This window comes from Platichthys flesus, chromosome 5 (genome assembly GCF_949316205.1).
Source record: "Platichthys flesus chromosome 5, fPlaFle2.1, whole genome shotgun sequence".
In the NCBI taxonomy this organism is placed as follows: Eukaryota; Metazoa; Chordata; class Actinopteri; order Pleuronectiformes; family Pleuronectidae; genus Platichthys; species Platichthys flesus.
In genome coordinates this window covers 4,953,203-5,097,381 of record NC_084949.1, presented here as the reverse complement: position 1 = coordinate 5,097,381, position 144,179 = coordinate 4,953,203, and the positions used below count along the sequence as shown (strand labels likewise).

At 41.6% G+C, this 144,179-nt stretch overlaps 4 protein-coding genes and 1 pseudogene across 6 annotated transcripts in view; all 5 read left to right on the top strand.

The window, feature by feature from the left end:
• The window catches only part of LOC133954229 (axin-2-like), a 16,611-nt gene extending 10,491 nt beyond the window's left edge, over positions 1–6,120 (top strand). For both annotated transcript variants that reach the window (XM_062388571.1, XM_062388572.1), the window contains exons 6-11: positions 1–268; positions 378–527; positions 645–878; positions 1,022–1,126; positions 1,677–1,802; positions 4,427–6,120. The exon at positions 1–268 is cut by the window's left edge and continues 154 nt beyond it. In XM_062388571.1, the coding sequence (XP_062244555.1) occupies positions 1–268; positions 378–527; positions 645–878; positions 1,022–1,126; positions 1,677–1,802; positions 4,427–4,553 (1,010 nt within the window). In that variant the 3' untranslated portion in view covers positions 4,554–6,120. The remainder of the gene's footprint in view (positions 269–377; positions 528–644; positions 879–1,021; positions 1,127–1,676; positions 1,803–4,426) is intronic.
• A 52,525-nt stretch (positions 6,121–58,645) lies between these two features.
• LOC133953201 (myeloid-associated differentiation marker-like) lies at positions 58,646–60,814 on the top strand. Its single transcript, XM_062387004.1, has one exon. It carries the CDS (start codon positions 58,831–58,833, stop codon positions 59,734–59,736), a length of 906 nt encoding a protein of 301 aa, XP_062242988.1. The 5' UTR covers positions 58,646–58,830; the 3' UTR covers positions 59,737–60,814.
• A 564-nt stretch (positions 60,815–61,378) lies between these two features.
• On the top strand, positions 61,379–88,448 carry LOC133954515 (testis-expressed protein 2-like). 2 transcript variants are annotated; one of them, XM_062388975.1, is made up of 14 exons: positions 61,379–61,598; positions 62,116–62,210; positions 71,274–71,398; positions 75,512–77,078; positions 78,140–78,340; positions 78,708–79,032; positions 79,199–79,437; positions 79,658–79,819; positions 80,111–80,210; positions 83,505–83,631; positions 85,076–85,189; positions 85,450–85,659; positions 86,071–86,191; positions 86,448–88,448. In XM_062388975.1, exons 4-14 carry the CDS (start codon positions 75,531–75,533, stop codon positions 86,595–86,597), a joined length of 3,297 nt encoding a protein of 1,098 aa, XP_062244959.1. In that variant the 5' UTR covers positions 61,379–61,598; positions 62,116–62,210; positions 71,274–71,398; positions 75,512–75,530; the 3' UTR covers positions 86,598–88,448. The 2 variants fall into 2 exon arrangements, with proteins under 2 accessions (XP_062244959.1, XP_062244958.1); XM_062388974.1 differs by lacking the exon at positions 71,274–71,398 and having other exon boundaries at positions 61,380–61,598.
• Positions 88,449–88,477: 29 nt separating this feature from the next.
• On the top strand, positions 88,478–112,961 carry LOC133953374 (coiled-coil domain-containing protein 40-like). Its single transcript, XM_062387280.1, has 19 exons — positions 88,478–88,670; positions 89,356–89,462; positions 90,177–90,246; positions 90,577–90,710; positions 90,850–90,933; positions 91,202–91,421; positions 92,115–92,272; positions 92,392–92,514; positions 93,307–93,428; positions 97,019–97,262; positions 97,376–97,558; positions 103,315–103,560; positions 103,926–104,139; positions 104,434–104,603; positions 104,697–104,788; positions 109,803–109,923; positions 110,042–110,230; positions 110,312–110,470; positions 111,569–112,961. The coding sequence occupies exons 1-19, from the start codon at positions 88,478–88,480 to the stop codon at positions 111,818–111,820; spliced, it is 3,081 nt and encodes a 1,026-aa protein (XP_062243264.1). The 3' UTR covers positions 111,821–112,961.
• Positions 112,962–123,527: 10,566 nt separating this feature from the next.
• LOC133954427 (uncharacterized) lies at positions 123,528–124,539 on the top strand (annotated as a pseudogene).
• Positions 124,540–144,179: the final 19,640 nt, after the last annotated feature.

The following is a 144,179-nucleotide window of genomic DNA, read 5'->3' as shown; positions in this document are numbered from 1 at the left end:
GTGTAGTGCGGCACTCACCGGGCTCACGCTCCCCAGATCGGACGGGTGCTATGGTGTCTCCTGGTCAAGGGCCCTTCTTTGAAGCTTATCCTGGGGCTACCAAAGTTCTGATGACAGGCAGGCCGTCCACAAAGCACATCCACCATCACTACATCCACCATCACCACACTGGGCCGAAGACCAAGGAGCAGATAGAGGCAGAGGCGGCTCAGCGTGTCCAGTGCCTCTGCCCTCCAGGGGGGGCAAACTATTCTGACTTCACCCATGCGTAAGTGTTACCTCCGGGCCGTATACAGTAGCCTGTAACATTTAATTTCGTCAGTTTTCCGTGTGGCAAAGTTGGTTTTGGTCTAAATGTGCTCGCTTTCTCCTTTCAGTCGCTGCAGCACTTTGTCCAGACGGCCAGTCAAGGCCACAGATGAGGGCGTGTCCTCACCGCTCCTTCCCCTAGATGCCACTGATCGCTGTCAGAATGTTTGGCAGTGGATTCTAGAGAGTGAAAGGCAGGGCAAGCACAAACCACACAGGTAAGCATCTTCCTGGAATCTGATTATACTGAAGAGCCACTAGTCTTAAGGTCAAATCTTATGTTATATATTCATTTTTATTATTATATATAATATATATATTTTTTTTTCTTTCAGCACTCAAGGTCTGAAGAAGTCCAGCCCACTTGACTCCAAGCCCCTGCCTGGTCGGACTCAATTCTCGTGGGGAGGAGGTGGCATTGGCAGTGGGACTCACCTCCGCAGCCATCATCCTGGCCACCCATTTATCCAGGACCCAGCCATGCCACCTCTGCCCCCACCCAACACACTGTCACAGCTAGAGGAGGCCTGCCGCCGACTTGAAGAGGTCTCCAAGCCCGCAAAACAGAGGTAGTCCAACCCAGACATTATTTCACATTAACCAAAATTGTCAATCATCCATATTTCCCTTCAAACCAGATTGTAAATGATGCCCATTGGTTACTTCAAATTGATGTGAGTACTGATTAGCCATTGATCTCTTACTTTGACAGGTATTCAACAGCAGCCAGCAGCCTTCAGCGAGAAAGGAACCATCCAGTAGCTTCCTTCCCCTCTGGAGATACCCCTCTAGCCATCACTGGACTCCAAGCAGACGAGTATGTTTGTCTTATTTTATCTCTCTCATTTTGAATCTACAACACAATACTGTTTTTGTTTCTAAAAGTCATTATTTCTTGCTAGTTTTCCAGATTTCACTCTTTATACACATCTCCCTCTCTCCAAGCTTTTTGCTTTCACTCTCTTCCTCGCAGACTTTCTTGCTCTTTCCTTCAAAGAGATGTTGTGAGTCAGCATAGCTATGTCTTTGATCTCCTCTTCTCTTGCTTTTTAATCATTTAAGATTAAACAAGCATTAATGGGGAATACTAACTACCCACCCATCTCCCAACTTGCACACACACACCACAGTAGCCCCTGGTACCTCAAAGTTATCGGCCCCTTTCATACATTTGTTGTTAAAAGAGGAAGTTGTTTGATGTGAAAATACAGCCACCTGACTGTGAGGCCTCTTTATTTTTAATTGGATGACCCTCAGTGGGCCATGTGTCTGTTGGCACCTTTAATTAACGGCACAGCATAGATTCTTTGTCTTCTTCACCTACAAATGCAGCTGTTTAAATTTTTGTAATCATTTTGTGTCTTCAGGTCTAAGGAACTAGTGGTCACCTACTTCTTCTGTGGTGAGGAGATTCCTTATCGTAGCATGATGAAGACCCACTGCCTCACCCTGGGACACTTCAAGGAGCAGCTTAGCAAAAAAGGCAACTACAGGTAAATATGATTCTCTGACAGCAACACACGGATCAGGCGTGTTAGTATGGGCTGGGGGCCAAAATGCTTGTGTGGACAAAGATGTTTTAGTTTCAAATCACCACTTTCTAACAAAAACGCAGTAGTATGAATGTAGCCTCAGATAGATGTTTATGCACAACTATTTGGATAGGGTTGTTACTTTAGTAAGGTTTGTTATATGCGAATGTATTTGCATTTTTGTATGCTTGTCTCCTGAGTGGGAGTGGGAAATACTGAAGCCCAATAGTTTAAAAGAAACTGGGCTGATCCACTGTAGGAGCTAACAGAGAGAGGGGAGTGGGGGGGGTGTTCTCACATCTGGTACTGATTTCCATGGTAAGGCAGCCTCAATAAATATGGCTTTGAAGCCTGGGCCATTTTATTTTGTGCACAAAGACCATTGCGAGGCCTCTGCACTATTGCATCAGACATTAAAATCAAATGCCGCAAGCTCCTTCTTCTGTTAATGATTGGTTGCGGTTAACGCAGCAAAAATATCTGAAACTAACCAAAACAATCCTAAAAAACATCAGGACATTTAAGGTAATTTGAAATACAATGGCCGGTCAGTTAGAAGACATTTGAAATCACCACCGAGGAAGTCAAGGCTTGATTTATCAAGCAGTTTTACTAGTAGTGTGCAGTGTTGTGTAGTTGTATGCCACTGCATGAACATAAAGCCTGCATGCCCATGACATCAACATTAGGTTACAGCCACATGTGCTTGTTAGGCAAGAGAGAGAAGGTGGCCTTGCAAACAAGTCATTGCACCCCTGCTATCCCATAACTCTGCAGTGAGCGAGAGAGAAGGAAGGGGGTGGGGGTTGATGAGGCGTCTGGCTTCAATGGCAGCAGAATGTGTGGAGTTGGTTAATTTGGACATGGCAGCAATACAGCAGAGAACAGTATGCCGTGGCTCTGCCAGACGAAATTGGTGCCAGATGTTGCGAAGAGAGAAAAATCCTGCCACATAAAACATGTTCCAATGGAAAGACTCCCTCGGTCTCACTCTCTGAAACAAAGTGATGACTTTGAACTATTTGTGTAAAAAATGTAGCAGGGAAAAATGTTGCCATTCAAATTTAGTAGGATATTGAATTGATTTGTTTTCTGCTAATGAAGATGAAAAGGCTTAATCTTGTCCAGCCGCGCTGAGACAACAGAGGACTTGTTTGCTGAAATGGTATATCATCAAACAAAGTCAGCTCTCCTCTGTCACATCGCTGCACACTTAGAAAGTCCTGCAGCTGTGGTAACGCAACCTCCTCCTTCATTTGTGTGTAATTATAATCAACATGGAAAATAAAACAGTATGTGCACATTTTTGTATCCCCCTCCTACACGTGTTTGAATTACTTTAGGCAAGTGATAAAACATAACCCCCCCCCCGTTTTTTCTTCTTTTTGTATTCTGAATGCAGGCGCACATGGTCAAAATGAGGCATTTTTCCATTACAAAGCTTATCATTAAATCCCCTCCTGCTGATCTTTTGCTGGGTTTAAAGTAAAGAGGAGAAATCATTAGGAGCTCCAGGAGACTTCACAGTCACCGGGACTAAGCTAACCCTTGGAGTTATCTCTGCTTGAGAGAAGAAGAAGAGTGGGCTAGCTAGGTGACCTGTGACCTCCAGGAAAATGTCTAAGTGGTCACCACCCTCCTATCCCCTTCCCCATCTCAGGATAAAGCCCCTAGGCTCGGACGGCATCCCAACCGATCACACCCGGTCACCAAGCCGGGGGAAGGCCTCCACTCGATCTGCTTTCTTCTCTTCCTGCCCCTGCTTTTCCCCCTTTGTTCTCGGCTGGTGATCAGATAAATGCACTGTGTGCGTGTGGGTGTGCGCATGTGTCCGAGCGCATATGTGCGTGTGTGTGTTATGAGAGAAACGTGGGGCAGCGGAGTGTGGTCTTGCAGTCACAGGCAGACTCTCAGGCACCTGAAATGTCAACCTGTGTGACAGAAAGGCCCTTCATTTGACAGCCAGCCCAATTAGAAGCCAGGGAGACACAGAGAGGGAAGGGGGGGTCACCGTTCAAGATTGGACGGGGAAAGGGGGGGGAGAGGGGTCTTAAGACAGCCTCTAATTAACCCATCAACTTTAATAAGACCTTGCAGGACAGATATACATCTGTAGAATGGCCAGCAGTCAAGATGAACAAGTGGATGAGGAGACGAGCACACATGGATGACCACACAAAAATACACAGGCTGTTTCTAGCAGCTTAAATTATCACAGGGAGTGTTTAAACGGAAGGTTCAGCTCTGTTTGTGCAGCGGTGTTATGTAGAGTCAGGCTGAACCTTTGAAGTGAAAAGGGATGGCATTGAAGGCTATGACTAAGTTGTTTTGAGCAGGATCCATTTCTGGCTCAGTGTGTTTGTTTGTGTTTGATTTGGACAAGAGGGAGTTGTGCACGAGCATGTATATGGAAGTAGTTGTGTAGGTGCCTCAAAGCGGTTTAAAACCCGTGAAATATATCAGATGCACTCTTGCTGCCACTGTCAGGTTTCGTTTGAGTTAAATTCTATGTTTTGTTTTTTGTCTTTCTTATGTAAACCTTCATGAAACATTTTCTAATCACAGACTTTTTTCTTATTCCTCAGGTACTATTTCAAGAAGGAAAGTGATGAGTTTGAGTGTGGTGCCGTGTTCGAGGAGGTGTGGGAAGACGCCACCATGTTGCCAATGTATGAAGGCAAGGTCCTGGGCAAGGTGGAAAGGATGGACTAAAAGCCACTTCATTGCCAATCAACCAACACCCTTCCCTGCCCAACAAAAAGCTAAACTGTCCGTTAAGAAACTAGAGCAAGAGACTCTATGTAATTAACACTCTGGACTTCCTTTTCGTTTTTCTTTTTTTATATATATTTCTTAATATTAAGCTAAACAGAGTTAATATATCCAGCACAAGAGGAGTGATTGAAGGAAGATGAGCCAATGAAGTATACCGAATCCAGAGGAGGTGCCACACCTCCCTGACTTTCTCAACCAATCAGCCTTAGAAACACAAGGGAATGACATGACAGCCAATTAAAGGCCAATACGAGGATGATGAGAATGATGATGATTGGAGCCCATGGGGCGGGGGGGGGGGGGGCACCTCTTCCTGAATATAACCACTGAAGATGTAGATGAGTGTCTTACCGGCTTCCGGGCCGAGTGCAACAGACTGGCACAAGCTGAAGACGCAGCACCACCAACCTGCTCTTAATCTTATGCTCGAAAATCGTTAAAAAACGTCTGAACGTGTGCATATACATACATGCATATATGTATATATACATGTATTATATATAGATGCTTTTTGTCATGAGATGAAAGTTTTTATTAAGTATTTATTGAAAAAACAACCAACTACTTTTACCTTGTTCTCCCATCCTAAGTCTTCTCAAACCTTCCTCCCCCCTCCCTATTTCCAGCCAATGGGCAAGCTGCTTTGAATGTTGGGAGAATACTGTGGTAATATTGTATATGTTTTTTTTTTGTTTGTTATTACTTTACTCAAAGGATGTGACACTAGCCTAGCACCTCCCATAGCCTTGTAGCCCTGTCTGACCCGAACTAACAACCTTAGCAGTGGTCTAGTCTGCGGCGCTCTCCCTCCACTATCCTTATGGGCAATCCCAGTCTAAAATGCTGCTGATAGTTTGTAATGTAACGTTTGTCACACTAGCTTTTCTGATCTCTCCCCCCCCCCCTTTTATGTCAGTCCAGCAACAGAGCTCAAATCTTTTTTGTTGTGCCTTTGTTTATAATGGCAGTGTTTACAGCCCGCACACCAAAATAACTTGTGCTAACAAGAACCAGCTTGGGTCAATGAGAATGACTTCCTGCAGAAGTCAGCTAGCGTGTCACAAAATTAAAAAAAAGGAAAGAAAAGTGAACATCAAAGAATTCTGGCTCCGATATCCTTTGAATGTTGTTACAATAGCATCGTATATAGCAGAGTTCCTGTATACATTGTAATTATGCATTCTGAAGTATGGAAACTGATATACGTGATGCACGCTTAGAGTACATACACAGACACAATACACATCAAACACTATCGCTGGTGTTATATGAGTACAGCACCTGTGCCTACATGGATGCCATACCGTGTGCTACCCTGTTTCAGGGTTTTTAATATATATCCCTTGATTCTCATAAGGGTTTTATGTGGAAAAGATATTTTTATGCTTTTAATAATATCCTGTAATCATGTTTTTGTTTTTACAACATGGCCTTTTATTGTTTTGTTTCATTCTATCTAAACTGTAAATTATACATTATATAAAGAGTTTCATTTAAAGATTTACATGGACCTATAATTATTGTAATTATTGAGAGATGTAGCCTTTATTAAAGTTTTATATTTTTCAAATGAAAACATTGTGTGTGAATTGTCTCTTTCATGATACAGAATAACTTCCTCCTCATCTTGTGTCAACATGATATTATTATACATTATAGAAAATACTGTGCAACAAGCCTCCCAGCATTAGTAAGAGATTACCTTTTGGCAACACTGGTGGAAGATCCGTCAGGGAAACCAGGTAAATTATTATTGTTTTACGAAATAACAGGGTTCTTGTAATTGTGCAAATAAGAAAAAAAGTGAAATTCCCAGATAGGGCATCATATTTAACCATGTGTTAAACACCAACTCTCCAATTGTCCTGCTAGCCTACTGTTTTTTGATGCATATTTTATATAGTCAAGTCCCCTACATAATTCTTACGAGAGCCCTTTAGTACATATTATGTCATTTTGCATAAATCAACAATTTTCCTAATATGTATGAACATATTATTCTCCCATTCAATGTCCTTTCTAGATTTTATTTTGCTCTAATGTATATATCTGTTTGTAATGACACTGAACCAGGCATCCAGTACCTTACTATATCGTTCCAAGAATGTGATATTCCCTCAGGCATGGCACTGTTTAATGTTTGAAATGTGACAACTTAATACAAATATTTATTGGGGGAAATAGCTCTCCTTTTATCAGTCTTGAGTCCTGTAAACATATCTGTCGTTTACACCAAAATTAGCAGATATACACAGGTTTTCTAAATGTAGGTAAACCTGCGGACAAAGGCAATTAACGTCTCTCCCATCACCAGAAGAGGATGTGCCTTTTGTTTTTTTTATTTTCGTGTGCTTCATATTCAATGTTACGGATGGACCGACAACTCTCTCAGCTCGCTGTCTGTCAAATTAGCATGTTCGCCCATGTAACACATTTCTATCACTGCCGAACACGGAGTCAATAAAAACCCGTGTCTAATACAGATTTGTTCAACCCTGGGGTGAATGGTGATTGTGTCTTATCACATTGCAGACAAAAGACAGATATTAATGGGTTTTTCGACCAGTAGAAAAGGGATTACATGAATAAACATAACATAGAGCAAATGTATTTATTGTGGAAATCCACGAAGAGACATCAGTATCAGCTACACTATAAAAGGAAACGACAGTAGAAACTACACTCTACTTTGGTAAAAGTTAAAGTCTCGTGGCGACTGACAGAAGAGTAGGAAACGTCACCTGCCTTCTCTCTAACCTTCATGTCTTCCTCAGTAATGAGCAACATGAAATGTTGTTAGCGGCGTCACCATTAAAGAAGTACAGTTGCGTAGTACTGTTCACACCACAATGCAGACGGAAGATGGAGAGGTGACTTTTCATTTAAACCACATGATTAATAAAAAACAGTCCGTCATCGTGGGACGGTGCAAAAAACTGAAATAAAAAAGACCCTTGACTGGAAAAAAAGGTAACATTCAATGTGAGCAATTAATTCACTGTGTAAACAGTAATCACTAAAAGCCTGTAACCTTTTGATATATTACAGCCCCTCTGTGGTTAAATGTGCGGGTTCTGTATTCAACACTTAAATGGGAGACATTAAGCATGGAAATGGGGGCATGGGCTAATTGGTCCTATAAAGAGCAACAAGGGCCGGCGCTACTCTGTGACAGTCTACACATTAATGAAGCTACCTGCATCCCCTATCAGAGGGCCTTGCCATGTTTGCCTCAATTATCTGGCTTTATATCAGTGGTAAAACGACCGTTAAATACCAGCAAATCATTCTGTGGTGTGGAGCGCGGTGTTGTCTTTCAGTTCAATCTGTTAACTAAAGAAAGGAGACTTGCAATTGGTAAAAGGCAGAGGGAGCCACAAAAAAAGAAGTAACAACAGTTATTTCTGAGAAGCTTTCACTTCCCCCAAAAAATTCAGATTCCTGTCCAACCTGTTAGCTGTTCTTGGAAATAGGGCAAAACAAACAGACAAGCCGCCAATGCTAATCACATCTATGAGATACTGTGTTTTTTTGCCCTTTCTTAAGGCATATACAAACTATGAGTGTCTGTAGGTATTTTTTACACCACAAATAGGAGATTGATTACCCTGAATCTTTAAATGAAAGGAACAGAGAGGTAAAACTTCGACACTTTTCTACAGCATAATACAAACTCCCCAAACCTTATTATGATCCCCTTCATGGTCCTAACTTCACAATGACAAGGGTTTAATCAGGCTGAACCAGCTAGTTTCTGTTGAATCCCTGTAACGGGGCAGGTGTAACCCTCCACCCTTCTACCCCCATCCGCCCTGCCTCCCTCCCTCTCTATTTTTACAGCCTCTTGGGGCTTGGGCTTTGATGGGAAACCTATCCAGGAAAATTGCTTGCATTTTTCCCAACCAAAGTGTTGATAGATGGACATTGACTGTCGCATTCCCCCTCTTGCACATCAGGAGCTCACCCCCTATCTTCTCTCCGGCATTCCAGTTCTAATATGTGCTTTGTTGAAGTGCATCGCAGGTTACACATATGTTCTGATGTTCCTGTTTTCGCGGAAACCCGACTTCCAGTCGGCGCCTTTGACTCCTTTGACTTAGATATTAATTCGAAGCACAGAATTTTTTCACGGTGTCCTTTCCTCAGCGGAGAAACATTAAGTGAGATAACTTTGATTTCACAGGCAGCTTGGCTTTCCCGTCGCTACGTACGTCTATATGTCCTAAACTCTGGTACCCTCATCCCTGTCTTTTCTCCAAAATATGGCATTCATTTCTCCTTGGATTGTGGTAATTGGCACAGCATGGTTGAGGCTATTGTAAACATGGCTGTGTGAGACTGGTATAAAGAGGCACCACTCACTCCCCAGGCTAAGCTAGTGTGCGAGGCAGGCTGGGGCTGCTGCCTATTGTGCTGGTGAAGCCTTTGTAGATTTTTGCAGTGGGCCCCTTTTAATCGCCTTCTCATACTATGCCTGCCGACTTGCTTTGCATATTTAATTGCCAGGTAAAATAATTTTGTCGACAATCCGTTTAATTATTTGATTGTACAGTAACCGTAAAGAGTAAGCGAAGGGAAGAGGAAGGGATAAAGTGGGATAGAGGGAAGGAGAGAGACAGAGCGAGAGCAGCAGGCAGCGGAGAAAGAAAGAGGACTGTTGCCAGAATAGACATCAAAGCTGTGCCTTGATGTCGATGTTGAATGGGCATTAATGGTTTCTGAAGGCAAGAGATTGCACAGGAAAAAAAAAAGAAAGAGAGAAAGGAAAAAAAATAAACCCTTCTTTTTCTCTGACAATCCCGCCAGCAATCTCAGTAAATGCATAAACATTGGGACCCGGTGCCAGATAGAATGGTTGAACAGAGAGTGAGGAAAGCAAGTTGAATTGTTCACTTTCATTTCCTGTAATGACAGAAGAATGAGTAATGTAGAAGATGGGTCAAATGGACTGACTGGAGGTTTGCAGAGATCAGGAGGCCATTATCTATACTGCTTACCCTCTGAGGGGTGCAGGGGGCGTGGAGCCAATCAAAACTGACACTGGGCAAGAGGCAGAGCTTACCCTGGACAGATCGCCAGTCTCTGACAGGGGCGACAGTAGACAAATCCATGTGGGTAAGGGCAAATTCTACACAGAAAGGCCCCTGCCGACCAGCAGGTAACAAATCTAAGCACTGGTTCAACGAACCACATTAAAAGCTAAGGTTAAATGAAGTTTCAAATCAGTAACAGATAAAGCTAGTGTTGGTATTCCTGGAAAAGCTAGAAAAAGCCACCAAAAATGCAACTAATACTTCCCACCTCCTCCCATAGACCATTTGTCCTATCTATATGACCCTAAAACACTATACTCACAACTACTATGACTATCACTTTGCAGAGAATCTTCTCCGCAGGTCTTGTGCAGAATTCTAAATTATTCTTATCTAAATATTTTGTTGGATGGATGCTAATAAACATTGCTCTTGAAGTGATTCACAGCAGGTGACAAAGGTCATGCTTGATTAAGGTCATATCCTCTCATAATGTTGGTCAAAAAGATACAAATGTGAGACGGCACAAGAATGGCAATAGTAAGATCCATGAACCTGTATTGATTGATTTTTTGTCCACTGGTGCAAAACAAAAGATTGTGAACACAATATTGACACATCATCACCTCATAAGGTTGATGTGCTGCACATGGCTAGAAAGTTGCCTTGATGGGTAGATGAATTTTCAGTGTAGTCCTCATTCTTCTTCCTCTTTTCTGGGCTGTATAAAAAGGTCAAGTGCATTTGACCACATCTGTCCCCCCTCTGCGACGCTCCAGAATAACAGGTATCAAACATTAGACACATGATACTGAGAGGAGAACAAGTCGGGGTACAGCATTGAAAGACCGGATAAAGGAATCAACAGGCATTGGTTATCTGACATGTAGCTGCTGGCTACACTGCCTTGATAAGTGAACCACTCACCTACCTGAAGCCCCTTTTCCACTCGTCAAGCAACCACTAATATCTGGCATCTGTCTGCAAAATGAGCGTTATGATGCTAATTGAACTTCTTGGCGTGGGCACGCCAATAACACCTTTGTGTACTTCATTATCATTATTCTGCAAAATGCAGTAAAGAGATTCTGGCTCATTTGTGCCGTTGAGCAACAGAAGGGCAAACTCATCTATTGGCAATTGGAAAAGGGATCAATGGTCTCTGTTTCGGGGCTTGATCCATGTTTAAAAAACCTGCATATATCCACTAATTTGGGACTAGAATATGAAAAATGGACAATGCATTGCATTTAATCCTTCACTGCTACACTTGATGACATTTTGAACTACAAATAATAGTTTATAAAACTACATAGTCAAACACATTAGATATTTGTTCATCAATAATTACTCCCAAAGTTAAAAAGTTATATAAATGAATAAAGAAAAGTCAATTAAAATCCAAATTGAATCTTCTAGCATCAGCAACCATACAGACTCAAATAAAAATGTATACAATGGAGATGAGTTAGACTTTAGTATCAAGAAACAAACAAAGTGCAATATGAGAATAATTTGAAAGATACTGGATATGATGCTGCATTTGGATTCATGAAATGAAAAGTGTATGCTGTCCTCTCACCTGTCACCAAGTGTGTGGCGAGTTTTGGCATTTGCGTGTGAACAGTCCAAGCTAGAGGCTTTAACTGAAGCTCACCTCTGAAACTCATCCAAAACCACTTTGATCCTCTTTTGGCTGGCACTGCTGGAGATCTCTCTCACTCTCTCTTTCTGTCTTTGCATCCCCCCCACCCAGCCCCCAACTCTCTCACTTATCTCCGGTTGTCTGTCTGTCTGTCTCACCCATCCCCTTCTCTTGTGTTATCGAAGTTAACTTATCTTTCCAGCTTCCCTGAACTAACTTGTCTCTCTGTCATTCTGTTGTGAGGGTAGTGTGTATGTGGGTGTGAGGGTGTTGAGGTGGTATCTGCTATCTGGAGGGAATATCTACATTCAACATAACCTTGACAAGCATGTACGCCTGTTGAGAGAGTTCATAACGCTCCTTTTACTGGCATTACCAAAGAGAAATCTGGCTTTCTAAAATGACGTACACAAGACACCAGGTTAAAACAGATAGTTAGACATTAATATCTGAAAAAATTTAAATTTCATAATGTATGAATGATACATTTATAGCCAAATAACTAACAAATGCTCAGTGATTATCCAATATGTAACTGCAAACAAAAAGGGAAATTTACAAGAGTACACTGAGGCCTGGAAATCATCTGTCAGCACAATGGAGATGCCAGATCCCAGTTTCATTTGGCCAGTGTATTGTGCATCACCAGGGCCTGCTCTGTCTGCTGTAAATTGCTGGTCTATTGTAACAGCAAAATATTAAAGAAATAAGCTGTTTAGAAATATATGCCCCTTCTGATCTAAGAAAATGTGATGCAGATGTAGGACAACCAGAAAAAAGTTAGGAAGTTTCAGTAAAAAAAAAAAACTGTCTCTATTTAAAGATGTCTCTCAGAAAACCTCAACTTCATTTTAGTTTTTGTCCAGGTCAAGTATGTATTTTCCCTCGTGAATTATGAGCGGATTTCTTGAGAAACTGTTGAAAAATCTGATTATATCACGACTATGACAGTTATTTGCCTACTGTAGTCCAAAATTACCCACAAGGACTCAAAAACAGCATTCAGTAGCTTTCTGGCCCTCTATGCAAAAGAGCACTCTTTTTTGGACAACTTTTCTTTATTTATTTTGGGAGCATACATCCGTCTCTTAGGCTATCTCTCTACCTCTGCCAACTTGGTGGCAGCTGTGGATAGGCATTGTCTATTTTGTCTAACGACCCCCTGTCAGGTCTCTAACCACCCCCAAGGGAAAGCCTGTGTTCTTTGGGTAAGACAGAGCTCTGGGCCCAAACCACTGTCAACAAGGGGAACAATTTGGATGGCAAGGGCCATATTTACAGATTGGTGAACCACGGCTCCATTTAGCAGTCCTCTTTCGTCAGTAAAAACCACAGGTCGGTATCTTTCTCAGATCTCAAGAGCAGAAACAGAGATAGGATTATGCCATGCAGCCCAAAGTTGGTCTATGCTAACCACCACTCGGACCGCCAGTGTTTAGAACTCAAGAAATGCCAAATGATCCGATAACACAAGTTTGTCATGGCACGCAACTTTGCCCACATTCCTCAGTGACCCATCGGAATGCAGTCCCTCGAAAGGCTTCGCCTGTGGCCTCAGTTCAGAGGGTGTGTGGTATATTTTGAATCTGTCAGACTCTTTTCTTTTCTTGTACAATCCTGAATGTTGGGAGTGGAAATTCTAAAAATGCAAAGCTTAAGGCTTTGTGTTTTTTTCTTCACATGAATGTTTCAACCGAACACTCTTAGGGGCATTGCACGTACACAAAATATGTTAATCTGTCAAGATATGGCAACCATGAGTCTCGTTAACACAGTGGCCCACATTACATTGTGGGCTGCTTGGTGTACAAACAGAGAATTAAGTTTGGGGTCAGAAAAGGCTTTGAAGCAAAACAAACTCCCATCATAAAGATATATCTGGGGCAGATGAGAACTGTTTTCAGAGATAAAATAGGGAAAAAGTGTACACAATTGGTTCCGAAGTTTCACTTTCACAAATGAAATAGGCAGTATGAGATTCTCTTCTCAGACACCTTCACAATTACTCAGAAATCTCTGGAGCGTTTAGGTAAAAGGTGATGCAGCGGGCGGTGCAGGACGTAACACACATTCTGCTGCAACGATTACATTTTTGTTTACAGCACATCCACACTAGATTCGCCCATTATCACCAATAACTCTTACATCTACATCGGTGTCTTCTACGTGTATAGAAATGCTTTTTTATCCTGAGAAATATGTACTCTGTCGCCTGTTAGAAATGTCATCAACACAATCACTTCCTGAAGTGGTCTCACATCAACTCCTTCAGACATTCTCTGAACTTTGTATAAGGGTACTGGCAGTAAAAACTCCAGAACTCTCACTCAGACATTTGTGTGCTCACATCACCATGTCTGGGGATTATCTGGAGTTCATGTGTGAAAGTAAATCAATAAACTAGAATCACACTGAAAGCCCTGAAAGTTGATGAGTGGGAAGATGGAAATGCACAGTAGATAAGGGTTGCTACTGGTTGCCTCTCTGCGCTTGAAGCAGTTGCTTTTGAAACTGCTACTTGAAGTGCAATAGCTAACATTAAAAAAGTCAACTAGGATCAAGGTAAACACACTTACAATTCAAGCATCAAGATGAAAAAAATATCAGATAAAGGAATATTCAGATTTTGGCTGTTTTGTTTATTCTTTTTTTTGTTTGGTGGATATAGGTTACGACATCGAGCAGGCTGTGTTTTACTTTTAGTTTAACTATCAACATATTATCACTTCAGCTAAACTCGAATCAACAACCTTATTGCAAAGGTGAACAATTAAATAGTTTCTGTTGTTGTGCACAAGTACACCCCCACGTGTTGGTGCTGCAAATTAGTTCAAGATATCAATAAGTTGCACAGCATAAAACAAACATTGATTATATTTACATATACAAGATATGTTCAAACTTAAAAATCAAGCCTGTTCAGAAAGCAGTTAATGTTCCAAAACAACCAACATAAACCACAAAGAACCTTTTGCAGCAACCAGATATTGTCAACAATGCATGCTTTGCTTGGGTGTGGCTGCCACGGACAATATTGAACTCAGTGCTTTTTTAGAAACGGGGGAATTTCTCTGTGCTTTTATCCTAAGACAGGCCTGGTGCTTCAGTGTTGTGCCTCACACATACCTTCAGGTCCGCAGTCCATTCCCCAGACGGCTGTGGGAAAAGCGGTGAGGCCACTCTGGGTTTGGAGGAATCCCAGGAGCCACAGGGATAAAAAGTAGCCTCTGTCATGTGATGCGGTCATGTGACTCTCGCGGAACAGGATTCCTGTGAAGAGGAGAGGCAAAGAGGTAACAGAGGATTTTCATTAAGTCAGTCAATATAATGACATATGAGGAATTCCAGTATGCATATATGTCCTATTTCATGAAGCCATGAAGCATCAGTTTCCTATCTCATCTTACACTGCAGCAAATAAATGACTAGTTTCCAAAACCATTTAGTGGCTAAAATGATCTAAACCATCCTTTATTTTTCTCACAGACTTTCAACTTCCAAAACAAGTTTAAACCAAACAAAGAGTTTACACATGCCTAAATAGAACTCTCCAACCACCTGGGTTGTGTGTGTATGAGCCCTCAAGCCTGACTGTTTCCCATCGTTGAGGCTCTCCTTTGCGAAGCTCGGGGCTTAGCCACCATTGTTTACCCACAAAGCTGAGCACCTGTTAGAGATTGAGCTGTATACAACCCAGCTGCAAGCCATTTTCATCTAACACCCAAGAAGATAACTCTCCCTGTGGCACAAACGATTAGGCTAATAGTCCATGATGATGGGAAGGGACTAAGTTGAATGAGAAGGTAAAAAGTTGTGGGTGCAAATGGCATCCTCCGAGAGAATCTGTTTGTCTCTGACAAGCCAGTGGACAACCGCTCAAATCAGTCGTTTCCCTTGTTTTGTGTTCTTCATCTCACTAGCCAGTTACTGATGCACCAACATGCCCCCCCCGGCACAACAAGAGACCACCATTGTGAGGAAATGGCTTTGCAGGCTGCAGGAGCCCACAGCACTTCTGTTTATTTATTTTTTTCAACGGACTCCCTGTCGCCAGCTTGTCCCTCTTCTCCTTTGCTTTTAACACATAAGCAATTAAGTCAGTTTCCCAATGCTGTGATCCCCTCCAACATTCTTTGTTCTTGTTTTTTGTTGTTTTCCTGTTCCTAAGGGTTTTCTCCCTCTGTCTTGCGGGTTTGTTTCTCGGGTGAGGAGGTCGAGGCTGGGGGCGGAACAGAGGGAAGAAGAAAAACGAGGGAAAGAGGGGGGGGGTACATTTGCAGCTTTATGACTAACCACATGTGTTTCTGGGCCTTTGTATTTACATGTTTCTCATGGAAAAGAGGATGGTGGAAGAGGATGACGGGAGAAGAAAGACATGCATATGGTTCTTGTTTGTGGAGTTAAATTCAGAATTGGACTGTTTGTTTCCTGTGACGAGCTGAGGGAAATACATTCTTGTAATCATCTTCACATTTGACTCCTCTCTAGGCAGTGGTGAGGCTTTTCTTTGAAATCTGAAATTTTGATTAATATATGCACAGTACTCAGTTTAAATGTACATAGATATACTTCAGATAAAAATAAGAGCTGCTTTCTCTTTTTTAAAGTGTTAGAAAATGAAGTTTCGGCTCTCTGAAGGACATTTTACTGAATTTGATTATTTTTGTTAGTATGATTGCTTCTTATAAAGTAATATGAAGTCTCCCTCTTTCACTTTCTCCATCGCTCTCTTTGGTCGAGGCTCAATGGAGCACACTTCCCTGTTCTAACTCTTTCACTCTGTACGCCTTGGGCACCTCCACTTCTGGCACTGGTCTCACCATTATAAGACCTAAACGAGAACCCAAACCAGGTCCTCTGCTCCCCTTCTCTTCCTCTTCTGTCTCTGACTTCTGCCAGCACCAACACACATGAGTTGCTATTTGTCCGATTGCCTTGTAGCGGTGGCAGTGGGGGGGCATTTCCTTCTGCTTTGCATACCTTTGGCATATAATCTGCCCAAAACCAAACTTTACATACACTGTGGGAAGCATTATCGTCAAGGATCCTTGTAATTTCCACATATTGTGGGAGGTAGAGGTTTGTTCGTGAAATAATTGAACCTGTGGGCCTGTTTTTTTATTGAACAATGTCTCCACCCTTAGATACACTGACAATGTAAAATAGTATCGTCCAGTGATTCCAGTTGCTATTATTTGATGTGTTAATTTGCATGAAGCAACAGCAGTTTGAGGTGTGATTCCGATCTTTTTGTGTACCCACCTTCCCTGCATTCACTGTACTTCATCTCCAATTCTTGAGTTAATGATTTAACCCTCTATGGGACTTTGTCATTTCTACATGATGATGAACACCAACATCGAAACAAAATGTTAGGGAAATTAACACTTTTTGAAACACTTTTACATATGTTGAAGATATGAATCCTTTAAAGTAGAAAAAAATAACATGATGTATAACTATTACAACACATTATTTATTAGATGTAATGTTATAAGGAAGCAAAGGACAAGGAGATTCACGCCCATATCCCAAAAATCTAACGGAATGGCACTGTCCACTCGCTGGAGAGCAATGGTAAATAGTTTTGTATTTATACAGCGCATTTCTAGTCTTGATGACCACTCATAGCTCTTGACAGTATAGTTTTACATTCACCCATTCGCACACACATTCATACAGTGCATCTATTAGCAGCCCTTTTTTGTTCCTTTAGGGGCAATTCGGGGTTCAGCATCGTCCCCAAGGACACTACTGTATGCAGATGTGGAAGACTGGGGATTGAACTGCCGACCTTGACAGTGACCCTAAATACTCTTCAAAAAGAGCTAGCACTCTAACAGGCGATGAATCTCACGATGTGAAATGAGATATGAGCCTAAATCACCGAAGTTTTATAGGGTCAAATCAGTGGCAGCTTTCCAGTCAACATTTAGAATTTTTTTTGTCGTCTGCCACTTGCTGGTTTTCCTGCTCTGTCTGCATGTCCTCAATTGGGTCCTTCTTCCTGACTGGGTGTGGCCTTTGGTTTCTTGATCTCCCCGCCAACACTCCTGAGGCTCATCGTTCAATCAAGACCTCAGGCCACAGCCCTTCTGCGGTAAGCACCAGCCAACCAACAGACTCCATAGCTGCTCTATCTTAACTTAACCTGTGGCACTTTCAATCTCAAAACGTTTTGTCAGGCTTGCTTGAAATGGTGTGCAATGGGCTTCAAGGTACATTTTCTTTCCTTTGGTGGTGTGTGAGAGGTGTTCCCCAATCAGCAGTGACATGTATATAATCCCAGACATATTAAGAAGGCAGGGCAAACAATGAGTTCTTACATTTTCTTCGAATGCAATAGCTGCTACTCGGTTGTGGGTGTGATAAGACATGTTATTCAACAATATTATATGATGAAGTTATATAATTCAATAATATTACAGTTATTTCATCTGAACTTATTTTATGGCTTTTTGTACATGTTGTTGTATGTCGCATGTTATCTTTTTAAAGTATTCAACATTTAAGTTTGATAAACTCTTTACTATATTTTGTGTGGGCTGTAAGTAGCCCTGTTTTTGTCTTTGCCTGCTCCTAGCACCACTGACCTTCTCGAACAATACTCTACCATGCCTCCATCACTGCTCGCTCCATTGTGGATCTCTTCCTGCAACAACATAGTGGTATGTGTGAATTTGTATGTTGTGTTTTCTCTTGCTCATTTGATCAAACAATACATATGATCCTAAGGTCTGTACTCAGTTGTATCTCTTTGCATTCAACAGTAATTTTTGAAACAATGCGGCAGTAGTGATGCGCCAATAACAGTGTCAATAGATGAACATATATGCCAATGGAGACCATAGTTGAGAAAAATCTGGAACTTTCCACTGATAATAATTGGCTTCACCAATAACATTGAATCAGTATTACAGAGTTGTTTATGTGTTAAGTAGTTTAGCTAGCAAGTTTACTACTGGTAACTACTGTTTTTCTTTAACGCTTTGATTCCTTCTATTTGTTATGCCTGCACAGTTAAATATAATGTTGTCACATGCAATGGTCTAACATTCAAACAAATCTTTTTGTGCAACTTAATACGTTTCAGTTGTTACCTTTTTTTTATATAATAGATAATGGATAACGATAATAGGTAACGATAATGTGTAGATTTCCGCTCTGACACAAAACCTAATTATTACAATATGGAATTCAATAAGTTTGTTCAAGATGTTCGCTAACATAATATTTGATATAGGGGCTCGGATTTGTGGAAAAATTATAGAACAATAGAACTATAAAGACATGTCAAAACTCAGCCAAACATCAAAGAGACATGTTCATTCAAAACAGTTCTGCACTAAATGAGTCACAGACCTCTTTCAGGAAGGATGGCCTGTGGTTCAACAAAATGGGACAGTGAAAAGGCAAACACATTGTTTATTCATGTGTTGATTCAGTGATTGTTTTTGCCCCTTTTCTCATGTTTCCATTTTAAATGTTAAAGTAACTAATTTGAGCTTTATCACAATGCACCGCTTGGAGAAAAAAAAAAAGTTGTCAATGCTTTGCTTAAGCTGTAAAACTCATATGAATCACTTCTGTGTATGGACCAGTTGGAAAAAGGATAAGGGATTCGTCTTCCTAATCCCGTCCTCCAGCTGGGGTTGTTGGGAGTGATTCAGATCATGTGCCGTGAGTTGAGGTTGGAGGTCATGAGTGATGGCGGACAAGTGCGAGCCAGGAAACAGAAAGAGAAAGATAGTCAACACTGCTTTATTTGCCTGAGAGTAGGCTGATGTAAACAAACACAGAGCTTATGCAAGCTTTTGATCTTGTGAACCATATAATCTTCTTGGTAAAAACAGGAAAATCAGTCACTGCGGGGAGGGAGGAGGGGTAGAGCAGGCAAAGGCTCATGGGAAAAGACATTTAGTCTGAGATCGGGAGTTCCAAGCTATTAAATAAACTTTACCCCCTCTGACTTAATTTCATACAGCTTAACACTATTTCCCCTAAATGTTTAACCCTGAGGAACTCATAAGGATTGGTATTGGTGGAATTATTGTTCCCTCATCAAAGTACCAGAGCTGTAATCGTACCCTTTGTAGTTTAATTGTCTTTATTCAATGGCAGGTCCTCATTACCAAAAACACTTAATGTAAAAAAATATCAAGGCACCAATAACTAGACAATTGGTTCATTTTCATTTTAATTGGGGGGGGGGGCTCATAATGATGGGTTTGAAAATCTGTGCTGAGATACTGTTCTTTTCATGCGAATATCCCATTGAGCAAGCTGATTTCCATGAGGTGGACACATTACAAGACCCAATTTTGTTGACATTGCAATAGCAGCTAGCAGGAATAGGGGAAGCATGGGGTGGTTGGGTGATAAAAGTGATTAGTGGGCTCCTCCAGAGTCAGAATAGATGAATTCTGTTGCATTGGCCATGGCTGCACATTTTCTCTATCACGTAGCTGCCATATAGGATGTTCGAGTTTGGTAAAGAGGTGAGTAAGCTTCCCTCCCACCCCCCTGAAAAGCTTGTGCCCAAGAGCAATCTATTTGAACTTCAATAAGAGGCAGCCTTCTTGTGAGGACTTGAAACAGGCATCTTTGGGAGGCTGTTAGAAGTGCCCAGGCATGCCTTCTTTACCTGATGTGATGTGAAGCTCACTTTTGTTTGATGATTCCATACATAGATACAAACCAGTATCCTTGGCTGGATAGGAGTGAGAGATGGAAAAGAGGGGGGAAGCGCAGATGGAAAAAGGGACAAGATTGACATTATAGCTGCAATACACTTGTTACCTGTTACAGAGCATGTTGTTGAGGTTCAGCTAAGAGATGAAGGAAAACACGATTTAGAGCTTTGATTTTGCAAGCCTGCCTTACAACATCTTTCACATATGTACAGATATGAGAGAGTTAGAGTCAGTATTCAGTCCTTCTTTCAACATTGCCCATCAGAAAATAATTTTCCAAAGAAATGGAAAAATTGTTTGGTGCCGCAAAAAAAAAAGAGGAACAAAAATACATTTTGGGTCCAGCAAAAGCTGAAAAATCGTTTTGATCTTGCCCCGATGACGTAATTTGGAGCCAGAGTATATGTGCATTAGCAATCAAGATCACTGGCTTGAATAAATACAGCCACCAGGGGGCCTAAAGGACACTTTAGCTTCACTTTTAAGGAGCTGCCTTGTTGTCTATCTTTATATACTGTCTATGGTATTGAAAAAAAGCAAAGCAGCTTCCATACCCTAGCGTGATGGTCTCTTTAATTCCCTTTTAGGTTTGTTCAAATAGAAGGTAGATTCATGAAACTCCACTATGGGTGAATTGGTGTCTTTACATTGTAGAGCCAAGTTAGCATGAGCTATTTCGCCATAAATAATGTATGGTATGTATCTGTAATCAGACAAGAACGTAACCTTTAAACATCCATTCTTTGCATTGGATAGAAGGATTGAAAGCTCCCAATGAAAGTTTGATGTACTATGTCCCTCTCTCTCTCGCCAGTAACAATTTGTGAATCAATACGTCTTGAGTTTCACCCAGCAGATACTGAGATGATATCACTACCAGATGTTTGGCGGATGCCTCAACTCGGAAAACCCACATTTCACAACACAATTGAATTGTTTGACATTTTTCTGCATTGGTTACTGTTAATCTAATATATCAAAGGTTTCCCAATCTAAGTCGTTTGCCTCTTGAAATACAGCCTTTGTCTGTGTGCTTTGTAAAAAAAATATATATATTTTCGTTAACAGAGGAAGTAGCCCCAGGATGACAGGCATCATGTTAAAATGGCCTAGTAGCAAAAATGTCACCAAAAAGCACATTCTGCAATACTTTTGATGCAGATCCTCCTTTTAACAAGATCTCCTTTTAAGATCTTTTCATATCATAAAGGGAGAGAAAAGGGCAGAAGACAAAAGACAAAAGCACCCAAATGCAGAGACTTCACTTCTCCCTTGAAGATGTTAAAATTTGTGTCTTAAAAAAATCAAAGGCTCGACATTAAACACTGAAAGATGCTGGAAATGTCGACACTGCAGTGTTTTAGAAAAAAGGACATAAGATGAGAGATACTTGCTACAGACTTTGGTGTCACTTCAAAGCTTTGACTTTAAGAAAGTGGGCTAATATAATACTGATAGGAGAATCTTTACCTGGCTTTGTTGACCTCATCTGAGGTTTCTGACAGTCCAGCCACAGATCCTGGGACCATGCCTTCACACCATGGGGTAAGGGGGGGCTGTGAGGGTCCGTGGGTTGAGGGGGCTAGGTTTGACGTATAACCCTGGAGGTCGTCTTTGGTCTCCTGCTCTGTGATGGCCTCTTTCTTCTCTTGTTATGCTCAGAAAAAGATGGCCGCCTTTGAACTCCACAGAAGCCATAGAAACGGCTGGAGTTCCTCCACTTTAGCGCTTGGCTGTCAGTGTCTGACTGGGCCATAGTGATGGGCCGGCATCATTAGAAGCCGGCGCACACAGGGCACACATTGACACATTTGCTGACACAGGGTGTATAAACAAGGCCCTGTGGAAGTGTGTATGTGCGTTTGTGTTTATTTTTAGGGAGGTACGGGGTCATTTTAATTGGCTTGGCCTACGAACTTACGAGCAACAGAGAACCTATGAGCAACAGTGACCTGATGTGTTTGGACTACTTAGAACTTGCTTTTTCATGACACAGATTCAAGACTTTGCTAACAAAAGAAAACTTTCAGAACTCTTGTTAGTGTTACATGTTGAATCAGGGACAACAACATATGGAGGTACAATGAACTTCCTCATAGTTCACCAGGAAGTCATGGCTGACAAAGGTAACAGATCAGAGGTGACCATCTGCTTTGTGGCACCATTATGACATTATTACATTAAATTACATAACTTTAACTGCTTGACATCTTCAGCCTAGTGTTCCCTCACAAGTCCAGTGAATCATGAAACCTTTCTCCTCCTATAATTTTTAATAAAGACTTTAGTAATTTTCCAGTCTCTGGAACTTCAAAGAACTGACGATTTGCAAGTCCACATCCCTCCAAGCGCTCCGTGAATCTCCATTCTTTCATTTCGACGGCCCCTTCAGTAAATATGTGCAATCGACCCGCTTTTCAAACAGATCCGTTTCCCATGTATTTATTTTAAATGAATATTATTAGCTGGCCTGGCAAGAAAAGGTTCTTATGCTAATCCACAGAAATCGCAGGCATTTCCATTTAATGCCTACTTATAGGCCATTCTTTAGCGACTATTTGCCTCACAGTCTTAGTAAATGAGCTCTGCACCCCAGACTCCTCTGCGCTCATAATTTCATTGGAAAGAAGAAGACATGAAGAACACCCCCCACACAAACGCTCACACACCACACCCCCCTTTTTACTTTGATCCCCGAATGTGTTTTTGAATCTGCTGGTTGTGTATTTGAACATCAATGGAGACACGCTTGCAAGTGCTTGCTTTCATTATTTTTTACAGAGATAAAACGAAACAACAGAGGGATGGGAGGGGACAGAAGGGGGGAGGCAGGGAGGGAGGGAGAAGGCATGAGGGGAGGAACCTAGCATCGCCAGAGAGACAATGTGTGTCAATGTGGAGTCACATCCTTATCAGATTGTGTGTCCTGCTTATTAAAACCACTGACCTCGCTGCAAACCCCGCCATAGCTCCTGCTCTCCTAACTGTAGCTCTCTGTTTTTCCGTACAACCTTATCTCCGGGCTCTCTGAGTGAAGACACAGAGACATCTGTGTCTGGATTTTTTCATACGAGGCCTCGCTGCAGCCTCGGCTCTCTATTTACCAAATGTTGTTACTGATTTTCAGGCACTTTGGGTCACATAAATAGTCTTGTACTTTCCAAAGTGGCTCCCATTTTTGCTATTTCAACCTTGAAAATCTAAATTTTGGAGATGTTTTTGTTTGACCAGTCAAAAAAGAGACTGTGAAAAGTTTTTGCTTTCACTTGAAGCCCTGCGTCCACCCTCAGTGTGGCATCCTGCACCGTGACTGAGGAAAATGGGGATTGAGGCATCCCACCAAGGTATAATGAGTGATGGGGCTTCTTTGATTCCTAGAAAGCTTTCATCTTCAGTCAAGGCCTCCATCGATAGACTGCACTTTCTCTCTTTCTGCTCTTCTTTGTCTCTTGCCTTGATGTTTGATGGTGAAGACAGAGAAAAAGATCTTTTAATATGGTCCCCATTTGATTACCACTTTCCTCAATGCAATGCACACTTCTCATGCATCTTTTCTCTTTGTTTTCATGGCTTCATAATTGGGATACCGTCACTGAACCACGTGAACCGATTTAGCTTGTTTTGAGTGTGTGCTAGAAAGATAGCGAGGCAAACTTTTTTGCACATGCAACAGCTCAAAATCATTACTGTTCAAGCTCATAACAACCCTCTGAGAGAGGCTTTTCGGGGGGGCTTTAAGAGCACAGCAAGTCAGTCTGAGGCGAAATAAAAGATTTCAAGATTTGTGGCGAGAAAGACAAAAGTTGAAAGACAAACAACAAAGAAAAGCATTTGTTCTTTCTGTGCGCTTGCACCCTCAGTCTAGGGTTCTAATCTCTTATTGTTTCAGACCCAAACAGAGACAAAGGAGTCGCAGATCAAAATAAATGACTATCAAGCTATAAAACAAGCACCACCCTGCTATGATTCCAAACGCTGACTGCGGGAGAGCGAGAAGAGAGTCGGAGTCAGGCGGGTCGCATATTGTTTCCAGTCACTTTGATGCAGAACTTAAAACGCTGGCAAAAAAAAATCAAACGTGTACCATGAAAGAAGGAGAGAGGGAAAGGAGAAGAGAGGGACAGGAGAAGAGAAAGAGGGGGCGATGGGAAACATGCTAACACTGTTTGCAAATGTGCACTCGCCTTTGAATCATTAGTGGTCCAGCTGATAACCTTTATTAAGCCTGATCTGGAATTAAACTCATGGACCAGCGGTGCTTTGAAGCTACAACTGGCTCTTTTCCTGTTTGTGCTGTAAATACAGGTTGTGGTGCAAAGATAAAGCACTTCTAAAGGATATTAAGACTTGAAAGTCCTTTGGCTATTCACTAGTACATATTTGATGCTGTTCCTTTGCTCCTTGGCTAAATTAGCATATCTCTTTCAAAGCACCCCCACCCCCCCACTGACAAATATAATCCTCTACCATTATGTGTTCACTAAAAGTAAAAAATGATAGAAGTACATTGTGTACGCCACTGACACATCAAAGTATGATAACATGATTAGCTATGATGACTCAAGATTGTTTTTTCTCCTCCTCTCTCTCTGTTTCTCTCTCTCCCTCCCTCTCTTCATCACTGTAATCAGTACCCATTTGCCCCTTCAGAATTTCTGTCTCTTTCATTTCGGCGCAGAACAGTCACCTTTTCTTGTCTTCTTACCAGTTGCAGTGGGGTAATACAACCTTTTGCCTCAGTTTGTTCACTTTCTGTCTGCCTCTCTCCAGAAAATGTTATCACTGTCTAATTTTAGTTGCGATCATATCGTCGCTGAGTGTGACAGCTCTCTCTTATCCCACTCCTTTCTCTTCCCAAATCGAGTCGTGTGCATCGGGTGACAGGGCAGATGTGCCGCGCTCCTCTCGATGAGCGGCAGTCTGTAAGTTAAACTGCAAGGCACATTCCCTGCTTCATCACAGTGCACACATCAAACCAAAAGGCAGTGACAGCCCCATTGTGATCTATTATTTAGCCCCCCACCGTATTTGATCACTAGCGCGTGCCATAGTGATGATCATGCAGATAAGGCCTGTTTCTTCCAGCCGCTCCTCTAAACTCCTTTGCATTTATAGTTTTGGGATTTTGATTTTTGCCGCTCTTGCAAGTGTTGCGATGAGCCGTGATTTTTCAAGAGTGACATGTTCCCAAAGGAAAGTTAAAACTTTAGGTCATTAGGTAGCAATACATCGGTTATGAAATAAAAATGTAAATCTGCATTTGGAGCAGTAGTCAGGTATCAGGTTAAACAACATCTAGTTTTGCACTGGTAGAAATACGAGCTTCTTATTTTGAATATTAAATACCTTCTTTCCCTGACAACTGTTGTTTTTTGGGGGGATAACAAAATCAAACAGTCATTTAAAACTTGCTTGAGAGTTAATCAATCACAGTTTGCTGATGAAATATGTTTTTTCACAGCAGATGATCTAGATGGATAATCCTTAATATCCCCAGAGTCTGTTTAGAATTACGCAAAATTGCCTTTTTAAGAAAACACACCCTGGGAATATTCTACAAAATAGACTTAATTTTGAGACACTGCCTGTGTATTATTCAAACACTAAAAACAGTTTGAAGATGAATTTTAACCGTTCTGCAAAGATAAGGATGTTATTTCTTTAATTTCTTTAAGTTCCTGTTTTGTTCTGCTAAATGTAAATTAACCATATGTGTTTTTAACTAGCGATAAAGTATTTGATGACAATATATATTACATTCATAATTTCATTTGTAATTATAGTCTTCAGTTCTTAATTGTAAAGCAGCTACAAACCTGACTCTTTGAAAAACATATATTTGCCAATGCCGTGTTAGTGGATGGTATTTTATAAAGGTTTCAATAAGAGCACCAACAAAGATTTTTATAAAGCCTTTTCATTTTATAACACAACACTGGCATGTGACATTTTTACACTCCATAAAATGGATAAATTGATGCACCTATTAACCTTTGCAATGACTATTTACTTTGTGAATAAGATTAGCCTGATCCTTTGTTTGGAAGAAAAAAAGAACATACCTATACACCTGAACATCTGAACTGTCAGCCAAAAGTTTAAACTTTATATTTTCCCTTTCAGTCTGACTCAAGAAAACATGAGGTATAGCATTAGGTAAATTATTCCTGAGAGGGCTGAAGGGACGCCAATCAAAGCTAATCTTGTTTGATTCGAAACAGGAACGCTGCTCCCTTTAACCTTAACCACTCAGCTGTGCAATTGTTCACTCAGTAGAGAGAGCAACTCTGTGTGTAATTAGCGGAAGACCTCTTTATGAATGGAATTAGCATCATCTTTGTCCGCTCACCAGGAGTATAATCCTAATTATCCATCCGCATGTTCCAAGGGAGTCCATGCACAAGGCAGAGCAGGACAATTTCATTGTGGCCCTTCTGATGGCCCTGGTTTGGTCTGATGGTTTGTTGAGCTGGAAAATGTGCAGACTTTTGTCCAGAGAAACAAGGACAAACTCTCAAGTGCTAATTGAAGTCTGACTGCAGATGGGGCTCGTTAATTTTCCACCACCAGGTCACGCCGTAACCTCCGGCATAGTCCTTAATATGGGTGTGTGTGCAATTGTATGTGTGTTTTGGGTTGGATCATTTCTGGGGCAGACGTGGGGGTGCCCACAGATGAAAGTAACAGCCCAGCGCTGGGTGCCTGCACAGTGCCCGGCCTCGCCTCTGATTAAAAATGCTAATGTGTTCCCTTTGTGCTTTGATGTGGGACGAACAATGGTGGCGGCGTTGGCGGGGGGGCGTTACCGTGAGACGATGTAATCCTTTATATGTCGCCATGCAATGACACCCAGCTGAGCGCTGTGACAGTCCAAATCAATCATGTCACAGGGAGCCACCATGAGTCCGCCAGCTAACTATCCCCCCTACTCCTCAACTTCCAAGGCTGCGCAACTCTAATTAGGCTCCCCCTCTCAACATGATTCAGAAGGAGGGAACCAAGAAAGATATGAAGAGAAAAAAAACAGCATCAAGCTAAGGTGCTAAATACACTGCCAGGAACCAGATACATGAGCCACACTAAAAGGTAACACATCAAGCCAACACACAAATAAGCATTTAAGAGGAAAAGGTAGTCTGTGGAACCTTTCCTAGAGTGTGACGCACATGTTAGGCTGGTGGAAACTAGTTGTGCTAAAACAGAAGAAATGCTAATACTGGTTGTGAATGGTTGTATTTACTGTATTTGTCCTGCTGCTAACTGGCGGCTGAACACTTGAGGGTTTTCCACTCTTAACCATTTTTTCATTCTTGACTACAGACATAATGACAGATTAACAGACTTTTTATTTGATTTAACTGCAGAGCACACACTACACGATTTGGCCATAACAGAACACCACACACCTGCTGGTGGTAGAAACGACCCCACAGTGCCGATTGAAATCTCACAGAAACTCTCACATTTTTTGTGGCAGTTGGCTGACAACTTGTAGCTGCATTACCGCCACCTTCTGAGCAAGAGTGTGGAACACTTGAGTGATTGCATGAGACTTCCTTAGAAATACAAACATGGAGGAGGGCCGACGTTGTGTGTTCTGTTTTGTAGCGAAAAACAAATATAACCTTAATATCATTAAGGTTATCTTGTAAACTACAAACATTTTAGGATTATATGGGCAGATATCAGCACCGAGTGACCTCAAGTTGGGAATTCCCCCAACAATTGATGGTAGGGTAAAATCTGTTTTGAAAAAAAAACTGACTATCCTCAAGTGTGGAGCAGTCTGTGTGGGTAAGTGTGTGTGTGTGTGTGTGTGTGTGTCTGCCTGCTTTCCAGTCAGTCTTGGGTACAATTAGTATACTACAGATAAACATTAAAACATATTAAATAGTATGCCTAAGGTCTGCTGATCAAGTGTGTCTGGATTACAGTTCACATTAAAAAAGTGTTAGAACTTAGATTGGTTTGAATCAATGTAGACTTGATGTCGAGGTAGTTTCACTTAGAAGGCAGCATAACTAGTCACAACAGATGCTTTGCTGTTACTATCGTACAATTCTCTAAACGGCTGGGAGCCATTACACAGTTGGTCATTGCATGGATCTTGCCACTCTTCCATAAATGCCACAAATCTGGCCTTTATGGAAGAGTGGCAAGAAGAAAGCCATTGTTGAAAGGGATCCATAAAAAATCCTGTTTGGAGTTTGCCAGAAGCCATGTGGGAGACACAGCAAACATGTGGAAGAAGGTGCTCTGGTCAGATGAGACCAAAATTGAACTTTTTGGCCTCAATGCAAAAGGCTATGTGTGGCGAAAACCCAACACTGCCCATCACCCTGAGCACACCATCCCAACAGTGAAACATGGTGGTGGTAGCATCATGCTGTGGGGATGCTTCTCTTCAGCAGGTACAGGGAAACTGGTCAGAATAGAGGGAAAGATGGATGGAGCCAAATACAGGGAAATCCTTGAAGAAAATCTGATGCAGTCTGCAAAAGACTTGAGACTGAGGCGGAGGTTATTCCAGCAGGACAATGACCCTAATAATACAGCCAGAGCTACAAAGGAATGGTTTGGATTAAAGAATCTTAATGTCTTAAAATGGCCCAGTCAAAGCCCAGACCTCAACCCAATAGAGAATCTATGGCAAGACTTGAAGATTGCGGTTCACAGACCAGATTCACAGGTCTCCATCCAATCTGACTGAGCTTCATCTTTTTTGCCAAGAAGAATGGACAAACCTTTCCATCTCTAGATGTGCAAAGCTGGTAGAGACATACCCCAAAAGACTTGCAGCTGTAATTGCAGCGAAAGGAGGTTCTACCAAGTATTGACACAGGGGGGTGAATACTTATGCACCCAACAGATGTCAACTTTTTTGTTCTCATTATTGTTTGTGTCACAATAACATTTATTTTGCACCTCCAAAGTACTATGCATGTTTTGTTGATCAAACGGGAAAAAGTTTATTTAAGTCTATTTGAATTCCAGTTAGTAACAGTACATAATGGGAAAAAGTCCAAGGGGGGTGAATACTTATGCAAGGCACTGTATATGGCACCTCTTTTTCATCTTAAGATATTTGTATTCTTTTGTTGTGGTTTTCAGCAACAAAATAATTGCTTGTTTGAATCATCATGTTGGCACCCGGACATCTCTCGCTGTATTCTCACATGTGCTCATTCGGACTTCATCAAGGAGAAACTCCGGAGAATATGTAGGATTTCAGGAGTTTATCTGGAGTTCAGTGCATGTCTGAAAGTGATATTCATCCTTGATTTGATTTTTCAAGTTGGACATTTTAGAGCTACATGTTGTAACTCTTCTTTAGCTTTCCATATAATAACAGATTCTTTTCCTTTGATTCATCACAGATTAAATCCAGAGTAACCACACTCCTGTTCACCAACAAGCTGTGCCTCCGAAAGACTGTGTACAGTTATAGTCCACTCAGCCCGAGTGTGGATAGAGACTGTTTCACTTTTCAGAGACTCACATCCTTCTATTGTTCACTTTCAGAGTTTTGACCAAAATTTCCTGGCATGTTTACCATGTTTACTCTACTTTCATCACGCCACGTTCAGAATGTGACACTGCCTTGACTCTGTTTCAAGACATTTCCTCAGCTTGAAACCATCATCGTTGTCACACCCTGACGATCTGTCGCTCAGCTGCACGCGCACAAAGCTTGAAGATATTCTCTTCAGAGAGCTACGTGTATGGCTGCGTGTGTGTGTGTGTGAGAGACAGAAAAAGGGATGCTGGGATATGAAGTAGAAGGGCTTTTATCATCCTCTGAGTTGGAAGTCTTTGAGAGCCTCCTCAGAAGCTCAGCATTTCTTCCATTGTTCTATTTCCATCCCTCGCTTCGCTCCTGTCACATGTAAAATTACAAAAGGCCCCTATACCCCGGTCCCCGCTACCACCGCCCATACCCCTCCTCTTCACTCATATCCCCCCCCCTTCCCCCCCATGTTCCAGCGTCTGAGAGGCATATAACCCACTTAGATTATTCTCAAAATACTTCACAGCTTTACAGTGTTACTACCGCAAATTGGGGTTCCTGCAAAAACCTGGGACTGGAAAGCTGAGGTTGTGAACTCCTTTTACAAGCAGTCCTCCTAATTTAACCCAGTCATTCCCTCCTAGAGGAAATGATAACCCTCCTGTGTACTGTAGTTACACTGGGCCACACGCTGTGTACACATGGCAATGGTGTTATAAGACCTTTTCTTCCCTCGTCCCGAATCCCTCCCTTCAACGCTGCTATATGTGAGCGTCATTGCATCCATGATTTGAAAGACACACCTCACAAAGTCACCGTCTAACCTAAGGGATGGGTGGAAAGATTTTACTCAGTGTCATCCTCCGGCAAGATGGTGTGTTTACTATACACGTATCCTATCACAACCAGGACTGACTTTGTCTTCCTCTCTCACACACACATATACACACATAAACACACACCCACACTCAGATATCGGAGACCTTAAAAAGCCTGCCTTCAGGCCTGCACCCTTTAACAGGTGATGCCGTTGTGACATCTCGGCAACAAGACACAGAGCCCCTTTCCTTTTGCTCCCCTTATCTTCTCGATTATCTTGTCTTTGCTCCTTGTCCTTTTTCCCCTCTTTTTTTGATTTCCCCCCCATTCCGTTCCCGGTTCTCTTTCCCTTCGTCTCTTCGTCTCTTCCCCCCTTCCTGCCCCGGGGTACGAAGTGACTTCAGGTTTCAGTGGCAGACACAGGAAAAAGAGGATTAGTTGGCCATTTCCCTAAACATAAGGTGCAGCAGGTGCATTGGAAATCCCCCAGTCCTACTGTTGTGTAGCGAGGATCACCTTTGATTTTTGAGACGCATCGCCTGAGAGCACACACAACCAACCTGTGAGCCAGGGAATGCAAATAGAGTTATGTGTCTGTCACTGATACGTACTAAACATTAACTGTGCTTCGCCAGTGGTGTAATAGCTGTAGAGTCCGCCACTGCTCCACCCTCCCTCCTCCTCTGTTCACTAACCCAGCTGATCCTCTGTTCGATGTAATCAAATATGACACCGGCTTGTGCAAACAACAACTTGGCAATGTTATCTGAACCATTTTCCTCCCTTCACTCCCCCTCTTTTCCTCCCTTGCCCGGCTACTTTTTTCTTTTTTCACTCCTTCACCAGAGATAACGATAGGGGATTTCAGTCTCTCCATATTCAGATGCTGTGTGAGAGATCGTTCCTCTGCGTGTCAGCTGCGTGAGAGCGCGTGTGTGTGTATACGTGTGAGTGAGTGTGTGTGTCAGGTGAATAAAGGTATCATTGTTGGTTGCAGGTGTGTGCTTGTGCCAGGCAGGCTTCAGCGGAGGATCTGGAGAACAATGGCTCTCTGTTGGAGGACACACCTGAGTCAGAGAGGGGAGGTGAGAGGGCCCCGATCGCAGGAAGATTACACAAGAGCAAACTTCATTAAAACCAAGGGGGGCAAGGGGGGATGGGGGGGAAACGGAGGAGAGGGAGAAATAAAATGGTGCAGGAACATGGACGGAGTGTTCGGAGGAGAGGAATGCGGAGGGAGAGGCAGAGGGGCTAGATACCAGGAGTTGGGGGACTGCGGAAAGTGAAATAGGAGGGTGGATTCTCAAAGTGTGCTGGATGTTGAATTAATCTAATATAGGAATATGCAGACGGAGATGTCAAGGTTACTGTGGATACACAGCAGGTGGGACTTCCCTTGGAATGTAGCTCTAAGTGCAAGGCATCATGCGATAGGTGAGGATACAAACTTCACCCTCAACATGATGACTTGTGCAGTGCCCGCTCTAAACATGTCAGTTTCAACGGGTTGTTTGCTTGGCCAACCCTGACGCCACACAACTGCAGTTGCACAAAGAGCTTTTCACCTTTTTCTTAAAAGTTCAGTGAACACACTGTTGTGATCAATAACGACACGTTATGGATATGTTAAGTTTTAACGTATCTTGCGTATCTCATTCGCACCAAATTCAACACTGTACTTCCTCGGGCCCTTAGCAATACACATGCCAAGTGTGAAGTCGATCAGATATGTGATACTGTTTATCCTTTGAGGGAGCCAATCCCAGCTGACATCAGAGGAGAGGCGGGGGTTCACCCTGGACAGTTCGCAGGCATATCACAAGGCCAACCTACAGAGACAATCAACCTTTCACACTGACATTCACCATGGTCTCCAATTAACTATTAACCTAACCCCAATGTGCACTGTGGAAGCAGGATATACAAACATACAAACATAAAAAATATAACATAATACATATAACCCTTACAGACACAGAAAGACAGAAAGCTGAACTGGAATTCACCTGCTGTGTTGTGACAGTTCTTAAAGCCGCCCAGTGGATAAAATTAAGCAATTTAATCCATGTGATGGATAAGAGCTGCAGTGGATCCCCTGCTGGATTCACCATGAGCAAGTGGGGTGTTTATGACGCTTCTAACTCGGGACGGATTCAAAATTTTAAAAACATAATAAAACATATATCTCCCAGGAAAAAGGCGGTGTCACACACATGGAAGACACTGATGAAGATGTCAAGACGGTGTTGTAAACAATGTCACATGATCTACGCAATGGAGTTAAACCATCACTTGTGGTCTCACAGCACATGTGCAGAGAACCTCCCACTGTGTTGTGCATGTGTGAAAGCCAGACCACGGTTAAGATCCGAAACCAATTCTCCAGATTCTACCCGGATTTCAAGTAAGAAAAGGGTGTATGTGTCCTTAATGCACCACCAATGTTCTGCTACAATGTATCAATGCGAATGAAGCAATCTAATGCCATTCACCTGCATTACAAAGCAGATTTGACACATTTGATTTAACTCAATGTAATTTAACATGATGCAAAATAAAAACTAAACAAACAAGTGTGTATGGCACAGATGGTTGGATTTGATTTCTTTGGTATATATACTTCATATATTTGTTGCTCTACTACTGAAACTCAGTGAGCATCTCATTTATGCTGTTTCTTTTTGACTTCTTAGAAACATTTGGCTCTCTCACAAACAGGCCTTTTCACAAGGCCTTTGTACTGCAAAAGAAAAACTCACACCAAAAAACAAATCAAACCAGGCCTGGAACTTTTCTTCATTAATGCAAATCTTTAGATTTCACCGTCCCTCATGTCTTCAGTGTGTCGCTCTCTGATGGTCTCATTTACATCATATAAAACACATGAAGGTAACTGCATGGATGAAACCCACCATTTTATCTGTTAAGTGCAAATTGCAGGAGAGACATGTTTTACACTGAGGTAAATGTACTGGTGACGTATAAGCTGCTTTCAAACATGCTCTGGACTTCACCTGACAATATGCACATATGGGAAAACACAAATGACAGAGTGAGAAACTCTGGGTTTTCTCCAGAGTAACTCCTGCCAGCCCCCTGGTAAAACCTCCATAGGATGTCAGAATAAACCTATGTGAGAACAAAGCCGGAGATCCTCCTGAGGATTCATCACAAGCGAGTAGGTGTGTTGATGATGTTTGTAACCTATGACAGATCCAAATTTTGAGTTTGAAAATTAAAAAGCTAAAGGTGATAAGTTGGGTTTGTTGATTTCATTTTGTAGGAATTATGTTATTTTTGAGATGATGTCATGTAACAGTCAAAGATTACTGCTAATGTGCTCAAATGTAAATATACATGACAAATATATGATGATATGCACCAGATGTGAAGACTGTTAAGTGTTGTTGGATTACAGACAATGATGACAGGAAAGTTAGAAGGAATCTCATTCAGGGGCTCAGTAATTTATGACATGTTCCCCATAAAGTTGGATAAGAAGGAGGAGAAGTGGTGACAACATGCCAAAAGGAAAATGCATTGAAAAACTTTGAGAGTAGTTTTGCTCCTCGTCTAACTACCTCCCTCCCCAGCCTTCAATAGTCCCTCCCCCCTTCTGTCTCTCTTCCTTGCAGAAAGTTCAGAAAGTCAAAGCATCCCTACTTTTGTGCAGGATGAACACTGCTTCTGTTCTCAACTCCTCAAACATGAAACGCAAATGGTATGTAAATGTCGTCTTTGATTCTGTTTAATGTATCCGGGGTACAAGGTGCAAAGAATAAAAGAATCTACTCCTCTCTGCCTATAAAGCGTTACGGTACACCTTTGCAGGACAGTGGACCCCCTGCTGTGAGGATAATAGGAAGAAATTGTTTTGCTATGAGATGAAGTGATAAAGGGAAAAGTCTGAATTTTTTTCAAAGACTTTGCCACTCCTCTCCAACACCCTGCACACGTTTCTCATGAGAGAGAAATTGTTGGGCACTAATTGAGTGATGGCTGATAGTTGAAGTGTTCATCTTTGATGTTGTTCCTCGTTTTTCTGTGCAAGTAAATGAAACATCAAGAAAGTGACAGATGTGTTGTGAGGAATTAGGATGAAGTTGGAGTTTGGATGAGGATGTGTGTGTGCGCATATTGTGAAAAAAATATATAGGCTTTTGTCAACAGCAGTGGTTAATATGATCCACAAAGTTTGTAATTGCTACAGAAGAAAATGAAGAGGAGGGGAATTGAAGAATAGAAATAGGCTGGGGACTGGGTCGACGGAGGTGATGTGACCACTGTTGCTGATTCCACTATCTGTGGCTAGTTGAGGAGATATTGTCGAGGCACAGCGGGAACAAGTCTGGAATGAGAACTAAGGATACAGGATAAAAACCATTTTCATTGTGCTAGATTTAACATCTTGTGCATACTATTTCACCACAGTAAGGCTCAACCAGCTCAAGAATGAAACAGTGTCATGGGCCTGATATGTGTCGTAAGCAGAGGTGTAAAAAGTACTGAAATATTGTACTCAAGTAAAAGTACCTTTACTTTGATGACAGTTTACTTAACTGCAAGTAAAAGTACCCATCTAAAAATCTACTCAAGTAAAAGTCAAAAGCAGTTCATTTAAAATGTACTTTAGTAAAAGTTACTTAGTTACTTCCAACAACTTGATGGGGGCCACTCCTATACAGTGCAAAAAAGGACAATTGGTCATAAATCCAATCCAAAAACAGTTATTTTTTTATTAAAAGGAGAATCTTTACAAATATAAGTGCAATGACATTAAACAGGTCAAACATTTAACATGTCAACACAACATTGAAGAATTTTTGGGAGGACATGTCAAGACATGAACCACATGACAGCTAAAATAAAAAGTTAAAATGCTGCTGTCCCACTGTATATTTAAACTTTTGGTTAAACTTTGGTCCACCTTTAGAGCACTAGTCTACAAACTTCTTGTTGAGTTTGAGCATTATATACCTGTTGCCTATTTTGCGTTTGAAGGCAAACTGCTTGCTGAGATGTGGCCACAGGTTTTCTTCATCTGCTTTAATCTCAACTGGCGGAAAGTTCGATGCTTCCGCTTGTTGGCAATATCATCCTTCTCTAGCTCTCTCGACTCGGCACCGGCGGCTTGCATCGACTCCCTCATCCACTCTATGCAGCATCTACTACCAGTGTTGTGCAAGTTCATACCTCTCATGAACTAATTCAAAGTTCAGTTCAAACAAGTAAACATGAACAGTTCAGGTTCATAGTTCACCATTTAAATTCTGTACTAGATCATAGTTCAGTTCATTTCATGGTTTTAAGGTGGAAAGTGAGAATGAAAGACTTGTTTTTTAAAGAAAACTTTATCCATCACTACCCCTTGCCATAAACTGTACTTCATATGTATCAATTACTAAAATAAATGTTGATTTTTTTGTTTTGTTATTGCTAATTTTGCCTGTTTATTTATTTATACCCTGCAAACAAAAGGCACAACAAATCAAAGTTTTGATACATATATTTTGGAATGGTTTCTTTTATTTTGAAAAAGGCACTTCCTGAAAAATACGGAAAAGATCGCTACTGGCCGGTGTGCCTTGCTGTCTACCACTGCAGTGAGAATTGCCTCGCGCCTTGAACTATTTTTTTTTAAATCAGTAACGGATATAATTTCCAATGTAGCGAAGTACAATACTTCAGTCAAAATCTACTTAAGTAAAAGTAAAATAACCCATTTCAAAAAACTTCTCAAAAAATTACAAAGTACACAAAAACACTACTCAATTACAGTTATGTGAGTAAATGTAATTCATTACTTTACACCTCTGGTCGTAAGGGATCCAATCCCAAGTGGATCCTCCTTTCACTCCTGGCACTTGTGATTGGATCTCACTACCCAACTTTAAAAACTCAATCCTCATTTCTATTTGCAAAGACCAAATGATGTTGTTTTCCGACAGTCTGATTGTACCAATGTGTAATTTATCAATGTATTTGTGTGTCCACAATGCTGGACTCGCTGTTTCCTGTCGCCAAAATGACTTCCTATCCTTGTTTCATGTCCCACTTCTGTCATTGTCTGCCTCGCCGTGAAGTTTCTGGTGTTTCATCTGTGCCCAACTGTTCGTGCATTCCTTGTGAATTTAGTCTCTGTGCTTCTCTGTCAGATTGTCTGTTTAGTCCTGGTCGGTTCTTTGGTGTTTCCTTTTGCTTCGGGTTATGTCCCTGACTTTTGCCTGTTTTGTGCCTTACTTAGAAGTTTTAGATTCCCTATCTAATGTCTTGGCTGCTATAACCAGCCAAACAGCGACTCTTCTTTTGCTTTTGCACCTGCTGACCCTGTCCAACATCTGCTCTTTGGGTCCTGTGACTACACCATAACCCAACATTGGTAGGTTTATGTTTGTTAAGCAAGACAAAAAGCTATTGAAGAGTTAATTATTAAGATCTAAATTAATCGTAAGCCAATGCAATTGAAACAAGTTATACACTATTACATTTTATCCTTATTAGAACTCAACGTGTGACGCTCAGTCATTTATGTTTGTGGTTTTCTGTCTTGTGTTTTCTATTTCCTGTTTTATTTTGTAGCCCCGCTGTCACTGTGTCTTCAGCTTCTCGGTGCCTCACTTCCTGTCTTTGATTGTCATCTCCATTCCTCATGTGGTTCACCTGTTTGTAATTGCTCCTGCCTTCCCTCTGTGTGTCTATTTAAGCCTCTGTGTTCCCCAAGCCCTTTGTGGGTTCGTACTCGTTGTTGTCTACCCGGTTCCACACGTGTAGATATGGTTTGTCTGTGCTTGCTGTCACGACCAGCTTCTCCTGCTTCGTTGTTCTCTGTGCGCTTTGTCGCCTGTTTAACTAGTGTTAGTGTTCCTGTTTTGTTTCTTTCTTGTTTAAAGCCTTTTTTATATTAAATCCCCTTTTTGTTAACAACCTCTGCATCCTGGGTCCATCTCCTCCACCAAACCGTGACACAACGCAAATACTTTCAGACAGACCGGAGAGGAGAGCACTGTAAACAAACCATTTGTAGAGTTTCACTCCATCAGCCGGCACAGGAAGGGTCTTACTTACTCTAAAGGGGGAGGTTTTTGTTATATCAGTGCCGAATTTTTTTTATTATTTAACTTTTATTAATATTTATTTTTATTGTCCTTTTTATACGTCTTCATTCTTTACTCTACCTCATTCTGACCTGCCTGCTGCTGTAACAAGTGAATTTCCCCAGTGTGTGGATCAATAAAGTTTTATCTTATCTTATTTTATGAGGCTCTGGAGATTAAGGCTAGGGTTGGTAATCCTTGAATGCATCATACAATATATGCAGCACATATCTCAGCCTCTTATCGGCCCCCTCATCAAAGCTACGCCTCCAAAACACACTGACATACTTACAACTGCTAGAAGCCGAGTTTTCAGTGACTTGCTTGTTTACTTCTGGCTATTGTCTTTGCTTCAGCAGTGTGTGTGTATCGCCAGACTCCGGTCACGTGCAGTGACAGCACAGGCTGGCAGGTCGCTTAGTAATAGAAAGAAACAAGCAGCGTCTAATTTTATTTGCTCCGATTTAAATGATTGGTCTTGTTATAATAGTCCTGCGAGGGCCGCAGAAACCACAATTTACTATTTTTTTCAGACAACTTTATTTATATATGGCTATGGGGACGGGAAGAGGATTTCAACAAATAAGAATAAAAGTGTTTTCAGAAATAACTTACCAACCATACGTTTAGGGTCAGACTGACTGAAAATGTCCTCATGAACTGTTTAGTACTTTCGAGGAGAGAGAGACTAATAGGAACATATTTCTTCTCTATACAGAAACATAAAGAAAAGATTATATATAATCATATCAGCACAAAAAAAAGAACAATGTAAGTTAAAGCACATGCTTTTCAAAATCATTTGAACATAAACTTGATCATAAATAACATTCTGTTGCATAGATATAAAAGGCTTTGCAAAAGACAGAAGTTTTGCCAGTTTAACATCAGTGGTTTATCACAGCCTGTTTCCACACAAACTAAGACTGCATGTGACCAGACTGGCAGGCCTGATCCAGCTGGGCTTGACAGCAGAGCACAAATGAAAGAAAGGGATGGAGGGATGGAGTGGTGGAAGCTGGGAGGGAAGCGAGGAATGGACAGAAGCACACACTGGAATCCTGCTGTTCACAGCAGCAGGTGCAGGGGAGTGTGGTGAGGGGTGGAGGGCTATTGAGGGGGGTGGAGCGCGGTTTTGTGGAAGGAGAAAGAAAGCATGTGAAGGGGAGGGAGGGGTGTGGGTAACATATGCGCAGCATTCACTGAATCAACCCAGTGAACATAAACCAATGAGATGGAGACCCTGCATGGGTTCCAATAAACGGAATCACTGTTTGATTTTGTGATACCATGAGGCTATTCATTATATTCCATTAAACTTGGGCGCGCTGATGACGCTCTGGGCTGGAAGAGGAAGTCAAGTCAACACGGGCAACAGCAGGAAGGCTCACACTGCGCTGTCTGCTGCCCGCTGAGTGAAAGTAAGCAGCGGAGATAGCAGCGAGTGGCTGTCGATTGGCAAAGACACATCAAGAAATACCTTTTGAGTGGGTTGAAGACTGTTCAGAATCTTCAAAAAAGCATGATACAATTCTTTCATGCTACTTGAAACATGTTATGCATTTGGCCGTAGCAGTCCCCTTCCTGTCTGTTTTCTGTCCTCTCTGCTGGCTGAGCATGTCAGATTATGGTCACTTTAAATCCTTTTTTTTCAACCTGCCTGTTTTGAATAGGCTGTGTTAATGCTACTTCAGAATTTTCCTTGTCATGAGTGAGTTCTCCTCAAACAGTTATACAACATCCTGTTACTTTTGTTGTCTGTTTGGGTTCTGGACATTGTGTACATTTTATAAACAGACTATGATGGAGAGTGAGGTTTGAAACTTCCCATTCATCCTACCTGGTTTATCTGCAATCAAGATGTTTTTGTCAATTTTTTGTCATAAAATGAAACTGAATTTGCTTCATTGCTTTCCACGTGTATGGTTTATGTATACGTTTGAATGATTTACCTTACTGGTGATATTTTTGTATATATTGCATATCAACTGTTGACCATCTAAACAATCTCCAGTCCCAAGTCCCCATTATAAGCTCTGGAATTCAGCTCGATATAAAGCACTATAGCAACATACCGAATGTTGTGCTTTTACCTTGAAGAGAATTTGCCAAACTTTAAGGGATCCTATGAATATTGTTGTCTTGACCAGCACCAGCAACTACCGTGAATGTCTGTATCAGTTCAAAATGGTGAAATGACAAAAAAACAAATGATCAAAATCTTCTGGCGGTGATTGTGAGCTGCCGGTGCTATAGTTTATTGAAGAACGTAGAGAAAGACATGTTCAACTCGATCCGACTGAAAACACACTGCCCCACCTCCACTGATTGCTGCAGAGCGCTGGTCGCCTGTTTATTCCATTTCTATTAATATTGAACAAATCTTGTGTCCAAATTGCACCGAACTTAATGCTGCACTTTTCTGGGACACAGAGAATACACTAAATGGCACGGGTGGAGCTGAGAAGAATTAACAGCTCACAAGATGTAAGCTTTAGATACAGGCAGATAGACAGACAGAGAAACAGACGTTTTGGTAATTAGTAGATAGATGTTCTTAACAAAAATGGATACAGTGCAAGTAAAGTAACCGAGGGCAACCTTTTTCAACAGCTTTTTTGTTTTATTACACTGCATAACAGGATAACTAACTGACTGAACAAGCATTATCATTTTACCCTGCAATCCCTTGAGCTAGCTGGGTCCCTAACAATGATTTTTTTTTAAAACACACCCTAGAGTGGGGAAGATGGAGGTGTGTGTTGGGGGGGGGAGTATCAAATTACAGTATGTCAGTCTCGAAGAGAAGCATCTTTCTTGAAGACTGGGCGTTGACAGACAGCAAGAGAACAGGCAAGGGAGAGAGCTGAAGATCTGTGCCTTTGATGAGGCATAACAATATCCAAATCCCTGACTGACTCTTATTTAAGTTACTGAGGACTCTAAAAAAGGGAAGTTCTTCCAAAGTCGCTCAGAAGCTTGTGCGCTTTAGGTGAAGGGAGGGATTGGTGGGTGCAAGACGTAGAAGGGTGGGGGAAAGAAGATAATGTTTATGCATTAGATTTTCAAAGCAGTTTTTTTTCTGCAAGGAAATTCAGATTCAAAGGTGTATTTCTTGCAGGAAGATCTAAAGGATTATTTCTCCCTCTCCCTGTTATTGCTTGAGTGACAAAGTCTCTCTGTAGCTTAGCCAGGACTTTGTATGCACATGGTAACTGAGCGTGAGTAGGCCCTACATAGCTACAGAATATCCACCAAGGGGATTGAGTGATGTATAACTCTATACTTTATATATAATATTCTCTATGCCCAAGCTACATATTTGACATCAAAGAGAACAGTAACGCTAAAGTAACACCTTAGTTAGGCAATCTTATGTTACTGTTAACCTAAGTCAAGCACTCTGCCACCCACAAGAAATACCCCTGTGCCCAAAATGCAGTCAGAACTGTGCACACCCGCGCTCATCACTCCAAATTCAAACTCATTGGAACGATATTAACTGAAACTTTTTCTTAAGTGGATGTCTGAACTCGAAAACTTCAGAGGCAGAGCACTCTAGAAGAGCTGAAAGAGCGGAGATTACAGCGGGAGGATGTGTGTATGTGCACGCTTGCGTCGGAGAGTTGCTGAGCACAGCACTCGTACATACAGTATGATTAAAAATTAAAATGAGTGCCTTTAGAATCGATGGAAGGCTTTGAGGCTCCATAATGAGGCTGATAGATGAAGTTTAAACATTCTGAGCCGCTGGAAGTGCCACCGTGGAAAGGGGAGGGAGGCTAAGAAAAAGGGGAAGATTTGGCTTTGATGCAGGAACATCACCTTGGGCCATGGCTGGTCGACTGGTGCCGGCTGGTATTGGGATCCGGAACGATATCAGAATGTTTGTTACGTTCCCCAAGATGCTTTTTTCGAGAAGTCTCTCCCCGGTAGTCTGGGACGAACTGGGAGGAATAAGGAGGGAGTGAAACAGACGAAAGAGAAAATGCAGAAAGAAAGCAGCTCACAGTGGGAAAGAAGAGTGGTGAAAAGAAGAATGGTGACGGAGGTAGAGGAGGGGGAAATTGAGAGTCACAGAGAAATGTCGCCTCTCACTTCTCTGTGTACACCCTTCAATCACAAACACACTTGCACACACGCACAAACACACACAATAGGTAAAGTAGTGAGAAGTAGTGAGAGGATCTTTGTTGTCAGAATCTGGGACAGGAGGAAGGAGGTATTAGTACACATGCTACTGTGTGTGAGACCGCATGTGGACACACACACACACACACAATGATCTACTTCTATCTTTGGAAGCAGTGGGAGTCTAGTGCCACTTTGAACTTGCCTACCATTAAAAGCCTGACAGAGTTTTGAAGAGGCCCATTGAAAGGAAACCTGTGCATTTATGATGTAAATGTATTTTTTCCAACCCTTTCTTCTTCCCCCCCCCCTTTTTTTACTTTGACAGCCTTTGAAAATTGTCATATGCACATCCAATTTAACAGCCAGAAAAGACTTCTTTGGCCCCCTTCTTTCTTTTTCGCAACACTCCATTTTCATATCAACTTGAAAGGAACTGGCTGAATATTTTTCCTTGATTCTCTTTAATGTGATCATCACTGTTTCATTTGCTCAGTGTGTTGGAGTAATATTCTTTTAGTTTCGTAATTTTCTGTCAGGTTAACTCTCACAACTAGTTCTTCAAAAGTGAAAACAAGCGGTTTCTCAAAAGGGAAGCAATATCTCTAGACCTTTTCTTTCACTTTAAACTGGTTGTCGTAACCTATTCAATTTGTGGCACAGGTCCCCTTTAACTGCGCTGAACTGCTGGGTCAAACAGCATTTGAAAATTATTTTTGGTATTTCTTTTAAAATTTGTGATTGTATGGGCTCAGCATTCAAGCTTCATAATCATTAAAAATCACTGCCTGTCTGAAGGCAGCTCCAATAGCATATATTGCCTACCTACAGTTTTTGCTGTGATGTACAGAGATCGCTGAATAAATTTTACATCTGAAATATATCTCAAATATAGCGACTCTACATTCTATGTTCCAAGATGTATGTTGACATGAACAATATTTATGAAAATCTCAGAATGACATGAGGAAGACACAGTTCTTTCAGCGGTGAAGATAAGGAACATATAGTGTACATCGTGATTACATCACTGTCTGCATATTTCGATGGGCTAACTGTGGATTATAGTGTCAGTTACTGCAAAATTGCAACATAGTGTGAACTACAGTTGACTCTAATTCAACGACCAACGTCAACCCCTGAAAAGTCATCCTGACCACCTATGTTACACAAAGTGACAGTATGAATGGTCAAAAGCAAGTCAGAGCATAATGTCCAGCTGCCAGGATAAATGGAGGCTCTTGGACCAAAGTGAGTTCATGGGAAGATGGACTAATAGTGGTGAGAAATAAACTCATTTCTTTTTAGTGCGTGTTCGGACTGTCTCAAAGCTTCCAGCTGGACACAGCAGTGGTTAACTGAGAGAGGATGGTTGAGGCATGACAGAGATGGGGGGGGGGGGGGGGGGTCCTGAGGATGGTGGGCCTCATGAGGGTGTGTTAAAGAGCGTTTGGGAGGGGGGCTAACGACAGCTGGAGGCCAGCAGCGTTTCGCTTGCTTTCCCACCTGTCAGTAAACCGCCTATATCCCTATATCCACACATACACCCACACAGGCACATTTGAACAACACACATGTTTAATATGAAGATATATGCAAGGTCAACTCAGTCACACACATACGCATTAATTACATATAGTACAAAGGGCAACTCAGAAAGCCTTTCGTATGTAGTGAGCTCCCTATGGCTCCTCCACAAACTCAAATTATTTTATAGCGTTGTCGGCCTAATTTGATGTGATTATATTGTACAAAAGGTTTTATTCTGTTCTATAGAAAACTCAGGCATAGAGTAAATGTGACATCAAATTTTTAGAACAAAAGTCTGTTCCTAGAAATGATACCATCATCTCACCCTGACTGATAAGTTCCTTACATATCTATCAGCATCAAGACATTCACAGTACATACTGGTTTTGTACAGCCAGGTCTGTATACAATACTATATTGTAGCAACACTTTTAGACATGAGGTTCCTATTATAGCTGATGCCCATCTTACTTCAATGAGGGGACCACCTACAGGTTGAGAAATATACTTTGTGCTGTATCCTTCACTTATTCACTCACACACACCAGCATGCTGTGTTGTTGTGTGCCCATCCGTGGTGGCTGAGTCTTAATAAAGCCTAATCCCCGCCGTGCATCCTCTCTCTGTTCCCCAACTCCTGCTGGTTGACTGTCTCAAGAGTGTCGTAATTTACTGTCATGGAACTCCTCAAACCAGCCACCACACAGTGCACTGAGGGGGACCACAGACTTGGTAACACAGATCACCGTCAAAAGAAAAAAAGAGGAAAAAACATTTTGGGGAAAGAAGAATGAAGTCTTAAAAAAATAATAGGGGGAGAAAACAGTTTTCTACTGACTCAAACACACCCAGCAGTTCGCCCAGCTTTGTTTCGATTTCCTCTTTTCTTTCAGAGGACAGAAAAGGAAGGGAGGAAAAATTGCTTGGTGGTTGTCAACGGTCGAAACTGCAGCCGCACCTGGCATCGTGCAACTGGTCTTTGATCACTTTTCGAGTGAAATTCCGCCACTGGATTAAAGTGAAGGTGGGGGCAACCAAGGATGGAAGGACAAGAAAGAGTTATAAAGAAGGAACACAGAGAGAGGACGACTTGTCTGAAATGTAGCCTGTGTGCCAGGTGCCTTTAATATTGCATGGCTGTAATTAAAATCAGCATTGTTGTCTAAAGCTTACACTCTCTTTTCAGACCCTCACTGCACAAGCTCTATGTTTGGACTTGCATGAATGTCCCCTTTGCAATTACAGAACATCTCAATACCTTCATTTATTATTCTGTTTGTGTTTTATCTGTATCACGCACATACTGGAGAAGTTAGTGGCTCTTACAAAAGTAAAGGGAAAAAGATGACGATTTAGATGCTCGAAAGTAATATAAGACAGAACCTTTGTGTGTTTTAGGCTCATGTAGGTGGAAGCACAACAATTTGAGATGTTGGGTGAAGTGTTTGAGTCCACAAAACACTTTTGGAGTCTAAGGGGAAAACAACGGGGAAGCTGAAACCATTACAATTGAGGTCAATTTTGAAACGTAATAAAACCTGCTTGTGCGGTGTCATCCATGTGTCCGTAAGCCCTGACATTCCAATTTTGAATCGAAACGGCATCATTTACACCATATTTCCAGCTTTCTTCCTTTGATAGCCTCCTCGGAGGCGCGTTCACACACCCTCAGGCACACTGGAACACTGCACACACTCTCGCCCAAGGGCACGCGTTCATGTGGCTGTGTCCGCTAGCATCGTCACTTCCTGTACTGGACTTTTAGCCTTGGAACATTGTGTAATGATACCATTTCAAGTTGATTATTGAATCTACTGGATGACACCACAAGAGCAGTATGGAGGAATGTCTTCTGTGTTCCAACCTTCTTTGCTTCCTCAAAGAGTTTTGGCCATTTTGCCTTGACGAGCAGGTTCTGTGTTATCATGCTATCCCCTCGTCCCAGCTGCCTTCACTGCAACCTCCTCATAAGACACACTGTGTTGTGCGACAGGTGACAATCCCACACTGCTGTGTGAATGTAAAGCACCGGCCACTGTATAAGACCCTCTTTCAAACATGCCAGGACATCCAAGCTAAACTGTTAGCGATGCCGAGTTAACACCTAGCGTGGGAGCCATGACAGAGCGCAATAGCTTTGAATGGTGGGAGCAACCTTGAATGAAGCACCAGGAATTCCTTCCACTTGACAGCTGGCTCTGACGTACGCCCTTGACTTAGCATGTGTTAATGCTGTCAGAGATGTTTGGGAAGAGAACTGTTGGCATGCTAATCTGCTCTATGTTTGCCACAAGGCTAAGCTGAGCTGTGTGTGGCATGTACAAGGAGGTGTTGACAGTAGTGCCACCAGTTGTTCGATCCTCCGCTGGGCTGGTACTTGTTGATGAAAGCGACTAGAAATTTCCCAGGTTGCTGCAGACAGAAACCAAACTTTTCTGTCTGCAGCATGGTGCGAGGGGCGGTTGTCCCGCCAGCTGTCATGTACAATATTTCCAAACATGAGGGTTTGTGTATAACGGAAGTCTGATCCTTGTCCTCACAGAAATGTCATATAATTCCCCCACACATAGCTGTTACTCTTTAACAACTAGTTAAATATATATGATGTAAGTGACTTTGATGATTTACACATTTGATAGAAAAACAAAACACAGAGTGAACAAAGATATCATATAATATTAAAAACAATACATTTTATTTATATAGCACCTTTCATAGATAAAATGCCGCTCGAAGTGCTTTACAATATGAGGTGAGACAAAATAGCCCTAATAACATAATAAATTCTCATTCACAATATAACAGTAAAGAAACATTCACTTTTCAGTCCAATTTCCAGACACAATTGTGCAGCCCTCGGTTCTGCATCTCCGCCGGTGGAGCTTCCTGCTGAACGAACCCCTTTCTGCTGAGCAGCAGATGTAGAGCGGGTGGGAGGACGTATTACTCTTTCTTCCTCTCATCTAGTGTCCAAGCACCACTGGAGAGAGATGAGCAGTGGTGGCTTGTGATAAGTACATCTCCTTAGCAAGTAGTCTGCCATGTGTTGACGGCCTCAGTGTTGATGTTCCCCTCCACACAATTGTGTCAGATGTACTCCCAGGTGTCGAAGTCACCATCTCATCCTCGGACACCTGGATGTTTATTGTCCACAAGTCCATTACCAGGCCCTTGGTCTAACCACTTTCCCCAAACTGTACACCCCTCAACTGCAGACAACAGAAAAAATGTTCAGGTGGCAGGACTCTGAGTTTACTCTGAAATCAGAGATGAAAACTGTAAAGAAGATAGTAGACAGTCACCATGCTGGTCCTTTAACACACTGAACATATTTGGCCATAAATTAATACATCCATCAACGCAACATCAGTAGGTGGCCTGTTGATGCTGGTGCTGTTGCCTTGATGCTTCTAATTTTCAAATTGTCGGATTCCTGTGCGTAGTTTGCAGTGTTGGGCAAGTTACTGAAAATTTGTAATTAGTTACAGTTACTAGTTACTTCTTTTAAAAGTAATTGAATTACTTCACCAGTTACTGTATATCAAAAGTAATTAGTTACTAGGGAAAGTAACTTTTAAGTTACTTTTGTCTGCTTTTTAAATGTAATGAATATGAATAGTACTGAACAGTTAAACACTTGATGTAATCAACAGGGCAACAGGCCTTCAAATAAAGCAGTAGTACAAAAATCCCTTTAAATACTTAACTTAATACAAAATAACTGTCTCAGTCGTTTAACAGTGTTTTTTTTTACCACATTAGGCCCAATGAAATAAAAGTGAGGAGAAGCTTCTCAAACTTATGATCTGAGAGCCTATTTCCTCTTTGGAGAGAGAATCAGGCTCACCTTGCGTAGCTGCCTGTAGCTCTCACGGAGCGGACAGATTTAGTAGACACGCCAACGCTGTCAGTGTTTCCCCTAGGTTTACAGCTTTTTTTTGGGGGGGGGGGGCGCGGCAGCTCTCTGTCCGCTGGTGGGAGTGTGCTCACCTGTGTGTGTGCGCATCGGGATGGAACTCCGCCGTGAGCGATACAGGGAGCATGTGGCGGTGGAGGGGGGGCGAAAAAAAGAAAAAGAGCTGTTACGTGCGCCGGAGCGTCCTCATGACTGCCTCTTGTCCAGTGCGATCGACCCACACTTCCTTCGCGGTCGACCGGTAGATCGCGATCGACGTAACGCGAGTAACGAACTCATTTAAATTTCAGTAATTGTAACTCCGTTACTTGATTTAAAAAAATACCTCGTTACATGCTCGTTACCGCTAAAAGTAGTGGAATTACAGTAACGCGTTACTTTGTACTGCGTTACTCCCAACACTGGTAGTTTGTATGTGTCTGTGTGGGTTTGGTCCAGATATTCTGGCTTCCTCGGCTCGCACAGTCCAAAATCATGTATATTTGGAGTGCATTGGGGATAAGTTAACTGGAGACTCTGGACTTTAGGTGTGAATGTGAATGGTTATTGTCTCACATGTTGACCCTGTGATGGGATGACCTGTCCAGGGTGTAGCCCACCTCGCGCCCGATGTCAGCTTGGATTGGCTCCAGCCCCCCACCACCACCCTCAAGACGATAAGAGGCCTGGATAATGTTTGGATTCATAGAACCCTACATCAACCCTTACCCATAAGACTTTTGGGACTAGTTGCTGGAAGAGCATTCAAAAGTTGTTATAAAGGAGTAGCCCTATGACACAATGTGAAATCTTTAGTCATGGTATGAATTCAATTCAATCTCAAAATTCAAGGTAGACTATAAAACACGAGAGGTTTTGATAAAAAACAATGTGACACCACCATTTGGTACATATTTCTGACAAAAATACAGTTCATCAATTTGTCCAGCAGATGGCAGCAGTCACAACATGTAAACCAACCGTATCCTTGCGCTGTGCTCAAGCTCTGAAAATGTTCAAGTTTTGAAAAAATAGAAGATCTTTCAGGTAACCCAAAGATTAGGTGAATTTTTTGCTTTAATCCTTTCTGATACTGAGTTTGGCAACAGATGAAATTTTCCCATTTTAAACTTCCATTGTAATTATCTCTTGTAATGGTAAGAACATGTGTTACTTTCATCATGTTTTAACTTGTATAAACAAAAATCCAGGTGTTTATTTTCATCTGTGATATCGTATGGTTTCGTTTCTTAATAGATCAAATTATTTGCATATTGTAAAATTGTAAAATTGTAGGAAACTACCACATACCTGTAGTCTACATCCATAATAATGCACTTCAAGGACAGGCATGTATTCTTGTGTGTGCACATTGCTGCTTATGTGTTCTGCATACACATTTGTGTTTACATGTATGCATTTGTGTGTAACCATGTCCTCTAAAAGCCCTCTCCATCTCGCTTGGGTTCCATGGGAACCTGTGTGCAGCTAATCCTCCTTTTGGCTGAAGAGGGCTTCTCCAAACAAATCATCCAGCTCTAAGACCCGCTGCTCCTCAAGTGGGCTCCTAGCTCTCTTTGCCAAGCTTCACCAAAAAACCTCTCCCCTTTCTTCTCTCTTTTCTCATATGCTTCACATAAAACAGCTACCTACCGTGAGACAAATCCCCTTGTCTCTGTCTCTTTTCTTCTAGGAGTAAAGGAAGGAGAAAGGAATGTGGTGTGGATAAGCCAGGACAGCAGGAGATTGTCAAGTTGAAGAACTAAGATGACCTGTTTTGGAAGAAGCATCGAGTCTGGATAATGGGTGCTGGTAAAGGGGTCATTGTTTGATAGCAGGCAAAAAGAAAGTGAAGATAAAAGGGTGGATCTTAATACTTTGATGCTACTCCTTCTGCTCTCATTCACTATGCATAACAGGATAATATATGTGTATATATCTACCTATCTTTATATCTATCTCTCTGGACGCGTATTTAATATGTCTTATATCAGTATTACATCAAAGTCACTATCCTTACTATCCTAAATATGAGCCATGCTCACAGCATGACATCAATGTAAACATGTGATTTAGTCTCATGTGCCAGATATGAATTAACATGCAGTGGTCAAAAGTCTAAGACAGCTTTCCCATTCAAGTCACGTCACTCCCTCTGGCCCTCCCACTAAACACGCCAAATTTAGATAAATAAATAATGCTCTGATAAATCAGTGATTGTATAGAAAACCTCTTTTTAATCTGGATCCACTCTAAATTTGTATGGGTTCTTCCTTGAGGTTATAACCTGTGGGTTCAAACTATTTTATGTTTTTGTTTCCTGTCCCCACTCTGCTCCCTCTCTCCTATGAGTAAGTACTGATGACAGGGCATGAGCACCGCTTCCTGCTCCTGTGATATCGTTGCTTTGTCGAAGCTCTTGCCAGTCTTTGCTCGGTCCGGTGTTCTGATTTGCCCTAACCCTGTTTTGTCTTTGCTTTGTCTCTGGATCACCTCCACAGCCAGCAAATAGAGCGTCCCAGTTGGAAAGTTGAGTCCCCCAAACATGGTATACATAAAAATTGGAGAGAAAGAGATAGTTCCACTGCAACATGAATATGCCACATAAAGAGGTGCATAGGACGTTGATACAGACAGGGCATGTTCACCCTCCACTGCTTTCCGTCCACCATGGAGCATGAAATCCTCCATTTTCCTTTTATTAAAAGGGTCTGAGACTTGGAAAACATAAAAGAAAGTTGCTTGCAAAGGAAACATCAGTTTAAAGTTTCCTGACACCATTCATTTTTCTACACAAGAAATCTAAATATATTGATTAATAAAACAAATCTGAACTATATCTAATTATGGAGAATTTGTATTAGCTTTAGTTTATATTACTACAGTAATTTACCAATTTTGTGAATTTATTTTTAATAAAGGTTGGCAAAGGTATACAAATAATACGCTACCTCTGTTTACCAGCCTTCATCTGTCTTTGTGGAGTGTGTCTTCTCCCTTCTGTCAAAACACAAGTTTTTGAACTTGAGCTGTGCGACACGAGGGAATTGATGCATCCACCGTCTATTTATAACCCAGAGAGCAGGTGTGCTGATACACAGAGGCAAAGTGATTGGCTGGGATCCTTGGAAAAACCCTTTGTGCTTGTGTAAACACATACACACACACTTAGATCCGCCTTGTGAAAACATGTTAGCACACAAACATACACATATACATTGATCTATATACTGTGCATCAAACCTTATGAGATTGTAGGTAGGCACATGTATGCCTGGAAGCGTACAAGAAGACAAATGTATCCACACACATGAGGATGAAGACATATACATACAGACAATCAGAGATTTAAAGCTTGCGGCCCCCACACAGATATCCAAACTTTCATTTACATTCAAGCTCATTTCCAAACGAGATCGCGGGGCTTATTCTCCCCTGAGGGTGGAGCAGATCCACACCCACAAACAGATCAAGGCAGAAACACTTCACTCATTTGATCCACAGCCCTCAACAAATCAACTGAGCTTGTCTGGACCTCATACAGCTTCAAATAACATGTAAACAGCTATTGAGAGATATACATTTTATGACTTCAACAGTGAGGTCAAAGAGTTTGAGAAGAGGCAGCCTGTCGGTGGCAAAGTAAGAGCAACCTGTACCCACACTGATTTATTACTGGTACCACAGGAAAAAAAATGACAGCCTTTCGCGAAAGCCACGAGTGGGAGGGAGATCGATTTGTGTTCACCCCAGCTTTTTCTTTTATGTTGTAGAAGCACAGTTTCTGCTTGGCCGTGTTGATTTGCCATTATTCACCTGGGATGCTATTTAATAGATAAAGTCTTGATGTGATAATTTTTTTAAGCTCTGTGTTTGCTCTTGCTTTTTATTTTGGTGATTTGCATCTACCTGCAATGAGACTAAAAGCACTGTTGCAATTCCAAAAAGGGAAGTAAACCTGCTTTGACAGCACCACACACATTTCAACATGTTTAGATCGCCTCCATGTTCAATTTGGAGATGAGAATGCTTGCCCTCTCCTTGAATGATGTTATACCATTTTACCTCAATAAGATATTGAAACATAATAAATGTCCACAAATGTAACAAAAAGAATTTTGCATATACAGAAAGTACCCACTCCCAATATTAAAATTAACTGAATGGAAATTAGTTTGTTGACAGCAATATGAGTTCTAGAAATCTGCTATCTCAGCTTTATGTATTGCACTGGTCTAGTGGTCATGTTCAACCTGGTGTAAAAACACATCCTGCTAATTAAAAAAAAAAATAATGTTGCAATACAGAGGGTCACAATAACCCACTGTTAATCAAGTGGCTATATCTCAGTATGTGCTGTGGAACAATTTGTAATGTGAACGGCATATTTTACTGTGTAATGCGCATTCTTTACAACTCAAGAAAAAAATGTAGTTTAGTGTTAAGTCTTCAAATTCACAGATCTGTAAATCAAACTGGACCTCTCATATGATTGTCTCTGTGGTAGCTGAAACACACTCACACACACACCAATGCTCTTCCATTATTTTCCCAAAAGGCTGTTTATTTTTTTCAGAATGGTTGCCTGTTGAGAGAAATGCATGACAGATATCACTAACTTCCGCATGATCAGGGAACCAACTGTTTCTGGAGTTTTCAGGATGTAAAATGCAAGCTTTTAAATAAGTGGTAAATAAGTGGACAGTATCTTGGGGTCTTGGATGTTGATGTTGCCCAAAGACAGTCTCAAACTTTTAGTGACCTTTAACCAAACTTTAAACAACCCACCGGCTGTGGCTTAGGAGGTAGAGCGGGACGTCCATTAACCAGAAGGTCGGCAGTTTGATCCCAGTCTCTTCGATTCAGAATGCCAAAGACTCCTTGGGCAAGATACTGCGCCCCTATTGCCATTGACATATTTGGTGGCAGTGTATGAATGTGTGGGTTAATGGCACAACTGAACTGTAAAGTGCTTTGAGTGGTCATCAAAGCCTAGAAAAGCACTGTGCAGGCCATTTAGTTTTTGGTGTGGTGTTAGAGGTCCACTGAAAAACAGTATTGTAAAAGCAAGATAGGGACCAGCTCACTCTTTGGACTGATTATTCCACTACAAAGTGTTTCTGGTTTCACTTTTCAATGAGATATCAGCTCTGTTCATATTTCCACCAATGACACTGAAATGTTGACCAGAGCCGAACTTTCACCTAGTTTCGAGACAGTTCTGTTTCATGCCCCTAGCAAATCATGAGCTCGTCTTTCACATCCGTCTCTATTTCATTTCACAGTCTATATTCATGGCAGCCTCGCAGATCCTGATGGAAGTGATGCCCTTTATCTCACCTCCCAGGAACACTTGAGTGATGTAACTTGTTAGGTGTCAATCATATTATCACAGAACGTCCCGGTTTAAGGTGAAAAGGACAGATGCTAACTGACGATTCAAGCTCAGTTGAGGATATTATTGCAAGTTTGTAGCTGTGCAGCTCAGACACTGCCGCCATAACAATGTTAATTTGCTCCCACGTTATAGTTCGGATAATTTTTAACTTTACGTTACTTTTAACTTTACTTCAGAAATGACAGGGAGACAAACATTTGCTCACTACTCACCTGTCGACGTTCTAGTTGACAGATTGGTGAAAGAAGGGGTGGAGTTTTTGTTTTGACATTTTCCTGCCAAAGGTTCTCACGGAACCTTAAACACCAGTAGTGGCAGCAGCATTATCAAGGTCGACTTTCCAGTCTTTTGACACACTAGAGGCTTCATATTACTTTCAGGAAAAGGTTTGTCAGTAAACGTTAGCCCTGTCATAGACTGATGACCTTTATTGCCTGTGCACATGCCCATACCCCTAAGACACTCCAGCTTCCTACAGACTTGAAAGGGATTCATAAAATATATAGGAAGGATAAATAGATTAACTGTTTTCAGGCCTAACAGTAACCTGCAGTTTCTTAAATATATGTAGCTCAGGGTGCACTGTGCCCCAAAAACAACAAACCTGTCCCCTTACTGTGAAGAAGTATCCCTATATAAAAAACTGAGCGCTGCAGTGACAATAAAGCTGCTTTCAGACATGCACAGAACCTCCCGACATTCTCCAGAGAAGCTGTATGTGTGAACGCAAATGTCAGAGTGAGAGGCTCCGGACTTTCAGCGGAGTTTCACCAGCCCCCGAGTAAAACCATGGAGATGATAGAACATAGCAGAAGATCAAGGATTAAATGAACTGGACATATTAAGGATGTTTCTTTCTAGTCTGCGACTGACGCAAACTAAAAAAAGAAAAACCTAAAGCAAATACGAATCTCTCAGAATAAAAAAAAAAGAATATGTAGAAGCCACAGACCAAGACGTCAATAGTTTTGGGTGATAACGGTGTAGATGGGCGGTTGACAAAATTACAAGATCACAGCAGCAGAATTATTAAGTCACATCCTGCCCCTAACTATTGCACAACCACACTCCAGAGATTTCTGTGTAGTTGTGAACACGTCTGACCGGAGAATCTCCTGGTTTGCTGTTCATGTGTGAAAAACACACTCTAGAGAAAGTTGGAAACAATTCTGGGGACATGGTCTGAAATCAGCTACAGAGTTATAGTTCTCACCGACACTTCACACTGGGTCCTGACAAATTCCCAAGCAACCACCTTTTGAACGCAGAGCACAGTCATAAGTGTGAGTATGTCAAATATATGCGGAATGAAATTTCCGTATTAATGTCTGCACTAGTGGTCCTAACTGCTTCCTTGATAAAGAAGTCCTGACACTGGTCGGTTTGTGGTCTGGAATTTGATATGACCACATCTTGCTGCAAAATAAGTTCTATCCCCTGCTGCAGTTAGCAGCATCCAGCTTAGTAAGCGGTTGGAGAGGATAACCTGGGATAAACTATCTTTATCTTTTAAATTAAACATACACAACTGGTAGGTAGAATATCAGTGTCTTCATCTATGGAGTCCCAGTTTGACCAGAAGATGGTGCCATTGACATGGCTACACAAATAAATGTCTGGCCTAGATTCTAAAACAGCAGGAATCTGACACAAAAATACCAAAGGTTCATCATAGGTCAATTATAGCAGAAGTACAGAGTGTACATCTGTTATACTCCAATAGAGAATATTAAGAGGAACTGAAAGGGCAGGTAGGTTAGTGGTTGAGGGATCTTACAGCAGCAGTTAATATGCAATGTTAATCCTTTAGTTCTGACCGTATACAGATCAAATAAGTGGTTTTATAATATATATATAATCTTGTACCCTTTTGGCATGGAATTTCCATATTTAAATGAGTATTGAAAGTCCTACTCGACAGCGCCCCACTTGGTTGTGCAGGGATAAAGTCCTCTATGGAACAAATTTATTTCATCTGGTCATGTTACCAATGGCTCACTTGTTACTCAACTATGGGGATATCCTTAGGATTACTGCAAATAAACACAATATTTTCCACAAACATAAGTGATGTAAGTTGACAAATTGAAAATATTCCGAATTATTCACAAAAGCCAAAACATAACAAATTGATAATGTGAAAAAACAATTTGTGTTAGGTGAAATTATCTTTCATCATTTCATCTTATAATCAGCAGGTGACCTCCACCCCACTGATTTAGGAACAACATATTTAGCCCTGGGACTTGTTGTTGGACACTCTACTCTGCAGGAGAAGAGACCATAATTTAGCAGCTTCCTGTCACTGTCCATTCACACAAATCAATTTAACACTCAACACCCATCACCTTGACCTATAGCTACCCCCATTCCCAATAGTGTCAGGGGGGTCTACAGGAAAGTCAAGGCCAATCTTTCAGCCTCTGCATACACAAAGCTTACACTGGAGAACAACCACAGAGGAAAATGTACAACCTGAGCGAAATTAAAATGACATGGCGAAAAAAAAAAAAACGTTTCAATAATACAAACTCTGAATGTCTATTTCATTATGGATTAGATGAGTAACGTGTTACTCAAAAAGTAACAAGTGAATATCTGGCTGGCAACAAATCCTCCATCTTAAATGTGAATCAGCCTTCAGTTCGTTTCCTTCCCATTTACGTAAAACTGAGTCATTATATTACAATCCATTCAACACATATGGTACACATCACATCAAGTGTTCCTAGGGGGAGAAATAACAGCTGTCAGGACAAGGTAACCCTTAATGGACTGTCAGACACAGAGGTCAAGCATTGTTCGTCACTTGAGGCCTTTGCAAACAGACATTGCCACGTACAAAGAAAAGAGGAAGTAAAACTCTGGCCAATGAATTACCAGCTATAATAACAGGAGTAACTCATTTACAAACCCATCTGATGTTGTCCGATACAAAATAAAACCCCTGTACCCAATTCTGCCAAGTGATCATTCTGAAAGGGTCGTGCTGAAGCAGCAGTTGGAGAATTAGGTCCAGAAAAAAAAATGCAGTGTTGAAGATGATTGATCACAAATCCAACAAAAGGGATCTTTGCGTCAGAATACCAAGTCAAACTGCTGTCCTACTGGGACTGTGTGGTGAAAGGTGAGGTCAGACAGACAGTTTAGTGGAGGTCAGAGTTTGTAATGGAAGTGATTTTCTTGGTGAGTTTGACAGTGAGTCACCATGAGTCCAATTATGGCCACACTAGAAATGTGGACTTGTTGTAGTGTCAGGGGATATTCAAGCTCAGTCCGTCAGGTGATAATGTGACATAGGGTAGTGAAGGTGATGACAGAATAAGAATTTGATGTTAGGATGAATATTTTATTTAAACTGAAAAGGATTTTTTAAAGTTTCAGTCTAACTAGTCTTTCTATAACTTTTGTGTGAAAAAATAAACACTCATTATCAATCCCTCAAACTTAATCTGTATATTCAATTTGTGAGAACTAAATTGGATAATCTACTTTGTAAAAAACCATCAACAAAGACACGAGTCTTACTGATTTTATATAAAAGAAATATTGTGTTATATTGAGGTCAGGGTGTAACGATATATGGAAATAATATCATTCTTAGGGGCAATGTTAAATCTGCACACGCTGCATATAACCCCAAATTTAATATATAATATTAATATTGTTATAGTGCCACATCATAGTGATGTCATGATGAAGCCATTCCTACTTTATAATCGTGAATTTTTGGATTTTAATGAGCTTAAGGTCGTGTCTTTAGGATCAAGAGACATCTTGAATTTTCTTTGATGACCTTTACCTTTGAACTTTGCCCAATCAGCTTCAGCAGTTAATCATACCTCTGAAGTTTTGAGAAAATCTGTCCAATGTGTTGAGTCAATTTGTCCACACACACACACACACACACACACACACACACATACAAAGAAGATCCAGATTATATTAATGGTAAATTCTTCCAAATGTTGAAATGCAATAAAGTGCTTGGCCATCACAGAGCACAATTACATAGTATTTTGTTTTAAGGCACATTCCAACTTGAAACACGACAAAACTATCTCTATATGTATTGAATATTTGAAATGATATGTGCAGGAATGAACTATGATCTCAAGACATGCATGCAGACTTCCTGTCACATCCTGAAACTGTGCTTTCTTTCAGTGCTGCAAGTTTGCAGATGCATACCAACTATGAATCAGACCACAAAATCTCTAAAAGTAGAGTATGTACAACTGATGTGTGGAAGGATTTAATCTATCTACTTGATTATTTATATGCAGTACCGAAACACTTTTGTATCATCATAATGGACTTTTATGGAAATTAGAGATTGTTTTGCGGTAGATTTGTCTATTAGGTCGAGGCTTTATAGAAGAGCCTTTTTGAGCCGGTCCCTAATCCAGGGGGGAAATCTGCCATTTTTAATTTAATTGTCCAATTTTGTCAAATTTCTTTGTCATTCCACACCTTGCACTTTGAAAAACTCGTCCTTGGGCATTCATCTGTTTGGCTTAAAATTTATGTCAAGATTTTGATAATGCTAAATGGCCATTTTTAGTTTTCATTGAATAGTAGGTTTGTGGCCTGGCTTGGAATTTCCATGCATTTTAGATTTTTTTTATGAGAATGGAAGTGCACTACAACTGGCCTGTACATGCAGGTCAAATCTTTATTAAACATCAGATGTCTGAAAAACCTTGCGGCTTGAACATATCGACATGAAAATATTCAGTCTTAATCTTAGCGGCATCTCATGGCAACAGGAAATGACTGCTATAACACTTAGATATCCTCAACGTAGGCTGACCACATCCGCTTCAAATTTGGCCATAAAAGCCTAAAAACCTCTATTGCATTGCCATGAAAGAGAGCTTCATTTCAATTGCAAATGTGCAATTCTGTACTAGCAAGGTAATTTAAATTTTCAGCGAATGTACAGAAACAGTACATTTGGTCCAAATGAATAAATTAAATGGATCTCCATTGATTTCAGCTTGACATATTCAAAGGAACCTGTTTCGAAATGTACTACTAGTTGAACAACAGAAAATATCAGATTAGACTTTAAATGCAGATTAACACAAACCCCTGACACACAACTCACAGCCATGAGCCTGCAACGACAGACAACCTATGTTTACCAGCTCATCTGTCTAGTGGAGTGTGTCTTCTCCCTTCTGTGAAAACGCAAGTTTTTGAACTTGAGCTGTGCGACACAAGGGAATTGATGCATCCACCGTCTATTTATAACACAGAGAGCAGGTGTGCTGATACACAGAGGCAAAGGGATTGGCTGGAATCCGTAGAAGACTTTATGCTTGTGTAAATACACATGCACACTAACAGATATACTTCTCACAGTCTCACTACTCACATCTACCACATGAAAACATGTAAACACAAAAAATATTACACACATTTCGTATTAATTGGAAATATTTTACACGGATAAATAAACAACCATAAGCATTTGAGACTAAAGTAGTCACACGCAAGAACATTGAACAAAAAAAAAGACTAACAGCTCTCCACAGGCACCCACATAGACAAATAATTATTTCCCATTCAAGATTCTCAAATTAGCAGTCGAAAGTGCAAACAAGATGCTTTTTAATCCCCGTCAAGTAAGAGCAGATCTGCACCCACAAACAGATCCTCTTAGCAACACTTCACTTACTAGAATTACAGCACTTAACAAATCAACTGATCATATCCTACATTTATGCACCTTGTTAACAAATATCAAAAGGACCTATGACCATATTTAATGCCCTCAAGATACAAGATTCAAGAGTTAATTGTCATACTCACAATTACATTAAGCAGTTGCTGGCAATTAATTGCTTGGGTCACAGGCTCTCTTCTAGCAGTGCTCAAAATATTACAAGCAAAAATAAAAAATAGAATCAATTACATATAAAATTGAATATCAAAAAATTAAAATAAAATATTTAAATATAAACAAGTCTAAAAAACATAGATATGTTTAAATAAAAATGAGGCAAGTTCAAGTCATGAACTGATGTGAATGCCCTAACCTGTTGCAGTTTTATTACTTTAGAGAAAAGGGAACAAAACATTTTATGAGAATCAAGAGTGGGAGACAGACAGCTTTGTTGGCATTTGTTTTTTAATGTGGTCATTTGCACCTACCTCAAGTAAGACTGAAAGTACTGCAACCTCTAACAGGAAGTAGGCGAGACCTATTTTGACAGCAGCAGGGCTCCGATATATATGTGAAGAGTTACTTTGTAGAAGTTGTACTTTGCAGGTGGAAAAGGATGGACCATTGGTGAACAGAATAGAGAGGACGTGTTTTTTTATTTTTAAGATTTGTCTGAGGTATTTTTTTCCGTGAACTCTACTGGACTTGTCATCAGAACTTTTTAAACCACAAGGATAAAAAAACATCCATCAGAGTGGAGACTGCCTCTCAGGTACTGCCGGTTCAACTCTGTGACAATGCCGGTGATCATACTTGAGACCAAAGACTTCACCGGTCCACTTTTTTTGGTGCGGACATGGGCAGTCTTATCCAGCTGTACCACCTTCAGTCTCGTGTCCTCGCTAGAACCTGTGGAACTAAACAAAAATGCATCTCTCTGCCAACACCCCAACCCGTTCAGGATCTTCTGCATGTTTACCTGGTGCTTTTATTTCACCCTCACTCTCCTCATTCACATCCTCAGCGTCATCCAGTTTCACAACCTCATCCCAGTTTCCTGGAAAAACCTGACTGTGACAGTGGCCTTGTCAGGTGCACTGATGTCCCTCAGTGCTTCTGTACTTTTCCCGTGGATCGTCATGGATCACTATAAGGAGAGGCAGCGCTGTGTGGCAGCGTCTGTGGTTTCCTGTCTCACCTTCCTGGCCTACTCTTCAGAGTCCTACATTCTCCGCACCCAAGCCCAAGAACAAAGAGGCTACATGGGCAGCATGCCTGGTCTCCTCAAGATATTCCAGCTGTGGGGAGGCTGTCAGATGATCGTCCTGGTTGTGGAGGTGGTGTGTGTGCTGCCTACCCCGGAACACCGTTGGCAGCTGTGGGTTACCAGCATAACATATGCCGTCTGTGTCCTTACCTGTTTTGCCACAGTGGTTGTAATTTTAGGTGACTGTGCTGGGCGATGTCTCCTGCCCTTTGACAAATGTATGACTGGCTTCAATCTGACCGGGGTGTTGTTCTATATGGTGGCCACAGTGATTTGTTTTACTGAGATCCTGCAACTGAGAGAAAAAGGAAGTATTTCAGGCAAAGGTTTTCAGCTGGTTATAATGGAAACAGTTGTTGCCAGTATTACACTCTTAGCCTACACCGTTGACTTTGCCTTTTCCATTAAACTACTGTGTCACAGGGGTCATACATGAAATAACTCATCACATTAAATGCACTGTATTTGACATTGATTATGTCTAGTCTTGGGATTTTCAGTGAGGTTATCATGGGTTTGAGAATATATAAAGTCAATTTGAAGAGATGATTTTGCTCTTAAACATTGCTGTGTAAATACTCTGACTTGTAAGACAATTCAAGTTGTTTGTATTTAAGGCTTAAAGACAAAGAGATTTATATATCTGACCATCTGTATGACATTTATACATGAGTTAGCTATGACTCACATGCTCAGCAACCACTAAACCTGGGTAATTTGACAGGTGCACTGACTCATAAGCATAATTGTATGGTGTTTGAACTTTAGTGGCAGCTGTAAACGGATATCAATGATAAACATGAATTGACAAACTGTGAGCCTATGACAAATAATTGAATTTATACTAAAGTGAATAAAACTGAAGTGAAAAGTTCAATTATTGATACAAATTTGTCATATCATTGAAAGATTATGGATCAGATCATACAATGATTATAAATCAGAATTACATAAACCTTAATCTGGCTGGAACAGTTCCTAATCATTTACAAAAGATGGCAACACTCTTATTAACAGATTTATTTAAATCACAAGATAAAATTTACAATTAAGAGCATAATAAATATTTTCTTACTCAGATGAACCAGAATTAATTGTTTTTTAAACAAATATATCATATCTAGCTTCATGTATACCACGGATAAGCCACACATCACAACAATTACCTTCACTTGTAAGAAGATCAAAATGTCTTTATTCTCATAACATTTTTCACTCATACAGTTGCAAAGCAAACTTGTTTGATAAAGGGCTCATTACAGCTATTAGATTTGAGCTGCTTAAAATGAATACGCATCGAACCAATTAACCTACACATTATGGGATCAATTTAAAAAAAAAGGAAACCAGAGAGGGAAAAGGGAAAAAAGAATGGAACGCAATAATGTATATGTGTATATATATGTATATATTTATATATATATAAAACACTTATATAAGTGTAAATGTTTATATATACACATGAATGTACTGCACAAAATACCAATTTAATTAAATATGTCTATGTAAATTTGTTTGGTTTGCAAGGCAAGCTTAATTGAATCATTACCTGTATAAGATTTGAGCTGCTGTGAATTTGTGAATACGTTTCTATCCAATTAACCTATACACATAATTAGATCACCTTTTGTTATATATGATCTATATTGATATATTTTTGTTTGCAAGGCAAGCATGATTGAAATGGAGGGGGAGGGGGGGGGGGGGCATTATTTGTTTAAGGGTTTCACTACCTCTATTGGATTGGAGTTGGTGTTGAGACCGGCATCGCATCAATGAACCTACACATTGTAAGATACAATTTTATTTACTCTAATATGTTTGTCAGTTTTGTAAAGGGGGCTCATTCGCTCTATCACCTTTGAGCGGCTGTAAACCAACACGACCAAACCCCCTTGTACCGTCGACGTTCCCGGAAAAACGTGCTCCGCAACATTACATTCACATGTTTACATTTGACAGTGTTCGCCCTCTCCACATCTGCTTCGTCTGCTCCACCTGCTCTAGGCACGGGCAACAGCTTTGCGGAAAAATAGATGGCCTGGCTTGACTTGCAGGGACCGCACGGGCTCTGTTTCGATTGCTCAGGCCTGGGCAGACTCCAGCCTTGTGTCTTTAAGGAGCTGGCTCGTCCGTTGTCAACAGGCTGCGCGCGGACACGAGCCGTCGAAAGTACTCGGAACGTGGAAGTGACTCGAAACGTGAACGTGTCGAGAGAAAATAACGTCAACTCGCTTCGGAAGTTCAGTGTTTTGCCCGTCGTTTTCAGACTTAAAGTGAAACCCCCGCTGGCACACGGTAAGCTACCCCCGTCCATTTTTATGAAGCAGTTTGGTGGAATGACCTCGTCCAGCTTAGACTTTAATAACTACATCTGCGATTCAATTTATTGCAAGCGAGTTTTCCTAATCTTGAAGTTGTGTGTGTTCGTGTTAATATGTAGTATAGTTAAGCTGATGAATGCTAAAGAAAAGTGTCTGTGTTAACGTCGTTAGCTTGTTATCCCAGTGGCATCACAAGATAGGCTGGTTTCACTGGTCGCTTTTTCCCTTAAACTTGACAAGTCTCTGTTCTGACTGCCTTAGCGGGCCAATACGTCGATTGAACATCACCCATGTAAACTACTGCTGAAATCACTTGGTTTGCTTTTTGGTCTTTACAAGCAGTACACACAACCACTACCATTGTAACTACTTAATCGCCAAGGAGAAACTCCACTCCCTTTTTACTGTTAGTCCACACGTTTAACTAGATTTGCATCCGTAATGATTTCTCTCTCTCTCGCTCTCTCTCTCTGTGATGATGTGTTTCTTAGAAGCACATTCACTGAGCATCATGGCCATGTGAAACTTGACTCTTCAGAAGCAGATGCGAGTCCCAGGCTGGATTGAATGGCAGTGAGGATCCAAGGTAAGCACTTTACTAGTACATTTGAACTCATCATCGATCCCTGGGCTGCAAATGACCTCAGTGAAGGCAAAGTCCAGATAGACAGGGATAGAGGAAAGGGCAGACATGGCTCAGGAGAATGATGATGAGAAATGAAAACCGAAAAGGTTTTCATCAAATCAAAAGGACGCTTAATCCTTTTGTATTAGACTGTATAGCAAGTTGTACTCCTAACAAAAACCCAGAGAGACATGCACAAGATAGCATGGGACACAACAGGTTTGGCATCTTTGTCAGTCACCTGGAGGGATGTAGGTGCATCGACAATTATGTTGGCAAATTAGATCTCAAGATACCTGGCCTCCAGGTGACTAACTGTCATGTTGATATAACTTGAGGCCTTGAGCTAACATAGAGACTTGTCTTTTATTGAAACATTTTACCAATTTAGATAAGGGTTAAAGTTGCAGTGTGTATATAGTGACATGAAGTGGTGAAGTTGCATGAGGCAGCTGAATACCCCTCACCTCACCCTCCCCTTCCAAACATGATAGAGAACCCTGTGGGAGCCTTCAGCTGTCATAAAGACTCAAAGGGTGTTTAGTTTGTCCAGTCTGGGCTACTACAAGAAACATTGTTAATATCAACAAGTTAAATTAGATGAATGATTGACCACAGCTTCCTCGTGAAGTGTGAGACATGTGTATATATAAAACTGATAAAAAATATTGGGAATGAGAAATTCAGGTTTATATATTGTTGTCTATAGATTCTCCAGCAATGTATTTCACAATCATGTTTGTCAATTACCCTGAATATGCTGCTTACCTCCTCAACTTTTCCCCCCTCCGCTGTTATATGTCATCTACTACATGTGCTGCGAGTATTGTAAATAATGGATTTGGGGGACACCCTATGTGACAGTCTCAATGCATCTTTCTCTGTGTTATATTCTCTATATATTCATGTTCCTGCTTATCAGAGGACATTTGCTAATTCCAGTCTATTTGTGATAGGATGTTTTGGGGTGTTAAAGTCAACTAAGTGATGCGGTAGTTGAGATCCAGCAGCAAAGGTGTTTTACAGGTTTCTTTGCACACACAACCTCAAGGTATATTTTAAATCAATATAACTGTCATTCTCGGTGCAATATTGCCATGCAAAATGACCGCCTCAAATGAAACAAGCTTCTAGCGCTTTTTACCCAGTGTTTGTTTTCAGTTTTTTCAGTTTTCACTTTTGTCATGTATCTGTTGCTTATCAGATAATGGTTTAAGTCCAGCTTTCTACAGCTGCTGCCCTCAGGAATGCTTATTCTGAGTTGATTGTTTTTGGCCCATGAACAGGCTTAGATATCTTTGCATAAAGCTAATTTTATAATGTAAAAAGCATACTGCATAGACTACTTACTTTTTACAGCAGGGAAATTGAGGCTAAAGGACATAATTCGATTTTGCAGTGTTCAGCATTTGTTTGCTTTTCAGAGCAGCATTTAGGTCTGTAATGAATTGTAGATATTCAGAGCGACGACAAAAGTCCAACACTGGGTCTAAATTGAGAGTTGGCTTGACCGTCGCCATGTAGGCTGTATAATGTAATCGGTGCATTACTTTAGCTATTCAGCAAATTCTCTATTTTTGTTTGTATTTAACTATTGCTAATGTTCTAGACTTGGTTTTGCACATTTGAAATGTTTGGTCTCTTGTGGCACATAAATGTAGAACATTGCTTTGAACGTCAGTTTGACTTATTTGTCTATTTTGACATATTTGCCTGGTGTACATCTAAACCAATAATCTTGCATGTGTGTTTGTGGATATAGGCTAGGAATTGGATTTTTAAAAGGAGACATTAAATCTACAAAGATAATGTTGGACTAAGAACAAATTACATGAGGGGACTTAAACCAAGAATTACCTGCCTACTAAGAACAAAAGTCTTTGTAGCCAAAGCCTGATAGAACATGCCTACATCGATTTGATTGGATGATATACTTACTTATAATGATCAATACAAAATAAAAAGGGTGCATTTTTGGAGTCATCAATGATTGTACATGAGACATTTTTCAATATTTACACTTGATTTGACTTAACTTTTCTATTATTTCTATTCAATAACAATACCTTGATCAGAACCTGATTAGTAGCAAAAAGCATAGGATTAGGTAGACGCTTAGTGTTGTATGAGCTGAATTAGTCATAGGAAGAAAAACATCTAAATTAGCTGAGAGAAGATGTGTGGTGGGCATGATGCTGCTCTTTTCTGTGTTTTTAGTAATGATTTCTGCACAATGCATAAATATTGCTGATGAATGTCAGGTTGACTCGACATCTGTCACTGATAAGACACACCGACAGTGCACTGTGTGTGCTTAGCTGCCATGTTTGAAAGCGTGAGTGAGCGAGCGTGTGAGGTTTCATTTTGTTTTTGAGAAAAGAAAAGCATAAAAAAACGGATTCTCACACCTTTTGAGAGGCAGAAGGAGGTTTAGAGTTTGAGCAGCAGGTGTGGTGAAGGGAGATGTCACACCTCAGCAACACAGCCGACAGCATATCGAAATGATTTGGAGATGATCAGGCCTATGTCTGTGAATGTGTTTAAAAATAAATGTGTGCCAAGCCCTCTGCTAAATGTTAACTGTTAATGTGAATGGATTTCACCTTTTGCATCGGTTGAAAATACTAACAGTTCATCGTTCACTTTTAGACAAGGAACGTGTGCAACTAATTCTCTTTGTAGGATTGCCTGGCACCCTGGTGACTATACACCTGTTCATAGCATTGACTCGTTTTGTGGCTTTCCAAGTTCACACCAGGTCTGACCTATTTTTATGCAACCAAAATGTTCTTGTTTTTTCAAAAGCTCAGACCAGCTAGATGTAGTCAGTGTTACATATATCTTATTAAGTGTGGTCTCTTGGCTGCTTCCGATGATAATTTGGCATAGATTATTTATTTATTTATTTATTTATATATATATATATAATATATATATATATATATATATATATCGCAGACTAAACTATATATATATATATGCTGGAAGCCCCTCCTGTTTATTTTTATTTTTAATCATGTAAAAGTGTTTATAAAAATTGAGAATAGATGATTGTTATTGATATTGTAACTGCATAACGTACAATCACGGTAACCCTTTGTGAAATTGATAACTTCAAAATGGCCCATTACAAAGCAGTGTAATAAGTCCCTATTTTACATTTAATTTCAGTTTAGTCTGCGATTGAGTCTTCATCTGAGGAAAAAAGCCTAACCCTAACCCTAAAAAATTTAACAATATTTTCCACTGACAGCCAATTTTTCCCTCCATCAAGTCAAACATAAAGAGCTTTCAGGCATTTCTTGTTCAGTCTGTTTTCTGTCACATTCTACTCTATTTGGTTTTTGATTCCAACATTTGTCAGTTTACAGGCCCTACTCAAGGTGTATTTTGAACCTTCTCTTCAAATGTGAACTCCGGCTTCAGCTAACATGGCTTTGAATGATTAGTGCCTTGCTTCAGGGCTCAGCGCTCTATCGTTATTCAGCCATCCTACCAGGTTCTCTCTAGTTTACTTGCATTTTGTTTGATTAAGAAAATTATTTTCTCTTGTTGAAATGATGAATAGGTATATCTGTCCATTGACAGTGGCCCACCTTGACATACAGTAGTCAGTGGTCTTAATAGCAAAGTGCAAAGATGTTAAGCCCAGCCTACTGTGAACTGGGTGTGTGCTTGAGGAGGCAACTTAGGTTTTATCAGAGCAATGTCCAGAGCTTTGTTTAACATGCGATCTTGCCAGAATTCCTCGTATGGGTGTGTCTTTGTTCATTTCATATACACCTTTTTGTAGCTCTCGAAAGATATCCTCATTAATTAGAGACTATTAGTGCACAGAGCAGTGTAACATATACACAATCAAGATATGTGTATTTATTTAACTGGTGAACAAGGCAGGAATTGACTATATTACCTCTTTTACACCAAATCCAATGGGTATAGGCTGTTTTCTGTTAAATGCTGGTAACCCAAAGGGAATCATTTCCCATTGGGGGTTGGCTTTGTGTTTTTTCACTCATTTTTGTCATCACAAAAACTGAAGCGCTCTCTCACTTCACTGTCTTGCCATTCATTTAAAATCCATGTCTACTGCAAAGTAATTCAACCCACTGGTATATTCAAATTGTATCCATTCCCATTGCAGACAAGGCCAGATGTTAGTGGGTGTTTTGACCAGTGGGAAATGGGCTTAACAAGACAAGTTGAAGACACTGGTTAAAATGTTGTGAAGAAGCTGAGAATGAGGCCAACCCCCTTCACAGGTGCCACTGGACGTCAATGTTTGTAACAGGCAGGTGCAGCTTCCTCACTGCTCTACACGCTGAAATAATGACCATTACTGAATCCTCAGCAGAATATGTCCGCCTGCCAGCCAGCAGTGTCTCCAGGCCTGTTTCAGGTGCTGTCTCCATTGTGCACTGACAGTACCGTTCAACCCGCCACCGTCATAATAATCACTTGTTCACAGAGGAGGGAGACAGAGACGAGGTGGGAACTGGAAAGACGCATAAATATAGCCTGGCTATAAATATTACTTCAGAGTTTCTCACTTGAAATGGAGACATTCACAAAGTGGCAGCACATTCAAAAGAAGCTTTCTGTGGGAGAACAAACAGTTATGGAAAAGAAATCTAGATATCTGAGCATCAGTGCCTTCATTTTTCTGTAATAAATGTAATCCCAGAAGATGAGTGCATCTTTCTTTTAATAGATTAAAGCCAACCCATTCTAATTTCAAGGACTCATTCACCATGCTCTACAGATAAGTCTGCAATACAGTGATATAACACAGACCATTTCAGTCTCCCATGAGCTGCTCTCACATTTGATTACAATGAGGCCTTTTGTCATTACAGTTTGGCTCAGAAATGCTTTACCCAATTCCTCTCACTTTGTTTAGTAATTATAGTACTATGAGTACAATTACTGCATTCCAGAGTTATTGTTCAGTTACCATTTGGCTAATTGTTGACCTGGAATGCACAGTTATGACGAGAATGGAGAAACTCTGTTAGCCAGTGGAGCAAATTTATTTTCTCCAACATTTTACATTTGAACACCTAATGCTATTAAGAATAAAACCTCTCTGTAGTGTAAATAATGTTTACCCAACTATTGATTCAATGTGCAGCTCTGACTGTGAATCATAATTGATTAAACTTGTATGACCTGGTGAAGCAGCTTCTCATCAGTGTTTCAGAGGCCTAGTGTTGGAGATCTTTTGAGTGGCAAGACAAATTAAATTACTCCAGACAGACAAGGATGCCAGGTGGTGAATGGCAAATCCACAGCTCCAGTTCTAGTGAGAAAAATCTCCTCAATTCTGATTCGGCTGGGACTGAGACAATACCACTGGACGATCGTTCATTGCCATTGTGTGTTTGCCATTATGTGTAGAAACTAATAAGAATATAAAATGTTGACATTTGCCAAGAAGTTGTAACTTTTTAGGGAAAAAGAAAAACCTTTTATGAAAGTATAGCAGAAAGCTAGTTTCCTGGGTTCAACCAGAATAGGCGAGCTGGCCTGAGCCATTCATGTCAATACCGTGGCCTGGTATGCTGAACCAGTCATATAATCTCATGATGTTCTTTTTTTTTAGAATACTAAATTTGACTGTGGGTGTTCTTTTGGAACATATTTTGAAATTTTCTATAACTTAATCAGTTTTCTCAGAAGTTTAAACCAAGGACTTTCTAAGTCTTTCAAAAAGAGCACAGGGTGTCTTTTTAGCTTGTCTGCAAGATGATTACATGGATGACCTCTTGAAGTCAGTAAAGGCAGTGATCTTAGCTCTACTTTGTTTTTGTAAGAAGAGCCTTGTTTCTCATAGGAAGGACTTAAAATGGAACACGCTTTTCCCTAACAGTAAATGAAGAGAGGCTTAGTTAACTTACTTTGTCCATTTCAGACATGAACTCTGGAGAATGTCCACACAAAAAAAGTTTCACTGAAATGCGTTCACAACACAAAAATCTATGTCTCTTACATTTTCTGTCTCACATACAACCCCTCCGGAGAATACCAGGAAATTATCCAGCGTATCTACTGGTAGGCTGGCAGGAGAAATCCTTAAAAGATTATCCAGAGTTTACTGCATGTCAGAAAAAAAGTTTTTGATTACAAGAGTATAAACTAACTACAAAAATGGTGAAAACAGGTAATGGATGTGTCTCCTGTGGGAGTCTGTGTTGAGGCTGACACGGAGTGAGTTACTGTTATAGGAGGAGAGAGGCAGAGCGAGGCTTGTTTTATGTCACAGTTTTGCAGCTATTTTAGCAAAGCAGTTCATTTGGAAATAATGAGGGCCTATTAACACGGTTAATCAGTTAAGTGAGCATCAACTTCTGAGTCATTGAGCTGACATGGTTGATGATGGGCTGAACTTCAGTGTGTTAAGTGTTTTCAGAAACACAAGGTTCTTTTTTGTTATTGGTGTTACAATCTGGAGTGTATTGTATGGGTAGTTGTTGTTATGTAAAGCCAGGGTCACAGGGCTTTAAAGCCTACTGTTACAGTGTTCTCCCTGTGTATCTATCATGATTTTATTTTCTTGTCTCAGTGGACGCTGTGTCACATTTTCTCCATGAGCCAGCATGTTCTCAATGTTGTGATCCGCAACAGCTGAGCCACAGCAGACAAAAATGTAGAGCTTCAGCTGGCATGATGACCTTTTTAAAAAGAAGTGAAAGCTCATAAGCCTATATGAATTCACACTTAAAGCCAATAGGCACTTTTAAATAGCCTTTTCTGTTAAAGTCTTAGCTAATGTGGGTTGCTTGCAAGAGTTAATTGCCTTTTGCTTAGTTTTTTATCATCCATTGTTGCAGCATGAGGTGGCTGATGCGCTGTCATGGGACAGAAATTTGTATCTCAAAATAATTTACGCTTGACATTTTTATTGACGTCATATTTTTGCAAATTATACTCTGCAAATTGGTTTATTTGGTTTAATGAGCCCAAGTGTCATGAGATACATTCACGTATTTGTGACTGTAAAATTTTAATTCAAGATAAAAGAAGCAGCATAGAAAGATCCTTGAGATTGTTACAGCCGTGATAATGAGAGGCATGAGTAAAGCGAATGCTGGATTTAAAATTTTCAAAGGAATAATAGTGTTACCTTGAGAAAGGCTGGGAGACAGTTGATTACCCCCAATGATCTCATCGGCCAACACTTCAGTCTGCGCCTGTTGCACCAGTTTGTCAGCATTCTAGAAAACTGCTTCACGTCTGTTGGCGTGCTGCTATTGTTTATTTGTCCCAGAACCTGATATCTGAAAGGACTCTGAGAAACGTATTTACCAACTTACCAGCTTCTTAGTCACACACACACACACACACACACACACACACACACACACACAGGTCTCTAATAACATCCAGCACGAACAAATTGCACTACTCAATTGTCTCCCCTGTTTATATTTCCACTGAAGCAAAGACAGAGGGATTGTTGCAGTATAAGAAACTTGACAATATTTTTCACTCCAGATCTGCACCCAGACTCTGCTGTCTGTTTTGTTGTCATTCAACTTGAAATCCAAAATGAACTCTCTGCACAGTTGTGTATCTGTAAATTGTCTAACAGCGCCTATGGCGCTGTTACTTTTTTGCTACTGCAGCTGAGATGTTGGATGGGGCATTAATGTCATAAAGTCATTAGAAAAACTGTCAATTTACTCACAGGGAAAGCCATTACTTCTACAAACAAACTGTGGGACTACTAATCCCTTCCTAGGCAACATGGCTCAGGGATAGCGGTCAAGGATTTCATACGTGTTCCATAGGGAATTCGGTTGCATGTTTTAGTTTTTTTGCCAGTCTTTTTTTAAGAAATTTTCTTTTGTAGTTTAATCTCCATAGCATGCATCACCTTAATGCCAATGATGTGATCTGAAACAGTAGTGTTTGACATTTGAGACTCTCTGAGTGGGTTAGCACGTGGTGGTGTATTGGCAGAAAAAAATGGGAAGGATGACTTGCAAAAATATGCTCTGCATGCATCTCCCTGGGCTACAAACACAGGAAACAGGCAGTTGAGATATTTTAGACCAACATGAATTTAGATGGTAGAGACAAGAATGTTGAAAGATTTGATAGACAATTTATTGTTATATTTGATTATTTTAATATTTACCCAGTGAAACAAGGAATAAGAAAAGATTTTCAATCTCCATGCAGACGTTTGTCTGGAATGAGGAATGGGAAACATTCCTCATTCTAATACAAAACCCATAAAAAATGACAAGTAGTCTTGAATTGTAACTCTTGTAGATATATTTTTACTTTATTTTTCTTAATATTACGATACCATCAGGGTTTATGACCTCACCTGCAGCAGCCAGTCACCAGGGAGCCATCACAATGCTTTGGCTTTCTGGGCTGTCACGTCATCCATCTTCAGTCAGTCACCTGACTTGTCTCTTTCCTGACCTGTTATGAGGAAGAGTCGAAGTATCAGTGTGACACATGACAGCGTATGAGGGCGAATTTTCTTTCCTTCCCGACATTAACATCTGATGTGTGGCTTTAAACAGTTCTTCCTCTTCAAGTTTGACATTTCTTTTTTTACATACTACCGCAGTGCTCTAGACTAAATTTTTATATCTGTTGCATGGGTGCACCATACTTTTTCATTAATGTGCACAAGCACATTGAAATAGATTAAATATATAAAAATATCCTAAATAAAGGGTTAGCCATTTAGTTGGATGGTTAGTTTGATCGTGAATCAAACAAACACAAAGTAAATTTCAGAACTGTTTGGGTCCTAATAACTTGTGATGAGTGTTGGTGTCTATTGTTGACATGTAAAGTGAGCTCAGGTCAACAGGAGTGTAGAGGGAGGACACCAAGACAAGAGACTCTGACAAGCTACAAACCAATCACTGCTTCTGCTCTTATCACAAATCTGTAGCGCTGGTTGATTTGTGTTAGCTAGCCGTCGTGGAAACCCTGTGTTCTCATTTTTTGTCGCCAGTGTTTGACATATAACCGCTTCTCCTCTCATCTCTGTTTCAGCCCGGGGACTGTGTGTGAAAGTGTAATCTCTGCAGAGGAAATTAGATGAGGAAGTGACACGACTCGAGCAAATAGTTTAACCAGTTAAATGTTTGGCGATCCTGACTCAAAACGTCTAGAGCAAGGTAGAGTATTCTGACCTTGCATTGTGTGGACATGCACTGTATACTTCTCAATCACATAACGTTCTATTGGAGTTTTAATAGCATATTGTGGCAGTTACCAACTGCTTGATGACACATGCCGTGGGTGTAAACAAAATTGAAAACTAAAAAGGAGTTGTGGTGTTTGCAAAACTAGATATAAATCGCCGAAAATACAGTAGCATTAAACTTTTTCAAGTTGGGGTTTTAAAACTACAGAATTCCATCATACAAAATGGCATAGTTGACGTAATGACTTGACTGAGAAACAGGAATATTTTGAAATTGGTCAATAGTTGCAGTATTGGTTTCCGTGCTAAAATAGTCAGTGTTTTATTTCTAATAACTGTGATTGTGTGTTAAAAAAAAATCATGGCCTCATCTCGCAGCTTTGACTGCTGTTCAGATTATTGGCAAAAAAATTACTAAAAATACAGTTCATGCTGCAGAGATTCTTTGATTAATAAGAAATAGGGTTCTGTGTGTGTTCTGAAACTTGTTTTGTTGAGTGGACTACAGATCCGTAAAGGAGAGAACAAGAGTCAGCAGAATAGGTCAGTCTACTCTCAAAGCGACTCATTAGTACAAGGATCACTGTAGGGAAGCCGAGTAGGCCTGCTGGTCAACCGCCTGCTTTGGGTTAAAGGTTATAACGACAAGCTGAAGTCTACACTGTAATATAGAGTTTTTTGTAATTTTATTGATATTGTGGTATCAACACTTGCAATAATAATGCTAAATTCATCTAATCCTTATTATCTCCATCTATTTCTAATGCAAATATTTTACTAATTAGAAATAATTGTTAAGTAAGTGCTTGTGCTTTATTTGGCTGGTATAGTAACATAAGATGTTTTCGGAAGAAGGGGTCACCTTGGCTGCAAAACTTTTTACCCCTGAGAGTATTTTGTGGACTCACACCCTCAACCAACTCTCCATCTGCATAGTGGTGTGTAGATAACGAGTGATGATTTTTCTGTGAAATATCCCTTTTAAGTTGACCGTGTCTTCTCACAACACCAGCATGTCCTTTCACAGATCATTTGATCACTACAGCCTAACTCAGCCATGTAACGCTGCTCAGTTCATTTGTGTAGACATCTTCAATGTGTGTAATAGCTCTGTGAGTCTTCTCTCTTTACCAGTGTTTGCTGCTTGATCCAGCAAAAGAGAGGTGTGAGTACATCCCTAATGAGGGAACAACATGAGGGTTAATGAGGTTGGATTACTACTGTAATTAGCTTCTTCATCATCAATGGCAGGCTGTCCTTACTCACCGTCACGTAAGTCAGCTCCGGGGACACAAGAACAACACAGAGAACATCGCTGACAGTGTGTTCATATGTACTCTTATAGATAGACAAGTACATGTTTCCCAGCGCTATTAATATTTTCCATTTCCATCCTATGTAGTTGGGAAATAGAAACAGCTTTCAAACCCTCACACACAAACATGCACATACTTCCCCACCTTATCACTAATCCTAACTGCTGTTGGCAAATACCACTAGGTCCTTTTGAGTTTTGCATCTTACAATGAAAACCATTTCAAACTGACGAGCCAGTAGAATGGTTTCATTGTGTTGCTGCTGACCGAAGGCTAGGGACAGAGGTGGCTGGCCGACTGCCTGGCTGGGTCGCCCTCACTTGTGACCCATGTGACAGTGAGTGGACAAGTTGAGTCTGTATATGAGGGAGCCAGCTTGGCCTCATGCCACCTCTGTTGACTGGACAAAGCACATGGATGAGAGTGCCAAATGTCAACAAGACATTGTCATTATTCTATTTTCACTACTTGAGGATTTCACATTTGTGCAAAAGAAGCTATAAATCAGGTTGTATTGCCAGATATGCCACGGCCTTCCTTTCCATCATAAGTACAGTTATCTGCTTTCCACCAGGTAGTACATAGCAGCCATCTAAATTCTGAGATTCCTGAGTCAGAATGCTCACCCATGATCAACTTTGTAAAGTTGCATTACTTGGGTAAAGCTAGTCTTTTTCAGTTTTCTGATGACCCTATAACTGCCCTTTTCACTGAAATGCAATGGCAGATTGAGTTTCTTTTTAAATCAGGGGCCATAATGGGGCCACAATTTACATAGACAGGCCAGTTAGATGACCAACATCAATGTATAATTCCTCATTGTGTAAGGTGGACATTTAAGTCATTTCTTGTTTACTGTTAGCTCTTTAATTTTGAGCAAAGCCACACATCGATTCAATTTTGAAAATTATTCTTTGTTCAAACAAATCTTACCAAATTGTCATTTATTGACAGAAAGTGAGAGGACATGGGTACTTCATTCAAATTTCAACTGGGGAAAATTCCTCTCTGGCCCGCTCCTTGAATCTGCCCCTGCTGAAAGGAGAAACTAGCTTCGTGGTATGAAGCTATGAAGCTGTTGGATTAGTGACACACTCATTAGTATGTAGAATAAACTGAGAGTGTACTTGCATATTGTTGGTTGAGGTTTAGCTTGTACCAGCTAACTCTTATTAGCCAATTTGTGTGGTTGATGAATTTTTTTTATTAGCCAACAATCTGCAACATTATGACATTTTTATGCCAATCGCAGTTAATCTTTTTTGTGTCTGAACATCCACCCTTGAAGCTTGTGTGGTAAAAGGTGTTGAAATATTTAGTCAGGTATCGGATGCTTATCGGCAAAGGTTTAGAATAGGACTCATAGTCACAAAAAATACTGTTTTATCTGATTTAAATATTCACGATCTAGTATGCAAGAGCTTGCAGGTACAGATGCAGTGTTCACATTAGCAGTGTATGTCCCTGTCCAAATATCAGTAATGTCAGGTATGTGGTTTGTTTTCGCAAGGAAGCTGCATTTTTCATACACCTTGTTAGGCTTAAATCTTTTTTAGATTATCCATGTTTGTCCTTGAATGCAGGCTCTGTAATTATGCTAAATATTTGTGTCAAGTGTCAGCAGGTGGTGAGTATTATTGGAGGTTCAGTGGGTGTGTGTTTGTCAGTATCTACGGTGATTTAAGATGCCCGCTCATTGTTGAGCTGAAGACTGATGCAACCAAACTGGTTGAGCGATACAATACTGCATTTATGAACACCCACACAATCACAAATGCAAATGTTTTGAGAAATATACACTGCTCAAAAGATTTAAGGGAACACTTTTCATCTTGAATAATTTGTTCATCAAGATCTGATATACATTGTATTAATGTAGAACAAAATAGTAACAATGGTCAATGGAAACCAAAACCATCAACCCATTTAGGGCTTCATTCAAAACCAGACCAAAAGTAAAAGCTGGACTTGTGCAACCTGTTATTGTTGGAGGTACCGCCTCATGCTACCAAAATTGACAAGGACACTAGCAGAGCACAAAACCAGAAAATAATCAGTCAGAAAGGATAAGGAGAGAATAATTGTCTATAGCCACCAAATGCAAAAACCGTTGCCTTTTTTGGAGTTGTCTTGCTTTTGCCCTAAGTGGGAAATTCCAAATTGTTACTGTGCTCCTTTTTGTCTGTGCGGGATGTTGCAGACAACGTTGAGCTTCTTCTAAGAGACATGGTTTTGCTTAGGAGCTTCATGAGGAAGGTATAGAGGTGTATACTGTCTATGAGATCCCAGTTCCCCTGAGTGTAGGTGCTCAGACCAGCCGGTGGGATTTGCACATGAAGTGGAAAGAGATGTGCCCTCTTCTTGGTTTCCCACCAGGGAATGCTACCACATTATCTGCTTTTTGAATGGTTCTTGCACTTCATGCTCGAGTTGGAAATGGGGATTTTAATAGACAGTCAGTCTTGTATTGTTAGTAAATGTGTTTTTTACAAATTACATTCACAGCTTCTCCTATACAAACAGCAGGTCTCATGATAAGGTACGATCTAGGAGATTTGTTATCATAAAAAAAAATAATGTTATCATATTACTTTCTAAGCAAGAGTAGTTATTTTTGCATAACAAAAGAGAAGCTAGAACCCTATCTGACATTTGGCATTTTTACTTGTCGAGTCATAGATTGATTATCCAAATAATAGCCAATTATTTTTTGCTAACTGATTTACTTCACATATTAATTCAGTGTCACACCTTGTCCTTTTTTGCAGACTCAGTGGGAGTACTGCAATGACCAGTCGGCATCTTGGCCATGCAGAGAGCGTTAATTCCACAGACAAACAGCCATCTGCTGTGGCCCCCAAGCTCCATGTACAGCGATCGCTGTCAAAGGACAACATCACAATCCACTTCTCAGCCTTTGGGAAGGAGGAGGAGGAGGAGGAGGAAGAAGAGCTGTACAGTACATCTGTGGCCACTACCTCAACCGTGCAGGATGCCTCAAATATCGTGACAGCCGTAGAAGCCAGCGAGGTGATGTTTGAAGGAGTGCAGATGGACTCTGCAGCCAAGGTTGCTGTAATTCCTGAAACATCCAGACTTTCTCCTGTGTCGAGACATCACAATGTCAGTTCTCCCACACAATCTCCATCAAGGTGTACTGCTGAGCAAAAAGGCTTATTTTCCAGCTCCTCCCCCACTAAATCTTTGAGCTTTCCCTCAAGTGAAAAACCTTTTCTCAGTTTGGTAAAGTCTCTTTCCTCGGAAGCCCCTGAGACTCATGACAGAGTATCTTCTGTTCCTGCTACATCAGTGACGCACAGGCATCTCATGAAGACTCTCGTCAAGTCTTTATCTTCAGATGCATCCCAGGACTCCTCCTCATCAACATCCTACCGTCTTCCAGAATCCCGCCTTAACCTGCAACTTTTCAAGCAATTCACACAGTCCCGGATGCCCTCTGCTTCCATGTTGTCAGCTGGTGACTCTAAAACTGCCCCTTCCTCTCCTTTGACCTCAACCGATAGCCGCAGCTTCTTCAAAGTCTCAGATGTCGAGGCACGAATTGAAGACACTAAGCGTCGTTTCTCTGAAGTCATCTCAGAACCGCTCCAGATGCTGAGTAAGATCATCGATGAAAAGAGCAGCAGCTTGGTTAGCGGCAGCATTTACCGGCCAAAGGCCCTCTCTGTCAGTGCCTCAGAGCTCTCCAACATTTCTTCTATCAATGGTCACCTGGAGAGTAACAACAATAATTGCATCAAGGAGGAAGAAGGAGGCTGGGAGGATGAGAGCTCCAACAGTGGGGCCTCTGGTCCACCTGAAGCCCTGGTTCCCTCCTCTGTGGACAGTAAGAGCCTCAACCCACCATCTTTACTTTCTATTTCATTGGAAAATTGTTCTATGTCTGCTCTTGCTAAACAGGAGGATGAGGACTTTTGCATCCTGCACAGTGAGGACTTTGAAACTTGTACTGACACAGAAGGAGATGGAAGTGATATAACTGATGATACTGGAACTGGAAGTCAAACCAAAGTGCTACTAAGTGGTAGTACTGAACCGTGCAGTGAAGATGAATCTGAAAGTACTGTTCCAGTACCTAGTGTCCCTCACTATACTCTCATCACCCTCACTGTAATGGTCTATGGGTACTTTGTGTTACCTCTGCCCACCTATATTGGAGGAATGCTACTCGGGGTTGGGCTTGGATTTCTGTTAGCCATCGGAGTAGTGTGGCTAACAGGACCAAGACCTTCTGGTGGTTTTAGAAATTCCAGACACCATGGGAAACTTTGGAATCTGACCAGGTTGGAAATTAAGGAACCAGAAATCTACAAGGTCAGTTAATCTTTCCTCTTTTTTTAGTTTATTTCACATATGGATTTATTCTGTCCTGCACCAGTAGCCTTTAGTTTAGACCCTTAGAAATCTGTCTGGTTGATTACTTCTTGGAATTTCTAAAGCGTTAATATGTCAGGTCACCTGCTTAAAATAATATAGGAAAACGAGTGCGGGAGATCTGTTATGTACGCTATTTTTCAATGTATGACTAATTTGTTGTCAGATTTGTTATTTTGTAACTCAATAGACCTTTAAGTGCATACAAATATGACAGACCAAAGCTAAGAAAAACCCCTAAAGCATAAAATATTTTTGTATTTGAGTAAGATTTTTTTTAATGCATTATCACTTGGAGCTCACCCTGTCTCTCACTTGGGGAGACCAGTCTATCACAGACCTATAAATGTATAGAGGACCATTCACACTTAAAATTGTAAATTTAAGTCTACAGTACCTGACACGGCATCACAATACCACCTGTTTTTTTTTCTATTATGTAAAACTGTGAAAACAAATTGTATGTGTTTATAATGCCCAGGAGGTTAATCTTATATCATTTGAGGCACTGTATCTGTGGGATTTCGTCAATAAAGACGTGGAATTTAAGATGCACATATCCACAGTTTTCACACTGAAGTGACAAAGGTGCTAATAGGTTAGATGTGCGTCCTTAATATAGCCAGATGAATTGAAAGATTACTCACACAAACTGTTTATGAGGTATAAAGATGGCAGATACTAGATACTCTCATCAGTGTGAGGTTCATAGAGAGAGACAAGTAACCTTTACCATCAATGTAGAAACATATCCCATGTGTGACAACACACTGATCAGATATTTACAGTGGCCTCATTTGTCAGGCACAGTGTTGGATGCTTTCATCTTTCATGTTTGTAGTTGTTCAAAAGTCCGCCTCTCTCAAAGGGCACAATACATAAGAGCTGAATTTCTATATAGAGAGGATCAATCAATATGTGGAATCTTACTGTGACAGTTTCAGACATCAATCCTTGAAATGTAATCCAAAAAATGTAAATTCATTATGTCTTCCTTGCAGGGCTGGATGAATGAGATATCAAACTACGACCCAGAGACGTACCACGCCACACTGACCCACTCTGTCTTTGTCCGGTTGGAGGGCTCCATCATTCGTCTGTCTAAGCCCAACCACAACATCCCCCGCCGAGCTGCACACAATGAGCCAAAACCCGATGTCAACTACATCAGTCAGAAGATCTATGACGTTACCAACAGCAAGGTATGCTGTCGCACTACTGTGCTTTCTGTGACTTGTTAATATAAATAGAATTATATACATCTTTAAAGATCTTTACTGACATGTGTCCCTTATCTCTTAGTCACTTGTTTATGTTGGATGTCAACTGTAATTGAGCTGATACATCTTTGAATGATTCTGAACAAGTCAATATGCACTTTTATATTACATTTGATTAACTGATGCTTTTATCCAAAGCGACTTACAATAACTATATTGCTTCATTATTTCAGATATATTGTAAATGCCATTCACCTAACAGTGTATACCTTAGCTGATGGAACTGTTCGTGAAAAACCTCAGTAAAAAGATTGGAAAAAAATATCATGATATACTTTTTACCCCCCAGGTATACCTAATGCCTCTGAGCCTGGCCAGGAAGCGTGTGTGGAACAAAAAATACCCTATCTGTATCCAGCTTGGTAAACAAGATGACTTCATGTCAAAGGCCGAGGGGTGGGATGCCGATGAGGGCACGAGCATAAGGGACAGAGGAGAGGGCAGTGGAGGACCACAGGAGCGAGGATCTGCATCTTCATCCAGTAGAGACCTGACCCTTTACTTGTTTGCAAGGACTGGAAGGGAGAAGGAGGAGTGGTTCCAGCGGTTCCTCTCATCTTCCAAGCTCAAGGCCGACTTGAAGAAATCTCCCAGTGTTGCAGGGAGTAAAAGTGGTGAGAAAGCAGAAGTTTTTGTCCACAAACACTCTCCTGCTGTTGTAGAGTTCTTAATTTAGTTTTTTCATGGCTACAATTGTCCAAATGTCTTTTCTACAAGGATAGAAAAGTGAGAATGAAGCATCTGATCTCACATCTTTCTGACGTTTTCTGTGGCTCACAGGTCAGAGCGCTCACAGCCGCAGCAGCAGCCGCAGCAGTCTGGACGAGCTTCTTAATTCTCAACCAAGGCCAAAGGACTCCTCAGTCCCCACAACAGCAGCAGGTAGTGCCAAAACCAAGTCGATGTTGGACTACAGTGTCTATATGGCCAGTTTACTGCCAGAACAGGTGACAGTCAGCCCTACAACTGCCAGCCCTGCTGTACTGAGTCCTCAGAGCAGCCCGGGAGCTGACAAGAAGGTAGCACTTTCTCATCCCCCATTTACACTATTAACAGCCCTGTGCTAAATGTCTTCTCAAAAAACATAGTACTATGGATGTAGCATCACTGTGTTACACGTTGTGTATTTATAAACAAAAGATACTGAGAGTGAAAAGTGTAGGGTTATTGTATTGTAGTGGGTTTAAATGTCGGCACAGACCCTCTGATGTTTTGTCATTTATCTTGCTGTGTCTTTAGCTTCAGAACAGCACTTCAGCTCAGGTGCAGCCCAGAGGGGAGGAGGAGGCTGTTGCCTGGGTGAATGCTGCTCTTGGTCGGGTCTTCTGGGACTTTCTGAATGAACCTTACTGGGCTGAACTGGTCTCCAAGAAGATTCAGATGAAGCTCAGCAAGATACGGGTGAGTGGAGCAAGGACCATAGCGAACCCTCCTGTTTAGAACAGAGTTGACATTTTCAGTGGAAGGTAGAGAAGAAGTAGAGATGTAGTTATGTTCACCTTCCTGCTGAAAATATACATACACACACACACATAGTACACACACACTCTGCCTTCAACAATGCTTATAAGCATTGTTGAAGACAGAGTGTAGCATCCATGTATTCAAATTGTTTTAGTATATTGGTTATGTCATCATTCTTCAGATTAATTATTTATGTGCAGTGAGTTCTTTGCTTGTCTTTTTTTCCAGCTGCCTTACTTCATGAACGAGCTTACCCTGACAGAACTGGACATGGGCTCAGCCACTCCTAAAATCCTTTGGGCATCCAAGCCTTCAATTGACTACAGAGGCAAGAGAGAAATCGATTCCAAACAGCAACACATTTACACATAAAAAGATACCTTGCATGTCTGGATTACAGATCCACCTAATGATCTTTATATGCTATTTTCTGGAAAGTCTCCATTTCATGTGCAGTATATGCTGAGTTAAGCTCAGCTCAACAACCCCACACCAGTCAGTTAACCATGTCGACATTTTTTTTATAACACAGATAAACTATGCTAATAATCTATAATCATTTTGGGTATATGAAGTATTACAGTATCAGCTTTTACAAGATATCAGTAAGTCGAGTTCATGAGCTGGTACCCTGGACCCCTGAGTAAGTGTGTAACCTAAACCGCATGTATGCTGTCAGATGCACACACACACACTTCAACAAAGATTAGCTAGAAATAGAGGCATTTAAAAAGAAATCAACGTTGGTGCCAGAATTTCTACAAACAGAGACAAACTTATGCAGGAACTTCAAATATAAAAATGAATCTGTCTTTATGTGGAACACTCATCTCAAGAGTCGTTCATCATGTTGGCTTGATGGGTATTTGAAGATAAATGTTGTTTTTTAAAGCTCCAACAAGTGGGAAATAGTTGCATCCATAACCAATAACAATATGAACCGTTCCATTCAGTAAGTAGAAGCAACTTAGCTTTATTGTGCATCATACTGTGGTGTATGATGCCCACTTACACCCACTCAGCTTGTCTGGCAGTGGTACCCTGTTAGAGAAACATGCTTGATTCTAGTTGGCTCTGGTTAAATAAAAGTACAAACCTTTGCCTTCCTTTACAGCTGCGGCCAGAGTGTCTGATAACACAGCTCAAAGTTCAGCATGATGTTACTGGGCTCCTGCAAAGTGTTACACAATGGCATGTGTGTCTAAATAACATGAAGAAATCACTTTCATCAAAGATGTCATGTACTTCATAATCGAAAGGCTTTTGGAGAAGTGTACTCTAATTTGATTGGGTGGTGAACTCGTAGTTGAATACAACACAGTAATAAGAGCAGCACTAAGCACTTCAGTAAATTATTCATGAATCATACAAATTGAGCATTGTGAGCGATCGTATATTCACTCAATATCCAAATTTTTCGGCGAACTCTGCTCCAGTTGTGATCAGAAGGAGCTTTGTCTGTGTCATTTTTAGAGGAATCCTCCTATGACCTTTCAGACAAGTATCAGCAATGAGCTTTCAATCACTTTTGTACCATGTTGCTTTTCTCATTCTCTCCTCAGAATCCGTGACAGATTTGTCTCCTCACCGCTTTCACATGCAGAGTCTCCTGCTCTCTTCCTAGTTTTCTCCTCCCTCTTTCATTCACTTTCATATCATCTTCCTCTTTGTACCCTTAGTCACTCTTTATTCCCCAGTAGGTCTCTTCCTCCCTCCTGTTCTATTAGTCACTACTACACTTTTGTCGCTGCAGCACTCACATAACCCTGTAATGAGAGCAGGAATTAATTGTGGAACCAGTTCAGTTTAGTTTCCCCTTTTGAAATTGCCACTGGTGTTACTGTTGCTGTATCCTCCAGGCATCTCAAGTTCTGCCTTTTCCTCGTATCACTCCACTCTTTCCTGGAATGAGCATGCTGAGTGCAATGGATCGATGAACCTCTCCAACTGTGTATGTGTGCATATGTCAGCAAACAATTGCCTCCGCCTGCTTCTACCTTCTATGTCCATGCACGTTCGTGTTTTTTCTTCTCATGCACTGCACTGTGCCATATGATTATGTTTTTCAACTGTAATTTTAATTGTAGAAACCCAAGCACATTTGTTTACTATGTAAAGCATGAGTCTTTGCCATGTTGTATGTTGTCACCCCAGTTAACAAATCCATGCCCTGATTCAGCAGCGTCAACTAGGACTTTTCTCTCCTCTCCCAAACTAACAAAACACAGTGCCCTGAACAAATCCCTGACCTGGCTGGACACAGTCCTGTTATTCAGTATGCCTCTCAAGAGAGACGAGTGAACCAGGTCCACTTGGCTGCGCAAACCCAGCATGTTCACTCTGCCTCTCTGTCTTTCTGATTGTCTGACTGTCTTTTTGTACTCAGTGCTTTCACAAACCTCCTCTGAATTTCTAACTTAATAGCTTTCCAATTTGTCTTTCGCTCTCTCGCTCTCTGAATGTTTCCCTCTCTGGCACAACAGACTTAAAGCATTATAACATCATTTAGCACAACTAGCTGGTGTTCAGGCAACAAAGCAGTGATGCGAGGGCATGTCACGTCATTGCTGTGTTTGCCTTCCCACACTCATGAGTATATCTCAAAACACATTCATTTTCTCCCATGTTTGTCCACTCATGTTTTTTCGGGAAAGCTAACTTCATTTAATCAAAAGTTCGCTGGTAACCGTGCAACAAATCTGGCACCATGTTTTTGGACTATTTTTCTGGACTTTAACAAAGCAAATATGTGCATGTATTGTATTAATACCCAAGTGCCAAATCTTTGTTTCAAATCCTTAATGACTTTCATTATCTGACACACTCATCTAGTTAGTTATTGCTCTTTGTGTCACAGGAACATGTGATCTGTATTGCGAGGAGAGAAAAATATATTCTAAACAGAGATCACATGGTTTGCCCCCATACAAGCGAGGCTTTCGGAAGAAGCTTTTTTGGGAGTTTGTATAATCCAGATTACAGCAAGTTTGCCAGAGCAGGGTAAAATGAATAGAGGGAGAGCCCTGTTTATGCATCCAGTCCCCCCTGCTGATATCAAATGGGAGGCTTGAGGGGGAAGATTGCATGCTCCGACTGTTTCTCCTCCGTTCAAAAGACCTTGTGATCTCTCCTTCTTTCCTCTCCCTCCCTTCGCCTGGTGTTTCGCTGTGTCGTTCTCATCTTAGTGGAGGGATCAAGAAAATCAAATCTGTCGGGGTCCCCGTTTCTGTTGATGCTCCAGGAAAAGAAGGGTGCCACAGAATAGCGAGGGTAGAATGTGAGAGGTGATAAAACAAAAGAGTGAGAGAAAACGAGAGCGAGAGAAAACGAGAGCGAGAGAGACGAGGCAGCTAGGATGACTGGCCTGAAGAGCTTTCCATGTCTCCACTACAATCGACTCTGCTTAAAACCTCATTAGCATGGGTCGTACTATATAATATTTAAGATGAGAAAATGTTGTCAGCTGGAACTTTTTGACACAACTACTGTATGGTCCCTGTATGGTCCCTGGTGGAGGATCTGTTTCATTGTACTTCTATCTCATATCACAAAATTACACAAATAACAGTTTCACTTCTGTCATCTGCATCTCAGATCAACAATTCTTCTATGTATCCCTCAGGGCTGTGGTTCGACCTGGAGATTTCTTACAGTGGCTCCTTCCTGATGACCTTGGAGACTAAGATGAACCTAATTCGCCTGGGCAAGGAGGGAGAGAGCCACCGCTTAGGGGAAGAGGGCAAAGATGGGTAAGACAGTCAAGCTCCATCATACCACATGCACATTTTACAGAAGCCCAGAAATATTTTCTTGTTAGGATTTGTCAATCTCTCCCCCTCTAAAGTACATTCAAAAGTATGGTTGTCTCTCTCGCGCATCGGCAACAATCTGACACCTTGCCTTCTCAATTAGTGTCTTAAATATTTTGTATCTTTTCCTTTCTTTCCACTGTTATTCTCTCTCTGCCCTCTGGATTCGGCCTTTATGTGGCTGTTTATTGGATGCATTTCTGCTCCTGGTGAGTGCTGCTTGATTTTCAGCAATCGTCGCCTCCGTTCAACTCTCATTTTCTAGCTTTATATGTCCATGGTTTGGGGGGTGTCTCATTTCATAACACCATCCAGTGCTTGTTCTAAGTAGCTGTCAATTAAAAAAAAAAAATAAGTGAATTCTTCAATGTTTTTGGCCCCTTTCCTCTTCTTAATGCATCCTCAGAAATGAAGAAAAACGCAACATATTCTGCTACTAGTTAAAAGTCTTACAACACACACCCTTTTCCAGTTTTCCTGAGTTGTAAGCAGTTCAAGTCCATTGAAAAACAAGGTTAAATCAGTCAATATATTAAACCCTCCAACTATTTATTCGTTCAATGCTTTAATTAAAACAACTCTGATACATTGTATTATGTTAATGTAATAATAGCTGGAACATTTGGCCTGTATGTCCATACAGTCCATACAGTAGAGATTGACCAATCAAACTTTCGGGGGTGTTCGATAGTGTTTGCCCACTAAATGTTTAACTAACACAAATTTAACGTTAGTACTGACAACTTATGATGATTGTTTAATTGTAAAGTGAGGGCAGGTCAGCAGGAGTATGGAGGGAGGACACTCAGACAAGAGACCCTGACACGGTAAAAACAAACAAATGCGTCTGCTCTGATGCTCTGATCCTGAAGCAGCAGCTAATCGTTTTGCATAAGCGGCCCATTGTGCAAACAGTTTTTGTTATGTCGTCACTGTTTGACATTTACCGCCTGGTTCACCGCCTCTCCTCTCTCGTCTCTGCTTCACTGACAGTATCTCCCTGTGTGAGGGAGTGAGTGGGGGCGGGGCCAGAATGTGTGAGTGTAAAGTCCGCAGAGGAGAGATGACAGAGGCCATGCGACTCGCTAAAATGCACATAGACAAACCAGCTAATTGCGTGGCGCTTCAGTGCGACCGAGGAAAAGGTTGCACTCTGGAGCCCTGATGTGAGCAATCTTGGTTATAAACACATGCATCTGCTCCTGTCTGTCGACACCTCTTTTTTGCATTGTTCTGTTGGTCCAATAGAGTAGAATTCAGCTACTTGGCACAAGGAAACATATTTGGACCATGTGCATGTCTTAGTGCATGAGTGTAGGTGTGCGTGCATGCATTTGTGTGTGTGTTCTCTCTAATCCATTCGTGGTTGTTCATGTGTTTCCAGATGCAGGCCACGGACTTACTGTCTGGCTGATAGTGATGAAGAGTCGTCCAGCGCAGGCTCATCAGATGAGGAAGACTCCTCCGAGCTCTCGAATGACTCTGCAGGAGCCGAAGGGTGAGTGCAAGTTTATATACATTCTTTGTATGAATCCACATGTAATCTATAATCACATGGGTATGGAATACTTTTTAAAAATGTTACAGGGTTTAAACTTATACTGTGATTGTCATTTAAGGAAAAATAGAAGCAAAATTCTGTGTGTGTAGGTGTGTGTTTATGAAATGTAAATTTTTTAAAATAACTAGTAAATCACCTATAGCTAAAATACATTTTGTAGGTGACTTTAACCCTAACCGTCCTTATGTTGAATACAGTTTGGTTGGAGGCCACAAGCCGAGCAAGATCATGCGCTTTGTGGACAAGATTACCAAGTCCAAATACTTCCAGAAGGCCACAGAGACGGAGTTCATCAAAAAGAAGATGGAAGAAGTGTCCAACACACCCCTCCTGCTCACAGTAGAGGTGCAGGAACTGCAAGGAATGCTGGCTGTCAACATACCCCCTCCACCCACTGACAGAATATGGTACGTGAAGAGAATGTGGTTTGTCTTCCTTGCGGAATGCTGTGCACAGTCAGTTCCTATGTTTGTCTGAATCATAAATAATCACATCTTCTTTACAGATTACACTTTCTTTGACACCGGAAAACGCAGGCGAGTCTGTGGATAGCAAATGTCTTCAGATGGCTTACTCATATTGTTATCCTCCCTCATGTCAGTCTCAATGACAAACATATTTTTTATTTCTGGTTAATTCATATGAAACATCCCTACCCAAAACTCATTCTACCTTGATACTTGAAATTTATTGAGAAAATAAAATGTAGCTCTTTGTCTTGTGCTACACTGCCCTCTGCTGGTGCATATTTAGAATGGGTGCTGCAACCATTTGTTCCTTTGTGAGCTGTTGATTGAAATGAATATTTGTGTTTGCAGGTATGGCTTTAGGAAGCCACCTCACCTGGAACTGAAGGCGCGACCGAAGCTTGGAGAAAGAGAAGTCACTTTGCCTCATGTTACAGACTGGATAGAGAAAAAACTGAACCAGGAATTCCAGGTATTTATAGACACTAAGATTAAGATTTTAACGTTCACAAAATGAGGAGAATTAAAGAAATCAATAGCTCATTTGCATTCAGCTCCAAACTCACAAATGTTACAGTTATTTAGACTTCTGTAAGCTTGATCTAACCACATTTATAAGATCAACTATTAAAAAAAAAATGTTTTTAGATGGCAAGACTGTCAGAATTTGTTAAAATTTGTTTTATAAAACTCACTGTCCCCACCTCAATCTGTTTCTCCTTCATTAGAAAGTCTTTGTAATGCCAAACATGGACGATGTGTGGCTGACCATCATGCATACTGCCATGGACCCTCGCACAGCCAGTGGACCATCAGTTGTCTCCACAGGTGACACTGAGCCTTCACAGCCAGAGAGTGACAGCTGCAGCCAGCCATAAAGATTGTTTACAGTATTTCCAAGAGCTTATGAAGTCAAGAGATGCAAACTGGAGCCAAAGTCGATATGTCAGACACTACTATAATACAGCCACATTCCCGGGGGGTGAATTGAAAGGGTTATGGTAGAGTTGACCAAGAAATACACTTTATGACACACTAACTGTTGCTTGCTGCTCTGTTTAGTAGTATTTACGGTGCCAGAGGAAAGGGTGACTTGTCTTTGAAGGATTTATATAATAACAAGGACCTATTAAATAGGGACAGATATGTGAAGAGAGTTGTGTGAGGTTTAAGTTAATAAGTATATATGTGGATACAGAAGTTTATATTGTCCTTAATGAACACTGATGTGGAAGCATTCACCAGATACCTTACAGCCTGCAGATGAGTCTTTGCTGCAGCTTGAAAGTGCGATTGTGCATCGTAGCCCCTTTTTATAATAGAAAAACAGCAAGTGGTGATTTACAGTATGATAGTATGTTGTGAATGATTACTGAGTGGAGGAGACATGCAGGTTCCATTGTTGAGGATTAATTGTAAGTAGGAGAAGGAAAGAAAAGTATATTTACAAAGCAGAAACACTTGGTGTTTTGTTTATTAGCCATAAAATGTTAAACTTTTAAGTTGCTTTATCTGAGCAGTTTTTGATCAGGTGTTAACTAACAGTATTAATTTGTGCTGTGACCACACCCTGAACACCCCCTAATCATTTGCCAAACCCCTCTTTGTATACCAATGATGCCGTTAATCATATCTATATGAAAATATTGCTCAAGCGCAAACAGACGTTATGTAGAGGGAAGCATCATTCACTCTGTAAATTCCACTCTAATGAAAACAAGTGCAATGACAGAAACGCTACACAGGCTTTAGTATGATACTGTATAGACATGATATTAAAGTTTTTTCTGATGAGAAGCACGAGGCCTCTTAACACATCTATTGAATGTATGTATGAATATTTACTTTCTTTTGTTAATGTATGAAGTGGGTTATGCTAATTATTGCACAAATACAAGTGAAATATTTCTTTATTTATGATAAACACACTCATCTTGCATTTATTTTCCCAAATGTGTCTTTCAACCATTATGTTGATGAAGTGGTGTGTAAATCTATTCATCAGTTATACATTATGGGCGGTAATGTCGATAATGATGTTGGAAGTAATTTTACATGACCATTTTCTATACGCGACAATGCTTTCATAATACTCTACCTGCCATACTGAATTCAGAAAGACACACAGCTTGGGAAATAATACTTGGGTGAAGTGAGTATACATACTCTGTAGTAGAGCATTTATTTCGAAGAATGTATAGTCTTATTAACAGATATCCTTTTTGAGACGGCCGTTTAACGCTGTTTCTAATCTTAACCAAAGTCCTCTGATTGAGCCGACCGCACCAGATCTCTCATCTCGAAGGTACACACCCTGCATTGGTATTGATGTTGAAGGTAACATTTCCAAATGTGCTACAGTAACTGCATTAACATTGTTTACAGGAAATTATTACCTAGTTTTCAATTATTGCTCTTGACACTGTCTAATGGAATTTATTTAATTTTTTTCTGTATAATTGACTTAGCCTTTATGCCCTGACTACTTTTTGATGAGTATTTGTTTTGAATGACTACATGAGGTTTGCTGAGGTTGTATTTTTTTTTCTGCATCTTTGAAATAAACAGAATCAAAATAAGAATTTTGAGGATACATGAAGGTTGTGTTATGATTTGTATCCGTGGGTTATGAGTTTTTAGAATGTAAAATTGTATTTTAAGGCCAAATTCAGTGATTACATGTATCTGCCTTATTTATAGAGCTAAATAAATCCGTTGATGAAAAAATATTCTGTGCGTCCCCAATTGTTGACACATTATGCCTCATGAGGAGCAGGCTGTGGTCCCCATGAGGGGCATGAGGGGCACTGGTCCTGACAAGGTCATCGTTATAGTGGAAAAGGTCCTGCAGTGGAACAAAAACCGGTACACACACACACCGAGCTGCCTTCCCGACGGAAGTTTGCGGTTGCCTAGCAACGTCGTTGCTGTGGTTCATCAGTTCTCCGCTGGTGAGTGTTGCTGATGTTAGAATGAAAGGTATCATTACTGTTGACTCGTTCAGAAATGTGCTGTTGTTATTGTATTTGTTCAGTGGCTTACGTTAGCTGTCCACTATTCAGTAAGCGTGTTACTGAAGCTTTTTGCTTTAGCTCCATTGATCATTCATTAAGCTCAGGCAAACAAGCTACCGCTAAGCTAATATCTGCTAATCAAAGCTGGTTAAAACTAAAGTAGCACATGTCAGGAGAATAACAACTGTATGTACGTGCTTCACAATTGACTGATGACCCAAAAAGATAAAACAAATAAAAATGCTGACATGAAATACAATAGAAAAGATTTAAAAAGCTTAAATAACAATAAAAACAACTCCCAATAAATAAAGGAAACGTCAGTGAAGGGGATACAAACATATACCAGTAATAAAAACAGACTAGAATAGAATCTAAAACACAGATGTCATAAAATAATGTTTATTAACAATAGTTAATATAGAGCCACGCTAAAGAGATGAAGGTTTTATCGGTTTCAAGCCTGTGTTTAATGACATTTGTGGCTGCTCTCGTCCCTCAGGTTGTGTTCCAGCAGCTTGGAGCTGTCTCACACATTGGAACAGCCAGCCGACTCACACCAGACCTGTGCTGGTTCCTCCATTGGTAGCCTGTATGTAAGACCACTTGTTCGTCATAACAGGTCCAACGCAGAGTGCTATGGAAGGAAGCTATGGCCAAGTTGACGAAGACCCTGAGCCACAGGAAGGAGAGGCTTCAGAGGACAGGGGAGCGACTGACCCAACAGAGGTATGCTGTGTGTGAGGAATCAAGACGAGTCAAGCTACTGTTTTTTCTTTTATGTTTTAACTCCTTTATAAAGCCTCTGTGAAGACAGGTGCCGTGATGCTGCACTAGTAGACTACTTAATTTCATAGTATAATCTGATGAGACAACAATTTCCAGCAGCTGTAAAAGTCAACCACTGCAAAACCACCCTGTCACAATTTAAGCACAAACTATAAGATAACAGGCTTTTACTCCAACCGCTCCCATTGCATGGAGTGAATTTCACTCAATGTCATGTTATCCTGATCCTGTCATTTTAGACGATCTTGAAATGAGATCAAAAAGACTAATGTCAAACAATAAAGTAAGGTTAAAAACTAAATCACTTCTTTAAGCATCAGATTACTTAAAATTTTGAAATTGATGATTCCAGGGAGCAAAATTAGACAAAGTTATCTCTAAATAAGGAAATATTACAATTCTCTCTGAATTTATTTCTTTCTAAATTACAATCAAATAAACAAAAGTACATAGACAAATGCCTTATCCTATTTTAAGCAGCAAAATTTGCTTGTTTTGAGTGAAAGGATCTTAATATCTTGACAGTGTGGCCTTAAACTTCACAGGAAATGTCTGTGTGAAAAAATGGTAATGTTATGTTTGTCTAACAATATACAATGTCTATATCATAATCTATATCAGGAAGCTTTACACATGCTGTTTTATGTGTGCCAGTGTGACTCACAGGATCAGACTGGACCAGAGCCTGAAGACTCGGCCCCTGAGCCTGACCCTTCCCTTAGTGGTGAGGATGAAAACTTGCCACTGGTCGGTCACACAATAAACCTGCTGGGATTTAAAAATCTATATAAAGTTGTCACACAACAAAGCACTGATCAATACATTCACATTTATAAATAAACAGGAAAAGTTACGCAGAAATTATTTACAATTTATGTAAAGTAAGGTACGTGAAAAGATAATTTAGGTTGGTTTGCCTACGATTGCTTGGTTCAAATGTTATTGCCATTCATTAATTTAGTAATGAAGTTCATTATCACACAACAGTGTTGATCCTTTTTTACATCATAATTTGTTGTTTCATTTTAAGAATGACTTATTTTCTGTCTTTCAGTGCAAGACAACTCTGCTCAGATGCCGGTGAATATTAACCTCTCCAACCTCAACATGTCAGAAGACATGGAGGATGAGGAGCCACTGCTGCAGGAGGAGGGAGAGGAGGAATTTCTTGTTCTTGATCCTGAACATGTGCGTAGTATCTCCTTAATATTGATGTGATCAGTAGTTGCCTCCATTCATAACAGTTTGAATTTTGAGTGTAATTTAATAATATTAGATTTCGTCATTTATCAATTTGTCATTGTTTCAACGTTTCATCTTTTTACAGCCCCTGGTCAGAAGGCAACAAGCTGCTCTGAACAAGCAGCTGAGAGAGGAGCTGGAGAGGATCGAGATTCAGATAAAGGAAAAGGTTGTTTACCTTTCTTTAACTATATGTTCTCAGTATGTCCAGAAGATGGTGATGTTGAGTTGTTTAGAATGTGGACTATTTTTGGATTGTTATTTCTTTGTGCAGCAAGCACATTTTAAGGTCCAACATGAAAATATTGTCAATGAGATTGTCTTTGAGAAAGAATGTGTTCAGGACAATAGAAAGCCAGAGTAAAACTATCTGGATACTTTGTTCTGACTTCTGCTTTTGCTCTTCCTCCTTCACTCGCGCTCTACCTCTGCCACAGCTGGGAGTTGAGAAGGCAGAGGCCAGCCTCATACAGGAGAAAGGCTTAAAGATTTTCAGGATTCAGGAGCAGCTGGCCAGACTCCACACAAGGCTGGGGGAGCATCATCAGAACAGGGAAAAGGCGGAAACCGAATATCGTCAGGCCCAGGATCAGCTGGAGGCAGGGAATAGACACTTTTCCAACATTAGCAGCCAGCACAGCAGAGCCAAAGCTGATGGTGAGCCTGACTTTCCATTTGGGGATCTTGATTCAGGATTACATTTCTTTTTCACATGTTGCACCATGTACTTTATACGTTTATGAACAAGATTTCAATTAAAATCTATTATGAGTCTTATGTTTGGAATTATGAGTGAAAAATACCATAGTGAAGTCGGGCCTGTCCTTTACTTTAAAAAAAATTGTGAATTGTAATATTATTATTTTCTTGTTTTAAATTTAGAAACCAGTCTGTATCCCCAACAGCAATTTGTATATGTCAGTATCAAATATTATGATTATTAGAAGTTGGAGATCGTTTTTTAGTAATCTAGAGTAAGATTATATTGTAGCTTCCTTTGTTCTGCCTGTGAAGTTAACTTATATATGCAGATGTAGATAAAAACACATGGGTCTAGATTTTAGTGCAACCCGATGAGACAAATTGCAACATAAAGCTAAATCACAAATTAAATTAACTTTATATTTTAAGTTTGATTGTTTACACAGAACATTCAACAGTTAAATCTAAATGAAATAGATTTGTGCCTCATCATTTCAGTGCCTAGTTGGCTTTGTATGAACATACTTTAGTCCATTGGACATAAACACTGTTTAAGCACCAGTAAGACAGAATCAGTGTCAGACCATGTTTCCAAACTAAAGATCTGAGACTTAGTGTTAATGTTTTAGCGCTGTGTATCTTCTCCAGTGTCCCAGCTACAGGCAGAGGTCGACAACTTGTCGCTGCACCTCGTCTTCGCACAGAGAGCCTGTGAAGATCTGCATTCTGACGTCAAAGCCAATAGGACCACCAGACACAAAGCGGGAGCCGAGAAGAATCAGGCTGAAGAACAGAAATTGAAGCAGGTGGACAGGATGAAGTCGGGCACATTAACAATATCAATTCATTTGACACTTTAACTGTATTATACATATTCATTGATTCATTAATTCACTTTCATTGGTTGAACATTTTTTGTCATCAGGATTTATATGTGGAGCGTCTGACGAAGGAACTGGAGAGGCTGACTCAGCAGGTTGCCATGTATGAGTCCAAGGCCTGTGCTCAAGCAGAGGAGACACAGGCAGCCAGACAGGTCCTCTCTGAGGTAACTATAGGATCAAATAAGACAGTTTTAACTGCATATGTAAGGTCAAAGTGCCTTAGGCATCAACCTTGAATAGTTTCAATTAAAGCTTCTTTAAACAACTCAATCATTTGCAGTTAACTGACAGGATTAAAGATTAAAGCTGCAATATAGTTTTGGCCACTTAACAACAGTGGTCCAAGCTGTAAGAAATAAAATGACACAAATGTCAGTGTTAGAAAACAATAAATAAACACATTTTGTACACTAAAAGTTGGAGTTGTGTTTTTTGCCACATAATGAATACAAATCCAACATTTATCCTCCTTTTAATCTCCTGAGAACATCTGGCTCCTCAGCATCTCAATGGGGCTCTGTGTTTTCCTGCAGTTTGTTAACTATTAGCAAGGGATCGGTTAATGTGACACCTTTCATATTACACATTTAATCCAGTGTTAGTGTAAAGATATTAATTTCTGTGCTTCCAAACGATTAAAAACATAAATCACATTACTGCGATCAATATGCACAAGTTGTTTGGCAAAAACAGTACTGTATATATTGCAATAATTTATAGTTGACTAGTGAGATTATTATGAGATTACATGCTTGATTTGATATCATGAGCCTGTCAGTATCACATGACTCAAGTTAAGCACTAAAGTCAGGGTCATTGTCCCCATTCATAAATTCTCTTCTAAATGTAAGCTTCTGATATACATTGTTTGATTCTTATATTATATGAGTGTTGGTGAAGTGTCTGTACAACACTGGCATTGCCACATGTCCACACATGTTTGTGTCTGTGTGCAGGTGGAGATGGAGATGGAGTCTCTGGTGATGATGCGTAAACAGCTGCTGCAGCTGTGGAACAGCAGCGTGTTGAGCTTGAGGAGACGAGATGAAGACCTCAGCAAGATGCAGGAGGATGTGCGGTGAGAATTAGGGCAAGAGAGGGATGATTATATTAATATGCTACTGATAGTTAAAAGTTAAAGTTAAAAGTTAAAGTAGCTTTATTGTCAATTTCTTAACATGTTCAGAACACACAAGGAATCGATACAACGTTTCCCACTCTCCCACAGTGAGACATATAAAGTGCACAGGCATAACAGATAACACAAGACATTTCTTAATACTAAGTAAACATACAGAATTTTTTAAGTACAGCAGCATAAGGTTCTCTAAAAGTGTAAACGTAGTGATTAAAGTGATAAGGTGCAAACAGTACAAGAGACAGTTTGTTGCAGAAGTAAACATACAGACTTTTTTAAGTACAGCAGCATAAGTTTCTCTAAAAGTGTAAACGTAGTGATTTAAGTGATAAAGTGCAAACAGTACAAGAAGTACAAGAGACAGTTTGTTGCAGAGTCCTGAGTGTTTTTAGTTGTTTGGGGGGGGATTTAATCCTCCAGTGAGACTAGAGGATATGTCTGGGGGGAGTGAGGGGAGAGAATTTAGCTTCCTGACAGCTTGGTGTACGAAACTATTTCCGAGTCTGGTGGTGCGGCAACGGAGGCTCCTGTACCTTCTTCCAGAGGGTAGGAGGCTGAACAGACCGTGTGCGGGGTGGCTGGTGTCGCTCACAATCGAGGTGGCTTTCCGGGTGAGGCGGGTGGTGTAAGTGTCTTGCACGGAAGGGAGTGGGGCACCAATGATCTTACCAGCTGTGTTGACTATGCGTTGCAGTCTCTTCCTGCTGTGTGCAGTGCAGCTACTGCCCCACACAGTGATGCAGCTGGACAGGATGCTTTCAATGGTGCCCCGGTAGAATGTTTTCAGGATGGGTATGGGAGCTCTCGCTTTCTGAGTTTGCGAAGGAAGTAGAGGCGCCGCTGGGCTTTCTTCACCAGTGATGCAGAGTTGGTGGCCCAGGAGAGGTCCTCGCTGATGTGCACCCCCAGGAATTTGGTGCTGCTCACTCGCTCCACAGCAGCACCATCGATGGTCAGTGGGGGGTGCTCAGTGAGGCTTTTCCTGAAGTCGACCACCATCTCCTTTGTCTTGCTGACATTCAGCAGGAGGTTGTTGTCTCTGCACCAGGTGGTCAAGAGGTTGACCTCCTTCCTGTAGTGGGTCTCATCGTTCTTGGTGATGAGACCCACCAGAGTTGTGTCGTCCGCAAACTTCACCATGTGATTTGTGCTGTAGTTTGATGTGCAGTCGTGAGTCAGCAGGGTGAAGAGCAGGGGACTGAGAACACATCCTTGTGGATCCACTTGAAACAAGCTATTGTACTTCAAACATGTTGTAAATGTAATGTCTCTACTGAAAATATGTTTCACAAAAAAAGATGGTGATAGTGTTTTTCTCAGTGACAGATTGTTGCCATCCTCTATTTTTCAGGCTAAAGCTTCAAGGGAAATGAAAACTAAACTATGATGAATGCCCCTTATCAACTGTTTCAGCATATGCAGATCTATGAAACTGCATATTTAGATTGTATTAGGACATGTCGAGGTGTGGCCAATAATAATAATCTAATAATCTGTCTTCGCCGAGTCCTGACTTGCCAAAGAAACAGCTTGATAACTATGTATTATTACCTCTACCAAAGAAATAATGTTTTCATGTTATTTAGCAGCTAATCAACAACTAAATTACTGAATTGATTTTCATAAAATTTTCCAGAGGAGTTTGGTTTATGACAAGGAAGAACAATTCAAATTTTGGAACAGATCCTGATAAAAGTGCGGATCCAGGATTTTCTTTTTCGCTTCCTTTAACATAACAAGAACGGCCATCAGCCTTGGCGGAGATATGTGCTCTGTAAGCGTCCTTCTAGTTTTACATTGGATTTTCCAAAGAACAGAGAGAAAGATTTCAGCTTAAGCTTAGATAGAGGCCAACACAATAAACAACAAGTCCATCTGACTAAAACTAACTAACTTCCCCAACTAAACCAAACAAGATTATATTGCATTACATTTCATTTAGCTGACGCTTTTATACTAAGCGACTTCAACTGTGAGGGTAAAAATCCAGAAAAACAAGAATCAAGAGAGTACTAGTTCTTCTAGAAAGCCAAACTACAAAGTGCTATATGTAAGTGCGATTTAAGTGCTACTAAATTGTTGGTTTAAACTTTTATTCAAGGTATAGTCTGAAGAGGTGTGTTTTTAGATGGTGGCGGAAGATGTATAGACTGTCTGCTGTGCCGATGTCATTGGTGAGCTCGTTCCACCATTAAGGAGCAGGGACAGAAAACAGTCGTGATTTTGTTGAGTGGGTAGCTCGCAGTGAGGGAGCAATGAGCCGATTGGCAGATGCAGAGCGGATTGAGCGGACTGGGGTGTAAAGTTTGACCATGTCCTAGATGTAGACTGGACCTGATCCGTTCACAGCACGGTACGCAAGTACCGATGTTTTGAAACGCATACGGGCACCCACTGGTAACCAGTGAAGGGAGTGGAGGAGCAGAGTAGTGTCAGTGAATTTAGGAAGGTTAAAGACCAGTCGAGTTGGTGCATTCTGGATGAGCTGCAGAGGTCGGATTGCACTAGCAGGTAGACCTGCCAGGAGGGAGTTACAATAGTCTAAGCGTGAGATGACCAGAGCCTGGAACAGAACCGGCACTGCCTTCTGAGTGAGAAGGGGGCGTATTCTCATGATGTTGTGCAGCATGTATTTCCATGAGCGTAATTGTAGCAGTAATGTTGGCAGTAACAGAGAGTTGACTGTCGAGTGTCTCACCCAGGTTCCTAGCATACTGGGTGGGGGCTTACATGGAGTTGTCAAAGGTAATAGTGTGTGAGAGCCTTTCCCTGGAAGGAAAGGTAATTCAGTTTTATCAATGTTAATTTTCAGGTGGTGTGCAGACATCCACTGAAAGATGTCAGTGGATGTCTGCACACCACCAGACAGGCAGAGATTCGTGCTGCTACCTGTGTTTCAGATTGGGGAAAAGAGAGGATTAGTTGGGGGTCATCAGCTAACTTGTTTATATATATTTAGATATATATACATTCTCTTTTTTAAATATTTATATTCCATTTTATTCTATTTTACACTATTTCTATCTTATTTATTGTATAGGTTGTAATTACTTGAGCATTGTTAGAAGAGAGCCTGAGACTCAAGCATTTCACTGCCAGCAACTGCTTAATGTTATTGTTGTGCATTTGACAGTAAAAATCTTGAATCTTGAATGGTAGGAAAAGCCATGTAAGTGAATGACAGAGCCGAGAGGGTTGGTGTACAGAGAGAAGAGGAGGGGATCTGATGAAAAGACAACACCAACACAGAAGCTGGCAGCCTGGCAAACTCTACAGAGATACAAACAATGGTGTATATTTAAAGATGTCACCTGACAGGAGCCAATTAGCTGAAGGATCTGGTGTCGTCAGCCACTCATTTCCTCATCCTTGTGCCCCCCTATGTGCACACACAAACACACACACACACACACACACACACACATACACGCACAATGATATTAATGACCTGAGATATAAGGAATGGTGACAAATATCTAAATGAAAGCATGTGTTCACACGTGCTTTTCTGCTGTTTGTGTTACGCAAAGCAAAAAAGAGCACCAGGTGATCTTAATGGACAGAGAGATTGAAGGCTTCAAGAAATCCACCTCTGAAGAACAGGAGAAGAATGAGGCACTGACTCTGCAGCTAAACTGGTCCCAGATGGATGGAGCCACCTCCGGAAATCTGATCAGTCAAAAACAGGCCCAGCACGAGGCTCTACAGGCAGAATACAGCATCTGCATCCGCATCCTGAGTGACTCCGAGAACACCCTCGACAGGCTCACGAAGGTGGAGAGGGGGCAAAGCCTTCTGTGTTTGTCCTGACAGTCGTTCTACTCTCTCTCCCTCGATAACCATTTCACACACTTTCTTTACCCCTATCTTCTCCTTCGTCATTCTAGGAAACCAGCAACCACCAGGCTGAACTGAATAATCAGAGGAGGCAGTTGGAGAAAGAGAATGCTGTGCGTCTGGAGCTGGAGGACAAGATCATGACCCACATGCAGCAGAAGCTTACCCACAACAAGGCTGCCAAGTACTCCCAAAGGCTCACCAGCAAGAAAGCTGAGCTCAAGAAAGAAAAGGTAAAGATGTCATTTTGAAAGATACAAAAGATTACATTTCATTTAGCTGACGCCTTTATCTAGAGCGACTTACAATAAGTGCATTCAAACCCGAGGTTACAAACCCAGAACAACTAGAAACAAGAAAGTAAAATTTTTTCAAAAATAAAGCAAAACTACAAAGTGCTATAAGTAAGTTCCAATTGTTAGTTTAAAAAATTGCCATTTAAAATCGGATGGCGGGCCGCAGTTGGCCCGCGATTCGTAGTTTGGACACCCCTGATTTAGAGCTATCGGACAGAATACCTCACAGATCAGTGGGATCCTAACCGCCACTCTGGGATTTAATTTGGAAATAGAGGTTTGAAAGTGAATAGTTTTTTTTTTGTAAGTGATCTCCAGTGTGCTCTGTGCACTCTGTTGCGAGATGGATTAATCATCTGGCTTCAGTTCACAACCCCACATCTGTATCGTCATTTTTCTATCTCCAAAATGCTGGTACACATGGTTCTGACTTAGCGTGAAAGTGTGCACATTCTCCCGTCAAGTTTGTTTTTATAAATCCCAACCTTTGCTTGAGAAGTCGCTGAGCACATTTCAGGCCCCGTTTTGTGCATAAGCAACAGTTACAAATGAGGCCCCAGGCCTTTTTTTGAAAGAGCTCTGTATCAAGTCAAATCAACAGTTTATGTCAGAAGTAGGGATGAGTGAGTACAACATTATCCCTATCTTTACAACCAACTAGATTATCCATATCAGTATCCTTACTCGGAAGGGGCAAGACTTTAACCGAAAGTGGGCGGGAGAATTGAGAATTTAGAATTGAGCTTCAGATCAATGTTTGTGATCAAAAGAGTTATTGCGCTATTCAGAACAAATCTTTTTATAAACTTCAGTGAATCAATCTACACAACACATGTCGTATTAAGAAGTATTAACTTCGATGCAGGTTGTCATAAATATACTCAACTCAACGACTAACTTAACTACGATATTACATGTTAATATCCTTGTCGACAGAGCGGCTGTGACAACGACAAGATTGCGTTATGCGGATTGGTACTTATGCTCATTCATAATCAGTACCAAATACTTGTTTCATCCAAGTATTCAGCTCAACCCTAATCAGATATTAAATCTAGCTCGGAACAGCACACTTTTAATTTAATGATGAAGAGGTGGATGAGTATTTCACACACTTTGAGCAAGTCTCTGACACCTTGGAATGGCCAGAGGAGTTCAGGCCATTTATTCCATGGGCCCAGACCTGAAATTTCACATATCGGTACCATCTGGGTGGGCAAATTCTAGTTGCTATTTTTTAATTGTTATACATCCCTAGATTATGTTTTGATGTGCTTTTTAATGGTTATTACCTCTTGAACAGAGAGACCTCTATCGGACTAACGCGGAAAGATGAATTCTGCAGTCATCATGTCATGGATAACTGTACCATTATACTATTATCTCGTCTCCATTGAAATAAACCCACCAATAAATACTTTTAATGGCCTCCTTTGTACTGGAACAGTTCACATTATCAATTTTATAAGGATGTATAGTCTACTTTTGCGCAATTTGCAGTTTCAAATAATATTATTTAGTGTTTTGTTTCTTCAACTACAATATTAAGTTAAATTTAACCAAATAATAGTCCCTTGGTTTGTATATAATCAACCTAGGCCACTAGGCTACAATAATTATGATGATGAACCATTAACACGATGGGAGGTGCCTGCTCCTCTGACTGTCTCCTCAAGTCGGTCAATGTTGTCATATGCCAGTGCTGTGAACATACACGGATGAATGTTCACTGGAAGTGTGAGGTCATCCTTGGCAAGCTCCATCTTCTGGAGACACAGTGCTGTATCAACCTCTAGGACAGTGATTTTCAACCTTTATGAGCCTATATAATACATATAGTTAGTAATATAGGTTCTAAATGTATCATAAAGCACAATTTTAAATCATTTCAGCCCTTTATTACTCTTACCTTTAATGGGCACAAATTGAATAAGATTTATGAAACAATCTTTGATTTAACTAAACTTTATTTAACAGAGACATATTATGCCCATATTACCAGTTGATGTGGTTTCCTTGGGGTCTTAATGAAATATCTGTCACATATTTTGGTCAAAATACCACAATGATCATTTAAAACAGCACCTTTTTACCCTGTCTAAAACAGCCCAGCTCAGATTGACCTGTTTTGAGTGCCAACAGCTACTCCCACCGTTTACCCGCGCTTCATTGAATTTCTTCACTTTGACATTCAGAGAGCAATGGGCAGAAATCACATCGCGTCAACACCCACCGTGGGCCTTCGCGATGCTTTTTTTTAATTAATCAGTCGGATACCTCTGGTCCGCACCAGTTCTAAGTCAGCTGCTAGGCGCCAGCCGAGGCGCACCCCCGGAGGGGGCCCCCCCGTGCGAACGGAGGGTTCCCCCAGCGGGCGCCGTAGCTGAGGTGATCCGCAAGATGGGCCCGACACACGTCCAGAGTCGCCGCCGCCACCGCTGTACCCGGTTCCCTCCAACGGCCCGCTTTTCGCACCGGCGAAGGACACCACCCCACAGCCCAAGAGAAAGAAAGCCCCCCCAGCAGGGACGCCGTGAGGCGCCGCGGACGAGGACCCCACTCCCCCACAAGAAAAACCTTGAGGTGTGCAGCACACCGAGCTTCCGCCGGCACTGAGAGGAGGAGGACGGGGCGAATGCTCCCCCAGCCACGGCACATGCCCAGTGGTTTAACCACAAATACCAATGAACATCGGCCAATGATATCGGTGAAAGTCAAGATTATTACCGATGTGCAGATGTCAGTAAACGAGGCAAATATAGGCCGCTACCGATGTTCGGCCGATACATTGGTGCAACACTAGATATTGGATAATTTCCCAAGGCACACCTGACGATCTCTCACGGCACACTAGTGTTCCACAGCACACTGGTTGAAAATCACTTCTATAGGACCTGCGAGTATGAAATGCTATGTCCAAGCCGGTTTAGGGTATGGATGAGTTCAGTGTTCCCAGTTAGAGATTTTACGGCGAACAGAAGAAGAATGAACTTAAAGTCAGCAGTGTTTGCAGGAAGTGAGTGACAGATTCAGGAATAATGTTTTCATCCTACTCTACATCAGGTGGCCACCGTTGACTTATGTCTTGCTTCTTGATCTCATTCCTCAACTGCAACGCTACCTTCTTCACAGCATCCCCAGCTTTGGCAAGCTCACTCATAGTTAGGCAGTCTGGGTACAGAAGTAGCCTTTCCTTGTCGTCAGATAAGATGTGGATGGACCCTGCCAGCTCACTCTCCAACTTGAGACGAAGATGTTTCTTGGCAGAGTCTTTGACCTGGCTGAAACTAAGAGAGTCCATTGACAACACTAGTCTTGAGGTCAGGTCTGTCATAGGTATTATCTCTGGATTGGAAAAGAGTTCATTCCTGATATACGCAAGTAGTTCTTCATAGGCATGTTTCTCTGCTGCCTCATACTGTGTTTCTGCATTCTCTCCTTGTTCAATTCCACCAGAACTTGCAACAGACTCTCTATGCGTGTATCCACGGTAGCAGGACCTATGGTAATGCCCCTCAGCAGCAACAAGTTCTCTACTCGTGATAGCAAGTATCCTCTGGTCGAGTTGGCTGGTTGCAGCTTTTCTGATACGATCATCAGCGCGCAACTCTGAACATCGTGTAAGCGGTTCCCTGGTGTTTTGACTCTTCTGGTATTTACCTACTTTCTGACAGAATATACAATGATCTTCAAGTACCCTTGAAGTTCTCGGGGCATCTCTAGATAATCTTCTTGCAAGTTGTTCCGCAGGCTCAACAGAGGCAGCTTTTTGGTGATTGAGTCCAGGAGCTTCTTCATGGTGAATATGCTACGGTATTTCCGATGGTATTTAACTGGGGGCATCTCTCCCTCACCCAGGCCTTCGGCAAGGTCCAAAATTAGGGCATGTTGCCGGATTTGTGTTGCCTTCAGTAAAGTCTGCCACGATTCTAGATTCTGGGATGACACTAGGTAGGAGTCATCACTGGAGCAATGGATGATTCACGTCATCCCTGCCTGCTTCTTAGGCACGCTGCTGTTTTTTTCTAGCCTGACATTGTCATACATAATTCCAGTCAGAACATGAGTTTGATATCGCTCCATTGGGCTGTGATTATGGGGCATGTTTCAACCGTTTAAAAAATGGCGACGAAGGAGACCAGGCCGAAGAAGCGTGTTCATCTGAAGCATCAGAGAAAAGAGACCGGGGGCCCAAGCGCTCTTTGGTAACTTGTTTGATTACGTTACTGTTGATCATCTGTCCATCATCGTATAAAGACCTACCTGACAATTTGATTGGTCCGAAAAGCTTTTGTTCGGGCATAGTTTCTCTCCAACGGAGCGATACCAGACCGAACTTCCCGACCTCAAATGTTGTGGGCAGGGCTAAGTTCATCTGGCATCGAGGCTAGGTTTCTTCAATCATTCTTTCAGGACAGAAATTTAAATTTCTCTTCTGTTAAAACCTGAAAGTAAATGCTCAACTGCGCACGATTGTGGTCAACCGAATACAACAATGTACATAAGTGTATATCAATAACAACAAAACGTGCATGAAAAATCTAAATTTATTCTTTTCAATAGTTGCAACATTTGACTTATACAAATAATTTAGTAAATGAACAAAATTGTATCACTGTTAAGATGATATTAGCACGTTAGCGATATGGGGGAGCACTGATGAGTGAAAACGGTAATATAGCCCTAAAATATGAAAAACTGATTTTGTGCAAGGGTATTCATATATTAATAGACTTATATCAGTCCTAGAAATAACCTAGCATAGGTAAAGTTTTGCCCCCCCAGATGGTACCAATATGTGGTCTAGCCCATTGACTAATTGCTTCCTCAAACTGTGCTATTGGAAAAAATGTGTTTATGTATCTGTGTATGTTGCTCAAAGTTCTCTACTAAAAAACTGTGAAAGAGGCATCCTTTGTGCTTAGGAATTGGTGCCAGAAACATAACGGCAGCAATTTTGTAAATTGTTAAAGATTGAGTCTCAAACTCACATAGAATTTGCAAGGTACCACTAGTGTTTCTTTGAGCATTGGTGTTTGGATGGCTTGACAAATCTTATCCTGTTGGAACAGTTAAAAATTTGTGTTCATGAGAGAGTTGTGACTGTCATGTTCTTTTATCCCAAGACATGAGAAGAGAAGGAATCAGTTTGGTTCAACAAGTATTTATTTAGAAGCAATGAAAAGGTAGGAAAATGGACAGCACAGCAATGAGCACCAAAAGCACAGCCCCGGCCCTCTAGCAGCACGGGGAAGTCAAGAGTCGTGGCGGGTATGGTACTTATAACAGTAGGTAGAACAGGATTGGTCAATAACGAGAAGGAGTCGGCGTGGTTTAGACTTGGTTCTTCCTTGATGGTGCGCAGGCGTAGTCCCAGCCTCTTGGCACTGGAATCCGGATATGATGTGGAGCCGCTCCCAGTTTATGGCTGGTCAACACAGCGTGAACAAGACTTATGATTGCATGTTGCTAAATTTCTATAAATAAATAAGTTTATGACGACCTAACCTTTTAGAACTTAAGGACCCATTTTGTTAAGTTTTGTTGCAGTGTTTAGTGTTTTGTTAATTGCCCCAACAGCGGCCCCTATGTACCAGGTTTTGTTTGTCTTGGGGTGAGACGTAACACAAAGTATACAAAAACAATTTAATGTGACAGTATTGTCTCTCTTATTATCTCTCTCTCCCCTTTAGATCTCTCAGCTGTGGCAGCTGGAGAATGAGGTGGTGACAGTAGGACTGGAGAGCATTGAGGTCAGCCAGCATCTGGAGAGCCTCTCCCTCGCTCAGGAAGCCCTCGATGAGGAGATCACCAAGTACAACAAGTTTCTTACGTCCAACCAGGACAAGATTTCTTCCTTCCATACACTGATCGAACAGAAGGAGACCACCATTGCCAACTACAACAGAAAGATCAGTAAAATCACAGCCAGCACTGGGGTGAGAGATCTTGGAGTTGTCTGTTGTTTATGTGTATTATTCAATAATAAACTATTTGAATTTTGAAGTACATTAGAAACAATCTTAAGATTCAGATACAGTATATAGTAAAAACTGATTATCTTAGGATGTGATGACACCAGCTTCAATGCCTGTCAACAAGCTGACTTTCAAGCTCATAAGTACTAATTAGATATTACTACATCACTACTACACTATTACATCAATTCCAACATTATCACTTGACTCAAAACCTGTCCATAGAAAAGGCATAAACACCTGCCATGATGACGGAGATCACAATACCAACTCTGCTCTTGTATAATTACATGGTATCTTTGTGATTTGTTTGGCTACTTTTCCAGAATGAAGACCTAAGTCCTCTGCAAATCAAGGTGGATGCGTTGAAGGCTGCTATCGAGGAGCTGGCAGCGAATATCAAGCATGACCAGCAGCTCTGGATGAAACGTCAAACGACTCTAGTCGGATTGACGCGGGAGATAGAGGCCAACAGCAAGAACATGCATAAACTGCAGATAGAGCACACAGTCATGCAGCAGAAAAAAATACATTTCAAGAGTACGTAATATTCTTAAAAAGCACACACATGTATGAATAGGTAAACAGGTCCAAGTCAGTTATTAACAGGCTACTAATTGTCTTTAGCTTATAAATGACATGTCTGAGAATGTAGCTATTATTTTAGCTGAGTACATGTATTTTACAAAAAATCTTTGAAAAACAGATACAATTATAACTTTATAGCAGTATGCTGTATATAGTGTAACTATATAAAGGGATTTGCAGATACTATGGACAACCTGTACACTTCCATCTGCGGTCACACTCTGATGCCCTCTCCACCCCCACCAGATCAGATTGAAGCAGAGCACCAAGAGCATAGAGATCTGGAGAAGAACACAAAGATGTTAAGAGGAGACCTGCTGAAGCTCAACTACATGCTCAGCAAGAACGGGCAAGTCAACCAGGCACTGGAGAAGGAGAATGTGCTGATGGAGTCAGATTTTCTCCAAAGACTTAAGGCATGCCATGGCTGATAAATTCAGCTTTAATTGTTTTTATTCTCTGCACTCTGTATAGTAAATGATATTAAACGTGAAATATAATGTGTTTAGGAAGCAGAGCGGGACTCAGTGGAGATCCAGATGATGTATGAGAAGACCCATGATGAAAAAGAAAGACTCCTCAACAGTCTGGTGGAAGCTGAGTGAGTTTTTGCTTGTTCGGGTTGTGTAAAGATCTGTGCCTGTGTGACGATTCACTGGAATATTTTTCTTTAATTATTAAATATTTGACAACAAAAAAAGCCTTCAGCATTTTGGAAGACGTGCATAAGGTCTGTTTTTCTTTGTACCTCCACACTCCCCCACTGGCCTGTGCTTACATTGCTCCATATGTAGGGGAGAGCGGGGTAATGCCAGACATCGGGTAATGTGAGACACCCCCTGTATCTAGGCAACGGAACACATTTGTGGTCATTTGACCATTATGTTTTCAAGCCCCTCCCATTCCCCCCTTGCCATGAAGGAGAAGTTGGTGCTGGTGCTGTGGAAAGTATGTTTCTTGCTTTGAACTTAATCAGCTGTTGTGGCAAAACAAATAGAATCAGGCAGAAAAACTTATATCATACATGTTGGTGAACTTCCAACATATAAAACATGCGATTGATGCTAGCTGAAGATTAGCCTCAATTGCTAAGAGAGGTGTTTGTTTCGAAAACGGTGGCTGTGGGGTAAAGTGGGACAAATGCTGTGAAGCACAAGTTAAGTTTAGTCTTAAACATATTCTAGTGTTATATTACATTATATATGTTTTATTTTTAATTTCATAAACATTGTAGAAAAGCCATCATGCCAAGAAACTACACCAGGAAGACAACCTGGGGCCAAACACCCCTCGCAGAGATGGAGAGTGTAGCCGCTGAGGTCATGCAAGGAAAGAAGTGTTACGGTTTGAAGGAGGAGATGGACCCAGGATGCAGAGGTTGTAACAAAAGGGCATTTAATATCCAAAAAGGTCTTAAATAAGACAAAAACAGGAACACTAACAAAAGTAACACTGGCGACAAGGCGCACGGAGAACTAGGAAGTAGGAGAAGCTGGACGAGACAGCAGGAACAGACAAACCATTTCTCACGACGTGGGGAGAAAACAACGAGTACAACCCGACAAAGGGCTTGGAGGACACAGAGGCTTAAATAGACACAAGAGGGAAGGCAGGAGCAATTAACTACAGGTGAAACACATGAGGACTGGGAAGACAATCACCGAAAGGAAGTGAAGATAGAAACCACACACAAGGGACAGATACTACAAAATAAAACAGGAAACAGAAAAAACACAGATGAGACTGAAATTAACAAACTAAAGTGACAGGACACCACAAGAAGTCCTTAAGAAAAGCTGGAAGGGATAGAAATATTGATTAGGCAATAAAGAAAAAAGAGAAAAGGAAAGTAAAATCAGTAGTCTGGTGTGCAGTAGCTGAGTTAAAGAGAATATTCACAGATGAGATGGAGGCATTTGAATACACATATAACTGATATATCATTTAACCTCGCCTGGAGGGGAGGAAATGTAAAAAATGTCCCACATAACCCGCTCTCCCCTATACCTTTCTGTGACTTAATCCGAGGTATTGGTACCCCTAAGATGATATATTCATCGTTTAAAGTGGAAAAAGCTGCTGCAATGTGTATTTCCATGTCCTCTCTTGTGCCTCACTCTGGCCCTCCAGACAGAACAGGTTGTTTTCGCTTGGATCGTTCATTATTTATGAGCCTATCCTCTGATTGGCTGTCTTCAGGTTTATCACCGGTCTCATTCTGGCTCATTGCTATTTCTCTGCTAAACACAGTTGAAAGTCATGTTAATATGTTTGGAAACAGCTATAGAAGACCAGCCACATATTCACAGTTGGTTAAAACAGGTTGTTTCTGAACGGTAAGTTACACCGTCCTCATGTCTATTCCAGTTTTAGTAGGACACACTAGACGAAAAGCAGAATTTCTGTCAAGGGAAAGCTCTGTGAACTCACCTTGCAGTTAATGAATGTGTACAGGACGTGAGTTCCGTATTCTCCAGCGACGATAACCGTAGGGAAGCAGAGTAAACATACTGCGGGGGGGACGCGGAGCAAAGTTGTGATCTAATTAGCATATGAATCGGAGTGAAACTGCTGATAAGAGCATCTCTCGATTCACCATTGGAGGAAACCACAGACCCTTGAAACAAAAAGTCACTCGTGATTGCCTGGTAGAAGGGTTGCTATTGGTCACCCTGGGTCATTGCAGTACACATATGGATAAACCCCTCCCATACAATATTAATAATAAAAATGTATATCTAGTTGTTGCAAATAATGTATATATTGATATATATTATAATTTATTAGTACGCCTTTACCAAAAGCAGTGCAGTTAATTAAGACTATACAGCCATTCATGTGATGCTTGATGTGAACATATTGTTAAGGGAAAAAAACATGAACAAGGTATATGTTGAGTCAAAGCTTTATTTACATACAGCACAAATATTGTACAAACACAACTGGCCTAGCCAATGAAAAACTAATCAGGTGAAGCTTTAAATGTCTCTTTGCAGCCTCTGGGTCATATGTTCTTTGTGGGACTCTGTCTGAATCTGCCCCAGTGTGTAGACGTCTGTGGTGTGTAGCTGTGAGATCCAGTGTAGCTTCTAGTCTTATCGGAAGTATGGCACACCAGGTCAGTGAGCTCCTGGCTGTGGAAGGATGGATCCATGTCATCTGTCCCGCTTCAATCAGCTGTAAACACAATCAGTACAATTAGCACAGTTCAATGACAACATACACCTATACATGTAACTGAAAAATTATCTAATTGTAACCCAGATCTCCTGGGCCTGAGTTCGTAAACACAAAAAAAATGAATATGATCTCAGAAGATTATTTGAAACGAATCTTATCTTTTGTTTAAATTCCTCTAAATAATATTAAAAACCACCACAACTGTATTTTAAAAGTAAAAAAAATGAAATTGTTGTGAGCTCCTCCTCTGTCAGGAAGTCAAATATTTACAAAATAAAATAAATGCAACAGTTATATGAAATGTAACTTAGGAATTTTCTCAAATGCACAAAATAAAATACAGGGTCTCTTTAAATTATTTAAACCGTTCCTATGGATTCTCAATTTACCCTTTAATAAATAAAATCTTTACCTTTCACAGGTCTCGGAATCAAAAAACAAAACAATTCCTATCGACTTTAAATTAACTCACAAACATCACATGTGGGCCCGCTCCAGAAATTATAAACTCAAGACTCAGTTGCAGGCCTGTAGTGATGCTCGGGTTCGGTGAGGCCTGAAAACTATTATGGCCACTTCACTCAGTCAAGAGCATAAAATAAAAGCATGTGCATTGTTCTATCAGTTCGATACTCACAGGTCCAAACGAGGAGCAATTGGGCAATGACAGTCACAGATAAGGGTGATGGCAGTCACAATCCAAACACAGGCAGAACACAACAATGAAAATCCGGGGAAGAATAAAACAGCAGGGTCCATCCACCAGCAACCATCTCAGGTTCTCTCTCCCTCTCTTCACAGACGTCCGTCTCCTTTAATTACATGAACTCTGTTGAGCCATAATATCATCACGCTAAATCATACTGACTTAACATTAGCCTGTTTTAGCATTGAAAACAACAACAGTGCTAAAGCTATGATATCCCAACACGTGATGCTATGTTAGTGGGTGGCTAATTACATTACACTTCGGTCTTTTCCCACTACAACATTAAGTTACAGCTCACAATTTAGGGCATACACTTTATGTTTACCTTTGGCAGGTTACATAGAAGAGTAATATCAGGACCACGAGTAGTCGACCTCGACGACACCTCTTAAATGTTTCCAACAGCACTACACTTTCCTCAGGACTCCGGACAAAATCTCTCTCTCTCTATCTCACCTGCTCAAAGCATACTGAACCACCTGCACTTCATGTCCCTCCCCATAACAGATGGATGACTTGGACTGGCTGTGAATTTGCTACAACCCAATGAGAAATGCAGAAACTGAATGACTGACACACAACTGAGAAAAAGTTAGATTTCACATTTAAAGCACTCAAATCAAGTTTCTCATCTTCTCAATCACAGAGCCTTTTAACCAAACATCTATTTATTGATTTATTTTTTTAACTGTAAATAGCTAAACTTATTAACTGTACATATTATATTTATTACATTTTATCCCGTATTTAACCTTATTTTAACTACTTTTGTTAATAATATGAACTTATCTAATTATCATGAACTTTCTCTTTTAATACAACATTTGTTATGCTATTTTGAGATTCATTTTATGCACTGTATCCTAATGATTTTATACAGGGCTACATAATGAATCTAACCTTACCCCCTTCTTGTCCGATGACTCCTGAACTCCTCAATGCTGATGCATTGCCGGTTGGATGTACTGTAACTTTTTAACTAATCCCACAGTTGTTAACACGCTTTTCAGATCTAAGAGTTAGCTTAGAAGTTAGCAATGGCTTCTCTCTCTAGCTGGGTCTCACCTTAATTTAGGGACTGTGCGACGAGCCCATCAGGTGATGTCGTGTTTTGTCGTTGCATGGTCGTTTATCCTAAATATGAGATGAGCTGAACTCGGTTTGGTTCAATGAAGTATTTATTTAGGAAGCAATGACAGGGTATGAAAAGTTCAGCAAAGCAATGGGCATCCAACACACTATCCCAGAACTCTAGCAGCCCTGGAGATGTCTTGAGTGGCATCAGAACGGATCCAACAGCTGGCGTCTGTATATCTTATAACAGTAGGTAGTCCATCCTCTTGGCATTGGAATAAGGAAGTGACCAGGAGCCACTCCCAGTCTCACGCGCCTGATAGTTGCTAAGCGAAATGTTCTCTTCATCACAGGCTTTGACACAGCTGATGCCATGTGGGCCATTGGTGTTGACAATTGGAGTTAAGAATATTATGTTCCTGCTATATCGGCCTTACGTTCTGTTTGTACAGACATTCAAAACAATCTTCTGCCTGTGTACAAACCTCTGGTGCACAAGCAACCAGCTGTGACCCACACAGTGAAGAGATGGTCCAATGAGGGAAGAGTATATAGGAATAGAGGAACAGATACAGGATGATAACATTAGCAGCGTGTTTTTTTACATGCAATCCTTTGTTGGGTTCATGTGTTGTGTGCGTGTGACTTGCAGGTGGCAGATCATGCTGTGGGAGAAGAAGATCCAGCTTGTAAAAGAAACTCGTTCAGCGTTGGACTCTGAGTTGGTCCAGGGAGAAATCCAGATGATGAAGTCTGAGATACATCGTATGGAGGTAAACCCTGCACACACAATAAATAATCATCGAAGCAGACAATAAATGTTAAATGTTATTGATGATATGTGTGCTTGTTTCAATGTTTGTTTAATCTCATTTAATATGTGTGTGTTAGGTCCGTCTCAACCAACTAAAGAGGCAGCAGGAGCAGTTGCTGAGGGAGAGTGAAGAGACAGTGGTGAGGAGGGAGACTATTGCTAACCGTAGAAAGGCCATGGTCCACAGCTCACAAAAACAGGCTACAAAGGGTGACCTGAGCCGCCAAGCACAAGGCCTGCGGCGCAAGATCAAGGACGTGCACAAGGTAGGACACATGTCATGATCGTCCATTTCTGCATATGTACCTGAAGCACTGTTATCTCATATGCATTATTCATCTCTTCAGCATGTGACTGAGTTTGAGCAGGTGATCAAGGACCAACAGGAGACCCAGAGGAATCTGGCTGATAGGCTTGCACAGCAGAAGCAGCAGCTGATAGAACTGTGCCGCCACAGCTGCACCCTGGACCCTGAGTTTGTTGATCACGAGGACACTAAAGTCAGGGTAAGGAGCAAATACTGTGCATGAATACATGGTACTATGTGAATATACAGTAACAGTGCTTTAATTCATATTCATGTATTGTACTGGTATGCACCTGTATTCTGAGTGTCACTGACTCCTCACTATATTGAAATCTAATACACAATACAGTCTTCTCGTTTAAGCTGCCGTACTATATTATAGCTGACCTGTGTCAATCAAGTCTCCTTTCAGAAGCTAAATATGCACCTTCTGTCTACTGCCGGTAAATTTGGCTATTTCTGTGTCGAAGGTGTGGCGAGAATATTTGTTAAAGCACTGTCCAGGTCAAGTTAACACATCTGTAGATTTACTGTCTAGAGCAGCGGTGCCCAACAAAGGAGAGGCGGTGGTCTAGTGGCAGAAACTTGGACTATGGGCAGAGAAGGTCTCTGGTTCGTCTCTGGTTCGACTCCACAGAGAGACAACAAAAGACGAACCTGGATTGATCTGTCCAAAAATCCAAGAGTCTCCCTACCCTGTCTAGTGCCCCTGAGCAAGGCACCTTACTCCCCCAACATCTGCTCCCCGAGCGCCGTACATGGTCGCTCACTGCTCTGTGTGTCCTGCACCAGATGGGTAAAAGCAGAGATACAATTTCCCTACCTGCATGAGTGTGCCTTTGCATGTCTGTGCATGTGTTTGGGACTAATAAATGGATCTTAAAAATCTTAAATCTTAAAATACGTGGATCGCAAACTAACAGTCGATCGCAAAGGTAGTGTGGGTATATCGCATCACGCATGCTAGATATACCCGCGTGGTGGCGGATGCCAACATGAAAAAAAAATGGGGGGCTACGACCCGTCTTGGAACATATTTGTGTTGGCAGCAATGCCAATATGCTTTATTTGGTTGGTAGATCATGTTGAGCTTGTCATTTCAAAAGCAGCTCACAAGCCTGTAAAGTGTGGGCACCCCTGGTCTAGAGCATCACAGTTTCGACTCTTGGAACCACTCCCACTTGAGGCATACAGTATATAGTCAGTCATTCTTTTCCACTTTCTGACATCAGTTTGAAAACATAAGTGAAAGCTTAAATCAAATGTTCTCTCATTCTTTATATGTCCCTCCCTCTAGAACTTAGACCACCTGGTGACTCTACAGAGAAGGGCCAAGAAGCTGCAGGGGGTGTGCGAGGGCCGCTACAAGGCTTCGTCCACCAGGGACTCAGTCAGAGCCGCTCTGCAAACCCAGACTGAGCATGTGCACGCTACCTCCGCCATCTTGCACCGAGTCTGTGAAGAGTTCCCCCAGCACCAGGGGCCACTCCGCAGGCTAACGTTAGCGTTGGCAGGTCGTGCTCAGGCCCTAGATCAGGAAGAATCCTGAAAGTGTGGGAGACAATATAGACATGAGAGTAAGGATAGTGAGTAACATGGGGTTTGGATGAAAAGGAACAATTACACTGAAATATAATTAGAAGTGACTGTGGAGGTGGCTGGTCAGAGCACCTCCAGGTGAACCAAGGCGAGTTGATTTGCGCAGCTGATGTTAGTTGGCCAATTAACTCGCACTGGATTGAAAAGTCCGCAGCCAGGCTGCCACACATGAGACTCAGAATAGACACCTGAGCTGACGAGAAACCTGCACACACTGCTAGCCAATTCATGTTTGCTGTTCTCACTAATAAAATCTGAACTAAAACCAAATGGTTTGTCTCTGGCTGCTGTTGGGAGAACCAGTTGGCAATGTCATTTTCCACAGTCCTCAATTAAAGTTCAGACTGTTTATAAAAATGTATGTTTATATTCCTCCTTTTGAACCCTGCAGCCTTGTCTCATACACTAATGCACTTTAATGTTACAGTATATTCAAGACTTTCTGTGAGTTTGAAAATAAACTGAGGAGGCAGCGCCACACAAGTTGCATAAAGGGATAAGGTTCCTTGAAATTAATGTAATTTAGAGCTAGAAGAGGGGAGCAGTACATGTCCTTTTCCCGGGGTGAATTAGCACAGCCTGGCTCCTCTGTTACACAGGCGATGTGCTTGGGCCTGGAGCAAATGTCCATGTGATAACTGTCATAAGTGATAACTATAAAAGTGTGTGGAATAGTGATGTGTAGTTTGTGAATGATTTGTTTATTTTGAACAAATCCTTACAAGGACTCGGGAGTAACGAGTCCTCTCAAAGAGAGATTCATTCATTTTCTCGTGAACGCGCATCGGGACTGTTGCACAGGCTGATGCAGGTCACGTGAAAAAAGATCCAAAGACTCATATCCGGCAGATGAACGAATCATTGATCCGACGACACGGTCGTTCACCTCCCGGGTACGAGTCTTTGGATCCTATTCCACGTGACCTTCATAGGCTCAAAAGAGGAAACAGTTACCTCATTCCCTTACGCGTGACCGCTGTTTTAGAAAGACGTGAATGATATTCGTTCACAAGTCATACTGACTGGTTTTGTTATTTTCACTTAAAGTTTAGTGCAGTGTAATTGTTTGCTGTGATAATTAAATGCCACTGTGATAATAAATGACAATTTAAAACCATACAAACTGTCATGTTTTACTGTATTTAATAGAGGTTTTCTTTAAAAATATGATTCTACCACACACAAGCTGTCATTCATGGCTGTCTCCAAGGGGACCGTGGCCCTTCCCCACCGTTTTGCACTAGGTGACTTGCAAGCCATCTAGAAGTTAGTGTGTCGCTTTGAATGAAATGCCAATTAAGCAAATGTGATGTTTTTATTGTAACCCAGATTCCCAATATTGCACCATGTTACATTTATATGTATTTATATTTCTCAACACGCCCAAAATGTTGACATAAAGATTCATAATACTGTAACCAAACGTCACTTTACGTATTGTAAGTTAAAAATAACTAGACATTGTCTCTTCGCCTAGCTGGATCTGGCCAGAGAATTTCATCAACATCGCAGGCAATGTTGTCATTAGCAAGACACCTTGGAAAGAAATGTCTTGAATGACAAATCCATCCTTGCATTGCTGCTACCTCCATCTGGTCACAGGCCTCCTCCATGGCTTGGTTGAGGGGTACCTAAGCCTGGAGACGGAGATCATATACCTTCCACCGTCATGCCGAGAAAAACTCTTCTATAGGGTTGAGGAATGGAGAGTATGTTGGAAGATATAGGACGGTGAAATGTGAATGTTGCTGAAACCAGTTCTGAACCAGAGCAGAGCGGTGGAACGACACATTGTCCCAGACAAAAATGTATTGCATATGATCGATTTGATTTGCCGCTGTTATGTTGTGCAATTGGTCCAAGAATGTAAGTATGAGTGCTGTGTTGTAAGGGCCCATATGGGCATGGCGGTGGAGGACCCCATTCTGTGTAATGGCTGCACAGAGTGTTATATTACCCCCACGTTGCCCTGGGACATTGACTATAGCCCTGTGGCCAATGATGTTTGTTACCCTCCTTCGTGTTCTCGTCAGGTTGAACCCAGCCTCATCTACGTAAATTAACTCATGCTGGATCTCCTCTCCATCCATTCGTATCTCTCTGAAAAACAGTGTCAGGCAAAATTGTGTAGTTCAGTGTAGATCTAGTATACATATTACAGTACAGTAAAAGACTGAGACAGTATGCAAGATCACACTGCTAAAGTGAATACATACCTCTGCATAATCATGCCGCAGTCGTTTCACCCTTTCGGAATTGCGCTCGAAAGGCCCTCGATAAATTTGCTTCATTTGAATATGTTTATTTTTTAGGATGCGTGCCAGTGTTGATGTTGAGACCTGATGGATATCGTTGAAAATGGCGTGGTTATTGACAATGTCAGCTTGGAGCTGCTTGAGCGTTATAGCATTGTTGGCCAAAACCATGTTTACTATCTCCCTCTCTTGCTGTTCTGTGAACATAGGAGGCCTTCCCCCTTGTCATCCCTGACCCTCAATCCCTCAAAAAAAACAGTATACAATAGTACAGTAATTTCACAGGAAAAGGTAACAGAAGTACTGATAGTGCATAGAATACAGTACTGTAAGCAGTTACTGAAACCGTGCAGATGTTTTTGATATGATGATATTTTTACCTATTTTCCAGTCGAAATGTTCTCATCACACTTGCCACTGTATATCGGCTTAGATTTGGCTGTACTCGCAGTCCAGCCTCCCTCAGCGTCAGGCCGTGGTTGACAACGTGGTCAACCAGTGTTGCGTGGATCTCATTTGTCAGATTCTGTCCTCTTTGAGCACCTTCTTGTCTTCCTCTTCCTCCTCCTCTTCGTACTCGTTCTCCTCGTCGTCCTTGTTCTCCTCCTCCTCGTCTTACTCTTTCTCTGACTCTTTCCATTGTGCTTGAAGAACGATGAACTCACCTGCTGCTTTTTATAGTGCTTATACACCTGATTGGTGTGTCTACATTTAAGCAAATGAGTGTTTGCACACCTGATGACTGTGTTGAACCAATTGGTTGGACGGTGTGGTAATTTGACAGTGCTTTGGTATTGCAAGGACATGACTTCATGATAGATTTTTGTGTGTAATGTATGTTAAGTGTGTTTAGTGTTTTGCAAATCACAGTGTGTAGAGTTTTGCAGTGTGAGGTTGACAATGTGCTTATAGTTGTGCAAATATGGGCTGATGTTTTGCTTCTTGAGTGTAAGGTTTTGCTAATAGTGTACTACTTTTAATTTTAGTGTGTAAGCAATCCAAAAAAACTGTAATAATTGACTCTTTGCATATAATAATAACACACTTTACATTATAGAAAATTTAAAACAGTATACAACAGTATGGTTTTTTTTAAAGTTAAAAAAGTTTGTCAGGCAGAGCTTTGTAACAAAATATATATATATATATAATATATCTCAAAAAGGTAGACATAAATAATGTTAAATAAAAATTAAGTTAATTCACACTCTTCAGCCACAGATAGATAACAATAACAGTAATTAAATCACACTAAAAACCAAAGAAACATTCTGTAACAAAACTGCAGTTTAGGGCCTGCTCTAAGGCAGGCTTGCATTTAAGAAAACAAGCTCCCGGACCTTGGATGGGCTGAGTCTGTTTCTCCGATCTCTGAAATTAGCTGCCCTGTTTTTTGAAAAAAATCTCTCAGAAGGCACAGATGTGGCCACAATGCACAGTCTTGTCTTCATGACCTCACAGAGGCTTTTATAAAAGCTGAAAACTTCATCCACCATGCCAGAGGGTCTGATGTGCGGGGTAAAAGTGGCTCAGCAAGGTAAGCCTGCATCTCAGTCATGGCATTAGTAGAGACAGTTGGTGTGGTAGTAGAAGGCCTCAAGCTTGCAACCCTCTCATCAAAGTCCTCCCAAAACATGGCCCCTGTAATGGCAGCTGTAGCAGAATGTGGATCCTCCTCTTCCTCCCTATGGAGGGGGTTAATATGTGCTGCAGCTGATGTCATTCTCTTCACTGCCTCGTCTGCTACTTCGCTGTTGACAAATGCTTGCTTTTTGAACCTCGGGTCCAAGCAGGTAGCATCAGCAAGCTTCTCAATGTATTCCACTTTACTGAACCTCTTCAACATTTCTGTCATCAGTCTGTCCACGAGACATTTAACAGGTTCATGGATGGAGGGATTCCTTTTATTGCGGGCAACAATCCTCTGAAGGCCTCTTGCCATTAAAACATCACAAACCTAAAGAAATGAACAATTATTTAAATATAATTAATACAATGTATTATTAAAAAGCCAATACATACCTGTTTGTGAAAAAAAGGTTAAAAAAAACAATCCATCATTAAGGAGAAATTGAGTATGCAATCTTGATTTAAAATAGATGTTAATCACTCAATCTACATACCTCTCAGCGCTCACTTAGATTAGATTAGATTTCTTTATTTATCCACACAATGGGGAAATTCACTTGTTACAGCAATGATAGAAAAACAGAATTAGAGTAACAGTGCCGAAGCACAATAAAAAAAAAAGAAAAAGATCACAATATGTACACTACTAAAACTACACATAATAAGTGTACAGAAACAAACAACCTGCAAAACAGACACTGTGCAAAAGCAGGTGCTGGGGATAAAGTGGAATGATGTTAAGTGTTATTGTAATGAAAACAAAAACATGCAACAGTAGTGACCATGATACAGAAAATAATTAAAAATAATTAATAATTATAAGAAAAATACAAATACAGCTATGGTGAGAAGTTTAGTGGAGATAGAGATAATAGACAGGGACTACAACATTATCAGGTGGTGCTGGTGTTGTAGAGCCTGACTGCAGCCGGGATGAAGGACAGTTGTTACTTCAGTTGTGACCTCAAAGGGCTTGACAACATCCACTGTTTCTTTAACAATTTCCCATTCTTCTAGGGACAAGGTTGGCGGAGAAGCATTCAGGTGCCAGGGTGGAGATGACAGGATCTTTGACCTCTAAAATCTTTTCAACATGTAGAATGCTGAATTCCACCTTGTGGCCATATCCTGATTTAGGCGTAATTGCTCCTGCCCCATCTGTTGCTGTGTGGACTTGAGCTTCTCTGAAAACACTGTGCTCCTGTGAGAGAACTCAACAATGGCTTTAACCTTTTGCACTATGCTTTGGACCATCTTCAGGGCAGCTCTGACAATAAGGTTCAGAACATGGGCAAAAAAGGGTATGTGGTCCCAGTGAAGGGCTCTCACAGCGGACACAGTGTTGGCAGCATTGTCTGTGACACAGGCTACAATTTTGTCCTTTACACCCCATTCTTCACTAACCCTGGTCAGCTTCCTTGCGAGATTGTCAGCAGTGTGTCCTTCTGTAATGACAAAACAGTCCAGGAGATTTGAGGTCATTTGAAAATCCTCCATGAAATGACAAGACACAGATATGTAACTTGTGGTAGCTACTGAGGTCCAGCAGTCTGTTGTGAGATATTCAGCCGTGGCAGACTAGATTTTGTCCATGACCTCAGTTCTTAGTTTCTTATACATCATAATTAGAGCTTTTGTTGAAATTGTTTTTCTACCTGGTAGACTGTATGATGGGTCCAGAAGCTTTGAATATTCCCTGAAGCCTTTGTACTCAACCACAGAAAAGGGCTGATATCACAAGCAATAATTTTTACCAGAGCCTCATCCAGTTTACTCTGTCTTAACGGATTCATTGGCCTTGTAACCAAACTGCCCATTGAGGTTTGTTGTTGTGGCCTCCGTGGCCGAACTGCTGCTTGGGTGGTGGTAAGTGCTGCTGGAAAGGTGGACGCTGTGGACATGGTCAACCTAGCAGTTGCAGGCCCAGTTAAAGAGGTGCTGCTGGTGGAAACAGCTCCTGCTGCCGCAGTACCATCATCACTGTCTCCTCTAACTTGTGCTAAGAGCACAGTTGGATGTGCACATTTAAGGTGCCTTCTCAAGTTTGAGGTGCTTCCTCCTTGAATGGATAAAGCTTTTTGCAAATTTGGCATTTCGCTTTTGGAGAAGAAACTTTTTCCAAATGAGACCAAACATCACTCCTTTTTCTAGTGCTCATTCTCTTGACCTACTCCAATTTGTCTGGTGTCTCTCCTGCCTGCAAGTCACATAATGCAAACTGTGGGGGTTGGTGGGAAGGGCCATGACTGAAAGCTCTACTTCAACACTGGCTCCACCCTTATTTGGCACCAACATGAAGTGATACAGGCCCTACATGTGTAACCTGACACCCCCCCCCCCCCGTTGAAATGAACGAATGACTTGAAAAAAGACTCGTTCATTTTACTGAACGAGATTCATAGAACCGAGTCGGTAAAATGATCCGAACTTCACATCACTAGAGTGGAAGTTTGCTCGCAGGTCCAGGACGTACTGAATTTCATTCTTACTGGGGCTTTCCCTGTTTTCCCTAAGTAGGTAGAAAAAAAGAAAATCCCGTGGAGGCCCGGGGCACCTCTCGTACTGCAAAAAAAAGAGGAGCAAGCCATTTAGCCCAGTTGCGTTCATTTAAGTGAATGAACTTGCGGATCATGGATTTTAACGTCTTATTTAGCTGCTCGACAAGACCATCAGTTTTTGGTTGATATATGCTGGTCCGAATAGATTTAATGCCCAATAATCCTTACAGTTCCCTCAGTGTTAGTGACATGAAAAATAAAAAGGTTAACTAACCATCTTGCCTCCAATAATAAGTGAACACAAGTTAACAGCACCAACAAACTGCCGTCAACTGACTGAAAGGAAACATAGTGCATACATAGTGGCTGATCAAGCCACTCAAACACAGAAGGGGGATAGACTTAAGCATACTAACATTGAATATAAACTACGGCAAGAACATAGCACACCAGTATAAGGCCACATAATATTAACGAAGGAAAAATAATTAAACACATAAATATCAAACGGTAGTCAAAGATTACAAACTAAAAATCTAAATAAGGAAACAATGTCACTCCCCATGATTCGAGAGACATGGTGCAGTCTAATTAGCGCTTAAGGTTGTAGGCTGAAGCTGGGCCTCCTTTGGATGGCTAACAAGACGATTCCAGCAGCAAACCCAAGAAACATGTAACTGAGTTTCAGTGTGTGGTTATTGGTGCGGTCATTACAGTCAGTAAGTATCTCTTTCGGGATCCCACCTTCGGAGATGAACTGAAACATTGCCCGCCAAATACTCTTTGCAGAGATGGTGAGCAGCGTGACTGCCTTGGGATATCGCGGAGCTATCTCCTGCGTCAGTCCTACTAGAGTCGTCTGACGTTTTATCCAGAGCGGCAATGGTGGTCTCCTTCTGTTCGATCAGTGTATGGAAGGAAGATATCTTGTCATGGTTGGATGTAAGAAACTTGTTGTACTTTGCTTTCTCCTCATCGAGGGCTTGCTGAGTGAGGGAGAGGCTCTCCAGTCCCACTGTCCCCACCTCATTCTCCAGCTGCCACAGCTGAGAGACCTACAGGGGAGAGAGATAATTAGAAATCGAACTGTCACCTTAAATTATGTCTGTATAATTTGTGTTAAGTTTGCCCCAGCGGCCCCAATTCAAACAAAACCTGGTACATAGGGGCCGCTGTTTGGGGAATTAACAAAAAATTAAACACTGCAACAAAACTTACAAAATGGGTCCTTTGGTTTTAAAACGTTACGGTCGCCATATACTAGGGTTGTCACGATACAAAAATAATGACTTAGATACTATACCTGCCAAAATATCACGATACCCGATACTTACGATACCACACATACGACACAATACCACAAATACGATACGATGCCACAAATACGACACAATACTGGTATATTTATCTATGATAGTAATAAATAAAATATCTGTAACGCCGGGTTCACACCGGACGCGTAAGCGACGCCGAAGCGAGGCGTAAGCGCTAATCCCTAGAGCGCCGGCGCTTGGCGGTTCACACCGGGCGCGGTAGCGACGCCGAAGCGCCGCTGTTATCAGCCTGCAGTAAAAACGGCATTTCATATTTTTTTTCAAGCATATACTTACTTGTTGCTCCAAAATTAACTGCATCAGCGTCCCAACATGTGTCCTTTTTAGTCTTGTCTTTATACAACATGTTCCGAGTATCATACAATTCACTGCACTTCTCCACTTCAATTATTAATTTAATGTCATCCATGTTGAAGAACTTCAATGTTTGCTCCGTAAAAAATCGGGGGTCGGGGGTAAATTACGTAATCTACACTCAAGCCTATGTGGAGAATACCCCCCCCCCCCCCTCTCTCTCTTTTTATCTGTATCACTGCTTGTGTGGCTGTAGTGCATGGGCAGAGGGGGACATTTAATAATGTAGTCGGTAAAAGTGGTAAAATTAAAACTCCAGGACAACAGAGGGTGAATACAAAGTATGGGATGCATATTTGATAATTTATATCATATAAAATATGTCGTCAATATCTTTTAAAATCGTTTTTCAGTGTGTTTCCTGGTGCGATACGCTCGCATCAAGCGGAAAAAATAGACTCAACGCCGAAACGATCGCTGCATGGCGCGAGGCAGCCGCGGCGCAGCACAGTGCTTCAGCGTCCGGTGTATTCAGCACTACGATTTAACATGGGAATGGATGGGAGCCAGAGGATTGGCGCTGCGCTTACGTCTCGCTTCGGCGTCGCTTTCGCGTCCGGTGTGAACTCGGCATAAGGTTCCCTTTTTTACCAGCTTTTTCCTGCCCAGCTTTTTTAACACTTAACAAATCGCATTCATATTAGTATTAGCCCACAGCAAAATATTAATGAAAACTACATGGTGACATCATACCATTGATTATACACGGCTATGTAGGCCTACCGTCCGTTTCTGACTATATGACTATTAGGGATGAGCGAGTACAGCATTATCTGTATCTGTATCTGTATCTGTTAACCATATGAATTATCTGTATCCGTATCCGTACTCGGAGTGGGCGGGGCCTAACCCGGAAGTGGGTGTGATTTAACCCGGGAGTGTGTGTGTGAGTGTGCGTATGAGTGAGAGAGAGACAGAGAGAGAGAGGGGGAGTGTGTGTGTGTGTGTGTGTGTGTAGCTTAATTTGTAATATTTTTTATACCACTACTACCTAGAATGTGTCAGACACTCAGTGCGTGAAGTAAAATAAAACTGGTTAGAGCCAACTGACGGTTTAAAAAAAAAAAAAAAACTCAGACTGAGAGACAGAGAGCTGTTCTGTGAGTGAGTGAGCAGAGCGGTGTGTGAAGGGGAGGAGCGCTGTGACGCTGTGTGAGGATTTTCATTCAGTCCGAGCACAGATATTGACTCGTATTACTCGTATAATACTCGTGCTCGGCAAAAGTGCTTTATCCGTACCGGATACTCGTTTCAGCCGAGTATCCGGCTCATCTCTAATGACTATATAGTTATTTCCATAAGTATGAGTTACATCATTTTACAGATGTGTGTTTTAGGTGAGTAAAAACTAAAGCTACGAGGGTAGGGTACATTAAAGATGGACACATAATTAAAGGGCAATTTCTCCCCTTTATTGAAAAACAACCAAAAACATGCCACCACATACCTTTGAACCAATACACACATGCCATGCGAGTCTGTCTGGCAGAATTTTTAATTGTGAATATTCACACTTGTTGCAACTTGCAACTATTGCACTTGTTTATGCACGTATTACAACTGAATACAACTGAACTATTTACAGACTTTTCAAACCATTTACACACTAACAGTAACACTAATGTTATAAATTTACTGAAATGTATTTTGCGATGGTCTAGTTAGCTACTGAACATGTTCTAACAAAAAAAAGTATAATAGTCATCACGACAATGTGCATTGTCTCATTTTCTGGACAGTTCTTTCACCAGTTGAAGGTTCTTTGACAAAAAAACAAGCATGTCACCATCAATCAATCACTCAAATTTTATTTGTATAGCCCATATTCACAAATGACAATTCGTCTAATAGGGCTTTAACATTGGTGTGACATCCTCTGTCCTTAACCCTTAGCAAGAGTAAGGAAAAACTACTAAAAACCCTTCTACAGGGTAAAAATACGTAGAAACTTCAGAGAGAGCCACATGTGAAGGATCCCTCTCCCAGGACGGACAGAAGTGCAATAGATGTCAAGTGTAGGAAAACATAATCAAGATTAAAGTTTTTAGCAATATTGATGAGGGTAAACATTTTGAAGAATAACTTCAATACTATATATCAAGCAGTCCTGCTGCAATCATAGTCTATGGTCAGCAGCCAGCAAGATCATGGTCCGCCATCTAGATCGGATCCACAGATCGTAATCCATTGATGCGGCCACAGCGGGCCCGGATCTGCGGGTGATAAAGCAAAGGGACTCAGAGAAGGGCTCAAGTCAGTAACATGTACTAATGAGATATGACTTACTTCAATGTGTTGGGATGGAGAAGAGGAAGGAGAAGCTCGAAAGAGAAGCTCTGTGTCTCATGTGTCATAAATTCCCTTTGCATCCTAGCGTCATCAGGGGTTTTTGCCTTGTAGTCAATGATACAATGATACAGGTCGAACTTGAGGGTACACTGAGGCTCAAGGTAAATCTGACTGGCTACTGGTTTGTATGGTAGTACGATGAAAAATATGTGGCCCACTCAGTAGATCAGCCATCAATACTTCTATGCCTTTTTAAACTAAACGCGTCCTATTTTAGAACATAGAACAAGTAATGTTCTGTCTCATTAATTAGCTCTAACTACAAGCTTTTTCAAAAAGGAAGGTTTTAAGCCTACTCTTAAACGAACAGATGGTGTCTGTTTCCCGAACTGAAAGTGAGAGATTATTTTACAGCAGAGGGGCTTGATGGCTCAAAGCTCTGGCTCCTACTCTACTTTTAGAGACTTTAGGGATGACAAGTAAGCCTGAATTCTGGGAGTGGAGTACTCTAGTGGGTTGATAGGGTACTAACAGCTCTTTAAGGTAAAAAAGGCGCCATATTATTAAGGGCCTTGAAGGTGAGGAGGAGAATTTTAAATTCTATTCTAGATTTAACCGGAAGCCAGTTTAGCGATGCTAATAAACTCTTAATTAAACTCTTCTCCATCTTTTCCAACCTCCCCAACCCTCCCAGTCCCCCTCCTCCTTCCTCTCTTCTACCAAGCCACTTTGTCAACTACTTTACCAAAAAGATAGATGACATACGCTCTTCATTTTCTGATCCTCCTTCTATAACCACACTTCCAACAACTTCATCTTCATCCCCTTCGCTCTCCTCTTTCACCCCGTCTCCCAATCAAGTTCTGACCTTGGTAACCTCCGCCCGCCCGACCACCTGCCCCCTTGACCCCATCCCTTCTCACATTCTCCTGTCTATTGCCCCTGACCTTCTTCCTTTTCTTACCCATCTAATCAACACTTCCCTGTCAACTGGCTGTTTTCCTAATTCTCTGAAGGAGGCAAGAGTAAATCCTCTCCTGAAGAAACCCACCCTGGACCCGTCTGAAGTAAATAACTACAGACCTGTCTCTCTCCTTCCCTTTGTTTCCAAAATTCTTGAGCGTGCTATCTTTAATCAACTTTCCTTCTATCTTAACCACAATAATCTTCTTGACCCTCACCAGTCTGGTTTCAAGGCAGGTCACTCAACTGAGACTGCCCTCCTTGCTGTCTCTCAGCAGCTTCACACTGCTAGAGCAGCCTCTCTCTCTTTTGTCCTCATCCTTCTAGACCTCTCTGCTGCATTCGACACAGTGAACCACCAGATCCTTATTTCCTCCCTTCAGGCCCCCGGTGTCTCAGGCTCTGCTCTCTCCCTGCTCTCTTCCTACCTCAATGAACGCACTTATAGGGTAACTTGGAGAGGGTCTGTGTCTGAACATTGTCCCCTCACTACTGGGGTCCCTCAAGGTTCTGTCCTAGGTCCTCTCCTCTTCTCTTTGTACACCAACTCCCTCGGCTCTGTCATTCACTCGCACGGCTTTTCCTACCATAGCTATGCCGAAGACACCCAACTAATCCTGTCTTTTCCCCGATCAGAAACACAGGTAGCAGCACGAATCACTGCCTGTCTGACCGACATCTCTCAGTGGATGTCTCAACACCACCTGAAGATTAAGCTTGACAAAACTGAACTTCTTTTCCTTCCAGGGAAAGACTCTCCCATCCACGACCTGACTATTAACTTTGACAACTCTGTGTTAACCCCCACTAAGACGGCTAGGAACCTGGGTGTAACACTCGACAGCCAACTCTCCCTGACTGCCAACATTACTGCAACAACACGGTCCTGTAGATTCATGCTGTACAACATCAGGAGAATACGCCCCCTTCTCACTCAGAAGGCGGTGCAGGTTCTGGTCCAGGCTTTGGTCATCTCACGTCTAGATTACTGTAACTCGCTCCTGGCAGGTCTAATTCTGCTCCTCTCCTCCGCTCCCTTCACTGGTTACCAGTGGCTGCTCGCATCCGGTTCAAAACACTAGTACTTGCGTACCATGCTGTGAACGGATCCGGTCCAGTCTACATCCAGGACATGGTCATCCAGAACACTCCGCTTCGGCCAATCAGCTTGTTGCTCCCTCACTGCGAGCTAAACACTCATCAAAAACACGACTGTTTTCCGTCCTGGCTCCAAAATGGTGGAATGAGCTCCCCATTGACATCCGGACATCAGAAAGTCTACACATCTTCCGCCGAAAACTAAAAACATACCTCTTCCGACTTTACCTTGAATAAAAAAAAAAAAAAAAAAACTTTTTGAAACTAACACTTTAGTAGTAGGGATGAGCGAGTACAGCATTATCTGTATCTGTATCTGTATCTGTTAACCATATGAATTATCTGTATCCGTATCCGTACTCGCAGTGGGCGGGGCCTAACCCGGAAGTGGGTGTGATTTAACCCGGGAGTGTGTATGTGTGTGTGTGTGTGTGTTTGAGTGAGTAAGAGAGAGACATAGAGAGAGAGGGGGAGTGTGTGACTTAATGCGTGAAGTAAAAAAAAAAAAAACCTCCGACAGGCAGAGACGCAACACGAGCCGCTTTCTACCAGCACCACGTCTGAACGAACCCACGTTTAACAGAACTCTACTGGTTAATAAGTAAGTACAAACTGAAATAAAAACAAACTTCAAGCTGAAGAAACCCTAAACGTTAACCGAAAAGACCTGCGAACCTGAGTGACTGAGAGAGACAGAGAGCTGTTCTGTGAGTGAGTGAGCAGAGCGGTGTGTGAAGGGGAGGAGCGCTGGGACGCTGTGTGAGGATTTTCATTCAGTCCGAGCACAGATAATGACTCGTATTACTCGTATAATACTCGTGCTCTGCAAAAGTGCTTTATCCGTACCGGATACTCGTTTCAGCCGAGTATCCGGCTCATTTCTATTTAGAAGCACTTAAATGGCACTTACTTATAGCACTTTGTAGTTTTGCTTTATTTGAAGAAATTGTACTTTCTTGATTCTTGTCGTCCTTGGTATGTACCCTCAAGTTTGAATGCACTTATTGTAAGTCGCTTTGGATAAAAGCGTCAGCTAAATGAAATGTAATGTAATGTAATACTGGAGAAATGTGCTCTCTTTTCTTGGTTCTCGTCAGGACATACTGCTGGAGCCTGATAATAATGAATTACGATAGTCCAGTGCTCTTCACTAAGCCTGGAATGCCTAGGACTGCAGATAATGGCTGAGGTGCTAAATCCTCTTTCTGATGCACAGCTTGTGGCAGGAATGGACAAGTACTGTCTGGCAAAACAAGCAAGATTTGGCAGAGAGGCTGAGTGGATCTTCCACCAGGTTCCAAAGGATCTTCAGTGGCACTTATGTCCTTCATGTGTTTGTACTGCAAGAATTCACTTATTATTTGGTCAGCTGGTTGCAAGGGGTCATAGTCACTAGCCTCTTCTGACCCCTTCTTTCCAAATTTTAGATCAGCTTTCCTTTTTTTTCCCCCTCCCTGACCTTCTTGCTGCTGATGCTGCTCTTCTGTTCGGACCTGCTCCACTGGCTGTACTGATGCTTCATGACGTTTTTGCAAAAGACGTTCCTTCACTTCTTACTCCATTGCAACACAGGTGTCTTTGATCCTCGGAGCCAGATATGTTGCTGTATTAAGGACAATGTTTTCTCAACTTAGTGCATCCGTTTGTTTGAGAGATACTTGACCCGATAAGTGACCAGTCTTTAAATTTGCCACATCCGAATCTTTTGGCATCAGATGCCAATTCTTTCTGTTTTCTGCCAAAACAGCACAGACAGCTTGTTGCTGTTGACAGAATTGATCCACCATCTCAAAGATGGAATTCCACTGGGTAGGCTCATCATGAATGAGCTTTTGCACAGGAACATTTAGGAGCGTCTGTTCGTCTTTCAGGCTCCTTTGCATTTTATTAGACCTGAGAAATGCAGACAAGGTTGTCCAAAGCCTGGACAAGCTTGTTTTAATGTTGTCCAGGCCTAAAGCTTTGCCCACTGCCAAATGTAGGTTATGTCCAAAACAGGGTATCCAAGTGAAATTTTCAAATGCCTTTTTGTTGATGGAGGCATTGTCAGTAGTTATGCCAGCCATATTTGACATGTTCAATCCCCATTTCTCACATACCATCTCCTCCAGCGCTTCATGGATAGAATCTGCAGTATGGTCTGAATACAAAGGAGTACATCCTAAACACCAGGACTGCATTTCCCAGGTTTGTGTTATGTCCTGGATTGTGAGTGCAATGTATGCATCAACTGCCCTGCTTGTCCAGAGGTCAGTGGTGAGAGCAAAACAAGGCTGGAATTGAAGTTGAGCCTTAATGACCTGATTGGTCTCATTGTATATATGTGGAATTTCGGTGTTCATGAAATAATTTCTCCCTGGCATATCGCACTTCCTGTCCAACACATGCACAAGATTTCTAAATCCAGTTGTTTCGACTGTATATATTGGCACCTGATCATTACAGACTCAGCCACTGCTCTGTTTAACTTCTTCGCATCTTTTGAGCCTCTCTCATAATTCCGCTGGCTTTCAAACTAGGCTGGAAGGGAACTCTGTCTCTGTGTTGCTGCTGACTCTGCTGGCATCTGTTTGACTGTCTGTGGGATAAACAATGCTTAATTTACTTGTATATAGAGTTTGATATTATCACATTCATATTTTATCTTAATCATGGAATAATCATTTTTCCTTAACTAAAAATAAAAACAATTAGCTCAAGATCCACCCTCAGGCTCCACCAGCATGTAGCCTATTGCATCAAGTGTGTTTTAATTGGTGCACTTTGGTGTGCATTCTGATCTCATGATCATATAGTCCCACATAAGTGAAATTGTAGGTTATTTTGCATGTATAGCGTTTTCTTTCTAGAGTTTAATTAATAATAATAATAAATTGTATTAATAAGGCGCCTTTCAAGATACTCAAGGTCGCCGTACAACAGTCAACAATACAGTTAATTCAAACAACACAGGAACATTAAAAGTTATACGCCTGCCTAAACAGGTGGGTTTTGATGCTAGATTTAAAAAGAGTGATTGAATTTGGGTCAATGTTCCTGATGTCAGGGGGGAGGGAGTTCCAGAGGTGAGGGGCAGAGCGGCTGAAGGCTCTAGATCCCATGGTGGACAGATGGGCTCGGGGGACGGTCAGGCTGATGGAGGAGGCAGACCTGAGAGACGGGTAGGGACATTGATATGGATGGCCTTAAATGTATGGATGAGGATTTTATAGTCAATGCGGTGTTTAATATGAAGCCAGTGGAGTTGATGTAGAACAGGGGTGATGTGACTCATGGATGGTGTTCTAGTGATCCGGGCAGCAGCATTCTGTACCAGTTGAAGTTTATGGAGGAGTTTGTGTGGGAGACCAAAGAGAAGGGAATTGCAGTAATCCAGGCGGGAAGTGACAAGGGCGTGAACCAGGATTGCGGCGGTGTTGGGGGTGAGTGAGGGGCGGAGGCGGTTGATATTGCGGATGTGGAAGTAGGCGGACCGGATGGTATTGTTGATGTGGGTATGGAATGATAGGGTGCTGTCGAGGACGACCCCCAGGCTCTTAACCTGAGGAGAGGGGTTTAGAGCCAATCACAGTACAGAGACAGCCTTGGCAAAATTCACTAATGACCTTTTAATAGCCTCAGATCAGGGACTTGTGTCTGTCCTCGTTCTGTTAGATCTCAGTGCAGCATTCGACACAATTGACCATCAAATTCTATTACAATGACTCAAACAGTTAATTAACATTAATGGAACCGCCCTTAACTGGTTTAAATCATACTTTTCTGATCGCTCCCAATTCGTGCAAATTAATGATGAGTCATCTGTGCGCACCAAAGTAAACCATGGTGTTCCCCAGGGCTATGTGCTCGGCCCAATTTTATTGTCATTATATATGCTTCCACTAGGAAACATTATCAGGACACACTCGGTAAATTTCCACTGCTATGCAGATGACACCCAGTAATACTTATCACTTATCAATAAAACCTGAACAAAGTAATCAATTAACTAATCTTCGAGCATGTCTCAAGAACATAAAAACTTGGATGACCCGCAATTTTCTCTAATTAAACTCAGACAAAACAGAGGTTATAATACTTGGCCCCAAACACCTTAGAGATACATTATCTAATAATATAGCTGCGCTAGACGACATTGCCCTTGCTTCCAACAAAACAGTCAGGAACTTGGGAGTGATCTTCGATCCTGATTTATCCTTTAATTGTCACTTAAAACAAATTTCTAGAACCGCCTTTTTCCACTTGCGTAATATTTCAAAAATTAGACATGTCCTTTCACAAAAAGATGCAGAAAAACTAGTCCACGCCTTTGTTACATCGAGACTGGACTATTGTAGGTAAGTCGTTAAAGACTCTACAGCTTGTCCAAAATGGCGCAGCACGTGTCCTGACGAGAACAAAGAAAAGAGAGCACATTTCTCCTGTGTTAGCATCGCTACACTGGCTTCCAGTTTAATCCAGAATAGAATTTAAAATTAATAATATGGCGCCATTTTACCTTAAAGAGCTGTTAGTACCTTATAAACCCACTAGAGCACTCCGCTCCCAGAATTCAGGCTTACTTGTCGTCCCTAAAGTCTTTAAAAGTAGAGTAGGAGCCAGAGCTTTTAGCCATCAAGATCCTCTGCTGTGGAAGAAACTACCGCCGGGAGGCAGACACCATCTGTTCGTTTAAGAGTAGGCTCAAAACCTTCCTTTTTGATAAAGCTTATAGTTAGAGCTAATTAGTGCGGCGTTCTGGTCTGGATGGTAGATCGTGGTCCTGCTGGTTGCTGACCATGGACTGTGATTGCAGCGGGACTGCTTGGCATGTCATGTTGGGGTTGTCCTTCGGGATGCTTACCCTCATCAAATGCTGCTAGAGACTTTAATCTTTAATCTTGATGATGTTCTCCTACACGTGTTATCTATTGCACTTCTGTCCGTCCTGTGAGAGGGATCCCTCACATGTGGCTCTCTCTGAGGTTTCTACGTATTTTTACCCTGTTAAAAGGGTTTTTAGTAGTTTTTCCTTACTCTTGCTGAGGGTTAAGGACAGAGGATGTCACACCCTGTTAAAGCCCTATGAGATGAATTGTAATTTGTGAATATGGGCTATACAAATAAAATGATTGATTGATTGATTGAAACCGAGGAGTTGTCTATGGTGAGGGCTAAACTGGGCTGTTTGGTGAGGGTGTGCTTGGAGCCAATGAGGACTGCCTCAGTTTTTTCACTGTTCAATTTGAGGAAATTGGAGGAAAACCAGGAACAGAGGGAGGAGGGTGGAGGTGGGCTTGGAAGAAAGGTAGAGCTGGGTGTCATCCGCGTAATGGTGGAAATGAATGTTGAATTTACGGAGGATCAATCCAAGTGGGAGGAGGTAGATGATGAATAGGATAGGCCCAAGGACAGAGCCCTGGGGAACACCAGAGGAGAGTGGGGATGGGTGGGATGTGAATGATTTTAACTGGATGAACTGAGTACGGCCATGGAGATATGAGCGGAACCAGTCTAGGGGTGTGTCAGTTATGCCAATTTAGGCTAGTCTGGCAAGGAGGGTGGAGTGGGATATGGTGTCAAAAGCCGCGCTCAGGTCGAGAAGGATGAGGATGGATAATAGTCCGGAGTCAGCTGCCATCAGGAGGTCATTTATGATTTTGAGGAGGGCTGTTTCTGTGCTGTGGCGAGGGCGAAAACCGGATTGGAACTGTTCGTAGAGGTTATTGTTGGAGAGATGAGCATGGACCTGTGATGCCACTTCCTTTTCCAGGATTTTTGAGAGAAACAGCAGTTTGGAGATGGGATGAAGGTTATTGAAGTTGATGGGGGCTAAACCAGGTTTTTTCAGCGTCGGTGTCACTGCAGCAGATTTAAGAGAAGATGGGACAGAACCAGAGGTCATGGAAGAATGGATAATGGCAGTTATCAGGGGCGGTAGAGAGGGGAGGGAGGCTATAACCAAGGAGGATGGCAGGGGGTCAAGTTGGCAGGCGGATGATTTGGATTTCCGGATGGCATCTGATAACTCGACGGCAGAGGGGAGTTGGAAGCATGAAAGTGGTACAGGGAGGAGGAGTGGAAAACTAGAGTGGTTGGATGATAAGACATGTGAGTGGTCAGTTGCTGGTGGATAGTAGCTATTTTTGTGTAGAAAAATGACATCAGGGCGTTACAGTGGTCAGTGGAGTAGAAGTGTGGGGGAAGGGAATCTGGGTGGTGCAGTGTGTTGTTGACCACTGAGAACAAGGCCCTAGTGTTCCCAGCACCAGCAGTGATTTTATCTGTAAAGTGTTGGGATTTGGCTGAGGAGAGGGCGTCTTTGTATTTGATGATGTGGGCATGATACATCTGTTTGTGGATAATGAGGTCCTGACTGACGTCCTTTGGCTTTCAGCTGACGTAGGTGAGAGGAGAACCAAGGGGCAGGGTAGGTGAATGAAACAGTCCGAGTTTTGAGGGGAGCAAGTGAGTTCAGCAGAGTTTGGAGACCATTATTGTAGAGAGAAACCAGATGATCCGGGGTGCATGGGTAACTGATGGTGTGAAAATCGTCAATGCCTGTTCTGAAATCAGCTAAATTAATGTTTTTTATGTTACGGAAGGACATAACATGTGTCTGTTTGGTTTTGGATAGTGTTAAAGTAAATTTAAATGAAACAAGCATGTGATCAGAGATGGGGAGATCGACAGCAGAACAGTTAAAAGGAGTGATTCCTGAGCAACAGACCAAATATGACCTTTAGAGTGGGTAGGGAAATCAATATATTGTTGGAGGCAAAAACTGTCCAGGCAAGAAGTGAACTCCTTAGTGAAAGCATTATTAATGTTGTCCATGTGAATATTGAGATCACCCAGAACAATTATATTGGATGAAAGTGAGCAGATGTGGGGAATTCATCAATGAAATCCTTATTAGGTTTAGGTGGACGGTAAATGTTGACTAAGACAGTCTGAGTGGGTCATACACCGTTTCCCTGGTCTCAGCTGCTCAGAGATCAGAACCCCAGCTTCTTAATCAGAGCAGAAGCTGCAGGTGGTTTCTACCGAGCTTCAGTTTCTGTGTCCGCCTCCAGTCTGACCTGCTCTCACTTTTTGTTTTCACATTTCGCAAACCAAAATATATTAGGCTGCAGCTATATGTTTTTATTTATTTCAAAAAAGGGTACTTCTTATTTCATACATTTCCCACAAATATGTAGCCTGATGTTGTCAGACTCACAATTCTAGTCAGAATGTGAGTCTGAGACCGCTCCATTGGGCTATGATTATGGGGCGTGTTTCAATGGACCAGGAAATAAAATTCCTCCGCTCAATTGGATAGACCTACAACCAATCAGAGCAACGTATTATGTGACGTATGTTAAGCAACGCATTGTGAGTTATTTACTAACGCCGGGTTCACACCGGACGCTGAAGTGATGCCGAAGCGACCCTTCAGCGCAGCGTCAAGCCTTAAATAACAGCTGGCTCCCATCCACTCCCATGTTAAAACTTTGTGCGGGTCACACCGGAGGCTGAAACACCGCCCTGCACCAAGGCTGCCTCGCGCCGTGCAGCGATCGTTTCGGCGTTGAGTCTATTTTTTGCGCTTGCCGCGAGCGTATCGCAGCAGGAAACACACTGAAAAACGATCTTAAACTATATTCATGACATATTTTATATGATATAAATTACCAAATATGCAACCCATACTTTGAAGTCCCCTTCTGTTTTCCTGGAGTTTTAATTTGACCAATGACATTATTAAATGTTCCCCTTCTGCCCATCCACTACAGCCACACAAGCAGTGATACAGATAAAAAGAGAGAGAGGTGGGGGGCGACTACGTATTCTCCACATAGGCTTGAGTGGAGAATACGTAATTTACCCTTGACACCCGACATTTAACGGAGCAAACAGCGAAGTTCTTCAACATGGATGACATTAAATTAATAATTGAAGTGGAGAAGTGCAGTGAGTTGTATGATCCTCGGAACATGTTGTATAAAGACAACACCAAGGAGGACACATGTTGGGACGCTGTTGCTTAATGTTGGAGCAACAAGTAAGTATATGCTTTTAATCTACTGGATCAACGGGTGATATTATTAGCGCTGCCCGGCGGTTCAGCGTCGCTTCAGTGTCCGGTGTGAACAGCCAAGCGCCGGCGATGACGTGGTTGACTACGTTACCGTTGATCATCTGTCCATCATCGTATAAAGCCCGCCCTGACAATCTGATTGGTCCGGATGATTTCGAACCGGGCATAATTTCTCCCCAACGGAGCGACTCCAGACCGAATTTCCCGACCTCAAATGTTGTGGGCGGGGCTAACTTCGTCTGGCATCCAGGCTAACAAATATGGGGAGGACTCATATGTTTTTTTTAACCTGGTTTGTACTTGTATAAGAGTCGCCTCGTTTGCGTGTCAGGGAATTGTTGCTCAATTCAGAAGTTATATTTCTCAGGCTAGTGCAATAATTCGCCCTTTTGTACTTTAAACAGATCTTCCAATCATAGAATCCAGTGACAGAACCTTGCACCTTTAGGCATGCATGCTTTTTAATCAAAGCTTCTGCTAAATTAGTGAACTCTGCACTTGTAGGATAAGTTTTGTACTTAATTATTTCTGAAGCCAATGACTCTAACATGGCACACTTGAGTTTTGGGCTTGTGTTCAGGAAGGTGCTGTTTTTCCAGTGTTCCTGATTGACCTTCACAAGTTGCAGCTCTACTTCATAAGAAAAATGTGGTATAGGGAAGCTTGCTGGCCAGGCTTGAGATCCCTTTGTCGAGGTTGAGGACGTTGACTCAGAGGAAGAGAGTATCTGGGTTTCCGTAGAAGAAAAGGAGCTGGATTCCACAAAGAGAGTTCTAAGCACGTTCATTTGCACTTGAAAGAGTCAATGCAATCGTTGCTTCCTGCGCATTTGTAATCACTTTAACTGTTCCCAAGTGTTGGAGATCTGCTGTTGAGGTCAGATTTAGAAACTCTATGAAATCACTGCCTTTTATTGCAATCTTAGGTCCTCTGCAACTGCACATTGTCTTTGATCTCAATTTTAAAGATGTTTACTGACTCTAGTATTCCAAAAGGCAGGGTCAATTCTTCTGAATTGTTTTCTCCCAGGAAAATCCCAAGTTTTTATCGGGCTGTCATCCTGGTTCAATCCAACTCTTACTCTACATATGTTAAAAAAAAGTACAACACAGATTTATACAGAGCCTGGAGAGCAAAACTATTATACAAGTCTCACAATACCTCTATCTGGCAAGCATCATACACTGATTTTAGTGAATAGAAATGTGTGAAACCCTACAAAATTTGTATCAACTAAACCTCAAATCAAATCTGTAGAACTGAGCTGGCTGTTTGTTATTGGCTGGTCTCTGGTACCAGGTGATGTCCACACCTTTTAAAGAACAACAGGTGATGACATCACCTGTAAACAGACAGCAGCCACCAACCAATGAAAATGTCTGCATCAAAGTATGTTTAACTGTTGCTTTGCCATACAATACCTGAAGAATGTACTGGATGTATCTTTTCAAATTCAACATGCAAATTGCTCCAATTCTGTAGTCAGATGAGGGGTTACAATCTGTCAGTTCACTTAACTCAATAAGGTAACATTGGTTAGAGATGGATCCAATTGGAAGGCCCGGTAATGTCCCTGTACCAAGCAGAGGTGTCAAAAGTATTCACATTCATTACTCAAGTAGAAGTATAGATACTAGGGTTTAAAAGTTGAAGTATCAACTCAAGCTTTATACTTAAGTAAAAGTATAAAAGTAATGTAAGGGACATTTTTTTTTCATTAAGGACAAACTCTTAGGCTGCGTCTCAGGGGCCTATATTGCCCTACCCCAGCTCCTACAAAAAAAATATATAATGCTATATTAAAATGTTATGTTGAAAAATGTGGGATGCACTAGGCTACCCGTTTCAGCTGCATATATGCCTATTGAAAATTAATAGATTTTATTACAATGCAGATACATTAAAGTACCATGTGTGTACTACTGAGCATTAACATGCGTTTCATGGAGCAGAAGACATGATACCTAGCTGCTAATAAGTATCTTAATAGTGCAAAAATTCAAACTTCAGTGGAATGTTATCAATAACCTTTATTTGAATAGACCTTGAGACCTTTGGACTCAATCCTGTATGTACAACACTACCAGTAGGCTTTATTCAGCCGCAAAAGCAGCAGGTTCTCAAGTTATTTGCGCCCATGGATGCTCTTCCTGGCCTGAAGATGAGCCCTGCAACACTGAAATGTCTTTCACAGGCTGCTGAGGCAGGGAGTGCCGTATCAAACTTCAGTGATAGCTGGCACACAGCTGGGAAAGACCCGTACATCCACTGTGTCTCCTGGAAACCCAGGTACGCATCCCACTGCTGGGTAGTTTTAAGAGGGCCGGTCTTCTTCAAGGAGGAAAAGAAGTCCTCTTCCTCAGATGATTGGGAGCCCTCAATGACGTGATTCTCAGCCTGAGAGTCCAAGTGGCCTCTAATATAGTTAAGGCCTATATTAGAGGCCAAAATCAGGATAGTTTTGACCATATGACCGAATTGTAATTGTGTATTGGGTTGTGTGTGTGTGTGTCATTAAATGTCATTTAAAACTTATTTCACTGTCTCCATAGAAATTACACATACTGAGGGGAAGTTGAGAAGTGAAACACTTACCAAGTTTGAGGATATTTTTGTCACTTGTCCAGCAGGTCTTAAATTTGGGAACTAGAATGGCTGCTTATATCAGCTCTGGATTGGCAAGCATCTCTCCGAAGCGTTTTTCAAGGCCTGAAAGAATTGCCGTCATCAAAGGCTCACAGAACTTGGAGGCGACGTGAAGATGCTGGAGCTTGGTCCTTAGAAGTTATGGTTGGGACCAACAGTCCCATCTGCACACTGGCACTTGACGTCCTTCCTCCCTGACGGACGTCAAGTGCCTTGGCAACTGGGCTCAATGTCTTTGCATATTCTGCAAGAAATGCAAGTTCCACTGGTGTAAACCTGTACAAAGAAGAAAAGAAAAACACAACATGGAACATTTAGCCTATTTGATGTAGTACCTTTTTACTGGATAATTAAAAAGGAAAAATATTGTCATCTGAGACTTTTAAAAATGTAGTTGTGTTGCTACAAATCACATCCATAGTAAATATTGTCATAGTGCATACATGTGTTCTACTGTACTCAAAGTATAAAACTGTAACTTAATCTATTGTTAATCACTTCATTAACTGAAAGGCAGAAAAACAAGCACTTACTTAGGTGTATCTAGTTCACTGCAGACAGCTGCAAGGGCTCCCTCGCCTTGTTCTCTTGTTATTCTCACTATTCTTTCTACTGCTGAGAAGAGTGAAATCCACCTTGTAGCAACAGGCCTTACAAGTGGGAGTTTGCAGTGGTCTTGAATTACTTCAGATGCGATGGTTGATCTTGAACTTTTGTTCCACAGGCTAGAGCATTTGGCAAATGTGGACCTTGCCACACGCTTGTACAATGGGTTGACCTCCGCTTTTGTAGCATCAACTGTGGACACTAAATTGAGGAGCTGGCAAGCGCAACGATGGTGCTTTGGTAGCTGGTATTCCGAGTAGTTATCTTCATCCAACAGGGCTCCGGCATGAACAAATTCAACACCCTCAACGCTTTCCTCATCTTCATCATAATCATCATTTTGGCCACCATCATCCTCTTCACCATCACCCTCTCCTACAGGTTCAGCTTTATTGTTCTCTTCAGTCTGCCCATAAACTCTGAAGGCTTTCAGGAAGTTTGATCCGTTGTCAGTTGTAGTGCGAACGACCTTCTCTCTGATATTGAATTCTGTGTGAATATCATTTAGGGCACCAGCCAGGGCAGAAACGTTTTGTGACCCTTTAAGTTGCCTGCATGCCAGGGCAGCACAGGATCTCTGCATGGTCTGGGGCTTAAACCAGTGCGCAGTGACACCAATGAAACCGCGTCGGTGTGCCGTCCAGCAGTCTGTTGTTGTTGCTACAAACTCAATTTCTCTAAGGGCAGCTTTCAGTTTTCTTTTCATTTCAGCACACGCCTTTGTGACGTGGTTTACAACAGTATTGCGCGTCATGACATTTGTATTTGGCTGAAGATGTTGCACAAGATCAATGAAGCCCTGTTGCTGAACAATGTGTGGTGGGGGCAAGCCTTTGACAAAACAAATTTGAGGACTACTTTATCTACACTTGCCTGGGAAACTCTTCGAGTCTCCAATAGCTTGGCTTGTTTGGAAGGTGGGTCCAAAGAACCTTCAGTGGAGGACATCCTTTTGACAACTGATGAAGTAAGTTGCGTGTACCTCTATAGACGAGTGGGGTGTTTCTTCTGTGGAGAAAATTAATGTACCGGTACAGATTGAGATTCATATTATTTCTCTCAAACCACAAACTCAGATTATCTAGGACTTCCGCTGTATTAAATGTCACGCTTGAAGTTCATGAATGAAGGTCATACTTGAGGGTAGCAAAAGCAAACTCTAGTTTGTTGCATTTATTAAATTATAGAACAATAAAGAAAACTGTTGACATTTAACTGCTATTTTTACCTGTTACAAAAAAGGAAAACACCAAACTCTTATGAAGAGGGGAACATTATACATGTGTAGGCCTATTTTGAAATACATTAAAAACAGAACTATGCTTTTTTTCGCTCATCTCCAGCTTGGTTCTTTTCAGCAGATGTTGTGTGCTTGCTCTGTAAATGTCTTTAAACTAGGGGTGCAATGATTAGTCGACGTTGTCGACAAAATTCTATGACAAAAATAGTCGCCGACGGATATACTCGTCAATGAGTCGTTGGTTATAGCGTGTGTTTTTCGTGCCGTGCAGATGAACTAAACGTTGTTTTATCGGACATGCTGATGGAAATAGCTGAGGAGTGAGCCATCTCGCTTCCTTCTTATCTCTGATACTCGCGCATGTGCAGTAGTGACAAAACATTGGCAAATGGTGGCGTCCGCTGCAACAGCATCGCGCACTAGGAAGTCAATAGTTCGGGAGAACTTCACCCTCAACACGGCCCGAAAAAAACTACCTGCATTATGTGTACGGCGGACCCGCTGTACACTGGTCCGCTCGGCGCACACGCACATTAGGAGGAGGAGGTTTAGTCGTAACGTAAACAATGCAGACTCGCCTCGGTAAGATAGCCTGTACATCCACGTATAAACCTATGCGCAGGATTCTAGAATCCATTACAAAAATATGGTTTAAACTTTTTTTTAACGAGTTTAAAAGCGTAATGTTATCCTGTTGCCTGACAAACGTCTTTTTTAATTACAATTATTTAGTCCAAAGAAGACTGTAGTTTTGTTTGTTGATGATTTTATTGCTGCTACTTTCCCTGTCCTTTTTATTGACAAGAAAAATGGATACTTGAAATTTAATATATTTTTAGTATTAGCACTTTGCCTGTTCTTGGTTCACAAAAAAAAGGGAAACTTAAATTAGATTTTTGTTTTTGCTATTATCACTTTGCCTGTCCTTGGTTTTAAAACAAGTTTTTTGGACAAAAAATATATTTTTCTGTGCTTTTGTGTCAACAGTACACTAATATGCAGCAAAGTTTATTAAAATACTTTTTTTTGCATGAAGTATCGATCTTGATTGTCTTTATTTTCAGTTATCACATGCCTCTAACAACCTCAAGCTAATTTAAAAGCTGTTGGCTAAATAAGAGTAATTGAGAATTTGTGTCATTCATAATCTGATTAGTTGATTAATGGATTCAATAATCGATGACTAATCGACTATTAGAATAGGCGTTAGTTGCAGCCCTACTTTAAACATTACATTTTTTTTTGTTTACTTATTCATCGCCACATATCAAGCATACAGGTAAACCTGCATCGTTGAAAGTGGATGCAAATTAATCTGTCCATGCAGAATTAAACTCTAAAAACTTTCCTCGCAGAATTTTCTTTTTGGGGATTTATCCATGGTTAGTTTACCCAGGCCGGGCTCGGACACTATAGATTAGTTGTTCTTGGGGCGGTGTGGCCTAGTGGTTAGAGTGATGGTTCTCCAACAAGAAGGTTGCCGGTTCAAACCCCACTCTCTCCCATCTGCATGCCGAAGTGTCCTTGGCAAGAGACTGAACCCCTAAAAATGGCCCCTCCTAAATGTTGAGTATACTAATTGTAAGTCGCTTTGGACAAAAGCGTCAGTCAAATGACATGTAATTAGCAACCTGCATGGAAGAGCGCCAGGCCGTAATAGGATGTGACGCATATTTTAGTTGACGAAATATTAAAACAAAACAGGAGAGCAGGTCAGACCGGAGGCGGACACAGAAACTGAAGCTCGCTACAAAACACCTGCAGCTTCTGGTCTGAATCAAGAAGCTGCGGCACTGATCTCTGATCAGCTGAGACCAGAGAAACTCTGTGTTTTCACTGTTTCCATAGTTAAGAAGCAGTGAGTTACTGAGGGGCTGCTTCACATGAACGAGCTCTGATCTCACTGTGTCACATACACACACATTAGCCCGCTCCTGGTATTTCATGACGGCCTGATACGATGAAAAAATTAACGTGAAAGTGACGTTCACTCACGTTCATCATACGGAAACTGATTCGTTAAGTTCCCCTTTGTGAAAAATATGCGCAACATGCACTGTACAGGAAGCCACTGCAGAGGGGCTGAAGAGCTGCATGCCCAGACCCGCAGGTTGCCAACCCCTGGCCAAGCTACTGCTAGCAAGCCAAATCATGGCATGTCTTGGCATGCACCGAGCCATAGCAAACATGGCAAATTTATGTTACTAGGTTACTACAATATTTTGTCAATAATCAACTGACAATAACAAACTTTCAGCTAACCTCAATATGCTTTTTTAAATCCGACAGCTAGTTTTTGATAGCGATTAGCTTGTGTTACTCGTGTGCGCAGAGCTTGCAGCGCATTCGAAATGAGTTTTTTTTGCAGCCAACCATCTCGAAAAATTCTTCCAGGTACGGCCAGGGATGTACAAGCGTTGGCTGGTCTTCCTGGCTATCAACCTCCTCGCTGATACTTGGTTGGGAGTGGGACATTTCACTCGAGTTCTCTGCCACGGACATCTTTGTTATAGTTTTTTCTGCTGTCCTTGCTGGAGTGTGACGTGATCTGTCACCGCGTAGAAAACCTGAACCAATAGGGCAGGGCTCTTCAATTAGTTTGGAGCTGGGGCCGGTTCTTGAAACTGAGGCAAAGTCAGGGGCCGGAGTATATGAGTGATTACGGAAATAAGAAATTACAACAACATACTGAAGGAGTCAATATATTTTATTTTGTAAAAGCTTTACAACATATGCCCAAGAGGACGCATAGGCCCAAGTATTCAAAAATCAAACCAGGTGAGTAATAACCAAGCCATATTAACATTCAATTGAGAAATGCAATTAACTAACAAAAACATGTTAGTTTAGAATTTACTTAAAACAACTTCCAAGTGCACCAACAAATACAAAATAAAACTGCATAGTAGGCCTCTGAATTGAATCACAACATAACAATGCATGACAATTAATGAGGTGAATAACATCATAATTAAATCATGCTGTTACAAAAAATAACTTTAATTGCTTGCTTGACTAACATGCCTATTAACTTGCATGTAATTTGCCTACATTTGCCATCTAATGAGAGAAATGGCATCTTTTTGACTTGGCAAGAGCAGTGAAGTCAGGTTTATAAGATGTCAGGGCAATGCGCATGCAGTCATGTAGATGCTGGTCAGTAAGGGATATGCGATTGTGAGTTTTAATGGCATTCATGTGTGAGAATGATGACTCACAAGTTTATGTTGAACCAAACATTGTCAGAACAAAAAGTGCAAGATCCCTTGAGTGTGGAAATTTCTCACAGCTGACTTCATGGGTCCAGAATTTTCAAAACCTGCCTTCTGCCATGACTGACGCAAGTCACCTGATGACTGAATGTCAATGGTTTCCAGTTGTAAAGACCCCTCATCCACAGAGGATAAAAGCTCCTTTCCTCTCAATGCAAAGTCAGATTGAACGTTCACAGAGAAAGGATCCTTTAAAAATGTCATAATGCCACTGGAGATGCTAAAATCATGAAACCTTGAGGCAAAGTTGTTTTCAACAAGTCAATGAAGCCTGACATCATTTCTGTTATTTGTAGGCCAGAACTCCTCAATGTGGGGAAGTGGAGCATCTTCTCAGTACAAAGATCAACAGAGAAAAGTGAGGGCTTCTTTTGAAAAGCATGAAGCTTCTCAACAAGCTCAGTGGCTGTTTTATCCTTGCCCTGCAACTCCACGTTGAGTAGATTCAAATGGTGGAAAATGTCGCTCAAAAAGCAAACAGTGGAATTAAACTCATCATTTTCCATCAGAGACAGAAACTTGCCAGCTTATTTCAACTTTGAAGATCGGAGAAACACCAGAATTTCCTCTTTTACCTCACAAAAATGCGTTTCCTTTGCTAAGCCATCTAATGTCATTGTGAATAAGCAAATCTTTATGTTCAGCAGACATGTCAGCTAATAGCTTACGGAAAAGGCGGTGCTGTTAACTGGAAGTTGACCGGATCAAATTTATGATGGCCATGACAGAGTCCATGTCCTCTTTCAACTCACCTCTGAGCTTAGCACACAGGAGGCTCTGGTGGATGAGGCAATGAAGTGGTCTCATCTGCGGAGCCACAGCTGCCATCCTCGCAGCTAGTCCCTGCTCCCTGCCCGCCATCGAGGGTGCACCATCAGTCACCAACATGTTGACGCGCGCCAAATCCAAGTTGTTCACTTCAAAGAATGAAATGATTTTGGTGAAAAGAATCTCACCAGTAGTATGACCCTCCATGGGAATTAGTCACGAAAACATTCCCCACCAAAAAAATCGCACATATAGGCACAGCTGTGCAACATCACTGTTATCGGTGGACTCAACCACGGCCAGAGATATCACCTCGGCCTTCCTCAGATTGTCCAACAGCGTCTTGAAAACGTCCGATGCAAGAAGCTCCACTCTCCCCATATTTGACGAGTCAGATATTGGAACTTACTTGATGGAATCGATCACGCTTTTTTGAGTTTTCTCATCTGTTACCAGCTCCTCAATGGATGATAGCATACACTCCTTCACTATCTCAGAGTCTGTAAACGGCTTTTTCTTTTTGGCCAATATCCATGCCACTCGTAACAATGCCACGGTTGATCTCTCTTGATCTGTAGAGGCCCGAAATAAAGTTTGACATCTTCGCTCATAACAAGATTTGAGGCTCGATATCTTCTGCTTCCAAGCAGCAGTGCCCAGTGGGAAAGTGACATCAAAGTTAGCATGCGCCGTCTTCAAATGCCTCCTCAAATTGTACTCTTTACACACGGTGAGGCACTCATTGCAGATTAAATATACCGGGTTCCTACTATCCACAGTTATAAATACGTATTTCTCTGTCCATTCATTTCTGAACTGCCTATTTTCAGAGTAAACTTTTCTTTTTTTTAAGGTGGAGAGAGACATTTTTGTCTCGTTAGCGCAGCTTGAACGGTACAGAACGGTCACAGTGATGCACTCTAGAGCAGCGGTCCCGAACCTTTTTTTGCGCTACGGACGGGTTGGATGTCAGAAAATATTCCCACGGACCGGTCATCAAGGTGTGGCTACAGAGCATCACTATGGAGGCCCTCTGGTTACATCGGTAGATTTAATTTTTTATCAAAGCGCACAGAGGTTACTTACTAGCAAGGCGTGCACGGGCGTCATCTTGTTAATTCGTTCAATAATGATATTGGGATTCGTTCGAATTATTAATACGTGGCCACGCAATAATTAATTCGAGGCTGCGTATTAACAATTTATTTAAAATTACAAATTAATTCCTTAATTAAAAATAATTCAAACAATGTCACTAGAGGGGCTCCGTATGTGGCAGATAAATACGACAAAATATAATAATATACGACCAGCATAAACTTTTTATTAACACAAACTCTGTGTGCGTGCTTGTGAGACATTGATGTGGCGTTGAACATCTGAAACATGTCTCTTTGCCTTTTTAATGGGACGCACAAACTGAGCTCTGGGCCCACGCGTCGCAGAGAGGGATGGGTGGCACTGGGTAATTTCTCCCCTAACACACGGGATAGCTGGGCTGCCAGTGAACAGGGAATGGGTGGCAGCTCCGCTCACGGTGGGGTTGACCGCTATGTCGCCTTCTTGTTCTGCCTGGCCTGCTGACTGGGTGACGGGCCCGGTTACGCAGCCTAGGTTGACGGGGAATAGAAGGGCTTTCTCGGCCAAGCGGGCTTCGTGTCCGGGGGGCCGTTGGGGTTTGCACCCGGTTGTAAGTTTGCCGGGGGCGGAGGCGCCGCGGCAGGTGTTTTCCTCGGAAGGCAGAGCTGTAGTGCCTCATCCTCCTTTTTCTTCGCCTCGCAGCACTTTTGCATTGAGGCGAGGGCGGAGCCGAAGACACCCTCGGGGACATTAGGCATGTCCAGGATGTCCTCCCTTCTCTATCGGACAGATTGGTCAGATTCAGCCATCTCGTCCTCTCTTGTAACACCAACATCGACATGCACTTCCCTGCCGCCTGTACAGCGCATCGCTGGACGCGTAGGCAGATGTCCGCGATTGTAGTGATCTCGTCCCACGGGGAACTTTCGGGCATGTCGGCTATGTCGTCAAAAAGCTCCGCTTGGTAAGCTGACAACATGGAGGTGACGTTTAGAGCCCTCACCGCCAAAGCCGCTGCTTTATAAGCTCGCTCAGTCATTGCAGATTGGAAGCTATCGGCTTTCGTGGGAAGTGTGGGAGCCCTGGATGAGGCAGCTGACAGTCGTGGATGAAGGTGTGCTGCCACCAGGAGCTCCATGGGAGGCATGCGGGCCATGGCATGCTTATCCATCCCCTCAATATCCAAGGAAGACTCACCTTGAATGGTGGTTTGACTGGAGTAAGGGTTCTGCTTCCATGAGGCGGTAACTTCCTCCAGGAGTTCCGGGAACATCGGGAGAAGTTGTCTCGCAGCCCTCTTTGCTTGGGCTAATTTCTTCCCCTCGTAGCGGGACCTTGGGGCCTCCGCCACAACCGCGGGCCATGGAATCTTCAGTCTCTCTGCTGCGCGTTTACACACATCGTGCATATATCGCCGCTCGGCGCAATTGTCCCAACCAAGCCCTTTGCAGGGCTTGGAGAACTGAGAGCCTGTGAAGGTGGGACAAAGCAGGATTCATAATCCTCGTCGTCACCGTCCGACACCAGACAATCCCCGCCGTCGGACTCATCCTCCTCCTCATAATCCAACATGAGGGGTGGCTCCGTTAGCAGATTCAGCGTGGAGCCTCAGCGCTGAATCTCTGGTTCCGGAGCATCCTCCTCGACCACACCGGTTTGGGGTTCCTCGGTAGTGGCACTGGAAAGGATTGGGTCCCTCTCAGAGACGCTAGCTTGGCGGCTAGTCTTCGGCGGAGACTCTTCGCTGTGAAGCGGACGCAGTCGGCGCACAAGCTTGCGTTGCTGACAGCGGCGCAGGCATGTTCAAGCCCGAGACACGCGGAGCAGACCTGGTGAGTGTCCATGCTCGATATTTTATTTCCGCAGGTGCACAGGCGATGGGCATCGCCTGGTTGCGAGGTGGAAGGAAGCTTTGCAGCTTGATCCATTTAGCTTGGTGTGCTAAAGGGGAGCGAATTATCTGGAATGATAGTCGCTGTTAGCTAGCTCCGGTGGCAGGCAGTGTGGTGACCGCAGGCTCCCGGTGCCGTTTAGCTATTCACATAGAAGCAACTACCTATGGTGAAGGCAGTCGGATCGGCGTTTATTCCACTAGCGTCCGGCGATGGAGGTGTTAGCTCCGGTCTGTGGACAGCAGCTAGTTAGCATCAACGACCGATTAGAAAAATGCTTGTTCGTGAAGCGAGAAGAGGTGTTTGAATGACGTGTGATGCCG

Coding starts and splice junctions, on each gene's coding strand:
- LOC133953201 (XM_062387004.1), top strand. CDS start 58,831: ATGCCGGTGATCATACTTGAGACCAAAGACTTCACCGGTCCACTTTTT.
- LOC133954515 (XM_062388975.1), top strand. CDS start 75,531: ATGACCAGTCGGCATCTTGGCCATGCAGAGAGCGTTAATTCCACAGAC. Junction 77,079..78,139: donor AGGAACCAGAAATCTACAAG/GTCAGTTAATCT, acceptor TCTTCCTTGCAG/GGCTGGATGAATGAGATATC. Junction 86,192..86,447: donor AACTGAACCAGGAATTCCAG/GTATTTATAGAC, acceptor CTCCTTCATTAG/AAAGTCTTTGTAATGCCAAA.
- LOC133953374 (XM_062387280.1), top strand. CDS start 88,478: ATGCCTCATGAGGAGCAGGCTGTGGTCCCCATGAGGGGCATGAGGGGC. Junction 90,247..90,576: donor GCCTGACCCTTCCCTTAGTG/GTGAGGATGAAA, acceptor TCTGTCTTTCAG/TGCAAGACAACTCTGCTCAG. Junction 92,515..93,306: donor CCAGACAGGTCCTCTCTGAG/GTAACTATAGGA, acceptor GTCTGTGTGCAG/GTGGAGATGGAGATGGAGTC.